We start from the raw sequence: 105,501 nt of genomic DNA, 5'->3' as shown, positions 1-105,501 counted from the left end.
GCCCGGCGTTGGGAGAATTACCAGTGAGAGAGTCTGTTTTAGCCATTGAATAGCGACATTCGCCACACCTGGTAATATACAAATAGACTTATCGCCTCTGTGATGGTGAAAGAAGAAGGAACAGCTGAGAAAAGTGAGCATTTTTCTCGCCGAATATCACTAAAAATGCGGTAATATTTTCTCAATGGTTTTCCCATGAGTAGCATTGCGTACATTTCTGAAATGGCCGCGAGTTTCTTTGTTGATGGATCGTTTTCCACCTCACATCTCGCCTCCCTGCCATCTGTGTGCCGGACCGCCATGTAGCCTTATCTTCCATTTTCACCATATCGCCCGGTTGGGTGCTTGCCATACTGTTCAAACAATACCAAGTCAAAGGAGCAACATTCATAACGAAATAATACTCAAGGCTGAATTAATACTATTAAATGTTAACATGCGAAATTAATCATTTACAACACGACATTTTTTGGTAAATTTTGCTTTTAGATTTAAAATACTCTTTTGAGGTTACTTCCTGCAGCCGGATGTCAAATTTTGCCTGCTACATTCTCGGTCCCAGTACCTGTATTCTATGTCCAATGCCTGCTGTTAGTACGCATACATAGAATGTTTTTGACGATGTGGGGTTCCTGCAAATGAATACCTCTTCCAAGCTACCTCTTCCCCAGATTTTTCAAAGCTCCAATGCAGCTGCAATAATCTTCTTTTCATCGCTATCGGCCCTATATAGACCCTATATACCACATTAGCCATTTGTAAAGGAAATAAAGACTGCATATCCAAAAGTACTTACTGGACGGACACCATGCAGTTTAGTTGAATTTTGGATCTCGTTTAAAAAATTCGTAGCACCAAGTATACGAGATGAATTAATATTCATAATCCATGGCCTGATTTTCACCAGTCCTGAATTTGAACCGGGTCCTGTCCCAGTTCTCAAATAAGATAACTTTAAAATCTAACGTTTTCATTTCCTTGCTCTATCCCCGTCTGTTCATCCAACAATATGACCGCCACAAGCATAACTTTATCATACAGCTCCTCTATCCAATGCTTCTGGTAGTAAGACATGGTGAACCTTGGCGAAATCGTACAAGAAGCCAGGGAATACCTGGTCATGCCTAATTTCCGTTTTATGAAACAAATATTTTATCTCAAATAAGGTGTGTATGTGTCTGTCAGTCACACAAATAACTTTGTATGCAAACATTTCTAATGTTTGTTTTGTTGAACATAGCATGCGCAAGTGGTGAGGGCAATGATTTGTGACATGGATGCGGCCATAGAATGGCGGTTTGCCGTCAGCCGGAAAGTTATTCCCACAGATCACCACATAACGCCAACCCTGTGTAGAGGGTCCTAATCTCAGGTCTTACACTGTGTAACACATTACCTAGACGATTGTTTTCTTTCTCTTCTAAAGATCTGTTACAGATATATACATACTTAATAATATTAATGACTTTTACTTTATTAGCAAACTTGAAGTTTTATTATTATTTTTGTATGTATTTATTGTTATTCAAAACCTAACCATGCTTTTAGCTTTATTTAGTCGCCTTTACCGTCGATCAGGATATGAGATGAACGTGATACACAAAAAGCAATTTGTCTGAGAGAGATGATGAGAAACGTCAGCTGCGACGACCCAAAATCGAGCTGTCACCTAAAAGTTTATACCTACTTCCGGAGCAAAGTGTTATATATGGCATAATCAAACAAATTCTTTTTCCTTTGGAAAAATAACTTCCTAATGGTTAACATTTCCATTTCCAATTTTTGTTGCTTTTTTCAGAATTTTTATAATAATTACTTTCCGCTGGCCTGAGAAATAACAAATAAGTAAATTGGACAGAAACCATTTACAGAAAAAAATGTTAAAGTTAAAATTTTCTCATAATAAATCTTAGTGCAAAGATTGCTTTTTGAATTGAAGAATGTTCAAGTTCATTTGCTGTAACTCGTAAATGACATGGCGCCAGAAACTGATAGTTTTACGTTTTACGATCCAAGACCCATGCTTTATACCGAAAACATACCAAATTATTTACTTTACAACCAATTCTAATATTTTGGTAATCTTTCTTCATTTATTTGTTTATATCAAATGTTTTATAAGGAAATTTTAGCGTCAATCCGCATTAGTAACCAGGATCATAATATACTCATCATCCAACAACTCATCAAAAAACTGCACCTATCAAAATAAGGTAATGAATATTCAAATTCATATGTTTTCTAAGCTCAAATCCAAACCCATGCTATAAAACACGTAAACTCTGGCCTATCTTTATTTATAAAATAATGCTATAGTCGTAATAACTGTAAAATTTCAGATTTATTAATTAGTTTATAAAGTGCATGGTAAAGAAAAGAAACGTCAATATACATGAGTACATTTTAACCAAGATAAAATGTAGCCATTTTACCTCCCAGATATTCTTTATCTTTTAGATGATATATTTTAATTCTGAAAAACGCGATGACATGAAATTATATTTTTTATTGAGATAAAAAAAAGTTAAATTGTCATAACTGGAAATGTGCTCAATTTTGATATTGTTATACTATCACAAAATGGTTCATTACAAATAAAGAAAACTATTTTTTCATACTATCACAAAATAAGCAAATTGTTAAAATATGTTTATACGTTAGGGCGTTGGTGATGTATATTCTTGTGTAAACACTTACTCGTATTACATGTAAAAAAATAAGAATGATAAAGATTTGGAATTATTAGATTCGTAAACAAAAGAATAAAAATATGAATAAAAAGCTTAATATTATTGTTATTTCGTTACAATTGCATATACTATTCACATTTAAATATTAATCTATTTCAATATTTGAACATAATTCAACTTTGAGTAGTGTTCATTGATATGCAATGCTCGTAATTAGTGAAATTTAATTAAAAGTAAACACGATTGATTTATTTTACTTGTGTAAGAAAACTACACCTCTGCATAAACTTCGAAAGCAATGTGAAGAATTAAAAGTATATTAGAAACTATATTAAAACCACTTTATAATTGAGCGTATTTATTTGCCCATAATCACTAAAACTCAATAAGGAACGTGTTACTAACAGTGAGAAATAGGAAAATTTGGATAATCAGCAAACAGAGTTAAACCAGTTTTTATAAGTATGTTGTAAAGTAATATGCATTATAAGATGTATGGAATAAAGAAAAATAATGCAAAAAGGTTACTCGGAGTAGGATACACATATAGTAATTATAAGACAAACATGTAAACCATGTAAAAATATTCTACGGGTTTAGATACAGTAAAATTTATCATATTGTTTAATATTGATATTAACTATATATCGACACTGAATTGATTTACTGACTGTACAAATGTTCTCGTGGTTGTTTGGACCTTCGTGTGGACACTTTTATGTGGTTGTCCTGATTCCGATAATGTATTATTGATATCAATCTCTTTCTTATATTCGATCTCGACAGACACTTCATGTTATACATAATTTTTCACATTAATGACACCCATAGAATCGTTAATGTATATATATTGTCAATACTGCTGTAGGATTAACAAATGCATTTTATTGAAGAATTGTGAAAAGACTTCGCACAACACTAGAACAGAGGAAGTGAAAGTTATTGTAACTTAACTGTGTCGTAGATTTGTTAAGAGAAATATATCTCCAGAACAACAGATCTTTATGTTCCCAGAGCGAATCAGACCGCAAATGTTGATAATCCTATGTTCTAAATAAAGCATCACTAAAAAGGGCTTCAATCGGGAGTTGCATAACCTTTGACCCGGATATAACGTTTCGTGACCTTTGACTTACCCAGTATAACGTCATGGGAGTGGTTGTGTCAGATTGCTTCCCCTTTCAGCGCCACCTGTCATTCATTACGCCACAACACCTGAGAAGATAGATCCTTACATTTTATGACCTTCGTCAAAGTTTGCACGCCATGACCCCTTTATCCAAGAGATATGCGCGCCGTCGTTTGGTCCAAACCAAAGTGGTACGTTCTCTGGTAATGCTCCGTAATGTCCAGCATGCAATTTTAGTATGGCAAAAAATAAGTTCCTTAGTTACAGAAATACTTGACAGGTGTTGAACTTTTCACGTGGTGCATTTTTAATTTTGTTAGAGTAATCATAATGAATCGTGGATAACATCAGACTTCAATTTCTCAAATAATGTATGAAGGAAACAACAGTAAATCTCTTCACCGTTTCATCAATATTATCATACATTTTCATATGATAATAAAGTAAGGTAATAACAGAACGGTTTCTTGTCAGTTAAAGCATATTGGTGTTGCAGTAGATAGGAAGAAACCAATATCTTGATCCGTTTTCTATAACTATTCACCTCATTTCTCTCGCCCTTTTCTTTTATGTATGACTGTGTTGTTTTATCTCTGTTTTGAAGTTGCGAAGTTCTTTAAAAAGGTAAGTATGTAGTTCTGGGAAGAATTCACTTTTCACAGTTTGATTAAGAAAATTAACATTTTAAATAAAAAAGAGAAATCAGTTTCCACAGGAGGCGATAATTTCGTATAAAGGAAGTGTTGTTGGGTTTTTTTGCATTGCTTTTTGTAAAAAATAATATTTCATAATAGGTCTCAAAATGTTCAGTACCTGTTTTGATAAGTAATGCACATTTAAAAATGTAAAGAAATCCAACCATGTGACTGTTGTGTCCTTTTTTCTTTCTCTTTTTCACACTGGATAAGAATACTTTTTATTTCACATTGTAAGTATTTATTTGTTTTAAAAATGTTTAGTAACTTAGATCATTACCGTATCTCTCAGTCTATTATGTTGTTGTAGTGGCAGACGATTTCGTCCAAACGTCGAACTAGGGATAGGTCTCAAAAACTGTTTATTTTAGTATAGAACGAATTCTGAGGTATTGCTATATCTTTCGGATCATTAAGTTCTAATCCTCTCATACTTATTCATATAAAGGGTCTGCGTACTGTTTCTATGTGACATTATACATTGTTTAAAACAATTCCAGATTGGATTTTGATCATGTTCATTTGGTTTGAATATTTTGATATTTTGTGTGACTTACATCTTTTTTAATCTATTTATCATATGGTATAACCATACAACAATGGTCTTATACATTTAGTTCTTTGGTGGCATTTTGAACTCAGCGAGTTCGTGTCAAGTCACTCAAGTGAAACGAACGGAAACTTGTTTTTCCATATCACTGGTTTCCACCAAGTCTTCAGTCCGCTGGCTGAACGGACACGAGAGATTATCCCGTCCGGACACTGGTGATCAGTCTGGTTAGACTATCAGTGTCAGGGCTGATTGTCCGACGACAGACGGCCTCTGGACAGCAACAACACAACCACAACTGCTGAAAGACTGACCACTAGTCACGTGACTGATGGGTCCTGACTTGTGGTCAGTTAACGGAACGTTAGAGACAGACTACATCTGTCATACATGTACAACTGACCGTCTATGAATCAAAATAGATTAAATGTCTTTATAATAATAGCATCCGTGATCACATATTGTGACGTAATTTTGATTCAATAAATCCGAAGGAATACTACTTTTCAGAAACTTTTTTTGGCTTACTTAATTCAAAAACTTTTCAGAAATATATTATGATTCAGTAAGAAAAATGCCACTTTTCATAAATACCAAGTGTTTAAGCAAATCCAAAAGAATGCCACATTTCAGAAATATTTGGCTTAGTAAATGCAATAGAGTGCCAATTTGCAGAAATTTACTTTGATTCAGTAAAAAGAATGTTACTTTTCAGAAATACGTTTTAGCTTAGTAAATTTAAAAGAATCCTACTTTTCTCTAATAAATAAGAGATTCGAACTTATTAAGGCTTATAATTTCGGGCCTGAGTTGATGAGATATTAGTTGACTGTTTTTTTTTTCTTTTATCACAAATATTGTCAATATACTAATGGTTTTATTGGTACATTAGTGTAGTTATGACAACTGTTACAAATACATTATTCATGTTGATGACAAAGCGGACCATTTCCTAATACTTATCTTATTATGTTTAAGACAGAACAAGAGATATGAGGACAATCATACGAGTAACTTAGCATTTTCATGGTTAAACTTCTGACAACAAAACTTAAGAATCATTATCATTAATCAACAATTTTATATGGAACAAAATCATACAATATATACTATAAGTTATGTTTTTCTTAATGATGAAAAGTAATTTAGTAGGATATAGAGGGATAGTAAACAATTCCTACATAATAAAGGATTCATTATGATCAAATGTTAAGTTTGAAATACTATGTAAACGCAAAGCTTTATCAAATAGAATTTGTCTAAAAGACCGCTTCGTAATTATTTCGCATATTCTCTGGATAAAATTTCAGAATGTTCAAAGGTGCATATCAAAATTTTTTTGAATACTAGTTTCTCAGTTGCTCAGACATAATTCCTGACATTCGCAAACATGCGTAGCATTTTGCAATTAGTGAATTAAGAAACACGTCGAAGAAATACTTAACATTACATTTTTTTATAACATTAAGATAAAATCATATGTCGGTCATAAGCAAAAAAGGGGATGTCAATAAAAAGGATGATTTTATAAATTTGAATCTGACATTGGTCTTAATAACCAGTGTCTTTGATTGATTCTTTATTTAAGATATGCTCCGTCCAAGTTTATTCTTTGGTGGTACATTCAGTCAAAGTGCAGAATCCCACTCCTGTATGTGATACTGGAAGCAAGAGTTGAGTAGATGTACAAGGCTAATATAGAGAGTAGATTAATTGGTTCGCCTGATTGATGCTAGATATGGTTTTATCAGTGTTGATATATCGACTCGGGTCGGGCTTGACAGAGTCTCTATAGATACGCCAGTACCCATTCATAGTTTGTCAAACGTGGCGGCCGTAAATAAGGGTTGGGGACCAACGGACAAGCGCCACCTGTCGTTGAAATTTCTAACAAGCTTTCTTATCACATTTTCTCAATCTGACACGGATCAGGGCTTCTCAGTGTACCCGTCCGATAGTGCCGTAATGTCAAAATAGCCATGCTATCGGAGACAATCGGAACGCCTCATATTTTATTCTGAAGATCTTTGTTTTGCAACCTACATATCTTTGTTATCGGGCTGGCAGCATGACTGTAATGGATTAAATAAAGCACACGAATGCTGATATGTATTTATTTTTTCTTTTCTTTATTTCCAATGAATGAATAGCTATCTAATATATTTTTTTGTTGTCATGTAGCGATGATACTCTTTTGTCCTCTTTGGGATACACACAACACCGTTTCATAATTCAGTTTTCAGATTTATACGTCTGGATTTCAAATACTCATTATTTAACTTTAAAACATAGAAAGGTAAGAAAGGAAAATCTTGATTAATATCAAAATAAAACAAATTATTGCCAATTGTTATAGATATGCAATATATTATGGAAGCAACATTTTCAAATTCATTTTCATGAAATAACAATTCATCTTAAATTGAAGTCATGTTTGGTAAATTCGTAAACTATTTTGTTAATCTTAAATTCAGGCCGAAATATTTAAAGTAAACTAGAAATCATGAACGTATGATATTTAGAAATGAGATTTTCTTATCTATGAATGAGTCCCATTGGACTTTGATATGTCGTCAATTCAATTGGCTTGACCATTATATGCCATTCCACAATTTGGCTTATCTGAGACGCTTCCTTAATAGACTGGTAATATAGGGTAAATGTTGGATATCAAAGACTGAGCGTAATCTCTTACACGTCTTGGCCGCATCGCCGCCACATCTAGCGATAATTGCCCGAACTTTATGGGGCAGTGATGGGAGTTGCGGACTTGACCCTTGTAAGGACCGAGCTTGACCCATGTCATGGCCGAGTCGACGGACATAGTGATGTAATAAAGACACCTGTTACCGCGCGTTATAAAGTGTTATAAAGTTGTTTAACGTAAAGTCTGATTTCTGCTAATTATGATGTAAAGTTATATTTAACACTTAATTACCGCGCGTTATAAAGTGTTATAAAGTTGTTTAACTTAAAGTCTGATTTCTGCTAATTATGATGTAAAGTTATATTTAACACTTAATTACCGCGCGTTATAAAGTGTTATAAAGTCGTTTAACTTAAAGTCTGATTTCTGCTAATTATGATGTAAAGTTATATTTAACACTTAATTACCGCGCGTTATAAAGTGTTATAAAGTCGTTTAACTTAAAGTCTGATTTCTGCTAATTATGATGTAAAGTTATATTTAAAACTTAATTACCGCGCGTTATAAAGTGTTATAAAGTCGTTTAACTTAAAGTCTGATTTCTGCTAATTATGATGTAAAGTTATATTTAACACTTAATTACCGCGCGTTATAAAGTGTTATAAAGTCGTTTAACTTAAAGTCTGATTTCTGCTAATTATGATGTAAAGTTATATTTAACACTTAATTACCGCGCGTTATAAAGTGTTATAAAGTTGTTTAACTTAAAGTCTGATTTCTGCTAATTATGATGTAAAGTTATATTTAACACTTAATTACCGCGCGTTATAAAGTGTTATAAAGTCGTTTAACTTAAAGTCTGATTTCTGCTAATTATGATGTAAAGTTATATTTAACACTTAATTACAACGCGTTATAAAGTGTTGTAAAATTCAACACATAAGCCTTTCAGAAACAATATTGAGCGTTAATATTTCTTAATTAAAAAAAAAAAGTTGTTAAACATTTCAAAATTTACAAAAGTTTCCGAGATGTGTTTTCTATTATTTTCAAGTTTAGAATGCTTCCATCAGAAAAGAAGTATGAAAAAGGTCCTTAAATTAGGGAACATTATTGCACCCATGCTGAATGATAAAAATAGGAATGTCGCACATTATTTAGAACAGATTAAAAACTATTTTATATAATTTCATTTAAATTGTCAGAATATACAGGAACAGAAGATTACTTATTTTACATCGCCTATTGTGAAACAAAACAACATTAGCACTCTTGGTACAGCATGTGATGCTATTATTGCAGTAATATATGTTAGTATATTAGAGTAAAAGAGATGTAACAAAAATACAAGCGAAAAAAAGAAGCAGATAATTCAAATTGGAAAATAGCATTCCATTTACAACAATTCAGTTTAAAATTGACAATTTTGTACGAAAGGTGACATACCCACGGTATGTTTGCAAACAAAGATGTGTTTAAAATATCTACCACTTCAGCTTTACTTCGCTGCCAAGAATGAATAAAAAGGAAGCACGTTAAGTAAACTAGGAAATGAGGTCGTTATAAATGTTTTGTTGCGCAGACAAAAATGTATGAATGTCTCACTTCAATACACGTGTTTACTTAGTGTTCATGCGCGAACACGACTGACAAAACAAACCAACGGTTCATTCCTTTTACATTAATGTCGGTATGCAACGTTGTGCTCATCTCTGGTTTTTGCTCATCTCACGCCTAGCAAGCGAGTGGGATAGTTTATTATCAACGGGTTCATCACCATCCAACACATCATTGCCTACTGTTTCTAAATAAAGCCACACCATTACCATGACGTATATCATGTATGACGTCACAAAACGGCTTATCCACGCCATTGTCGCCATGAATGATAACCATGGGTACCGGCGTTGACAGGTGGCGCAAGGGTTGTGAAAGCTGATATGAATTATATGAGGACATATATCATTTATAACATTGTATATGATAGTTGGGAGAAAGAAAACAGTACAGGGACCTGATTTATAATCACGTATTGGTACTGTATTTTGTCGGGTAAGTCGGACATGTGACGTGAACACCAACACAGACCAGAAGAATTAATTAGACGGGTGTAGTGAAAGGGTCGTTTGAATAGCACTCTGTCGTAGAAAATGGAGTCTAAAACAAAGACTTTTAGCACCCAGCAGAAAATTAACTGTCAGAAACAATCAGGACCTTTACATAGTTAACGCTGTTTAAATGTCTTTGCCGGGCTCACGCCATCACCAATATGGCACTAGCTCTGTGAGCCGCTCGTTCATTTGCCTATACGGCTTTACGCCATTTGTTATCATTAGTCTGGCCGGATTCACGTGTTTCCCTACAGTGTCAGAGCGGCATAACATTCCTCCTAAATCTCACCCCAACTACTCGTGTACATGCTACACACATGCATGTTATTGTTCTCGGAAATATATAACTGCATTGGAGGCAAGCGTTGTGGTTGCAGCCTCGTAAACAATAATAAAAAGTACGTTCAGTCGGGGTTGTGGACCTGAGCCTAGGGGTGGTCAGATTATTGTTGTGATAGACCTTGACATGAATTTGTTTATAGGAACAATTTTCACTTTAATATCATTTCTCTTGTCCAGTTTCAGTATTGGTGCTTTCCAAGCTACATCCATGTCATATTCAAGGCTATCGTGTAAACGATACTTGAAATATGAAAGACATTGGCTTCTCTGAACTTCTACAATATGCTTTTCAAATTTTGAGATGGTTTTGAACAAAATATCACTTTTTTTCAAAGCACGTATGTTACTTCAGGTGTTGGTCAATGTGTTGAACAGAAATACAGAACACATCAATTACAATTCAACAAGTATTCAAACACATTTGTGGAAGAATGCAAACAGATGAAAAGTGACTAAAGAAATAAAATTATTTATTACAAATACTTTGAATAAATGGTCATCATGCTTTGAATATCATTGTGGTGCATGACAATCGAGAAAACATTTCTCTGTAAAGCATTAAAAGAATAAGGAAATATTGCAGAATGTTAGATACACTATGGCATTTAGATAAAAAAGCATACACAACAATGATAGGCGGATCAAATCTTACAGTACTGTGACATATCCACAAAATCTTACGTGTGCTAATGTTCATAGATAAATTCGTATATCTAAGACATAGAAATCCATCAAATGATAAGAATAAATGGCGAACTCATTAATTACAGGTGCAAACATTCTTGATAAACAAATTCCAGTCATTGTCACTTTTTTCACATTAATACATGTACTCAATGCAACTGTTCGAAGACATTCATATTTTTTGTTTGTTTATATTTGTTTTGCTTTGTTGTAATTCTTGTTGGTTTCGCTCAGTTCAATGAAATGTTCTTGATCCATGAAGTTAAATATCAAAGAAATTAACAAATGCGAGAAATCTGGACACATTGGGTATGTTTTATGGAGGGTAGCATTTTTTACCTGAATAATTAATTAAAGAGGAACAACAGTTAAAACCAATAACAAATGAACAAATCGGTACCCTATTATTTTGGATATATAAAATCTTACGTTTAAATTAAAACTTCGAGACGAGTTTCATAAAATCTCATATAAAATGAACAAAAATGTAAGATACTTTTTCACACAATTTCATGCAAAATACATTCCAAAAATCCATCAGAGGCTGCCATTTTGTTCGCCGGCTTCGTAGTCCTGACATTACGTAATTTTTCCTGATGTCACAATGAATTTCTAGCCAATGAAAGCCGCTCCAGGTCATATCACACTAACGACTTGCGCAAAAATATTACACGAGTGAAATCACTGGATAGCAGGCGGATTATGTGATAAAAATATTATTTTTACCATTCGAAAATATAAGATTTTAATGTTTTTAGAAAACAAATTGTTAAAAGTTTACGTTTTTTCGGTTGATCTCTACACCGTCCATGAAATCAATTGTTCAGGCTTCCATTCGAACAACTCCAATGATGAACATTTCCAGTTTCCTTTTGTCGTTTTCGACAGCTACCTTACATTCTGACGGTCAGCTGATCCCTGCTATACCTCATGTTGTTGTAGTTTGCTACTTCCATTCAAAAAGATGGCTATCGTCAGAATTATGGGAAACACATGCTTCTAATCAAAACGAACGGTGGCATTGCTTCTTTGACAAATTGCTGCAAAACGATACCCTATATACTTCACCATCATAGACAGCAGCGTCGGCTACAAGGGCGATAACCCATTATAGTGGTAGACCTGTCAGTGTTGTGATTTTGATTGATATTTACTTATTAAGTAAAACTTTGAACGACATTTTAAGACTTTGATTCCCAATCTTCAAATCTTTGATATGCATTACTTACATTGATGTGTTTGATATAGTCAACTTCACTTTGATAACAAATTTTCTCTGGTGTATTTTTTCATTAAAAGATCGACTGATTTAATATTGTATCACGACTTGAAACAAAATAATATCATATAAGGCATTCCTAATCTCTTGGTGTCGGTTTATGAAATTGTGTTTCTAACACTTGATGTGATCTCATACTGGCAATTTCGCATCTTCGACATGATATATTGACATATGATGTGATTAATTTCAACATGTCATAATACATCAAGTCTTCATGTATTTGAAACCATGACAAATTCTGCAGGATATCTGTTGGTCTTTCATGTTCTTAAAATACCCTTTAATGTGATTTTAATGGTCATTGTTTATTCGTGTAGTTTTATAATACATAAAATCGATGTAAAAAGATAGATTATATCTTATCATGTGAATGTATATGTTTGATTGATTATATCTTATCATGTGAATGTATATGTTTGATTGATTATATCTTATCATGTGAATGTATATGTTTGATTGATTATATCTTATCATGTGAATGTATATGTTTTATTGATTATATCTTATTATGTTATATCTTATATATGATGTAAATGTATTCAGCAACAGCGAGTAACCGCAAAGATGGACGATCAGTATAAAGAATAAGTAATGTGATAGCCCAAGTAATTCTTTCATTCTGTCACATGTATAGAAAGCAGTGTAAAATTTGAGTTCCGTTGCAAATATTTGAACTTGCTCAGATAAAAGGTAGACATTTGCAATGGAACTCACATACAGACCTTTTATACACAAGAAAGAATAAAGACTAATTGTTTCTTTAGATGTAATTATTTGGTATTAATGCGATAATCGAAAAAATAATGTTACGGATTTCTATATAGGAACAAAGCCAGTTTTTAAAAATGATAATGAAATAAAACACAGGGATTATGTAACGTTAAACATTATCTAATGAATTCTTAACATCATAAGAGTATATGTATTTGAACAAAAATGTATTTCTCATTCGGTTTGCGAAATATTTTTAACCATATCATTTTTGCTTGTGCAGCATCTTGATTATTCTTTCATTTATTCAATCTTTCCGCGTTTAATTGCCTCCTACTATTCCACATTTGCATATAAAGAACTACCTGCCCGTTTTGGTTAAGTATTGATTTTTACGTGATATTTTAATGTCACATTTTTCAGAGTAATGTTTGCTCGAAAAATGATGACATCCATTACAATCGATACTTTCCCGCAAAGGCAGATAACTCTGAAATAAGCAAAGAAGAAATATTCTGGTATAAATTTTGTCCATTGCACCACTGGATGATGAGTCAAATTAGGACGAAAAGGATCTATCGTGCAGACTAGTTTTTAAAGATGCTTCATAGCGTGTATGCTTTATGCAAATCATTAAACTATGGTTTTAAGCACCATGCATTAAAATGACATGCCTAGAAATGTTGCCTTTTGTCGTTACATGGGCATTAACGAAGTTCTTTAAGATAGTTCGATGAAGGTGTATTGGTAGTAATTCGGTTATCGTACACCCCTAAATTATGTTTCCTCGTTAATGAAATTGTTTCTAATTTATGTAGAGGCATGTTTGTTTAAGTTCGCCTCCATGTTTATCTTTCTGTGTAGTTGTTCCGAGTTTTTCCTTAGGTTGTTTTGATACTGACGCCGGGGTTGTATATGTAGGGGGTATGTTGTTTACACATCCATACCCTATACCCTTACCAATATCAATTGTTTATAGCTGATATGTAACCTTTACTCCATCTAAAAAAAATCAGGAGGTGTTGTTTTCATCAATATTATTATGATGTTAGGAAGATATTTAAAAAAAAAAAATTATATGATATTTTTGTCAAACCATAAAAAAAATCTGGAAGGTAAATCTAATTATCTTGTCTGACGTAGTATTTTTAACAAAGATTTCGAAGATAAAAAATACGTAATATTGCGGTTGTGAAATGACATATAAGAGATATGATGTCGAGACGATAAAAAAGAATCCTGATAGCATGTTTACTACCAATAGAACCAGGAGTACTAGTTGTCTGGACAGTGACCAGACACAACACACTGTAGGTGCTATAATTAGAAATGTACAATCATTTAGATAGATAGTGCATGTAACACCGAGATATTTGGGTATTTATCTCAATAGCTGCACTGCCGTACGACTACGCGAACCTCGCATTGTCATGCTAGTATGGATAGCGACAAGATTCCCAAAGTTGATGTAAAACTAATATACTTTAAAAATGTATCATGAATTGTAATCGAAATGTAATTAAATTTGAATATTAATCATCAATTTTTCTCTATTTCAATTTATTGATTTACTGTTTTGTTTTGTCAACATCTTGGTCCGAAGTATTACTGCATATCCTAGACAAACTTTGATATCCTCGATTCTATTGTCACATTGCTTAGACCACGTTTTTGCGCGTTAAATTATGAGACAGACATTAATGTATCTATCAAACGTTATAGGGAAAATACATTTAAGTGATATTCATTGCTATTCTGAATACTTTGTGACTGTCTGTGTTACATTTTAGTTATGGTTGCATTCAATAGTGCTGTATAAATCACTCGAAATTCATGCTAATATGAATGTCATCCCCATTCGATAGAGTTTTGTTATAGTAGATATTCTTTTTAATATAATATTTATTTTAATGTCTGTTTGTTTGTGTGTGCGTATAAAACTACAATCTGAGTCATTTCTAGAACGTCTTCTGTATGGAATATTGAAATCATAACTTCGCGAGGTTTTATAAAGTCCTCTATGTATAGATTATGAATGTATCATGTTATCATAATGCTTGACATTTTCTGGGTACGTATTTCAATGACTTATATGTCAAATTCCTTTGTGTGACATTTTTGTGAATGACAAACATCGCCAGTTGTTTCTAAATGTACATCGCTTAATAAAAAAAACCATCTGAAATACTAAATGTTTATACTTGAATTTATCAAACGGTGTTCAGTTATCAATTTGCTAACAATACGTTAATATACTTACCTTACATGTTTATATTGTATACACATGATGCGTCATTTTTTATCAATAGTTTGCGACTTAGGTAAAAAATCGCTTTCATATTCTTTATGACCATGAAATTGTGATTTGTCTTAATTTCCTTTAAACGACACAAATATTGAATTCATGACACACTGTACATCATGAATATCATTTTCGACAGACATTAAGTATGAAGATAAGGCTTTTCATTTGAGATCAATATTGGAACACAGAAGAGACCTTATATAACATGTAATTTGAAATGGTCATATAAGGTTTCTAAAATAAGCATTTGAGTTTATTCAGTCAACTTTTGCCACATTTGTTTTTCTTTTCTGGTCATATAAGTTTTTTTTAAATAAGCTTTTGATTTTGTTCAGCCAACTTTTGCCACATTTGTTTTTCTTTTCTGGTTAGTCAACATCATTCATGCGACATTTTATTAGAAATCCATTGCAAATGTGAACTGCTTTTTCAATTTTTTCAAACTTCTGCCATAATTATCACAAATAATACAATTTCTATGTAATGCTTTTGGAATTGTCTGATTTGCAAAATGTACCGTGTTTGAAAGACGTTTAATACGAATTTTACGATATATGAGATCATTAAGATACCTTTTAAATTGTTTATTCTTTATCCAACATTTTGTCCCTGGCAAATTCACCCGTGACATAATGCTTGAAAGGATTGATTGACATGTGTCTGTACTTTGCTTTGAGGGACGACTGAAATTAATTTGTTGAATCGATTTTTCAGATTTTTCAATGTCGTATTACTCTTTATTTTTTGTCAAACATGATGATTGTCTTAGTTATATTATTCATTTAATGATAAAAACGTTAAATGTCACTGTCAAATTTACGTTTTTTTAGACTGTTTACATGGAGATTTTACTATTCCTTGTGACAAATTATAATCATATCAATTTAATACGAAGTAAAAATCAAGATTTCGTTCTGTAGGGATCGGTTTAAGACAGTTCGTTATCCATGCAATTGCATAGATAAGTTTTCACTTTGACAAAACTAGACCTTCTAGATTTACATTTTCGATGCATAAAATAGCATTGTAATGAATATAGTAAAATCATTCATGAGATAATATTGACCTAGTGATTATAACGTTAGGTATTTTAATCATCCTTATTTGGAGATGATGTATATATGTTAGATGTGTATCAAGCAAAGGTTACTGTTTCGTTGGCTATTGAAGTTATTCTTTGAAATATCTGGAACATTTCTCGACATTTTGAGTTTGAGAATTGGCTTGAAGATACCTTCTAAGGTATGCAACCAACATCTTTCAATCAATACTTTGGCATATTGATAATGTGAATACGGATATCATCTACTTAATGTCATTCAGATTCGTCTCTTCATTTATGCATTACATGATGCCAAATCTTTCTTACGTAATTATGTAAACAAACCCGTTTAAGTTTATTATGTTTATAGTCATTTTCTGCACATCATTTAAGTACTTTGATTTGTGGCTGTCCATGTGAGTGCTTTGGGATATCGATATTGATGTCTAGAAACTTATTTTTTCTATTTTATGTAATAGAAGAAAAATGATGGTTGGTCCGCCGAGATAAGATATATTTGAAGCCATGCAATAAGTCTAAAACTTACATGTTTGAATAAAATCACCTGTAAAAATATTAAACTAACATCTCAGTCATATGCATGACGCCGTTTTTATTTGTGTTGTAGGTATAATCACTTCAATTAGTGATGGTTGAAGTTATGTAGTTTAAGAGAAAAAAGAAAAACGTTAATCTAAATATTTTAGAGATACGTGTAAGTATTTTGGAGATTTGAGATTGAACTGAATGGAATGTTGTTTTAAATCTTGTTATTATCTTCTGAAAATAGTATACACTGCGTTTATGTAGTTTTCAACAACTTTATGAAATCAAACACCCTGATTCCTATTTAGATGTATTTTATTATTCATTTCATACCACTTTAAAAATACTATGGAAATAACATCCCTTTTTAAAAATCGCATGATCTTCTGTTCTTTTTTCGCAAATTGGAAAAATTGGAATCCACTACAGGGTTGTGTCCTACTAGTGATTCGTCATACTAAGAACATTGTGTGCATCAGATAGTGTGATGGATGGATATACAATCGTTGGTAATTCTTTGGGGAGACACATTTGTGGTTTATTGTTTTTACTGCGATCGTTTATTTGGTTACGCTATTCACGTTCGTTGATAATGGGTGTTCATGAAATAGAAAAAAATACGCTCTATCAATTAATATTTTTTTTAATGTAAGTGACAATTATATCCAGCATACCTGTTTATTTCTTGCGAGGTTTCAGATTGGGGTCAGTATTCCAACATTCATTTTCTCATATGAACAATCATATATTATCATAGGTAGCAAAAATGTTTACTTTTTTATTTGTTTTAATAAAATATGTTTTTTCTGTAAAGCAAACTTATATCCGATAGACAACATTAGGACATATCTGTCTGTAAAGATTGGTTGACAAGCCACTATAATGAACAGAACAGGGTTTTTTTCAGAATTATCTCCCTTTTGGTTATAAATAATGTACAAAAATAGTTTATTCTTTTAAACCTAAAGCAAATAAACAAATTGCCCCATGTTAATGATTTGACCCTCTTAGACTTCAATGAAGATCTGGAAGTATTATGAAAATAGAAAAAAAAGAACTAAAATATTGGACGAAATGCACAAATCTCGAGTGGAGGTTATGAAAAACTTTATTGCGTATATTTGCGATCTTCTCTGGTGAGATTTCAGTCTCGTCAAAGTCTTGTTTCAATCTTGATCAAACAGTGGCCAGTTAGAATTCTATTGCTTCTCGAATTTTTGTACGAAAATTTTAAGAAATTATTCATTTGGAAGCCATTTTGAAATGTGTGTTTCTTACGCTATGGATGGTGAAATTTTACGGTTTTTCGTTTCAAGATGTTCATAAATATGTCTATCTATTCTATTTCTGCTGCATTTAGATGTGAAATATAACCTGTTCGTATTTTATTTTCACGTTTTAGTTTAGTTAAAGTATTTTGAAGTTTAAAGAATAAATACGAAAAGAAAAATATCATATATTGTGACGGCACAAAAACAAGCACACTGACACAAATGTTTCTGTCTGTTTAAGAAGCGACAACCTTATGTCTTTTAAGTTAAAAAATATAAGAACCGTTCAGATTTTGTTCCGTTGCTATATATAATTTTGAATTTGTTTTCCGTTCTTAATATATAAATTCGCACCACAGATGAACAATATGCAGTGGAACCCGATTACATAGAAGTCTTCGTAGAATGGAAAATCTCTTCAGATTATTCATATTTTAATTTAACTAAGGAGATAGACAATGAATATGTGTGTACAGGGATCATATTTCATTTCGGATTAAGCAATACTTAAAAATGAATTTCGCTGAACTATGTACATAGATATGTGACAGATAAACCTAGAGTCCCTATAATTATAAGCAATTTTCTCCCCCTATTCCTGTTGTAAATAATTTGTTTGGTCTTGTGTCCTGGTTGGAAACAAATATTAAGTTTTAATGGAAAATATCAATTTTCTTTTTCATTGTAAAGATTTTTTTTCTTCAATTTTTGATACAAATTTATAGTTTTGTATATAAATATGTAACTCTCTATAATATATGAACTACTCCTAAATCATAATTTCGTTTGAATTGATGTAATTCATGTTTTCTACATTTGTGGTAAAATCATTTATTTTAGTATCAATTATTTTCACATGGAAGTCATATTTTCTATTTATGCTTATGTTGATATGTAGCATCGATTTCATTTTACCTATGCCATAAAAAATTTTTCCAATTAAGTATTTCGATAATTCTTTTGTAGTACACCTTTTTATATTTAGTATTTGTTTTAAAGATGATTGCGAAATAATTTGATTTAAACATTATGACGAGGATGGTAAATGCATGGCATATATATCTATCATTTTGTTGATATAACATTGGAAAACGTTAACGATTGTCAATGTGCATGCCCGGTTATTCTTACATTTATATATTTCAGTTATTGTTTATTGTCTAGTGACTGTATCATCTGTAGAAAACCATATCACCTACACATGAAAGGCAATCAGGATTATTTTTGTGTATATATCAATTCGTGAACTCTATTTTAATATTTTACCGAGACCCATTCAAAACATGTTTTGATAATTTGAAGTTCAATATTGGTTGTATCCAATAAGATTTCAAAACTTAAAACAATTCTTCCATTTCCACTTTTTGAATGAGCTCAAATTACAAAATAGTAAGAAAGAGTTAATGCAGGATATGTTTTCTCACTTCTTCGGAATCAAGTTAAATTTTATGTTTGAAAAATATTTGTGTTCTTTTTAAAACGCTTTCTTTTTTCATCAAGAAAGTAATTCTAGCTTTTAGCTAAGAAATAACTATCACATTGTTTCACTTCTAGAATGACTCTATTTCTAATTCTGGTGTAACATTAGCTTCCTTATCACTTCGCTATTGGAAATAGCATTTGCACAATACTTGTTGTAGCATATTTCATCCTTAATCTGGATAAATTCTTAATTTGGACCTAAATAACAGTAGTAAAATGATATAGTGTTCTGGTGTTCAGGTTGCAAATTGCTTAAGAATAACTTATCATTTGTACATATTGATTCCATTCTATCTTAAGCGTGTTCTTTGATATATTTACACTTCTATGCACATCTTTTAAATCTATCTTATTGAAGTTGACATTAAGTTTTTTAAAGATTGATTATTTTCTGATAGGAAATAGGATTAATATTCATTAACATTTTTTTTTGTTATGTATAGATTTCATGCACGTACAATTTTCAATAAGGTTTTTGCAATTGCTGATATTTTTTTATATAATAGTAACGATTGATTGGTTTAGTAATAGCTTTGGTAACTGAATATGGCCACTATGTGATTCTTAAAGTATTGGTATCTGTGTTTCTTATCCTGAATTATATTGGATGTGATTTTATAATTTTATTCTTTATATTTTTTAGATACAATGTCCATATACACAATAAAATACTTATATTGAACAAGCAACAATTTAAATATGATTGGAGATAAACAAGTTATCATCACAAAATAAAGGACGATGACTTACGAAAATCATTGGAAAATAAGAAATAAACTATTATCAAAGGAATGATGCGAATGCCGAGAAAATTAAAAATAGATATTCAATTTCCCATCATTGCAGATTATTCAGTGCTTACGTGTTTACCATTCGATGTAAATCTCCACATGACAAGGTTTTCCTTTATTTATTTTCATGAGGCGTTTGTTTTTGTCTTAATGAACTGTAATGATCGAGTAAACATAATTGATGTGGGCAATTAATATGAAAATTGAGAAATGAAATGTAAACAATCAACAATATTATATAAACACATCAAAACTTGAAACCATATGTAAGTGATATTAACGAAACATGAATCGTTTGCTCGATATGGAATTGTTATAATGCAAAAAGACAACTATTACAGATAATGCTATAGAAATTTATATAATACAATTATGGCTCAATTTTAAGATTTATATCTAAAAGTAAATTCTCCTGATAAAGCATTCATCAGAGTACTCGTATTCTTTTATTATCACTGACTTTGCGATCAGGCATAAATAATGATAACATTTATCAATGGATTTGGTTTGGTGTAAAAACTTTATATCATTTCTTACCATTTACAGTTTAAATGGATGATTGTTTTCGAAATGTTGGAGCTGGGGCTTGAAATTACAATGACCCTCCGCTGAATCCTTGATATTTGCGAGGAAGGCATTTCTAAAACGATCACGGGCATCATAACTGTTTTCTTTGTGATAGCATCTCTAGGTATATGCTGGGAAAACGTTTGGTGGAGTTAATAGTAATGCTTTAGAGGCCTTATTAAATCGGAACGGTTTTCCTTCTGGAAAATTAATATATTACCATAGAAACGTGTTGGTAGTTGTTGTTTGAGTATGTTTCAGCCCATTTCCACCTGTGTGCCGGATGTGTTTCCTGGGGGCGAACCCTCACTACACTCCGCCATTAGCAAGAGATGTGAGGTAGAGTTCTCACATCTGAACAAACGGCCCGCAACACACGTCAAAACATAAATATATACCCACAATATTTCATTTTCATGTTAAGTTTTTTGCCTGTAAATCAGATTTCTCTGAGTTTCGGGAGAGATAGAAGAACTTTAGGTTTCTGCTGTATGATTTACTCATGACAAGATGGATTTGAATGCCTTGATGTTGACTTTGATCTCAAAGTTTTCCCCAAGCCGAGTATATCTCATAGGAGTGATACAACGTGAAACAAATGTTATGTGGACCCAAGTGACAGTTTAACACGCGGCTTGTCACCTTTCCAGCACCGCAGTGATTCAAAACGCATCCACGACCAATCGTTAACATTGTTTTTGTACAAATAAGCTCATTTATTAAACTCGATATTTCCGAAAGATATTATGTAAGGTTTTCAAATGCAGTATCCAATGACCCAGGCTACATCAATTATAATAAAGGCAAGGCTAAACTGGAAATGACATCATTATGACTAAAACTAAACGAAGTAGACCACTACTTCGGAAAGTACAAAACAATAAGTCATCTTTTGTCTTAACTTTGTATCATCATCGTTGTACTTTAACTTTTGGCAATAGTTCTTATATTTGCTCACCTTTTTCATGCATTTTAAATGGGTTTAACTGTGATCGATTTTTTACTGTAATTGCTTTTAAATGTTTTTGTCTCTCCTTTTTTATTTCTTGCAGATGGAAACGCCATCAACTTAAGTTCTAATAGGGACATAAAGCACTCATAAAAAGTCTAAAAGGATTTCCGATTGAAAGTCAGACCTATATAACTTCGAGGACAGCGTGAAAGCGTCGTCGCCGAGTGCGCGCCGACGCACATTGATATAATATAGCGACATATGGGCTGTAACGACGGAATAAGCAGACATATGATGCAAATATGTAAAAACATAACAACAAGCTTAGTATTTTCAGGTCATGTTGTATCGTCTTAATTATATGTTTTTATATTTTTACTACTGTAAACCAACTTATTGTTGCGTGCGATTTTTTTTTCGGTCGATTAGATTTCGCGAAAATAAATCGTCATGAAAAAGACTCAATAACAAGTAGTGAGTGTCTAACCTGTAAAAAACGAAATCTAATCACAGTAAAAAGACTTAATAACAGGTAGAGTAGTGACTGTCTTATAGTGAGTGTCTTACCTGTAAATAACGAAATCTAATCATAATAAAAAGACTTAATAACAGGTAGAGTAGTGAGTGTCTTACCTGTAAATAACGAAATCTAATCATAGTAAAAAGACTTAATAACAGGTAGAGTAGTGAGTGTCTTACCTGTAAATAACGAAATCTAATCATAGTAAAAAGACTTAATAACAGGTAGAGTAGTGAGTGTCTTACCTGTAAATAACGAAATCTAATCATAGTAAAAAGACTTAATAACAGGTAGAGTAGTGAGTGTCTTACCTGTAAATAACGAAATCTAATCACAGTAAAAAGACTTAATAACAGGTAGAGTAGTGACTGTCTTACCTGTAAATAACGAAATCTAATCATAATAAAAAGACTTAATAACAGGTAGAGTAGTGAGTGTCTTACCTGTATATTACGAAATCTAATCGTTATGAAAAGACTCAATTACAAGTAGTGAGTGTCTTACCTGTGAATAACGAATTCGCCGAAAAAATGTTAAATGCCATGTAAATAAGTTAGATAACCCTAGTAGTAATCATAACAAAAACTTGCATCACTTGTATTTACTTCTTTAAATTCTTTCTGTGAAAATGTAACAATGAAAGTTTTAATCCAATCCAAATAATAAAAAAACTATTTCTGTTATCGTTTTATTGCAGATATATTGGTCATGTAATTATGTATTGACATTTACATCGTAAGTACGCACATAAATCGTTAGTTTGATTTGTGTGGCATTCTCTTGACACCCATTGTCATTTAAGGACTTGCCTGGTCATAAGGTGGCGAAAAGACGGTGACTCATGAGGAAAAACACCGGTATACGGTCAGTACCTGTCACCTGCCCCACATGCGATTCGAACTCGCGACCGAGATATGTGGCAATTTGTCGGGACATCTTAACCACTCGATGAAAGAAGTCAAACAAAACAATACCGTTTCAATCGATTCTCCTCTATAAGAGAAGGCATCTTGTATTGCGTAAACACAATTTTCTTGGGTTTGAAATATTGATTGTGCTTAATTAGATATTTATATATGATAAATTAACGTTTTTGTCGAAAAATATTGTTTATAAAATTATGTTTTTGTGAGATGTTTCTTCATTGACCCTTGTTTTTGGACCTTAATGGTGGCTAATGGAGAGTACCTTTATTATCACTTCGCCTGTTGGTTACCAATACCACTGTGAGTGTGTCGTTATCAGGACAAAAATACAAACATGATCGACTTTACCTGTCAGTTATAGGAAAAAAGTCCCACGTGGATATCTCGGGACGACTTAATTTTTACTATTTTTGAATAAATTAAAGGAATGCATTACTTTTTATTTTTTATTTAGACAGAGAACAATCAGGATTACATACTTTATACGTGTTCAATGTCATTCTATCCCCTTTGCTATAAACAAAATAAAAAAAAGTTGTTCCTATAATAACTTATTCATTGACATTATACAAATGGTATAAACTCTCAAATTCGATAAATGGGGCCATTGCAAGCAACTTATTTGCGTTGAATTTACTACAGCTAGTATATTACTTAAATTATATATTTTACATTATCGAGGAAGGAACTCTGATTTATATCAATTTTGTGTTTTGAATTGGTGCGTTATTGATCTGTATACAGTCTTTCACTGTGTCGTGATTTTATTAATGTCTTGTATCTTGATGTAATGTATATGGTCGTGTTTTTATAATGTGCTTTTATACTTCATTACCATACAAATACGTTTTAACAAGAAAGATCATTTCTAAATACAGATGTAATATTTTAGCTTCAAAATAAATCTTGATATGAAAGTTAATTTTGACACAAATTATTTCAAACAAAATAGAAACCCAAGAAATCATATTTCTGTCATTATGAACATATTGGGTAGTTGCATAAATCAGTTTAAGATAAAATACATAAATGCTAAAGTCGGTTACAAAAGAACAAACATGTGATAAAATAAATCTGTACATAGATACTCATGAAAAGTTTCAAGGAAAACAAAGACCTGCTTCCGTGAGAACTAGGCATTCTCTTATAGAAACGATACAATCATTTCGCATATGCAAGGGTACTTTCAATAGAAAATATAAAACGAATGATCACTTTATTTAAACACTTGTTTCAGTAAAGATGGTGTTTTACAGAGTATGATACTCAAAAATGTATATTTGTGTCCAAAAAAAGAAAAGAAATGAGGGGGCAACATATGAAATCAACAAATATTTAATATTTTGCTTTTCGAATAAATATGGTACATGTCAATAAGTTTTAGTTGAACGTACCAACCAAAAAAGTCGTTTTGATTTAGTGCTACTGTCAAAATAACATAATGCCACTGTAAAATGTCTTCATTGGCTAATTTGTTTGGTAATAACAACGGAAAAGTCCTTCGTGAATGTATTATATACACTTTATTTGCATGATTCAATTTATCCTACACTGTTTATCAGGTAAGAGTAAAATATATTGCATTCCAATAACTCAGTATAATCATTTTTTTAAACTGAATTTTAATTAGCAGGCATTGGCAAGATTGCTTTATATGTCTATCATTGATTTTAATGATAATAATATGTGTAAAGTATCTATCAAACTTATCTTATATTCCGATGCTCTTCTATTTTTACTAGCCGAAGGGATAAAATAAAGGACTAGTTACCAAAGTTTATTAACATTGAACACACAATATATATAACACAAAAGTTTCATACTTTAGTCATGTTATTGAATGTTATTTTCACTGTTTAATTGCATAAATATGCTAATATATGGTATTTGAAATTATTGAAACAAGAATTCTGATAAATGTGACAAAGGGCATTGCATTTGTTTCACCACATGACCTGACATTTTGGACCATTTATACGTATATGTGTCTTGAAATGTTACTTACACTACCACAAATCTATATATATATATATCTCGATAAAGGTGTTTTCTATTGTGTAAGATGTTCTTCATTTGAAGAATTATCTAACAAATTGATAATCATTGAGATCAATTTTTTCCTGATGTGAAAATAGTGAAAATACAAAGTATCAACTGATGGACAATCTTGTGCTTTTAAAGTTTCGCTTAAATTGAACAAGGTATGGGATATTGAATAAAATATATATAAGATATTCATACGATAACCATTAATTAAAAATTGAGTTCAAATTTTAACCGAGTTAAGCTAAATCATAGTTAAAAAAAAAACATATTATCGCAAAAAGACTAGAATATTCAAACATTCATTTTGGTTAATTTGCTGTACCAGATATTCCAAAGTTTGTTTAAGAACGAGAAAGATTCTTAAATGAGAACAATTATTGATAAATCAAGAAAATGGCATTCAAGGCAATGAGGTAAGAGTCAATGAAATACTGGTATTTGAAACAGAAATAATGAACCAATTGTATCCCGTTTTAAGAGAACAAATTAATGATTGATCTAAAAAACAGAAATCAGGATACTTACAATAATATCTAAACTGAATCAAATACATCAATAAAAAATGAAGTGGATTTAAATGAAATGTTTAAACAGTTCACGCAATAATGAACCATAGCGATAAAAATCGTATGACTTCAAAATATGTATAAACATTATAAAGATTGCATTGTTACTTTTTAGAGGTTTTCTTGTAAAATATGTATTTGTACAATACATTCTATCTGTTCAATTTTACGTTTTGTAGAACCTGAATATTATACATTATGTAGATATGTAACTCAAAAAAGCTGTTGGTCCTCAAAATACACAACACCAGCTACTGCCAGTTTGATACATGACGTTTGTTCGTAGAAGAAAACAAAATTTAAAGTATTTGAGAACAGTCGTTTGGAAACTATAAAAGGGGGGAAAACACTGTATACACATAAATAAGTATCAATCAGAAAGGCATAAAATTAGGGAGGTAAAAGACATTTGATGTGTACATAGACAATTACTGTAATAAATAGCAACTGTTTTTATAATACAATATATGAAAGATAATTTGAAATCAATCTAACTTTATTTTCTAATAGTTGTTTCGGCTATATACATATTTTGTTATATTAGCAATGAGTCTTCTTCACTCAATTAAACTTTTATGATATTTATCTTCGCAGTAGTTTGTTTTCAACAAGTAATTACTTTTTATGTGAACAGAAGCAAAACATTAGTTTATACAACACTTCCTTCAATAATATAACATGGTATAAATTAACTAAATAAAGGTCTTTCAATAATACGTCATGATTTTAAAAAAAGAAAATCAAATTAGGTAAAAGATTATAAAGATATCAAAATTTACATAAATATCAGATTTAAAAAATCATCTACCAAAATAAATCTTACAATTTCTAAATGTCTTTTTTCAGTTCTTCAAATTTCCTATTAAACTATGCTTTAATAAACAGTGATTTGAAGAAAAAGGTAATATCTTAACACTTTTGCTAACGTTCGAAGAAAAAATGTTAATTCATCAAGCCGATTTATATTGATAACATTTCATAAAGCAAGTAAAATTTCTACCTTTATTGATTGACCTCAAGCCACACTTGACTAACTTTAGTAGATCTTCACTAACACTTTCAGGTAAATTTTCACTTGACTTATTGCATTCTTATTCTATGATTTATTCAGTTAATTTTATTAAATTTAATGTTTTATCATTCACCGACTTATTCAGTAGATTTTCACAAGCATAGTGATTGAATTATTTTTATCATTATTTTATTATTTTTATTGAATTATTTACTGAATTATTGAAAGGATTATCATTCTCAATATTATTTACATGTAATTGTTTATAAAAATTATTCAGTAAATTTCATAATAACTTATTTAAAGGATTTTCAAAACTTATTCACCAGACGTTGTAAACAACAGTGGTTTACTCGTTGCTACAAACCAAAACACTTCGTATCTTTTAACACTTACCGTTTCAAAAACACCCAAGTTGTTACGCAAAGTACATCATTATGTTTTGACATTTCCTGAGCAGAAGCTTAAATAAATACCGTAGTTGTTGAACAAGCAGGAGTGTATGTTATAATCATGTGTTCCTGGTGACTATTGCGTCCTAATGTGACTGTTATGTTGTCTAAACTACCCTATAAGCCGTGTTTTTCTCAAATGCACAAACTGCAAACATGTCAATTACCTCATTATTACACTACTAATGGTCAAAAACAACACTTTAATTTACATTTTGCGATGCATAGTTGTTTACTAAAATTGGAAACATCATCTGACCGAGGACACAACGGAAGCAGATCTTTCGTGAACCTAATGAACCTCACGATATTTACGTAATGAGGTCAGCAACATCATGCAAGTGTAATCAATGTCAAATTTCCGATGAAATAATATCAAACTGAAGAATATACTGTATCATCGATCAAATTACACTATCCCAGCAGTTCTTCTGAGTTTTCAAAATCGAAATTAAAAAAATCGTTCAATTGATGTAATTTTATAAAGAGTACTTCAGATTTCGACCGGAATTATAATATGCTTCACTATAATCATGATATCCCTGGAAAACGCTAACAGCATTGATATCGTACCACGTGCACTGGATAATAATTCGGTCGGTACACAGGGAGGTTTGGAATATTCATATGCAGTTTCCTTCCTTCAAGATACAAAGTTAATCATTTTCCTCCTACACCAAAAGGTTATCTGTCTTATTTACACAACTCGATATTTTTGATATTTTCGTCTTTAGTTGTTTGGATTAATATCTTTATGTACCAGGCATATATAAATGTACAATATTTTGGAAAATTTCCAGGTGCATTCCTTTATAGTAAAATAAATGTGAATGGATTCTTTTTATTCTGTTCTATTTTGTGATATAGATTTTGTACTAGTAAAATTATTCTGTAATCCTAAGCTAATCAACGTTACACTAATTATCAATAATCATTTAGTCTGATATCAATTTACATTATCAACATAAAAATCTCTAGATATTTGTACATGTACATCATACAAATGCTTTGAAAGTGGCGTTTTCCTTCTTTACATATATATATTTACGATATTTTTTTTTGTTTGTTTAATTTTCTTTCCCTGTTAACTGTTTATATTTTTAAATATTAAATTGAAAGATGGGAAACGGCGTATCCTCTGAAAACATATTAATTTTTTTCATTTTTCTTGTGTTGTATAAATTATTAGCTTAACGTTATTATGACGTATGGAAGTATAGGTTATTAAATAATTCGGGTTTTTTTCTCAGAATTATTTCAAAGTCATGACACAAAATAATTAATTATTACTAGAAATAAATTGATTATACTGCAAGCTACGTTTAAAGCGGGGTTTTAACGCAAAACTCATAACATATGCAACCCAAAATAAAATACAAAACAACGATGAAATGAAAATGGAAATGAAATGAATTCGAACTGGCGTCATGTCGGTGTATAAGCAAAAGATCACAAATGTCAAAACAATTGTAGATGGAGTCATATGTGCCAGAATAAAATGTGATTACATTTAGATAGCATTTATTTCCAAGAATTACACGTTTCATTATATCTCTTTATGAGAAATTAACATTTAAATGTTTTTACCTCGATAAATTTATGAATATTACGATAAAAACGTTTGGCAACACGAAACTTTGGTCAAGAAAATTATAGTGCTTTGTTTTCAATCTGAAATAAACAACTGTTTAAGATGTATAGTGATAAAAGAAACGGATTTTACGAAAATGCATTAACAGTAAGGCTTAATTTTGATGTAGAGTATTGAGTTCAGTGATTAAAAGTATTCGTGAAAATTACTGATATTGAAAATCGCAATAGATTAGTATAAATGCGCGTCAAAAATAATTGTGAAGCACAAAGCCCAAATAATCATCTCGAAGGTGCAAGTAATCTGGACACGTTCAAATTTAAACATTTTTAGAATCCGTTTATTGAAAAAAATTCTTGCACTACTTTGCTATCAATTTAATTACTTAACATCCGAGTCAGCGTCTGGGAAAATTAGATGAATATTTTTTCAGCCAATATGTGATGTATAATACCTGTGCGGACCGCAATTACCTGGCAAAATGGATCTATTTTAAGTGCAGAACCGATAACATGGTACTCTCTTACCTTCAGCGGAACATCAAACCAGGGCATCTACCGAATATTTGTAATACCAACATGTACATTTAATGCATAAATGGGTAAACTAGTAACGCTGTAGCCAGCCTAAAGCGTTTGGCAGTGTTGTAGCACCGACAACATTAGATATGCACATATAGGTCACGGATGAGGTAGCATGAAGGCCAAATGTGCAGTCCAGTAGTAAATATTGACTGCGCTACGATCACCAGGCCTTGGATAGAGGGTTACGTAACATGATTGGGTACATAGGTTACAGGGGATGTGGGGGAGGGGCGATGGTAATCTACAAGGACGGCATTGGATGCACGTTACCTTGAGCATGTGAAATGTGCATTTCTCTTTTGATAATCAGAAATAGTTCTTCAAGATAAAAACATTGCATGGGTGCCATAAATATTTCCAAAACAGAGCGATCATCCATGTTTCAAAGCTTTTGTTTTTACACCCACGCTATATGCTTAATTTAGTATTACAAAACACAGGCGCTCAGAGCGTCTTATTAAAGAACAATAAAAGTGCCAACTACACCATTTGCGGCGTACGTATTAGGACTGCAGGAGGATTTCTCATGTTTTCCATTCATACTGGAATCTGTGTTCACTCGCCTTAAATGTTGCAGACATTCATCAGTCTCCTAACTTGTATATCAGGATTTGATATATGACGTTTTTATTGCTACACCCGAAATGAAACATATTGACAAAATAATAAGTCGAAACCATCTCGGTCATAATGAGATCGTTAATGAAAGCACAATGTGTTATTGCCACGTGTTAAAGCCATATACAATGGTTATAACGGCGAATCTTGAACAGCAGACGCCGATTGAAAAGTCTTCTGCTGTTACAGTTTTATTATCGGTATCCAAATTTGACTTCATTAAAAAGTTGGAAACGCCAGTGGAAAAATCAAATACGAAAATGAGATTACAGACATTGATGACATAACACCTAAGTGGATGCCAAAGCATTGCAAAGCTAGGCTATAATATAAACATTGCTCTACAATACAAGCATAACATGATTATTTTTGCAATATCTGCAATCGTTATGAATAAAAAATATAAAGAAAAAACTACTTTTTAGCATATAACTTGGTACAACAAGCCGATTTTAATAAACAAATATAACAACAAATCAAGTAACCAGGAAACCATTTCTTGGAAACACAAAACAAATAAGAAGTTGAAATGGGAATTTATTCCCGTAAGTAAATAGGTATCATTATATCATTTAAGCATAAACATAATTAAACATGCCATTTATTGACCTTTCTACAATATTGTATCCCATGCACCACGATTTGTTTACCAAAACATGGAGCCGTCTGAAGTGTTAGTGGGAATTATGAAAAAATAACTTATTTTGAGACGTTACATTTTTATTTTTAAAAATCTTCCAAACAAGCCTTTAAACATCTGTAGAGAAACAGGTAGATTACGCACTTAATGTAAATGTATAGATTAAAACCTAACTAGAACCTGTCGAAAACAGTATTTGTTATAAATCAAATATCATAGAAATTCTCTTGAAAATTAAACTGAAATTGAATTTTACAATCTTGAGAGAGCTATTTCGGTAAACATTCTAGTCTCCAAAATCATTAAGATGGGATCACGAAAAAAATGATTTATACATTGTACTTAGTTTTATAATAGTAGCATTTTGATGGTGGGGTTTAAAATCATGTTAATCTTCGTTAGTAATCATTCTTTGTTTTTCCCTTTAATTTTTTTTTATTTATTTATTTTGGGTGGTGTTGGAAAACTGAATTTCTTATTAAGTTATATGTGCCGTATTTTTCATACTAACGAATCAGGAAGAGCTTTTGATATGTCATTCAACACCAAAAGCTATCAACATTTTGAGAGTTACAGTACTTAGGTTTTAATTTTACAAAGTCAAATAATTGTTCAAAATGAATTTTGGCTGTACTGCCAAAAATTATCATATTTACTCTATAGCACAGAAAAATGACACACGCGGTCAAACCATGAAATCAAGTTTTAGGTAAAAATATATATTTTATCAGAACAAATTCAAAAGGAATAGACACAAGTTATGAACTTAGGGTTGCCCTCTCCCATACAAATGTATATGATGTTATAATAAAGTTGTGATCTACCATTCATTTCACATTATTACAATGAAAATGACAGTAATTATAAAGTGACTTCTTCCGAAGTGCTTTCATCTAAACATACATAAGCAAAATCTATAAGCTATTTAAGTGCATAAAAATGCTTGTTTATCCGTGACTTTGGAGGATTTTCACAGCTTAATTTATCAATTTGTCTGATTTTAATAGATCACTGAAAAAAAATAACATATCAAAATTTTCGCCCCGTTATGGCACATATAACTTTAAAATGAAGCTATCAAATAATGTTATAAAAATATCTTTATTCAGGGAATTAAAAAAAAGAATCAGAAAATCGCTTTGAGTATTCCTTTTTTTAGTATTTTTCAATCATATTTCGTAGACGGAGTACGAAGGACCCACAACTCATTAATCGTCAAAACAAATAGCTAGTATTTTGTCATTGTAAAATACTCTGAAGGTGCACTGGTCAAACTCAGATAATGCTAGGAGGCTGAAACTGGTTATTGGGTGAGTATTGTATATTTCGATGATTACACACACACACACACACACACATATATATATATATATATATATAGTATATGTATGTGTGTATTGCAAATTGGGTTGAATCTAAATGTGTGCATTAATGTCCTGCACATTGGGTTGTGGTTAAATGTGTGCATTAATGTCTTGTATATTGCGTTTTTAGCCAAATGTATGTATTTTTGTCCTGCACGAAAAGTAATGATGTTCAGTATTCAAAATGAAGAATCAATGTTGAGATCAATGAGACTTCATTGCTTTCGAACTTATTTTTTACTGCCATGCAATGACATTTTATTCAAAATAAGTTATATTCCATTCGAAAAAAAATGAATCGCTGAGCATCAATGCATTTGTCCAAATTGTTGAAGTGTCGGTCAGAAGATCAAAATTTTATTTAATAATTGTATAACTCTTCTTCCCCACTGTACTCACCAGATTATAAATATTAGATTCCAAATATTAGTAAATAGCTACACTTCTACCCTGTACCACGATTGTTCTTACAAACCCACCCAATGACATTTTCCACCTGAGCTTGTCCAGGATGGATCAGGAAAGAAATACATTACGCGGGTTTGTGATCCGTAGACATGTAAATCGTATCCTATTAGAATCAATAGCATAACTAACGTTGTTGTCGCTGATCCGCACCACAGAAGTCGTTATCCGGGTCACGCCGCGCTCCGTACAGCGCGCGGTCCCGTGCAGAGCCAGACACGGCCCATAGCCGACGTCATCCTTCGTTGTAACCACTGGGGCCTGCAAGTGTTAAATGGAAACAAATAATTTAAACATACAGCACTAATCACTGTTCACGTCACGTGATATATTGGCATCACGACAAAATTTTCTTTATTTACAATTTGACTTCTGTTCAACATTTCCAGTAGTTTGCTGCATGGAACACTTACTCAATGTAAAACCATAAGTAAACGTCAATAAATCAAATTCAGCAAAGTGCTGTTTCTGGGAAAAACTGCCATCCATCGTAAGGATTCTGAGATCACGATAAGATTTCAGGTGGATAAATAGAAGATAAAAAAAGTTCTTGTGTGAAAAACGTATCCTGTATTTTCTTGTGGCAGGGAATATCATTGGTGCTGACCCCTGACGCGAGCTGAGCAGACTTCACTCTCTTTATTGTGTATCAGAGAGTGTGGCTAGTGGGGAAGGAGGCGGGAGGCCCTCGGGGCATTGTTGAGTAACGAGGGTGTCTGGATAGTGTTTCCTGTGACAGCCTTACCTGCTTCCATTGGCGGAGCGCCACCTGTAACAAGAGTCTTTAGCGGGATACGTGTAGGTGACCGAATTCTGATCATGTAACGGCAGATAATCAATTACACATGCTTCTATGAAGGACGCAATATGTGCACATGCTTACATCAAGACGGAATGGAATGTGCATGGGAATACATCGAAAACTGACGAATGTTAAAGCAATAAAGCTACTGAAACTATACAAATAAAGGTAGTAATATGCATGTACATGAAGTTCGCTAAAAGGAACATGTGTTCCGACAAAGTCAGCGTCTTCTGCTCAATTGCTATAAAATGTTAGTACAAGTCCGCCCTCAAATACGCAGATATATTTAGACCATTCGTATGGCATTGGCATTCCATGCTTATTTCATTTAATTGATTCTAGTATAATAGTGGTTGGCCTATAATAAATGCTTGACAATGATCCTAAATGTCTCAAGATAATGCATCAACTTCATTTGCTTTTTATAAGAATTTGAAGTGAATCATTCATGCAATGGTATCAAAGAGAATTCTAATAACTCATGTAAATAAACTTCTACGGTTTTTGAAGCTCTTTACATTTGTATATTTCGCCTTTGACATGCAATCCTTTGTTAAGTTTTATCTTAATTTCGATTGAAATTATAGAGCAGAGGGGCAGGAGCCTTTGCGGTGAATGGTCGGCGGAAGTAGACGGCGGTGATGAGGCTGTGTCTGAAATACGACAGTTTTATTGCCGTCCGCCATTGCTGTGTCTCTACGCGGATTATAAGACAAAAAGGATAGCGCATGTGGCCAGATACTTGATCCCGTCAGATTATTCAATTACAAACACAGATAGCAATAGATAGGGAAGCCAGTAGTAGCCGGGGACCTACCACTAACAACGATAAAGATCACACGTCATATGTCACGTGACAGAGAGAAAATAACAACACCTGAATTTTACCAGAATCAGCTTACGAAAAACAATAGGTTATCAAATACCACCAAATACCATGTACCATCTTTCATTAAAACATTTGATGATTACATGAATTCGGTTTCACAAACTCTGATAAATATAAACAAATTCTGGTGGGTTTTTTTCAAACCTTTGTGATGAATTTATTATCTATAATGAGTATCCTATCAAATAATTGAAAAAAAAGTAAACACGTCTTTTTTTCTTCTTTTTTTACTTGAAGGCCATAATAACCACCACACAATGCTATTACAACGGATTTTAAAAAAATGCTTTTTCTTGAACATCGATATACAATCAATTGAGGAACTTGTCAACATACCTGTTGGTAGGATGTTAACTTACAAGATTTCTGACCTGGTCTTAGTTCAAACTCATTAGGTCCGTGCTTGTATTTCCATTGATGTGACAAATTCAAATATCTATGACAATACATAAGTATTTACTTAAGATCTTTCCCCATATCAAAGCAGAATATAGTATTTCGGGGTTTGTTTGAAAACCTCTCCATTTTCAAGTCTACTCAGAGTAAAACGTAGGATAAATGGCGTATATATTTCAGTACATTGTATTTTATAATGAGACTTCCTGTCTCAGAAGCGACATATGTATTTCACTATAAGGGCAAATTAACCGTTCTGTACCGTATGCCCCTGCGAAGGGAGGTCGGAAAAGGGTGAGGTCAAATCAGGATATACCAAGGTCAAAGGTCACTGAGAGTAAACTTGGGGATAATTGACCACATTTCTGCACGACGAAAGATCTTTTATGGTTTTAGTATATGTATTTACTTATCAAAGGAAATAAGGAAACAATCTGAGCTACATGTTTATTATTGTGGTGAAAAATTTATGTATGAAAAACGTATAAAATTTTGACAAATGCATTGATTTGATTAATGATAATAAAGACATAAAAGAGATTATGTTTCATTAATCTGACGTCCCATACAAATCAAATGGTTAGTATTATCATCAACAAGTCATGCTTCATTTTTGTTTCTTTTATACATAAAATTATAGCAGAAACAAAGACAAAGGTGAAACAGATTCTTAATGTTTGATCGAGTTACAAAAAGTATACATTATAATGGTATTTAAAAATCAAGAAAGCCAGCCAACTAGAAAAATAAAGAATAAAGTGAGAATGATATATTACAATTGTTGATTTTCATCAATTCAGTATTTCCCTTGGCTTAGAAACTTGAAAAGAGACTCGTTCAGGCACCAAAACATCTGTAGCTGAAACAACAGAACATGAGTTAAGCACACAGTAATAACACAGCACATAGGATGTATTTAAATTCCATTTGTAATGAATTAAAAACGAAAATATAAAACTAATTATCGTTGCACAAACACAATAATACCATATCTAGATGTGAATACTTTTGTAACGCAAGTGTTCTCTGTTTCCTTTTCTTGATTTTAACGATTTTTATTGATAATAATGAACAGGATTGGACAACAGGCGAATTCTATATAAGCCCTCACCTAGAAGCAGAGTTCTCTGTTTCAATGTTAAGGTTTAAGACTCTGCTTAGGATGTATTCCTCTGAGAAGTCAAAATTTTCACGCCATTAAAGAAAACGGAAGAAAAATCATATGTCCGTGTGCTCGTTTTTAAGCTATTGTCACTCAAATATACCTAGTTGACAAAATATTGGATTTTATGGGAATTTTGCCGTTTTGACCAAATACACAAGAGATTAAAGCCATAATTTCCTTATGAGGTGTTTTATGTGTATGGATGTTTGTAGAATTTATTTTCCAGTATTCTTCTTTAGAGATATACCAGTTTTGATTACTAAGACTAATATTTTTTTCTCAGAATAACAACATATTTAATTTTGAGCTACAAAATGCACCATTTTCAGCCATATTTGCCAAATTTAAGCCTTTATAGGAAAAGTTCTGGTATTAAACTTTTGTTAATATTTTGCATATCAATAGGGAAAGGGTTGTTCTTTCTAAATCAGGCAGAAAAATGGGGGGTCCGTGTGCTTTCCTTTTTGCCCCATTTGAATATTTGTCATTTTTCAGTATTTAAGAGTAAAAAATAAAAGTGCTCAAATGACCATTAAATGTAAATATAATGTGACAAAAATGTATCATTTCACATATTAATGCGCAATATTTTAATTACAACGAACCCAGTAAAGATTTGCAGCAAAACTTAGGTCGATACATTTAAGTAAAAACAATTTCAGTAAAAAATGGTAAAACTGTGGTGCTACTCAAAGCTAAAAAGACACAATTTCAAAGTGGCCGCCAAATGGGCAATTTCTTAAAATCCCCGTATAAAAAATCTACTAAAAAAGAAATGTAATGTTTTGACAAAATTTGCAATTGGCAACTACAGATATTGATAGATTTTATTTGAACTTTTCTCATAACTTCTTTGATCTATATCAAAACGAGACTGAAACCTCAGAAAGAATGCATCCTTAAGTGATTATAATAACTTCTTGAAAATATGATAAATAAAAAGGCTTTGATTTACGTCAGCCGTGAAATGTTTTTGGCATAGTTTCCATCAACGTACTCAAATAGTCATGCGTGATTTTAACAACATGTATTATTTGAACTTGTCAAAGGCTGATCGAGTCTGTGTTTGAATTCATATCACACGAAGGAGAGAAAACAAGAAAAATCAACCAAGTGGAACTTTTACGTCAGCCGTGAAATGTTCCCATAGTTTCCATCAACGTACTCATTAAAATTATTATACTTGTCAAACTGATATATGAGTATTCATTTCATATGAGATTTTATGAAAGGGGCTTTATAACGTTTTTTAATCTTTCGATCAATCAATGAGACGAGTTTCTTAAAATACTTTTATTACATAAAAATTCTTACAGTTTGAGTATTTTGTACAACAAAAAGTATTGCGAAAATCCAGCTTAGGCAATATTTTGTCTCGACGTCCTGGAATTCTGACGTCACATCATTGTTTACTGACGTCAAGTCATGATGTCACAGTGGATCGACTGCCCTACACAGTCAATATACATATGTAGCGAAATATTTCACGGAGAAAGTTACTAGATATCAGTAGGGTTAGGTAATATACCGTAGGCCTATAACATTAAATATTTGTGGGTACTCTCTTTCGTGGTCTGGAACTTTTATGGGTATAGAAACATTCGTTGTTAGTCTTGGTAACTATGATCGCAGTTCATAGCAACAACGAAAACAATAAAAGTTTCCTTTCATGTTAGACAGTCATAAAATTTTATACCAACTTCATTCCGTATTCAGTATACATTTGTATTATAAACATCTATCTAATTGTGTAGTAATACAAGAGTAATTCTTTCAGACTATCGTCCAAGCCAATGGCGGACATATTACTTGGTACTTTAAAAGAGGTGTACAGCATTTCATTGGTAGAAGGGCGGTAACTCTTACGGCATTGTACTGGTAAAGTTTCAACTGAAAGGTAAAATAGTTTAAAAATACTATTTTAAATTTTAAAATAATTCAAAAAACACTTTATAAATTGCGTAGATGTGCAAATCATTAGTGTTACATATCAAAACAAAATGTCATTACAGAATTTCGAGCAGTAGTAGAGCAAAGACATAATAATAAATACATCTTTTCTTTACACTTAAATACAGTAGATACATGTTGTTTTAGCTCTATAGATAAACAAAAATATATTATAATACTAAATTCAAACAAAGATACAAAAAAAAAAAATTTTTTTTTTTTTTTTTTTTTTGCTAGATCTCTTTCATTTTTCGAAAGTTTAAATATGTAAAAGTTATATCAGCCATAGCCACACAAATCATTCATCATCTTCATTCACTCATTCATCTTCATGTTTGTTTATAGTTATAATGTAGGGAATCGCTTGCAGTGAAACAAAAAGATGTCTGTCTTCTTCCAACATTTATTTTCAACTGCTACAGGTACATAACAATTTCCGGTGATGGCCAGACACATATTCCGGAATAGTACAAAATAACATACAAAGACATTAAAATTCCGAATACACACTTGATGGTCAATAAAATATATATTTGAAAAACACATATATATAACAATCATCATCAACATCATCATCATCATCATCATACATATACACATTCAATATACAACATCATTCAGAAATCATCATATCCAACCGAAGCAAATCATATTTAATTATCATTATCACCACTCAATAAACAGCATGACTACAGCTACAGCTATGCACATTTACATCACTAAATTCGCATCATCATCACCATGATCATCAGCACTGTGTCAAAAATATATCATCATTAGATTATTTTAATATCATAATCAATGTTATCACATATATCATCTTATCATCAAACATAACATAAAAAGGTCATCACTGTACATGTTAACATCCAAATTGATCTAAATGAGTTATATTTTTCATAATATTTTGATTGAGTTGTGCACAAAACACAGAACAAACATACCGAATACTATGGAGAAAGAGAGAGACAGACAGGCAGGCAGGCAGGCAGGCAGGCAGGCAGGCAGACAGACAGACACACAGATAGATAGAGACAGACACACAGACAGAGAGATTTGATTGATTGTGGCAATACCATTCATGGTCGGGAAGATAAATATACAAGAAAAGTAAAAACACTGAGCAAATAATGAATACTTTTACAACACAACCAGTTTTCCTTCCCCACTTTTTTCCAATTCTTATCAAACCTTTCTTAGCAGCATCTCATTTACTAGTTGATATATATTTTTGTACCGTATAATGTTCCTTGATGGTATTAATTAAAGCATTTACATTTAAGGAGTTATGAAGACATCTCATCTTGTAAACATAATGTTTATTTAAGGATTAACTGTAATATTTTTTTACGTTATGGAGCCATAAAGAAAAAACCCATTGTACTGCCCAGTTGGAATTACATTGTTTTTGATAAGAAAGTTGTAAAAGTCTTTAGATTATTTGGACTTCATTAAAATAATGGCAGGTTGATTGGAATGTAAGGATGTGCAACATTAGCATATGGGAGAGCAATAGTTCTTGACTTCGAATAAAACACTTATATAATGTAGACAGTTATTGTGTATTTGATATTTTAAGCAAATTCATCAAAGGTAAAAAAGTACCAGTAACTTTAACCTTCACTAGATCTTGTATCAATATAACTTCTTTCTGATACCAGTTCTTAATAAAAAATATTTGTTTCCTATAGTAAATTAATTATAACATTTGTATCAGATAGGGTTTTTCATATAAAATTCATGTTTGTTAACATTCTTCTTGTAACTAGAATGCATATGCTGGTATGCTTTAAATACATCAACCCAAAGCTATTCTTACATTTATTTTGACACACTCTCACATATTCAAGCCCACAGTTAGCTAACAAATCTATGTTAATATATGTTTTAAGAATCACTTACCATTTAGATGTACTAAGAAGAGCTCTTCTTATCCAACTGACTTTGAGAGAGTCAATGGAGGCCTTAATATTTACCATTTAATCCACCTTCAGTATAATATTGTATCAAAACATCCCTTTTAATCTTATCTAATTTACTATCTCATAGAGCACAGAGTTAATTTTTGAAAGAAAATTTTCATTTTGGTTTGGCAGAGATATAAATAAGTAATTAAATTAGGAAATAAGTAATGATTTAATTATATGTATTTTGCCAATTGGAGTTAAAATTCTTCTATTCCATTATTTTATGAAAGCTTTCAGGTTTATCAGTTTTTTGTCAAAGTTCAACTTGGGTATCAAATATATATTAACATGGAAGTCAATTCCTAGAAGAATGAATCTCTCTTGCCCCCAGTGCAGATCTAGAAATGGAAGGCATGTATTGAGCTGTATTTTTTACTACCGATCCATACCACTTAAGTTTTTGAAACATTCATTTTCAGTCCTGATACGCAAAATGTCTTAGTTATCTTATCGATTCCCTAATTATAAGTGATCTCTCTGAACCATCTAGCGCCAGTGAGGTATCATCCGCGTATTGAGATAAGAGTATTGGACAGCCGTTAATATCAGTTCCTTCTATTCCTTCATAATGTCGTGTACATTTAAAAAATATGATATTAAACTTCTATTCGTAAGTAACAAAACATACAACATTTATAAATTGTCCTCGATTCATTCATCATTAGTGTTTTAACCTGCACACGCAAACACCCACTCTGAACATTATGCATTGTATATGGTATTACGGAACTTAAAAACAGTACATTCTCCACAAAGTGTATATTTTGTATAATTCAAAGTGGTATAAATCCACAGATATTTGATGTGACTTTGTCGTACATGAAAAATAATTAACTTTTCTGACCATCCGGTCCTGTAGACAGCACCATCAACAAACATCATTTGTTCTGTATAATTTGTAATTTGATTATGGAGAACGTTAAAGCCGTTTCGTATAAACCCTAGTGAGTGACACAGTATGTATTCGTTTATATAGAAGGGTATTTCCGTTTGTTGATAAGCCAAAACAACACCATTTGTTTTCCAAACAATTATTTAATTTAACAAGGCAGAATGCCTCACCAACTCGTATATTATCTAAATTATCACTGTTAAACAAGTTACATAAGTTTACATCTGGCAGAGTTTAATTGATAGAACATTCATTCAATTTTATCATTTACCGCCACATCTATTGATTGTTTTCTTGAAATGATAAGCAAAATTGATAAATAATGAGTATTGTTATTCAACCAATAACCTGTACTATTGCCTTTATATCGGAACATAGCATGGATACAGTAAAATAGCCATTATGTTCTAAAACTTCCGGAATGAACGCATGTGTATTGATTACACCTGTCTTTAGACCAATGGTAAACAATATCTACCATGTACTATAGTTATAGGTATACTGTAAATCTACATTAATCTACGTTTAGTATTGCTTTTGTGAACATTAGAATTAATATCTACATTTATTTATTACTATTTATAAACTTATCAATCAAACCATTACGTGTTGGAGAAGATAAGCTTTTTTAACAGTAGGTGGCTAATTCACTTTTGAAGATTTGTATCTTTTTTGTGATCTTGGATATATTCTAAAGACCCTTCTAAACCCGACAAAACAAAGCGAAATCGATACATTTACAAAGATAATTAATGATTTATTAAGTGATAGAGTTAAGCTGACGTGATTATGTAATGCGTGGTGTAACACTGCATTCTATGTAAGTAAGAGCGATATATCTCGTTATAGGGATGGTTTAGGCTCGAGGTTGTCGATGTAAACCGAGATTTTCTTACTACGTCTGTCACATCGAGAGTAGAAAACAGATCGATATTATATCAATCCCAGACATATGTTAACTATGCCTATTGGGCTCTCGTTTGTTATTCTGTGAAGCGGACACACAATACACATCATATAGTGGGGGTTCACTTTCTAGATCCAACGAGACTATGTCGGAAAAGATTTGTCATCTTGACAAACATTTAATGACTTTAATTATTCATTCAATAAAAAATCCACCTAATATATTACTATTGTTCATCTTTCTAGTTCAAATTACATATCATAACTATTAATTATTACTATTCTAATTGTTTTTGCCTTTCAAATTAAGTATGTAAAATAGTTTTTAATGAGAAGTATCTTTGATCGCGAAGATTACAAAGCTGTAAAAATCAGCATTAAAGGTATGGAGACCACGTACTAAATTAATCCCTATGTGAATCATTCCTTTTCGTAGATTTTTCTTTATTTACCTACATGCACTAATTAAAGGTAACACCTAGGTACGATACATACTACCTTTAATTAAAGCTACGCCCGACCTTCCCCGCTGACAAGTTTTCCCATTACCAGGTGCCCGATCTCAACACTTATTGAATATTTTATATTTATTACCAAATCCAATACCAGCTTTATACCTTATAACCACAGCTCAATACGGTTTATAGTGTTCGTGTACTTTTGGGATCAAACAACATCTTATATGACATGTACCATAAACTTATTTATGTACCCACCGGTATATATCATTCAGAACTATATTTTTACTATATTATTATAAATAGTTATTTATATGATAATATGAACCCCTTGTCCGAATCTATATTGGTTTCAGACACAGTTTTATATGGACTTGATATGACTTCCAAATCTAAAGCCCATGTATCGGTATCGTAAATTGGCCATGGCTTGGATCAGTATCCTGTGTTTGTGCAATCATTTCTCTAAATACTATCTCTAGTAATCACAAGAGTGTGTCCTGTATTACCATGTGTTCCCACTAGAGTGTGTCCTGTATTATTATGTGTTCCCACTCCTGTATTACCATGTGTTCCCACTAGAGTGACTCGTTCCGTACAAGACAGCAGACATATGTGACCGACACAGCCGTTACTGCATCGTTACTATACATAGAAGACAACCAGTCCTATCAATAATGCATTATAACAAATTTATCAAGTCATATATCCCTCCACCATAAACACAGTCATCACCAAGCGGCGAGATGAGGGCCTGTTTCCGGATAATTACGTTACGTATTTTGGAAGCGATATTGGACAAACTGTATATTCCTAGAACCAGTTGTTTTCAGTCCAGCCAGGAACGAACGTGTGGCAGTAAAAGATAATGTTTCAGCCGGTAAAAAGACTGAACCCGGACGTGCGGATGTGAAAGATAATGTTTCATCCGGTAAAGAGACTGAATTCAAGAACCGTTCCCGTGTCACGACGATGGACGTCTAGTAATTCCTCCAAGGTAGGAGCGGTTATTGATAAACATAAACTAGTGCTTGATATATTCTATACACATGTGCTTAACATTGCCTCAAAATTCAAGGCTAAAAATGATCAGATCAGATTCATCCGGGATTTTCAAATGCTAGATCAATTTTGCATCTTCCGCTCTATAATTTTATTTGGTTTCATTTATTAGTTCATGTTTATGTGTTTTATTTAGTTTTGTGTTTGAAAGATCACATTTCACATTAATCGCTGAATTGTCATCGATAAATAATAATAACACAAGAATATGTATCATTACTATATGTGTTCTATATTTACATGTATTATATCCTTCTTGATTGAATTAAATTTAGATTATATTGTATAAAGTATCATACACTTGTATTTACTTTTGTATGATATGGTATATACCATATATTGTGTATACTGTTGTCGATAAGGACATCCTGAATACGTTTATTCCAGAGAGGTACTACTTAACATTATAACTACACTTTTATCCGATTAATTGAGTACAATACATCAGCAAAAACATAAACAATACAGGTAATAGAAACTCTCATAAACGATAACAAAATGATGTATATTGATATGCGCATACTATGAATGCTCACGCCTATGGAACAATAAAGGCCTTATAATCAATTACAATCATTCAGTCTTCCATTGAAGGGGAATCCGATATAGGTAATGGTATAAAAGAAGATGCTTGGAGCTTTAAATAATTGAGCGGAAGATAGATTGGGCTGTACTATACATCTGTCACATATACAGAACATGCTTGATGCATTGTATCATACAAGATGTTCACATTTGGACAAAATTATTGTAACAAACCGAAGGATAGCTTTAGTGGACATCAAAGGTTTCTGAGAGATACTTCAATCGAAAGCGCACCTCATCCTTTCTCTGAAAATAAGCAATGAAAATACAGTTTACGTTTTATTGGCTGTAAAGGTTTCAAAACTTGAGTTAGAATGGTTTAACAGATTACATCATACTGAAATAGGTATAAGATTACCGAAGATTTGTCACTCTCACAATTCTAACCCTAAACCCAAGGGGACAAAATCCAAATTGCAATATCTATGACAAATAGAAATATATTCTGCATAGGAGACTAGTGGCTATAAAGGAATACTCAATTCAAGTTAACCCTTAAATAACATAATTCTTGATACTTAGTATGCGATATGGGTATAATGGAAACGAGAACATCTCTAGGATATAGATTGGAATCGCTCATATTGACATGCTTTAGATATGCCTCTGTAAATCAAACAAACGTTTGACTATCATATTTAAATGGATTTTTGATTCGCGATTTAGCTTAAACAAATCTGTTTTAATGTCATCAGATCGCCCATTTGCAAATATAACGCGCAAAACACTATGGTGATATGATGTTTTATTAAATAACTGTAAATTATTTTTGCATATAAATTTATTTCACAAGCCTGCATTTTTGGAATTTTTACATGAATACATAGAGGAAATTTACCTAGAAGTGAGAATGACAACAAAAGAAAAGTCGATCATACTTAGTGGTAGAAAAAATTATTCTCTTCGCGATTCTTTTATCTGAACACGAAACCTAATACTTCTCGAAACGTTAGTTGTTAAAAGACAGTTCTTGATTAAGACATATCCATATTGTAGCTGAGTCCTCATAAGGATCATTCTTGCAATAGTAGATAAGAATGTCACTTGATCATGTACATTTTCAGTATCGTGGTGCAGGGTATACTGTTATAGTATCATATGGATATAGATGTAGTGTTAGTATTGATTAAACAAGGGACACTATGTGTCTGTTCCGATACACCACTTAGTTAGCTATTTACATTTTGCTATACGTATAACGAGAAAGATGTCGCTATATCGTTAGCAAAAGAGATTACCAGCGAGACTGTGTATTTTGCTAATATGTTTAGTGGCAATAAACACATCATCGAGTGATAAAATTCTCTTCAAACACAGCCAATTTATTCTAAGTATTTGAGTCCCTGTCCTTGGCTTGCTAATACATGCAGGTTTGTTGGGCTGTCGAGCGTTGTCCTGTGAGCGGTCGTTAAGTCTGTTTGTAAAGCGTGTCTGTGACTAAGATTAAACTTGTCGTCCCATTGTCGGAGGAAACATCTAAACATTTCATGACTTCTTTTCTCTCGTTTGTGTAAATTATTCCTAATGGTATAATGTGTGTTTGGTGATGAATTTATTCATAATAATAATCCTATTGTAGATCAGTTATTTGTGAAAAAAGTGGCATTGTCACCAATTTATTCAGGTATTTCTAAAACATCCGTATGAAATATTGGTGGAGAATTGGGTGAAGTCTATTGTGGTGTCGGCTTTCAAACTATGTTAAAATACGGTCAATAAGTTGGCTTTAGATGCTCAATTTCCATCAGTGATAGTGATAGTACCACGTGTTAGGCCATTGTTGCCACCTTAACGACCATCCCTAGAGTGACTATGACCATCTTATTCTCCACAGTAACAATTATAGACACTAGATGTAGATTATGTTTCATATAGCACAACCAATTCTTTAGGTATCTAGTATTTCGGTTCACACTCGGTCATTATCAAAAGATATTTTAAATCCAAAAACAAATAAATTGCCGGAGAAATGTGTATACAATTTTAATTCAAACATGTAAAATGTAAATTTTCTTCAGAAGGGAATTAGATACATATACTATGGAATACCGACAGACCAGTGTCAATATGTTGTGTTGTCACAGCGCTTCTCCGTCATAATGTCATAATACCCAGGCGAGAGTAACATTAGGGTCGGAACCAGTGTGACGGTACAAATGTATTCCGGATTAAAGCAAATGAAATCGGATCAAACAAACGGTACATATCTCTTGCAGCGCAGCGAGGAGTTAGAAGACGATGATGATGTTGATGACGCAAAGCTGGAAGATACTACTACCAGGTTAGTCTGTTATAATTCTGGTTAACGCTTATTCGTTTTATTCTTTTAACAGTTTATGAGTTTTACTAATGTTGGATTCATTTTCCTCTGCTGGTCGTAATTATCAGAGCAAATTAAAAACTGAAGTTTTAGTTTGCAGCATGTAAAATTATAAGATATCACTAAATTCATGTAAATTATTAAATTGTTATGACCAAATAATGATTATTGGATGTCCAACGAAAGTAAATATGTGAATATGGATATTTTGTTTGGTTAATATGCAGTTGGCACCTTCTTAAACATGTGTAAATGAATCATAACTTCAACGTAAGACCTGATCAAATATTTGGACAGTGGGAAAAACAACTGTGCAAATCAAATAAGAGATCAATATTTAATTCAGAAATGATAAAATATAATAAAGAAATTATTTGATAAAAGAACATATTGATTTTATATGTGATTTGGAAACTCGTTGTAATTGACAGTTCGGTTCTACCAGACTTTAATATCAACCTATTGTAAAATACCATGCCAACTTCATCACTTTATCTGATTTTTCCAAGATTATAACGTTAGAAAATGAACGAAATTCTCACATACGTTTCATAAACTAGATCATTAGAAAATTATGTCACATGCGGCTTTAATCAACATGTATCTTCATTATATCGATGCTGTACATATTATTTTAAAGTGAGATAGTAAGATTGTTGTATTGATAACAGTCGATCTTACGGTATTCATCTCGATAACGTTTTTGATGCAATGCATCTTATACATATTAGCATGAGACTTCGTTGCGTAGAAAAGAACCACGAATTCAAATCAATATGACATCAGCTAACCATATTTCATTTTACTGTATATTTTCTGCGTGTTTTTGTGGTTATATTTTCTGTCAAAAAATGGCGTTTTTACAACTAACACGTCTTACACGGATGAACCTGTGTAGCCTGTGTAGTATTATTCATGATCACATTTTAAATGTGCTAATTTTGTGTTTATTTCTTGTAACACATGCTACAGCAGTTAGCACATTACTACTTATAGATCGTGTCAAACGGCTGTAATTCAATATACACAAGCGTTCAATGACGTTTCTTTTTGTAAAACACTTTTTGATAGAAAACCGGGAGGTGGAGGGTTTGTGGTAATATGTCGGGACATTACATCCCCAATCTAATTAAAATTAGACTTGTAATTCCGCTCCACTACGATACTCTAAGTTCCAGCGTAACGTAGAGTATCGTAGTGGAGAGGAATTATAAGTCTAATTTTAATTAGATTGATTACATCCCCCTCGCCTCCACACATCCCACAGCGTACATTCTAACAGCAATACTATTGGTACCAGACAAGCTACATCAAGCTACGCCAATGTCGGTCCTGATAATGCACATCGTCAACCAGAAGAAATACTACTTCATAATTAGATTATAACTCAGTTTCATATTGACCTCTTACCTCCATAGAGATTATTTTATATTTCAGAAGTGTAAAGCCACTTGAAATTTCGATAGTATATTTCCAACGCTATAAAGGTTGTACTTTAAGGGAGAACAGCATTCTTTACGTAATCCGCTGTGATACCAATCCTTTCTTCAAAAATAAATACGACTTGAATCTACATTTTTTTTAGGTTCAAATCAAATTTTTATTCACAAAGAAATCATATTACATAACATATAGTGTCCTCACACAAGAGGAGATTCATTCAACACCCAATCATATATACTTTTTTCACTCAAACTTATCTACTTATCATACTATTTTAACCTTACTGTTTCTAAATATATATATAATTTTATATACTCCATATAAACATCTATAGATATATAGTAGTACCTCTCAACTACAGGAGGATTCCGGACAAAATATATGGCTGATGAGATGTGCCTCACCTAACCTATTACTTTCGTCTTCCCATAGTGAGAGGTAGCTAAACTAAGAGAAAAAGATAATTTCATCTTAAAAACAGGTTCATATCAAATTTTATTCACAAAGAAATCATATTACATAACATATAGAGTCCTCACACAGGAGGAGATTCATTCAACACCCAATCATATATACTTTTTTTCACTCAAACTTCTTATCTACTTAACATACTGTTTTAACCTTACAGTTTCTAAATATATATATGATTTTATATACTCCATATAAACATCTATAGATTTATAGTAGTACCTCTCAACTACAGGAGGATTCCGGACAAAATATATGGCTGATGAGGTGTGCCTCACCTAACCTTTTACTTTCGTCTTCCCATAGTAAGAGGTAGCTAAACTAAGAGAAAAAGATAATTTCATTTTAAAAACACATATATACAGGGAAAAAAACCAAACAAAACAAAACGTTTTATTTTCTCTCTAATTCCGGACTTGTTCTCCCTTTCCGATTCCGTTAATTATTTATTTATGTGTGTTTCCGGCTTCTGGATTTTGGCCTAGTAAACTTCGGTAAATACCTTCGTTTTACAATTGTTTTGCTTTATCGGTATGCTTGTGCTCTTTGATTATGACCAAGTAATAATTAAGTTCTTAACTTTGATATTTATATATATAACATCGTGATTAACGCTTCTTTTATGTTAATAATCTAGATTTACTTGTGTGCTCCTTTACGTCAACGATGTAAGGGGAGGTAATTTGAAGTTTTATCTGGTTATAACGTTTAATAATTCAGAGTAGTTTCTAATAATACAGTGGCATAGGAAGCATACATATTTGAAAGAAAAAAGGGTCCTCTTACACATTTTTCGTACTTCATTCTCAAAAAAATTTCCGCTGCGCGGCACATTTCTTAAAACGTTCAAGCACATAATGTTCAAACCTTTAAGGTTCATGTAATGCTTTAACAGTGATATTTTGCAAGCCTAAAACTCATTACTGTGCTGCAATTGAACAGAACTAATTTTATTAATTGTTGGTATTTACCCTGGCTAACTGTCAGTCTTACTGTTGATATATATGTAATTTGTGAAGTTGCGTGTAAAATACAGTAAAATATGAGAAAAATGTATATTTCTGGAGAAGACATAGAACTCGTGTGAATTGCATTGATGGAACCAAATAATCATGCCATCGTGTTCAGTTGTGAATATGCCAGGTACTCCAACATTTGTTTGGCAAAATCGGACCAGCAAATAGCGCAGGAGCCTAGTGTAGTAAATGCAAATGGCTGCTATAAATGGCGGATCAAAAATATCGCATATAAGAAGCCATCTCAATTGATACAAATGTTTTTATAGACACCATAAGGTACTCTGAACATAACAAGAAGACTCTTCACGAAAAAATAGTTCAAACAATCTGTTTGGGGCGAAAAATGCAAATTTCCGGAAAGAGCCTCAAAGTCCACATTTTAACTATTTTTTTTTCGTAAATATTCTTCTTGTCATGTTCAGAGTACCTTATAGTGTATATAAGAGCACTTGTATCAATTAAAATGTCTTCTTATATGCTATATTTGTGATCCGCCATTTAAAGCAGCCATTTGCATTTACAACAATAGGCTCCTGCGCTATTCGCTGGTCCGATTTTGCCAAACAAACTGTTGGAGTACCTGGCATAGTCACTACTGAACACGATAGCATGTTTATTTGGTGCCATCAATGCAATTCACACGAGTTCTATGTCTTCTCCAGAAATATACATTTTTCTCTTATTTTACTGAAATTTACAAGCAGCTTCACAAATTACTTATCAACAGTAAGACTGACAGTTAGCCAGGGTATATACCAACAATTAATGAAATTAGTTCTGTTCAATAGCAGCACAGTAATGCGTTTTAGGCTTGCAAAATATCACTGGTTAAAGCCATTACATGAACCTTAACAGTAGAAATTCAATACACATGAACTACACTTAAAATGGGACTCTAAGTACAACATTTGTATTTGAAAAAATGTCTCTTAAAAGATTACTTTGTTTATATGTCTTAGCAAGACAATTAATACATTATTATTTTGAGTTACAAAACAATGTGCCGATGGTGTGAAGCCGGTATGTTCAGATCGAGCAGGGTTGCTCAATGATATGACGACACAATTATCACAATTATCATTTCTAAATGCAGGCTACTATTAATCGAAAACTTACCATGGTAAGAACGCTTTAAAATCATTTAAATACATCGTAAAACTCATCTCAGCCATTCTAAATCGTAATTTTGCCCCCGAGGGAGACCCCCGGACTCCCCAAACACCAAAATCTCGCGCTTTCGGGCGCTCGCAAAATCATCAAAATACATTGTTAAACTCATCTCAGCCATTCTTAATCGTATTATTTTCCCGGGGTCGACCACAAGACCCCCAAATCTCGCGCCTTCGGCGCTCACACACTAATTTGGCTAATTTGCGTATTCGTTAATTTCCTTTTAGCGACCCCACTGTCTATAAATGTGCACAAGGATTATATCTAATGATATATGAAAAAAGTATATGAAGTATAAATGGTTGTGTGTTGAATTAATTTCCTCCGGTAGGTGCGGCGGGGGCGGGGGGCGTTGGCAGGGGGTTACAAAATATTGAGGACCTTTGCCCCCTATTACGTTTCATCTTCCTACGCCACTGTAATACCTGTAACCTTTGACGAGTTGTATTCTTTTTTATTGTATACTTTCATAAACAGCTGAATATTTTCCCGAAGGATAGTTTTAAATGTATTAAAAGCAGATGTTGGTGGTGTTCTTTTGTTTTGATATTTTATAAGAGCGCAGCTATCTTCGCGGCCGAAGACCGCGTAAAGCAAAGCTCTACTAACCATAACACGTGTGGGAGCATATAGAATCCAATACATTCCAGTACCCCTTGGACTTTGAAATCGTGACCCGCGGGAAAAGTATCGCGCCTCCATACAGGCAGCCATGTTTTAATTCTCGTTATCAGCACGACGAGATTTTAAATTTTCTCTGTAGGCAAAACGTATCACCAGGATACACTTTGAAATTACTGTAGGAAGTTTTAGATAAATACACCAGAACAAGAACGACACAATAAATGTACTGGTCAAAATGATATACTGTCTGTGTTGTCAAGCGCACGGCACCGTCAGCCGTGACGTCAGGAAGCTTGGTGCTAAAGATGACGCCACATATTCCCGCGCATTTTGATACATGACATGTTGCCAAGTTTTCCGCGTTAGAGAGAAACAAGATCGAAAAAAAATAATCCGGTTGAATATTTCTTTCTGATCTGTATGACGACTGCTAGACACAAATATTTAAGAATAGCATTTACTATAAATTAATGATCGGACTACAAGTTTAAAACAGTTTTAATCTCATTCTGAGGTTATAATCCTAACTATATTTACATTTTTTATATGTAACTGCACTCTTCTGAGGCTTTGCCTTAAATTATAATATGACTGAAGGCAAGGCCTTAAAGGGCGCAGCCACAGGGACCTGGCACGATTTTGTTCTACTAACAGTACACACACACACACACACACACACACACACACACAACCACACACACACACACACACACACACACACACATATATATATATATATATATATAGGTCCGTTTTTCTCGACCGCCGAGTTCATTCCTTTGATACTATAATATATATATATATATATATATGTATATATATATATATATATATTACCTTTGGAAAAACCAACTATAAAACAGTTTTTTCCTCCCTAGCGCTTTCTCGTCTCATGCCGGTCTTCAGGGGTTTGGTATGGACACGGTTCTTTTTTACTTATATATATATATATTATAGTATCAAAGGAATGAACTCGGCGGTCGAGAAAAACGGACCTATTTTTTAAAACCTCGATTATTTTAATAAATGGGCTCTATACACAATTGGCGTATATCTTACCTTACTATAATATATATATATGTATATATATGTATACTGTTGGTTAAAAATTTTCGTGCCAGGTCCCAATGGGCGCAGCCAGATGTTTTAATATGAAACATGCACGGCATAGGAAGAGCGAAGCTCTACTTGTTTATTTTATTTTCTATTTCATGTAGAAGACATAATTTAGAAATAAAAGGACGCACTTTGAACTATAGAAGTATATGATGTAATTATTGTCTAGCATAAACTCAAAGAAATGAACTAAAAGATTCGGATTTCTCAGTGTTCATTCAAGGCCTGGAGTGCCGCTAATGCGAATCCTATGATTTCGTGCCATTTGTTGACATTATGTGACGTCATGATTCTCTGTGCTCCTCTTCGCCTTGGTGGATATTTTGACTGCATATTTTTTAATTTTCAAAGTGTTAATATCATTATTTAGAAATAATAAAAAAAAATGTTTAATTACTCCTTTTATGCATTTGCATTAGTTAAATATATATTTACTGGGGAGAGGAGAGCAGTACCGGAGCAACGCACAACCTCCCCATATGTATGAAAAAATGGCGGCCGCAGACTGAAGCTGTCAGTGTGTAGGATTGAATTTTGAATATTGTGGGGTTTTTTTTTTTTAATATTTTTATTAATATTTCTCACTTTCCAAATTACCCATTTCATTGTAAAAATCATTGTGTTTGCGAGTGGAGTAGTGTTTGTAAGTGGTGTCTCCGTTTAAATTGACTTTGGTGAAATCCTAGACTGGCCACCAGTCTCTAGAATATTAAAAAAAATCACTAAAAATTGGCTTGATTATATTTGTCTCTACTAAGTGCCTGATTCTAGAGACTGGTCAAATCCGGATGAGGTTTGTAATTTGATACACAAGGTTTGGCAAGGTGTGAAACCACAAACTCAGTAGGAGAATTAGTCTCGCTTTAGGTCCCTCATTAACACTGGCTAGCCATAGTGTTATCTGATGATATGGTGTAACCCCCACTCCCTCAAGTTACTGACCACACAGCTGGAGAAAACTGGTAGGTCACAGATAACCTGTTTGTAGTCCAGCCAATTCAGCCAAAATTTTAGCCTAACTTAGAAATAATTGCGATAACTGTGTTTTTTTTTTAGCTTTTAGGATTATTTCTCAGTACTAAAACACTAACAGGAAAAAAAAAATATTGGAAAATCCAAATCTATGAGAATATTTTTTTCGCCCATCACAAGATCAGGAAAATAGGGAAATTCACACAAATGACAATTTTTCAAGAATGATGTCTGCCTCTGCCTCATTTGTAATACTGCGGGTAAAAAATTAACTGTATGTGGAGTCCAACTTAAGTATAGTACATATAAGCCAAAATGGAGAGAATTAATTAATTGAACGATTAATCATTGAGAAATCAAAGTGGTAAAATATGTTTTGGAACATCGTAATTTTAACATTTAAGCCCTCTTCAGATACAAAAAATACTAATATTTCACTCTAAACAAAATAGTTTGTGATTAGATTCTTCAAATATGACCTTTTGTCTAGTATCATTGCATATAAGACCATGCATTCACATGATACAAACGAACAGGAACCTTCAAAGCTGGTCGATCATGTCAGTGTTACATGGAAAACAACTATTGATATTATTTCCTTCACCCATGTTTTAGCAAGTAGTTTAAGAAATGGAAAAGCATGTACCCGGAATTACAAATTTCTAAAAATCACTCCGGCATTGGTGTTGGAAATCACAGGTTAAGGTTTTGATGTAGGTGTTGAAAACTCTTATCTAACACAACTGACCTTAATTTCTACAATCATTTTGGATTATAATTGTGTTGCTATGAGTCTGAACAATCATTTAAAGGACCTAAATGCTGGATTTTGAGAATTTTAAGAGGCTCAATAGGCCGAAATAGCCAGGTTAAGGTTTTGGTGTAAGTGTTGAAAAACTAATCTATCACAACTGACATTTATTTCTACAATCGTTTTGGATTATAATTGTTGGAATGGGTGTTGATAATCATTTAAAGGAGCCAAATGCTGAATTTTGAGGAGTGTTGTTATACAAAATGTACTGTTAACTGTCACAACTGACATTGATTTCTACAATCATTTTGGATTATTATTGTTGTGATGTGTATGGACAATTACTGAGAATTTTTGTAATGACACTGCTATATTTTATATTACTGGTAAATTACAAGGAAGCTGATTTAAATAAAAATATCCCAGAGGCGAACTTTGCTGTTCTCAAACAGCTCTTGTTATATGTTGAGTACATATTGAAAATGTATACACAGTATAGAAACCCCCTCTCATGACCTCCTCCCACCCCAGCTGTTTGTTGAGGGGGTCGTAAAATCTGCCCCAGGGCTACACATTGACCACAGCCTAATCACCAGATCAACTCCTCACAGTCATGGTAATGTAATAGGGGTTTGACCTTTCTGTACTCACCATTATTCCGGGGAGTGATTTCCAGATTTGACCGACCCTAAGTTTTAAACTAAGGGGAGATAATCTATTAAAGAACTCTACTGAGAAAGTCTTATCAGCAACTTAGGGTCTGGTGGCCAGTCTAGTGAAATCCTATCAAAAGGTTTATTTCATTTAGTTCTATCCCAGTTGGTTGCAACTGATCCTGCGTTAGAATTTCATTCTTCACAATTTCTATAAATTGTTGAGTAAATTGACAATGAAAAAATAAATGACTTAAGGTTTCTATATTATTACTACAAAAATGGCACATTCCATTTGACCTATTCATAAGATTGAGCTTATATATTCTGAATATACTATTTTATGTAGACATTTCCAATTAAATTCCTTAATCTTATTACTGGTTGCAGTTAAGTTACCTTTGCTATTACTCCATATTTTGTCCCAATTTAATATTTTTAGTAGTTCATTTCCCATTTAATTTTATATTTTTGTCATGTGTTTTTGCCAAAAAAAAGAGACTGTTGAATGATACTTAGTGTTATGTCCTTTGTTTCAAGAATTTTTGTTTTTGTTTCCATTCATGATATACATATTTCCAAATAATTATTTATGAAAATTCCCGGTTTTGACTTGACTCGGTTTCTGGCCTCTGGATTATTAATGCCTTTGAGTGTTATGAGAAAATTTTGAGGAATGGAGTTCTTTATTTTAAGGATTTCTGCTATCCAATTTTGTGTGTTGTTAAGTTTTTGAAATATTAGTTGATTTGATATGAATTCCTGCTTTTCTTCGTCCCAGATATCAGACATGAATAATGTTTTGTTTTGAAATTGGATATTTATACTCCCAAAGAGGTTTTGGTTTAAAATTGTTTTTTATTGTTGGCTCCTGACCTATAATTTTAGTCCATGCTTTTAGACTATCAGCGTAAAATTTAGGAGTATTCTAGTGATGTCGATTCCTTTTAAGTCTGAACATGAACAAAGAAAATTGTTTGTTGCATACTTGCTGTCTAATTTTGCGAGAAAGAATTTACCAATAGTGTTCCAATTCTCTATGTTGCTGTTAAGTATATTGTGAATGGTTTTTATTTGTTTACTGTGTAGAAAGTCTTCAATATGAATCATTCCCATGCCTGCTGATTCTATAACAACATAGCTCTATTTCTATTTGATATATTTTCCCATACCATATGAAATCCCACATCAATTTACTTATTTCTTTTTGGTATTTTTTCTATAATTCCCCTTATTTCTATTTCATAACCTATAGTTTATATGACTAGTGATTTGATTATTAACACTTTACCTTTAAAAGTTAGGCTTCTTGTTTTCCATATCTGCAGGCAATTTTTTCATCATCTATCAAAAATCCACAGTGAATCCCTAAAGTCTTCACATTTGTCTTTGTCCATTTTATTCTATCAAAAATTGGTATTCTGTGTTTTGATGCCCCAATATATAAACCTTTAGTTTTTTTCGAAATTAATTTTTGCTCCTGATGCCTTCATCCGCAAACATATTTATTTTAATCTCTGTTGCATTATTGACATTTTTTGGAATCTTTATACCTTTGATGTTTGGGTTCGCTCTGATTGTACATCTTCAATGTTTTGATTTATCAGAAATGAGTCCAGTTCTGTTTTACCGATATCTTCAATCTATTCTGCCGACTAATATTCTACCATATTTCATCTTTGTATTGCTTTGTATTGATGTGATATAGATGTAAATTCTGTGTGATTTTTCCATAGAATGGCTACACCCCTGGAATCATGTTTCCACATGCAGTTTGAATACATCCCGAAAATGACTTTCGGCTGAGTATGTATTCATCGACAGGCGTAATTATGGGGGGAGACCGAATTCATTTATTTTCCAGGAACGATATGCAAAACTACCGCTGTGGCTATATACACTTAGAGGAAATAGAAGCCGCATAACTATTCTAGGAATTATCATCCTTTACTGCAGCGCGCCACATGCCCCTGATCTTTCGGATGCGCTAATGTAAAGATACCAGCCATTCTGATCTGCTTTAATGAAAATATATACAGTTCTATAATGAGTTTCTAACATAATAAAGGTCATGTCTATACAGAAACAATCTCAAAAGGGTTTCAAAATGTAGCATGAAACTTCATATTTAATAGACTACAGTCATATGCTGATATTGCAATATTGCCCTTCTGTCTGATATGTCGACACCATTATGTTGTTGTTGGTCCATTAGAACAGAATTAGAATAACTACTGTAAATGGACATGTTTTAGCAGTGAAATTATTTTTGAGCTTTTATTGCAAAAAGTTTCCCGCTTAAATATATTTACGTAAATTGTATTTTCTGTGTGATGTAATATTATGATATTAATAACAATTGTCGTGGCCTGTTTAAAAACAAATTATTTTCAAAAACTTAAAAAATAAGTATGCTCGCAATATATTAACTGACGTGTTTATTTATTTATCGATTTATGTTTGTGAGGGATTTTTTCATATGACACTAAATTCATTTTACATAATGTCTACGTATAGTGGAACTTTCGAGATATGAAAACTGATGATTATATTCGACTTTTAACTGAACATGTTAATAAACATGATAAAAGTACATCAGCGATCCCATCGTAACTGGAACTGTCTATTGGATAATGAAAGCATGCTACATGTCATAAAACCGCGTGTAATATATGTCGTGAGAGACGTCTTTAAATGTAAATACCAACAATAACCTCTACTTCAAGGTCAAAACTATTTCTCTACATTATCGACTTTCAGTCAAAAGAGAAGCTAGTTTTAGAATATTTTGTATTTTGGATTTATACATTGCACCATTGTGACAGGGCAGTACGTATGTATGGTAGCTAGATATCACATCACTCATATCCTTTATAGTCTCCTGATGGCACCAGTTGCATCAATATCAGTTATTTCTAATGACATTTTGTTAAGGGAAACATGTTATTTTTAAGTACATGTATTATAAATTTTATTTCTGCTTAATTTTGTTCTACTAAACCTGCGACAATAAAGTTGTCGTATGATGATCTCTACATAGGGCAGCGAATTATTTTAGTATAATATTATCTAACATTATTGAATCTACAGACTCAATTTGTAGGTATGATCGTTTTATCTAAATCCCCCATTGTTTATCCACACCTTGACACTCCCTACAGATTATACGAGAAATGCTTATAATTTGGAGCATGGAGATAAACTATCATCACTTTGTTGCCAAAATAGCCATACAGCTCTTGCCGGTGTTTTGGTGGAAAGCAAAATAAAAGTGTTTGATATAAGTTGCCTCATGTCTGAATTGCCACTGTCGACATTACTTGTTGTTTGTCTAGATAGTGGAATAACATATTACGTTAAACATATTTTTTTCATTTCCACAATACCATATGGTTTTGTAGCACTGACAGAACCAGACAGCATAACTACTCTGTATCTGACAATAATTGTGTTTGTCGTCTACATTAGGATGGTTCCAATCATGGTTTGTCTTCAGGCAGTCTCCAAACACCATCGGTATATATCGTTAATACCGTGCCAAATTAGGAAATCAAATTGTGTTCTTGTACACAAAGATGTATCCTGTAAGAAAAATATATCATTACTCATATTTAGTGAAATTCTAAAGTTCATTTGTAATAATACAATACGGAAAGGGTACACTTATAATATCATGTATAAAATTATAAGTTGGTTTTATCAAAGTTTGGTTTGGTTTTGTTATTTTAACGTCCTGTTAACAACCAGTGTCATTTAAGGACGTTCCAGGTTTATGGGTGGAGGAAAGCCGCGGAAAAACCCAACCGACCAACAGTCAGTACCTGGCAACTCTTCCACTTGGGATTCGAACTCTTGACCAATGAGTGTAGTGTTTGTGTTCTTTCAATATAGATATTACGTAAAACATACATTATTTTCATTGTGTTTATAAATTATAGATTTATAACTGCTAGAAAACTAATTTATCTAATATTGGAACAAAAATTTTTGTTAATATTTTGCGTTTGTAAATAACGCGTAAACATTTTTAAATATTCTTTTACACAGCACGTACTAAATAAATGATACAGACTACCATTTTTAGATAGGTGATCGGTTATTCAGACACTAGTTGTGTAGGTTACGTTATTGACCTATCTTGGGATATTGTCCGAGTCTATTTTAATGCCATTCCTGTGGTGCCCTGGAGATTCGCAATAGGATGCAGGCGTATCATTTGTCAACCTTTAGTCTCTAACACGACACTCGGAATTGGAGGCAGATGTTCATGGGAAATTAACACGACCATCAGAGAGATGCAGACTCTTCATTTGTGCCTAGAGGAATACGTAAGCTCCACTGTCTGGTGTCGTTTGGATGGGTGCAGCTGTAATAGCTAGCGTTAACGAGAATCTTTCTATCCACAAACACACTAGCTGCCTTAGTCTGAATCAGTCTGGTCGGTCCGTAGTAGACATTTAATTACCTTCTCAAAAACAATTCCATAAAAGATAGTGTCTGATCACTGGAAATATAAAAATGACGTCAGGCTTAAGAAATTACGATGTGAAGGAAACATCATTACTATTTGTATTACAAATGAATGTGCCCCTCGAAATTCAAACTCTCCTCTACAACAATGAAAAAAACCTAGGTAATATAATTGTAGTTTAGTTATTTGAAACAATCCGTTGGTTTTTTAATATAAAACAAAATAATTACGTTCGAAAATATGCGAGCGAGTATGCGCTATGATATAGCTGTGTGCGAATTAAATAATGTGGTTACCCGAGTGTCCAAAATGTATATTGCACTAAAATTGCACCTAAAGAACAAAACAAATACATTTAAAAGCAACTATGTGGTGTTATTTGTTTCGGTTTCTGACCTTCTTTTTACGCTTCACTTCAAATCTAATTAAAATTGATCAAATGAAGATTTGATAATAACAGTTAATATTGCAGTGTGACTGTCAGGTTTTTGAGATGTATCTGAGCTATTCGTATCATAATTAAAACCCTAGTCACTGTTTTGTTATTTACAGCCAGTGAAGGTTCGCTGCCTATGCTATATATGGTGTCTTCTTTTATGTTATGTTGTAACAATCAATATTAACTGTTTATGTTCGCGATGTCTTGGCATCAAACATTTATATATTTACAAGCTCATTTACAAATGGATATGTGGAATCATAAACTGACTGTGGTCTACAAAAGTTGAGAAATTAAGGTATCGACGGATCTAAACCATTTTCTCACATGACAAAAGCATTTAGAACCGAGCTCCATCGCTGTTCGTTGTATTCAACATTTTGTCAATTTGTTAATAGGCGTGGTCAGTCACTACGGATGACTAAAGACAGAATTGGCGAAGAATTTAAATCTGTATATATAGTTCCCCACCCATCAAATAAAGTCGTTCTAATAAATCTGACTCAAATGACATGTCGAATGTATCAATCTAATAGTAATAGCAACAACTACATTTTTATACAAAGCTTATTAAAACCAGCATTTCGATATTTAGACTGCGGCACATTATATCATGTATAAGTCTGGTCTTCTATTTCCTAAAAGAACATGTTAGTGGACTATATATCTTATTTAAAAGTCTACAAGTCTACGTACATACTGTAAATATATGACCTGCTACCTGAAATCTAACCACCATGTATAGTCTTCTAGTCATTTAATATGCATCTGTCTGGCTACTCAATTTGTGACGGTATTGACAGAAGTATACGATTTCCAGAAACGCTTACACAGCAACCTCTTATACGGTATAACGTGCCATCTCCTGATACCAAATCTATCAAACATTTCGGAATACATTTCTTGCTTGTGTCGTATCATGACTATCGCCAAGAGACTTCCAAATTGTGAAAACATGTTTTATGGCCGGTAACATCGATAGAAAAGGTTGTTTTTGCCGCTTTGTTTAATAGCATGCTTTATGGAGTTGGATGTTTCATCCAGCATTTTCGATAGGTAAACTGTAACGGATTGCTTTTATGGCAGAAATTCTTAAACTTATCAACAAGATGCTACATTATGTAATTTAAGAGTTGTTTCGTATTGGATTTGTAGACGGAATGTGAAGTTGATGGACTCACACCGGGTATCGGACACGGCCGTCCATGATGGTCACTCCCCACTACAACTACGCAAGCTATGGTCAGGTATAGAGGGGACGGAGGGAAATCATACCAGCGATATGACCAATACTTCAAAATCACCACAGAATGAGGTATGCGTGTGTACTTGTGAGGAAAAACTTGCTTTCGTGTTAAATATCATATTTTGAGTATAAGAGAATAAGTATATGTATAAACGAAAGATTAAATCGTTTGTAGAGTTTAGAAGGGGCTGCGGTGGCCGAGTGGTTAAGATGTCTCGACATATTACCACAAGCCCTCCACCTCTGGGATGCGGGTTCGAATCCCATGTGGGGCAGTTGCCAGGTACTGACCGCTGGTCGGTGGTTTTTCTCCGGGTACTCCGGCTTTCCTCCACCAACAAACCTGGCACGTCCTTACATGACCCTGGCTGTTAATAGGACGTAAAAATAAACAAACCAAATTGTAGAGTTTAGTGTTATGTTTGTCTAGCCTTAGTATGAGTTATGCTATGGTTAATTATCTACTCAGTTTCTAGACCCTTTCAGACCTATTAATGCAAAGGACAAAGAAATCATTTAAGCTGTGGTGATTGACTATATTATGACTTGTTTGGAATTATTTTATGTGCTTTTTATTGTCTTTATAGTGCAGTAACATTATTATATTTATTTATGTAGACAATGGAAGCTTTGCATACCAACCTATCGACTAGAGTATTGGACCCTGACGGCAACTGGTGCTATAATTGGATGGTATGTTCTCTATTAAAACACTTATCATAATTCTAATAAAATCTAAAAATCAAACTAATGTTTAGATATTCCCTAACAAGCATTAATATACAGCATTATATTATAAAAACAAAATATTATGTTACAATACAGCCTTGTATAAATGTTAATCCCCATCTCTAAATGTGGTCTATCTTGATAATACCACTTGACCTAAGTAAAGCTGCTTTCATTGTAAAGAAGTGTAAACCCTATCATCCCGCGTCTTGACATTAACCGCACCGTTATTAGTTTCGCCTCGTTGGGAAATGAATCAGAAAATGTAGATACTCGGAAGTCGGTACCGACGTCCGCAGTGTCTGTGTCGGCGTCGTCAAGGTTGGAATCGGCGACTGTGTCGGCGTCACGCTTCATTGAACAGCGATTATAAGCGAACTCATACCAGATAGTATGTAATATATATTCACATTTCGGTTGGATTACCGAAATAGGATATAGTGCTGAGATGTTATGGATCAAATAAGATACTGTTTGAGGGTATTAGATGATATGGCCATTTAAGTTATTATATCGGTGGTAAAAATACACACATTTTATTTGGAGAGGTAGCAATGCTCTGGACCACATTACCATATTTTGTTGCCATAACATAATTTACGTTAGCACTTATCCAAATGGACGAATTATGTCATTCTCCAATAGTCCTTTAATTACAATAGCATTGGTCTCTTACCATGCAAACAAACCACCTGGATACATATGTTTGTTTTATCTTGTGTAATATTTTAACATATGTTCCACAGATCATTGTCACCATGGCAGCTCTCTATAATATCGTGGTCATCATACTACGCCTTGCTTTCGCTGAGATGAGGGAACACGTGAGTAAATCTGTCATTCTTTACTTGACTTGACCTAGACCAATCATATGGCCTTGAAAACTGATAGATTATTGTTACATGTATATCTTTTTTTTTTCTTTTTAAAGTTTCAGACTGTCTTTCATGGTCAGTTTGTTTTATTATTATTCAATAGAGCAGATCGCTCTTACTCCGGAACACCGGATATATTTAATTTGTTCCTTTCCCAGAGTTTTCCTAATATATGTTGTTTGTCCTTGTTCCATTGGTTTTTAGTCTGTATCATTATATAATGGTTTGATCCTCATGTCGATATTACTCGATGTTAGAACTAAAATTGAAAAAATAGCCGTATAAAAAAAAACAAATATCCGTATTATAATGTAACTGAGACACTAACTAAAAATTGTTTTGAGTAATTAATCCTAAAGATAAAAAAGGAGCAGAAAATGCGTTCCAGAAGAGTAAGTGTGTATTTGCTTCATCGACGTCACCAGTCAGTACGGGGCGCCAAATGAGACACTTGTGATTTTGTACACGAAATCCAATTTTGTGTAGACAAAAATGAATTTTATTCAACAAAAATTAGTCCAGATTAACAAAATTTATAACATATGACAAAAATAAGTTTTGTTATACAAACAATCTTTCAGTGGACGAAAGTCCTGACGAAATTCAATTTTGTAGACAAAGATCAATTACGCGACACAAAATTGAATTCTGGCGTAACAAAAACACTTTCGTCTTACAAAAAATAGTTTTTTTATAATAACTTCATTTCCGTTATGACAAAAATAAATTTCGTTAAACAAAATCATCTTTCAGTGGACAAAAATCATTTTTGTTATGAAAAAATTCATTTTTGTTATGAAAAAAATCATTTTTGTGGACAGAATTTAATTTCGTCTCGACAATTCAATTTCGAATTCATTTTCGTCAGTTAAGTATGCAAATGAGTCCATGTTTGACCTTTACTTGTAAGCTGCTAACCGATTGTTTGAAACGCTTACAGTTCGGTCAATCTTTGCCGAAGGGTAACCGGACTTGAAAGTTGTGATAGTGAACGAATATTTGTTGAATAGGTACTTAATCGTTACGCTTATGACAATTCATGTACATTTCATTGAAAGACTATTTTCCATAGAGTATCCATTTCTGTATAAACGTAATCGGCCTGTACTTGATATCGTAACCTCCCTCCCCTTCTACTAGACCTTTTAAATAGTATTCCAAAGCATGCGCCTTTCACAAGAAGTCGTGACATAATCTGCTGATTATAGTAAGTTTATTTAACATCCACAAGAATGACACGGATGATACAAACGCAGGTGCTTCCTCCAAAAGCTGTTGGAGCCTATCCATTATATAATGCTACATTGGTTTAACACCGTGTTCGCGTGCCATACCAACGGTCACTATATCCAATGACAGGCCACGTCACAAAATCGTGATGAGACAGTTCATTTACATATATCCATATTTGGATTCGGTGACAAAATTGACTTTTGTGACACAAAATTAAACTTTGTGCTCAATTTTCATTTTTGTCTATCAAAACTCAATTTCGTCCACAAAAAATTAATTTTGTCATGACAGAAATGAATTTTGGGTAGACAAAATTGAATTTTGTGTTCAAGTTTCAGTTTTATCTAACAAAACTCAATTTCATCCACAAAAAATAATTTTGTCATGACATAAATGAACTTTGTTGAGACAAAAATGATTTTAGTGTGCTGAAAGATAATTTTTGTAAGACGAAAATGATTTCATTATGACAGAATTCAATTTTGTGTACACAAAACTGATTTTGATTACAAAAAGATAAAGTCCCAAAGTCAGACAAACCAAGCTGGGATATGGTATTCACTGTGGATTTAGTGTGACTAATAAATAAAATAGTCCTTAATAACTTCAATTGTCAAAATCCAAAACGATTGTCAGCCTGCCTTTTTATATCTGGATTGGTCTCAAAATCCATTTTGTATTACTAGGTACTTAGGGAAACTTACATATGAAGTTTGACAGAGATCCCTTCAGTATTTTCTGAAGAAACAAGAAAAATAATAAACGTAGTTTAGTGTCACTTTAAATAATTACCAAGTACATCTACTTGTGTTATTAGGTATTACCCAGCACACTATTCACTGTGCTCGACCTCGGCTGTGACGCTGTATACTTGATCGACATTGCAGTACAAAGTCGCGTATCCCACTATGAAGATGGCTGTCTGGTGAGTTGTTCATAAACATGACATAATATAATGTACTGTATTATGTTACTTCATATTCAGATGTATGCAGTGTTGTCATTTTTTTAATTGATTCATATTGAATTTTGTATTAAATTTTGAAAACCTGATGAAGATCATCCGTCATTCGCTACATTTTCTAACATTCAAACGATAAGTTATGTATCATTTGAATACTTACTTAGTTTATGTGTGTTAACAGGTGTCTGATGTCCATAACGTATCTGAGAGATACTGGAGACGGACAAGATTTAAACTGGACATGTTATCTATCTTACCACTCCATACAGTCATATTTATATGCCAAGGTAGGCTTGTGTACCAATTACAATTGTAAAGGTGTAACCGTGAAATGATATATCCACATATAAAGATATAATTTATATGTTACGTGTATATGTCAAGGTAAGTTTTATATACTATACAATGCATATGTATGTATTGATAATCTGTTTGTGTCACATCGACAGGTCAGGTAAGCTCTTTATATATTATATCCATCGTCACAGATAAAACTATATATATATCCATATTCAAGGTAAGGCCATAGTCAGCGTTCGAAATTAACGCCTGTTCGTATGCCCGTGACCGGCAACTTTATAGTAGGGCAGACAATTTTTAAAATATAGCTGGTCCTTTGACCAACAACGTCTTGGTCCAGATAGAGTACTAAAGATATATAAAACAAACACAGCAATAGCATTGTAGAAAGGTTGAAGATAAAACTGTACAAAACAAATTTTCGTAATTATCAATATTCTGGTTTTATGACGATATAAAATCTATGAAAACAAAACTATTTTCAAAATGAGATCAACTCTACAATGAAACATAACCTATACAAAGTACAAACTTCAAAGTTTCAAAATCATTACTTCTTTATGATTTATTTTTCTTCCATGTATTATGTTGTATATTTGCCTTGCTGGTTGGTCACCGAGATTTAGATCTCTGTTGGTTAGTAGGTTTCAGAAAATTAAAAGGACGAAACACAAACGTATTATATGTTATAGATCAGGGTAAGTTATTTTGTTTTTCCATTGACTAGGGTAAACTAATCATAAAAAAGATAGGTCAAAGTAAAATAAAGTCATACATAGACTTTCTTATCTCTGACTCCAATTAGCCAATTTCAATTCCAGATTATCCGTCAGATTCTTCAAAATTGGATATGTAATATATCCACGTCTATATTTAATGTAAGTACAAAGCAAAGAATGTGTATTATGTGTAAAAGTATATATCAACCCCACATTTACTTCATTATGTAGGGATGCTGAGATGTATCAACGTCAGTATTGGCATCGATCAATACCGTGAGTATTCAATTATTTATATCAGCTGCAAAGATTACAACGTTATTACGATAATTCACCAGCTTAAATGATAAATATCCACCCTGAATTGACACTTTTACATGATTTATGTTATATGTTGATTTTAGTCCTGTTTCCCGGTCGTTTATTTTGATACAAATATTGTTAAGAATTCCTTAAACAAGCTTTATCACTATTTAGCAACAATTAATAATTCTGGCGAACACATTCCACATGTCATATTTATATAGATTGTGGAGTCAGTAATAGGGTACGATGCACTGTTATTACAGTTGGGTAACGATAGCTACATTACCTTTAGTAAAACCTTCACTTTTATCGTAAGGATTCTACATAGCCATAACACGGTTACCAAGGTTACTGAAGGCACGAACAGTTTCTGAATTCTTCGACATCACCGACAGGTAGTTTAACATTTTACTTTTGGTTGAAATTAAATAAAAACAAATAATTGTTTAAATTCAACTTAAACATTTAATGGTCTAGTTCAGCGTTTTGTGAAATAACAACAACTCATCCTAGTGTCCATTTATTTCAGTCATTGGTTTTTGTCCCACTGGAATTCTTCTATAGCAAACATTTATAGTTTATGGTTTGTTCTTTGAGAAATCGCTTCCTGAGCACCTGGATTAATTATCATTGAACTGTTTATAGGGAAGTTGTCTCCATACAGATAAATATTACTGTTTTAATTTTTCTGTCTATGTGGATTTAAAGTTAAGAAAACATGTTTGCTATAATGTCGATATTTCCTTACAGTCGTACATCTAACCCGAACTTTGTCCGGGCCATCAAGCTCACTCTCTATCTACTCCTAGTCATACATTGGATTGGCTGTTTGTATTACATGGTATCCCTGGTATGTAGCCCACCAATGGCTTATCTTCTATTGTAATGTCTAGGTGTTCCCCATACTGTTCATTGTGTTTATTACATGTTACTTTTATGACAAGCGAATTTAGCATTACACGAATTGAATTTTAGGTTAAATTACATTGAAATATAACAAAACTCTAAAATAATAAATTATGGGCGGAATTATGTTCGTTAGTTCCCTTTTTTCAAAATTATTATTGAAACAATTAATGCGAATATAATGATATATAATGCAGAATCGCTAAAGGCTAACGTTGCAATATAAGATATCTATGATTTACACTGTTTCAAATTCTGTTTTAACATGATCATTCCATTACTGATACCTTTTCTCGTGATGTTGTAAATTAGAAATGCTATATACGTATACTGCGTGTAGTAATCAATGTTTTTTTATCATTTTCCACCAATGTGTTTATTGTATGGATTGAAATGTTATTGAAATCATCACGTACCCATAAGCTGTGTTGTGCTTTTTGAAGGTTGGCGTGTTAAGCCTAAATGATAATAGTGTCTAGGAATAACAAAGAATAGAGAAATAGTATTGATCGAAGTCTAACTCCTGTTACCAACCTCAGGGTTACACTAAAATAGTTTGATTTACGTCATAGAGCGTAATTCCTGTTTATGATGGATATGCCTAATAGCCATGGCCATGAGTTTTCGGTAACTCAAGCGCTACTTCAAAACACCTATTAATAAAATCAATGTTTGGAGCGTGTCACCAAATTCCCAATTTCAGTTAAAGGAAATGCCTTTTAACAAATCTCTACATAAGAATAACAAGATTACTTGTTTTAAATTGTCAACTGTTTTTGTTATTGTATTCTTTTTTTTCATCGTACTTACTTCACTTCACATTAAGGCATCACTCTCTACCCGCCAAATATCCATGACCACTACCGTGATAACGCCCAAATACCCCCATCCAAGCTGGTCACTTACCTTTCCGAAATACTTTTTTCGACTAGAATATTTTCAGTAGCACCAGAGGCCTAGATTTAAACATAAATAAATTGTGTTGTTATGGCTTCTTCTCTCCCGGTCCCACTCGTGATAGTTACCTTGGAAGCATTCATTTATTTCATTTTCTCTAAAGGTAAATTATTTTACAAAGACACGAATGTACTTATTGATATAGCTTTAAGAAGAAACACTCTTTCATCTTGGTACATATTTTTCAAAATATCACCGTTGTTCAAGTTGTCCATTTTTCGCTATTACCCTGACTGTTTTCCCATTTTAATGTATTCATGTGTGGATGACCAATGGCTAATAAGCCAATTTGGACATTTTTTGTTCTTCATCCTATGGGTAGAAGGAAACCTTTCTTTGAATACTGATTCAATACCAATAACTTTGAAATCTGAAAAATATCTTCTATATACATAGATTTTTGTGTCGCCTGCAACGCAAGGGCGACACTTGGGTATCACTATGTCGGCGTCGGCGTCGTCGGCGTCGTCGGTGTCGGCGTCCGGGAAACGGTTTCCGTGCGATAACTTAATTATTTATAGTCCAATTTCAACCAAATTTCAAAAACTGCTTTATATCAATGAGATCTTGGATGAGTTCGATAATGGTCAAAATCCGTCAATGTTTGCAAGAGTTATGGGACTTAAAAATCGTCAAAACGTGGTTTCCGCTCAATAACTTTAGTATTTATTGTCCGATTTCAACCAAATTTGGTGTATTGCTTTATATCAACGAGATCTAAAATGGGTTCGATATTGGTAAAAAAAAATCCGTAACTACAAACTTCCACATTCAAAGTTCATATCTAATAATTATAAGATGTTTATACTGTTATATATTATAAACAACACTTTATATCTTATTACTTTGCTATGTACTAGCTGTTACATAGCGAGAGAACCCATATAGGCTATATCTGTTATTCGATCATTTTTCATATATTTTTGAAATAAAATTTGTTGAAATTGAAAAACAAAATGAATGTATTTAACAGTACGAAGGCATTGGGTCTACTGAGTGGGCTTACTCCAGTGGTAACTACCCGGATACATTTGTCAGGTAATACTCCGTCTTAATATTAATAATTTCTTTATAATAGAAATAAAATTGTATTTAGTTGCCGAGTCTCAAATATCTCAAGTGCTAATTTATCTGGTATAACGTTTACACCATTAACTATTGTAGAACGTAAACAAATACTAGTGAATTTCCGGATACCGTGGTTTATCGGAATTTGTGTTTATTATGACACTTTAATCAGTTAGAGTATTGACGCCATGATATTCCGTTTTATAACAGAGTTATCTCCCTTTCACATAGGTATCGATTGTGAAGTAATTTCATTGTGAGCAAAAGTTACGTCGTTTTATCTGAAAAATATACGACGTTAAACTCATAAAAATATGACGAAACAAGAAGTACCCACCCACAAAAAGAGATAACATTGTAATATGCAAATACAGAATACATACTAGATATTTTTTATATCTCATTTTGGCGTTTCTACCTTGACTGCATTCATTCATTAAAATTGAATTGGCCTTTATCACTGCAAGAAAAGCTAATGTGTACATGACTTTACCGCTTTAAACCTCTTATCTCAGAATGCATTAATAAAGTATATCGTCATTAACTACCTGTTCATACATTGTAGGAAATATATCTGCTGTATCTACTGGTCACTCCTCATACTGACCACAATAGGAGAAAGACCACCGCCTCAAACTAATCTGGTAAGTCCATATCGACCACAATAGGAGAAAGACCACCGCCTCAAACTAATCTGGTAAGTCCATATCGACCACAATAGGAGAAAGACCACCGCCTCAAACTAATCTGGTAAGTCCATATCGACCACAATAGGAGAAAGACCACCGCCTCAAACTAATCTGGTAAGTCCATATCGACCACAATAGGAGAAAGACCACCGCCTCAAACTAATCTGGTAAGTCCATACTAATCTGGTAAGTCCATACTGACCACAATAGGAGAAAGACCACCGCCTCAAACTAATCTGGTAAGTCCATATCGACCACAATAGGAGAAAGACCACCGCCTCAAACTAATCTGGTAAGTCCATATCGACCACAATAGGAGAAAGACCACCGCCTCAAACTAATCTGGTAAGTCCATATCGACCACAATAGGAGAAAGACCACCGCCTCAAACTAATCTGGTAAGTCCATATCGACTACAATAGGAGAAAGACCACTGCCTCAAACTAATTTGGTAAGTCCATACCGTTAAAATAGTACATGCAATGGTATGTCATGATGAATATGCATACTGGAAGTATTTCATATACAATCACAAGTTTATATTTAGTTCGTTTATGGTTCGATGTTAAAGATATTTAGCTGGTTAGATATGTCTGTTTGCCTGTTTCAGGAACACGTGTTCACAGGCATGACGTTTGTCATTGGTGTATTCATATTTGCCGCCGTTGTTGGGAACGTTGGTGACGTCATTAGTAATTTGAATGCATCTAGACAAGAATTTCAATCAAGGTAAGTGAGATATCGAACCATGAAGCCTATTTTTTTCTCCCACTAACATGGAAATTTACCTAAATGAAATCACATTAAAAATATAATAAATAAATTTCTCATTTCGATGGGCTCATAATTTTTCTAACTTAAATATTATTGAAAATACTAAAAGATAAAAATCATGAACAATAACCAAATATCAATCATTTGTGATAGGTAATCTTATTTTTGCAATTTGTCAACATAAATACTGAAATAATGGTATTTTTAATGCGCGCGCTTGTAGTATTAATATTTATATATATACAATGTTACAGGATGGACCAGATAAAGTTTTACCTGAGGCACAGAAACGTCCCCATACCTTTACAGAACCGAGTCAAACGCTGGGCCGACTATACCTGGTCAAAGTACGCTTCTATTCACCAAATCGAATGCCAACAGATTAGAACATTATTGGTTACATGATTAGTAATTCAGTATTATAAAAGCATTCGCAAAGGATAAGTGTAGAATATCGTTTTATATTCAGAGCGTTAAATGATGCATCAGTCATTGGTCATAAAGTCCCTGGCGAGTGGTTAAAAGGCAAATGACTGTATGATGCCGATTGTTAAGGTTCTACTATTGTGTTTTGCACAATTGTTAAAACGACAAAAAGGTCAGAAAAGTAACTTCATTACCAGAAGAATGTTGTATATAAAAATATGTTATTATTACGGTATTATCTACAATAAATTCAGAAACCAAGCCATGGACGAGCCTCAGTTACTTCAGATGCTGCCGGAGAGACTACAGATGGAGATTGCTATACAAGTCCATCTAGATACCCTCAAAAAGGTAATGCCGGTTGAATTTCGAAATTTAGAAATACTAACAAACAGTACTGTATAGTTATTTTTTCGAAAGTTTTGTTTTAACCAGTCGTTCCAGTACACAAGGACTCTACAACTCCACATTAATATTGCATGGCAAACTGTTAAGTAGAGAAATAGTGTGCTATCTAAAAATGATATGTTAAAGGCCCACTACCTTTTCCGAAACGGCTTTTAATTTTTAAAACGGGAATGTAAAACGAAATTGATAATTTTATAGAGTCACAAAAGTTATTAACTAAACGTTAATACTACACTTACCACTTACCATCACCTTCTTAACAATTTAATTTTAAAAAATCTAATGCTAATTTTCATAACGCGGGTCGTTTTATGTTTCCCGCCGTCACCTTATTACCGCGCGTCTGTTACGCAAGGAATCCTGCATTTGGTTGGTGTTATAACCTCCTTTTAGGCCATTAATATACTTTTTTCGTATATTATTATTGATTTTTAGAAACCTTTATTTTTGTTTTGCAAAAGTAGTGGCCCTTTAAACGTTATTCAAATAATAAAATCAAACGAAATACTTGGAGAAAAGTGAAGAAATTAATATATTCATGCAAATGACTTAGAATAACTAAAGCATGATTATGCTAAAGCATGATTACTGCATATGTATATTGTTAGACTAATCATATATGAACACATACAATATATTTATGTATGTCCACTCTTTCAGGTAACTATTTTCGAAGAGTGTGAGGAGGGACTTTTGAGGGAGTTAGTATTAAAACTTCGGCCACAGATATTTTCTCCTGGAGATTACATCTGTCACATCGGGGATATAGGTAATAGCATTTACCGCTTCACGTATTTTAGCACATTTTGTTGACTTTCATTTTGTAGGTGAAATATTTTAACACCCACATCCTATTGATTGATTGAACATTATTTTTCAGGTCGTGAGATGTACATCATTAACCATGGAAAGATAGAGGTACAAACATTCATCAACATTATCATTAACGATTTTTATATAAAGAATCGTTGAATTACATTCCTTACAATACCATTACACGATTTTGAACTCCAGCTCTGTCCCCAAAGGCTGGTATGAACCTCCTGCGTGTATTTTGCAGATTCCATATTATGGAATTTGTTCATAACATTAAATATAGCATAACAATGAGCCAATATCCTTAAGAAGTTTTAACAAATTTAAAAGTGACTGATCTATCCTGCATATAATTCCATAAGCTAAGACGTTTTTACTGTTTTGTTTTATTTTTCTGATACGTATATCATAAATTCAAATACATATCAATGGGTTTTCAGATTGTTGTCCCCTGTGCTGATACGGGGCAAACACAGAGAGTAGCAACTTTAGGAACGGGAAACTATTTCGGGGAGATCAGTTTACTAAAACTAGATTCAGGACAAAACAGGTAAGGTACATTTCATCAAATCTTGGTAATCACTAACGTGATATACATTTATTTAAGTTTTGAACTTTTCAAATTTTTAAGTCTTTTTTATATGAATGATATTGTAGCATAACTTCCACCCTGTTCAAATTTTAAATACTATGTTTCTGTTCATCTTCTATTATCAACAACCGGCCTTAATATAAAGAATAGAATGGAAATTAAAATGTACTGACGAAACAGATGTATTAACCTTCAAATACGCTTATAGAAGTTTGTTTTATATTATTCATTAACAAAGGCGAACAGCTGATGTCCGGTCTGTCGGGTATTCTGAACTGTTAAGGCTTTCCAGAAAAGATCTTCTTACAGTAAGTACTCCGTAGTGTCACAGTAGACTGTTTTATCACGGGTCTCGTTAATAAAGCAGACTCTTTTAGGTTCAACTCGAATGGATAGTCTCGTGATGTCCAAATGGTTTTTTTCTGTTAATAGTTTACCTATGTTAAAGGGTTAAATTGTGACATGTTGTCGCTTTCCATAGAGTTTGGTTGCTCGGTTGATGCTTAACGCCCTATTTCAAGCCAAGTCATTTGACCTTCCTGCACAGTGTCTTGTGTGTGTTGTTTGTATGTTCTAGGAGATCCCGGTATGCCTACAATATTGAATCTTTATGTATTTGTATTCTTTCAGGCACTGGTAGAATATCCTGATGCAAAGGCGATACTGGAAACACAGGCGAAACTAAGGTACAGTAGTCTCATTTTCATGCCTTTATGTCCGTAGTCTTTTTCGGAGTTGTCGTGGAACTGTACTGCGATGTACGCCGCATATCAGATATCTTGTCCGTCTCGAGACCGGATGTCCTGTGTTTTAATTCCGGAGATTTTTTTTCCGTGTTCATTCTGATATTTCAATCATGTCGTGTTGTTTACTCTACATTTTGATATTAACAGGATGAATGAGACTAGGGTGATTCGGAACACCAATGGAGATGAACAGTCTCTCCCTCCTTCAGAACGCCGGACGATCGAATCATCTAAGCGGAAGCGTGACTGGCTATCAGGCATTGTCCAATCGGACAGTTTCAAGAAACTTGTGGAGAATAAGGGTATCATATATGCTGTTATCATTAGTCAAAAGGAGACATACAAATTCAATAGGGTAGTATCTGTAATACATTTCTATGCGATATGTTCTGACTTCTTTGCCAATTTTATCAACATATGACAAGTGATTCCGAGTATTCTTCAAAAGTTAATTATTTTGATCGTTATCAAAGCATAACTAGTATATATGAATTAATGAGAACACAACTTCATATCTATACACAGGTACAGAATTGTCTCAGCTGAAGACGATCGTCAACCAACTGAGGGATTACCAGACACAGGTACTGATGATACTAGTACTATATAGTACGTAGGAAATGTCAGTGTGTCATTGATATTGGGTGTAGTGATCAAACATCATAATTTGTATAAATCAGGTATCCGAGGACACAGTCTTAGCGGGAAACAAATTATAGTTTTGTTTCATAACATGTGTACATAAGTATTCGTTGTATAACAGTAACCTCAATTATTCGTCAAATATGATTAACTTGCCTTTTAGGATGCATTAATAACATCTAAATTATAATGGAATCAATATACAAATGCACTAATTCATGCGTAGCAAGGTCGGATAGGTCTGCATGCTGGGGGTGCAGGGGCGAGAGCCCCTGCTCAGGGTCCAGGGGCGACGCCCGGTAGGGGTATGGGGTGCGAAGCCCTAGAAGCTGACGGGAAATTGTTACAATGTAGTAACCATTTTACTTCTAAGGTAACTTTTAACGTATATACAATGGTTAAATGGAGGTCACGATATTCAGTTGATAACCATGCAAAACTAACACAAAATTAGAACTGTGGTGATTTTTTTATATCATATAATCTATAACTAGACTCCCCTGACAAGTGCTCGCACTAATTAGTAACAAGACGACGTGTGTTTATATTAGTACATGGATTGGTACGTTGTGTGAGTTCCATCTCTAAGTTGACTATCGCAAAATAATCGTCATCCTGATATTGATGCATTTTTATAATATGAATGTTATCTGTAATAGAAAAGAAAAAGAAAATTGTTCTTGTTGTTGTAGATACATGAAAAATCAAATAGCCGTTCGGTGGAAAAGGTAAGTTCATAGTCAAAGGCTGTGGTTGTGGCAAGAATATTGAATATACCAATTTTTTTTTTTTTTTTTTTTTTTTTTATGTAGTCCATCGTAATTTATTTTCAGTCTAATGAATTTAATGTTTCGGTCTTTGAACTATTTATTTGTGCTCTTCTTCATTCTAATCGGGATATTTGGAGAATATAATAGATACAATCAAGTCTTAGACATATAAAAGCATGTCAGCCAAGGTGTAATTCAGTACCCGCCAAGTCTGTTGCTGATTTGCCATATTACTGCACAAACATTCAGATATCTGTCGATGTAATAAATTGATATAAAAGTTAATTATTCTATTTTCGCCATTTCAGAGAAAAAGACTTGAGCTGAAATTACAACAATACGACAAAACTCTTCGAAAAGCAAATAAAAAGATACAAGAACTGGAGCAAGCTTTGGGTGCCTCGTGTGCCTGTGGAAAGGTGTCGAATTCTGTCGACACTGCTAGCTCATATAGAAAAAGCAAAATCGTGCGTTCTTCCTTTTCGGACAGATCTTGCAGATTATCTTTAAGGAAAAAATGTGCTTCCGAACATTACCTTGAACGTAGAGGCATGAGGTCAATTAGCGTTGACCAAGGTCAGGCACAACTTACCAATGGCAGGTCAGACTCAAACACGAATTCGACCCTGATGACAAGGTCACAGGTCAACGTTACACATTCCGACAATACAGAACCTGTCAAGCAAAGCAGTGGCTACTCAAGTGACACCGAAACCCTGGCAACGCTCTGGCGCGCCAGTAATGCTCTGCGACACCAATCGCAGACCAGCACAGAAAGTAATTGTGATTCTAGTATAGCTAGTGACGCAGATCTCGAGTCAGACTGGGAAGAACCGGATCCTGTAAGCAATGTCATCCAACTTCCTCAGTTGGCAGGAAGTCCAATGTTGAGCAGAAGACGACGCAGGTCGTGTTTCAAAGAGACGAATGTTTAGTTCTGTGTCCCGTTAGCCAACAAAACTGTCGGAATATAGTCAGCCATCACCGCGGTCTGCACCTTAAACTTTCGTCGTTTTATACATTTGACAACATGCTGTTCAAAGCTTGTTTACATGACACGGAACTTTGGAATGTATGTTTTTTTCGCAAATTAGTTATTTTCGAAAGGTTCAGTGAAAGGATAATAAATAATTACCTTAGCACCTTTAAAACATGAAATAAAGGTATAAGGAGCGTTTCGTTTTCTTTTAGAAATCGTCAGTGATAACAAGAGTTGATGGTGAGAGGTCACCAAAATCCTATTTACGTCAGTAATCAATATAAGTCACTCTTAAGCAATGAACTCATTTTTACCAAAAAGACATTCCTGATGAATTTGGTTAGGGATATCGTGAAAGCTACGCATTAATTCCAACTGTAAAATTGCCTTTAACAATGCCCACAAAGGAGTAATGGCTTACCTATTACCCTTCTTTTTTAAACAGATTGAACTGTTCGCCTAGTTTTCTTTCTTTTATCTTATGTCGATTTATATTGTATCTCCACCTGAAGAAATGAAAGTTTGATGATGGACGATGATGATGATGTGGAGAGGTTAAAGAACTAAGGAAAATTTTAAATCGCAGTAAATATCGTTCGTGGAATTCTTTCACCAGTTATTGACAGCCACATTCAAAACTCTTCAAATTCAAATTTTATCGCTTCAGGAAAATGTAAAACAAATTATTTCATTCAAATATAATTACAAATTGCAAAAATTAAAAGGGAGGTGAGATAAAACCGTTTACTGAATGTGATTACTCTTAGCTACAAATGTACTGCATTGTCTGTGTCCTACGAAGACGCAAGAATTTTAATGATTGTTCTAAAAAAAAAAGGCAGCACTCTCTCTTTTTTCCCCAAAATCCTTTTTTTTATATTTCCCTTGAAAACAAACAACAAGCTTCATTTTGGGTCTTATTTTAGCTTTGTAACCCACAAGGACGGTCCAAGTTCTAGCACACTATGGGGAAGGTTGTTTTGCTAAATGGTGTCATCGAAAATATTGTTCATATTATCAGTGAATAAATAAATTCGGCATCACAGTTTAGCGATATGACAATAACACCAGTCTCTCGCACGCATTCATGTCGCATGCAGAAAATATCTCTTAGTTAAATCACCTGTGCTGTTGATAGGGCAATTGGCTAACGTAAAACTTTAAAGACAGGATATTCAATTGTGATTAAATTCTATTTAAACTTCAATCGATATTTAGTCGCACTCGACCTTAATTTCAACTAGTACAAACCCAGTATATGAACAAACCGATTGTCTTTGTTGCCTTTATAAAGACCATGTCTGTATTTTTGTGGTCATAAAAGTATTTTGTTTTGTTGCACACACGATTTGTGCAGTCAATAATAAATGGTCTAAGATAAAACTTTTTTTTGCTATTTTTGAGTAAATAGATATACCAAGAACCTTATTTAAATTGTATATCGTACATCACAGAAAGAAACTGCAATTAAATATGCTTGTTATTGTTGAATAAAAAATTCATCTGTTGATGTTTATTTGTCTTAATATATGACGTAAAATAGAAAACGGTATATGCCTTGTATACAAAAACTGTCATCTCCAACAATAGAAGAAAAAAATACATTAAACGTTTTCAATCGAAATAATAAGTGATTTGTCATATAAAATGTACTATAAACGTCTTTCGCGTACATACTTTCGTATTTTCGATATATTTGTCATCAAGGGCTCTTACTGATTTTCTGTCTTTATATACATTCACGATACAATTATAGGAATGTCATTGATGCAATCAGCAAAGGAGGGGACGCTTTCAACCAATGAGAGGAACTCCCTCACAAGTGATAAAAAGGGTCTTTTTATGATGTTTTAGATCACATATGAGATTATTTGTTTCTCATAGATATTTCTATGAAATCAGAGGAAATTCTCTGAAATGAGGAAGAATCACATCCCTGCAAATTAATTCGCTTTCTAGCTTGCTCGCAAAATTACGTGAAAATATGAATCTCGCGAATATAAAGTGGTTAACAGTACCACAGGTTTGCGACGCGCAAAAAAAAGAAAAATACTGAAAATAAATACTAGTATTTTTTTTTTGCGCGTAGTAAACCTGTGACAGTATCAAAGACCATATATACAGTGACTCATGATACCGAGACAAGGGGAAACGGAGAGGAAGACGAGTCATGTAATATCTCGTGTATTAGTATAAAGGAAGTTTTAAATAAAAAACGGAAGGTCAGATAGACATGATTCAAACCTAGTGACTCATAACTGTCATCACTCGATTTTATAGAAGACATGTCACTCTACATCCTGTCTGTATTGTAATTGTTTGCTTTGAGTGATAAAATTGAAAGTGAATAAGCGTATATAACATATATCTAGAGTTGCTTGTAAATGGCCATCAAGGATAAATACACAAGTGATATACATGTTTACAGCAAAATGTGACTATTAGTCTTAGAAAAGTACTCACTCTCAACGTTAAATATATCCAAACGGGAATTCAAGTATGATGATGGCAGTGAACAATAGCCTTATAGGTCCTGGAAGTTCTCTAGGTTATTGAATTTTTTCAGACCATGGTCCGACCGCGTTTGGCTCTATAGATATTTTTCTATATATATTCAATTCATTTATTTGCATTTTTACATCCACAAACAAGGATCGATAGCAAATTACAAAGATAACATTACATGTATAACACAATAATAATAAAACAAGAACAACTTATGCATTCAGCAAGCCCGCTTTCCTCGGTTCAAACGACCTATTAATGAAGAGCCCAAATCCTGCAGAAGTTGTGGTTCATTAAATGACAATAACTTTATTACTTTATTACATTTTCATAGTCTGTGAACATAGAATTATTTTTGTATTTAGATAAGAAAGTTTTTCTTTCAGTAGAATTTACTGTACACTTGAGGATGAAGTGAAGTGAGCTTCATCCTCTACAATATTGCAAAATTTGCATAACCGGTGCTGGCGAGGTATCTTTTTTGTCGTACCAGCTTCAATTTCTAGGTTGTGATTGCTGATCCGAAGTTTTGCCAACAATTTTCAATATTAAAATATAGGATTAGAGAGAGAGAGAGAGAGAGAGAGGGAGGAAAATATCTATAAAGCCAAACGCCTGAGGTCCTACAAGAAGGTACGGGTCCTTTGTACGCATTTCTTTGTCAATGTCATTATGTCTTCAACCATCAAATGCCATACAGCTAAAATCGACAGGGCTGAAAGTCAAAGGCCAAATATATACGAGACTGGATGTACACCTGCTGAATATGGTTGCGACAGGCATTCACCCACATCCTGCAGAAACTTGTGTGCTTTCCCTTAGCTGTGAAAATATAAGATGGCAGCGTGTCTTCAAATCGGTCCCAAAATGCACGTGCATGACTAGGTACCAAGAGGAATCAACATACATGTATGATATTTAAGAGATATATAGATACCTTCAGTATTTTCCGAGAAATAATGATAACAAACTTCAATTATGAAATTTCAAAATGGCTACATGCATCTGTCGGCCATCTTTTCCCGCGATCAATGTGTATAACTAGGCACCAAGAGTAAATTACAAATGAAATTTAAGAAAAATCCTTTCAGTATTTCCTGAGAAGCAGCAATAACGAAGTCCAATTGTCAAAATTCAAAATGACTTCCAATCAACCATCTTGAATCTGGATCAGTTACATAATTTATAGACTGCCAGTCTGCCTTTTTTATACTGGATTGTCCCAAACCCATTTTGCATAACTATAGGCATCTAAATATGAAATTAGACAGAGATCCCTTCAGTATTTTCTGAGAAATACTGATAACAAACTCCAATTGTCAAAATCCAAGATGTCTACCATCTTAACCATGGATCGCTTACAAAATGTAGCGTACGTGTATTCATAGTCCGCTAAACCTGCCTATATTATTAGGCTTTTTTAATTTTTTTTTTTTTTTGCCTAATATATAATATATATAATATTGGCTGCCGTTTGCTCTACTAAATGTGTATACAGCGGCCATTACAAATGTGTGAAATAGATGGGTCTCGGAAGTATTTCATTGTGCAGAGTTGTTTAATTTCATAAATGGGATGTAACATGGGGGCAGTGGAGTACATAAGATCCCAATATATAGGTATGTGTATGTTTTCCCGGCATTGCATGGACGATATATTAGAAATATACCGCTGACGTAGCGTAGGCAAAATCTGGCCTACGATTTCGCATTTATATTAGGCCAAAAAAAAAAAATTTAAAAAGCCTAATAATATAGGCAGGTTTAGCGGACTAGTGTATTCAGCGCCAATGGAAACCTACAAATTGAATTTGAGAGAAAGTTTTTCATTAATTTCTGAGAAGTAGTGATAATTTTCAATTTTCAAAATCCAAGATTGCTGCTTGGGACTTCAACGCAAAGTATGAAATTTGTAATTTTCAAGATTACAAGAAGCAGTTATTTTTTTTTGTTTAATCATTGACCTTGTATTCTGACTTTACAAAAAGTAACTAGACCAAGTTTCAGTTCAATTAAATAACTTCAACAGTAGCATTACTGTTTGGTCCATTTCCATCTCCAGAAAAGCAATAGCTTTGCAACACCTTCCTTGACTTTAATCAAAAAGGAGACAAAAATTAAAAAAAAATTAAAAACAACATCAAACATCTCTTTCCCTTTTTCTCTTGATACTCCAACTTATGGGATATCTAATAAGATATATCATATAATAAGATGCTGTTGCATAATTGAATAATGAATAAATGACTTATATTGCAATACGTGTAGTTTGATCGAGCTAAGCATATCATAAATTTTAGCGGCCACAACAAATTCACACAAGAAACATCAAAACATATATATTTGTATTTTATTAATACAAACTAAGAGCACAGTTATTTATGCATATAAAAAAAGCATGGAATACAACTCTACACTGAAACAAACTGATTATTTAATTATTTAATAACTTAGAAATATATCAAACAGAATTTGTTTCATTACTTTCACATGATGATAATTAAAAACATGTTTGCAAATATTTTGTTTAACTTTTATATCATTGATTGCAAGCTTTATACTACATTCTTTGAAACTTCTTTGTTAAATTGAGTGAATATTTTGTGTTAAATTTGAAATTTTACATTTATTTCGTTCCAATTATTGTCATTCATTAATCAATAGATCATAGACCTTCAATAACAAAGTAAGCAGAAATAAAAAGATAAATCCTCAAGACTGAAAAACACTGTTTAGAGACAGATGCTGAATGACTGAAGGAGGCAGGCAGATTTAAATTAATATCACATGATTATGATGATGATTGTGGGATAAAAAAGCAGAATCATTAATCCTTTTTTGTGTTGTCATCTGAATCTTCACTTTCCACATATTCCAGTGCAGATTCAATTCCAACTTTTTTAAGTTCTTCAATCAGTTCTCCACTCTTGTGCATTTCAAACAAAATATCGCAACCACCAATAAATTCTCCGCCAAAGAAAACTTGTGGTATTGTTGGCCAGTCTGTATAATCTTTGACACCTAAAACATAAAATAATAATGAGGATAAAAATCTTTGAACAAATGAAGACTAATTAAAACTTTAAAAGTCTTAGTTTTGTCAATATAATTATGGTCCAATGATTATTAAGTATGCATCCATACATCCACATAACTTTAATGCCAAGTTATTGTCCACCACATTAGTTTCAACATTAACAACAATTAATTTTAATAACTCCTTCAACTGAGCCTACAATATACATTTAGTCTAATAGAGAACTCCTACAATATACATTTAGTCTAATAGTCTTAACTGCATGTTGCAATATCCAAAGCACAATTGTATCAGGGTGCAGGATTTACAATAAATTAAATACCTGCCTCTGCCAGGGATCAAACTCGGGACCTCTGGATTACTAGTCTGACGCTCAACCAATCGAGCTAAAGAGAAGTTCTCTCTAGATGAGTCAGACTAACTGCAATATTGTAGCTCAAAAGACTTAGACAGAAAATGGTGTCTTCTTTATAGTTCAATTGGTGGCTATTACTGCTAATGGAGCAAGGTAATGATCATACAAATCATTATTAAAACGTTTGTATTCACTCTACAGTACTTGTTTATATCGCTTTTTATCAAGGCATAAATTTAACCGTATAAAATATAAAAATCACAGCGAGACAGCAGTCTTTTTACATATAAACACAATAAAGGTATTTCCGGAGGGAATTTATACGGCAAGTCTACAAATTGTGGATTCAACGTCTTGTGAACGTTATGGTAGATATTAAAGCCCCAATATATCCGTATCTGTCTTATTTTTTTCATGATTTAGAAGAATGTTGGAAAAAATTCTATTGTAAATCATGCAGACACATGATTGAACAGAATCGAATCGAACTCAAATGCAGGACTATACTTTTGAAAAGTCAGTCAGAAGGTGATATCTTTTCCGCTACAACAGTAACTATGCTCCACTAGGACACATAGGGACCATTTCGTACCCGCACATAGGGACCATTTCGTACCCGGCCGAAAGGTATTGTACATGTATATTCGCTCTAGAGTCGGACCCATCAATTCTGAATATATGTCATGTACAGATGTGGTGTTTCAACTTCTTTGCTTTAATCAAAGGTTGAGATCAAGTCAAAGACTATTTTCAGAAATATACAAACCTTGTCTCATATCTTCATCTGCGAGAACATTGTGAGCGTCGAAGTTTTGCACACCATGAGCATTCAGAATTTGCACTACCGCATTGCTGAAGCCGCAACGGGGAACGGCAGGAGTGCCTTTCATGAAAACGACAACAGGTTTGTCTTTAACAACACTTTCAATAAACTCCTTTGTTCCAAATTTGGAAGCATAATGTGCAGCAAGAAGTCGTGAATATGTCAAACTCCTGGTGGGGAGCACTAAACCTCTGAGAAGGGCACTCATGGTTATCCTTTCGGTGGAAGTGCCCTGGCGCATTTCCGGTTTGGATCCTTCCGATTTCGGTTGTTGGTAAAACATAGTTCTTTACGTCCTTACATAACATTATGTCCTTCACTTCTGTAACATTTTAGGAAAAACATAATTAAAATTTTCTTCATTATTTTGATATTAATATTTTATCGAAATATTTAGTTTTCAATAACACACCGTTTGCGTAGTAATATACTCACAGTTGTAAACTTCCGGTCAGCGTGTCACTAGTGTCAGCACATGCAAAGGGGGACGGGCTGACATGGAATCTGTAGCTGATATTGGTCAACAATTGAAAGCAGCAGTTGATTCGAACAGAGCAGACATAGTTAGATCTATATTGGCGACATTAGAACAAAGTTTGTGTTTATTTGATACACGTGTCATGTTAAGTACATGTTATAGTGTTCCATTTCCAGTTTACAAACCGGTTTTGCAAACTGCTAATTACCTTCAACTGTTCTTACTTCAATATATCTTAGACATCTAAAATGGTTTCTGTAAATGGTCCAATACTCATGTTATATATTCGATGCATGCATATAAAGTTATTTCTAAATTTACCCAGAAAGACTAGAATGTAGATGTCCAAACATGTCAGAATGATAGTATTAGGGATATTAATTGTCTGGTGAACTTCAAAAAGTCTTTCACAAAGACTTTTCTAAATTCTTTAATAACAAAAGAAGACAAATGTTCCTTTCAAATGAGTTCTCGTGACAATAATTGGATTGGTCTGCAGTCCTGCATGAGAGAAACAGTTATCACTATGAGTAATCAATAAGTTAAAGTGAATAGTCGGGCAAGGATGGCTTAAGTCGGTAAAAATGGTGTGAATGTATCCAGTATATGAAATGGAAAAATAAAATCTCTCGTCAAAATCTGTCTGCGTACGAAGAAATTAATTTAAAGTATGGGAATTCTAAAACGTCCTCCCGGCTCACTATGTCAGTGGTTACATTTCCACACAGCCTCGCTTTCGATGCTTTCAACTTTTCTTTACTTTAATGGTCAGAACTGGGAAACTAAGCAGAACTTGACCGTCGTATTAATATGTGAGAACTTTTGGAAGGCCAATGAACGCATTTAGACTGGTTTTCTTTGCCCGACTATTCACTTTAATTATAGAATTACTCAAGTACAGGATTCTTGTTAGAAATAAGCACAATGTTGTTAATAAAAGTTTGAACAAAAATGGGTGTCATAAATAATGATTTTCAGATTGCCTTACAGCTAGTTTAAAACTAGATCTTTGCACAAATACATGATTTTTAGAGTCTTTCTTATTTCATAAGATGACAATTTTGATCACTGTCTGTCGCCACCATTGACTACAACACTCCATTTAGACATGTAGGAATTAATTTATGACGCCTTCTTTTATAAAAACATTTTAAGCAATTTCATGCATTGGTAATTCTCAGCTTAAAAAGGATATGGGAGTGGCCTAAAGACACACTCACTACTCAAATTGATAACTCTAACTGTTGCTAAAACGCTGGATTGTTGACTCGTATATATCCAAATGCGGGCTTGCTGATCATATCAAAGTTCCGTTTTTAGCCCTAGATCTTCATCAGATATGGGCTATTCAAATTGTCTTTCGTCCAGGGTCTGTCCCTATGTTAACAAGTCTTGTTACCGCTATTTCTCAGAAAGCACTCGAGGAATCTTTTTCAAATATCATTTGTATGTTACCTTAGGGCACTAGTTGTGCATATTGCATTTTGGGACCGATCGGTCAACAAGATGGCCGTCTGACAGCCATCTTGGATTATGATAGTTGAAGTTTGCACCTTAGTTGTGCCTGTGGCATTTTGCGATGGATAGGCAGCCATAATGGATTTTGATAGTTGAAGTTTGTTACTGCTATATCTCATAAAGTACTGAAGGGATCTTTCTCAAATTTTTATATGCACTTTAGTTAAAGTTTGAAAAGCAAAGAAAAGATCCCTCTTTCCATTGTCAGATGAAGATCATTCTTTGGTGGCCGCAAGATCCCTCTGGGATCTCTTGTATCAAGTCTTTCCCTTTTCTAAAATGTCCTATAGTGAAGTGGCATTTGGATTTGTTGATTTTCTACTAACGAAAAGATATTTCTCACCTGTGATCATTTCATATTTACAAAAAGAAAGAAAAAGTATCAGTACAATGCATTAGGTGGAAGTGTACTGCTTTTTAGACCTTTGCTTTCAAAATCTTCCTTTTTCTATAAAAGTTTCCATTTACCCGTCTTTATTATTGACTTGTTTGAAGCTGAGATTTCAACTTGATTTTTTCCTTTGTAAATTTTTGTCAGTATTGAATTAAAAGAGAATGATTAAATTTGATTTTTTTGTACATTTATTTTCTTATGCAGTTATTGTGCAATGAGGTTATAGTTTGTTTACATGATATTTTTTTTACTTCTCAGATAACAAAGACATACTTCAAAGTGTACTTAGTGATGTAAATAATGAAGAAGGGACCTTGCTTCACTTGGCAGCCAAGGTATTAGAATAATAAAATAAAGGACTCCTCAATGTCTTAATTAACATTTATGGAAAAAAATCTATTGGATGATTAATGACCCACTATGTTTCTGAAACAAAAATTAAAATTTGATAAATATTAATTATAACATAACAACAACTATATTGATTATCCAAGATGAAATTAAAACACCAAACAAATGCAAATCCCCCTATATAAATCTATGTTAATAGAGGAATAGAATGATGCTGGGAAAACATAACCTGTGTTATAGGAATTAACATTTAATCATGCATATCTGTTTAAAATTGTTTAGTAAGTAATGATAAGTGTAGTATTAATTGAATTATGTTCAAACACAGTCCTTTGGAAGTTTACTTATACATTTCTTATAAAAATATCCTACAATTCAGACTATTATTATGTCAATAATTGATCATTCATGAGGGACTTCTAAATTTCAGGGAGGCAAAACTGACATAGTGCGTGCCCTACTCTCTGCTGGTTCAGACCCTGGTATACACAATGCACAAGGAAAGACAGCCTTTGACCTCTCACTAGATTTTACACATGTCATTACTGTGTTCAATGAAGAACTCTTGCAGGCCACTGCTCAGTCAAAGTAAGGAAATAATATTAATTATTTATGTGCAAGACGAGGCTGTATGGTTTCGTGTAATCCAATGGATAAATGTTATAATCAGTAACAGGCATCAGAAAATATTATCAAATACAAAACAGCATTTAAAAATTAAGCGTACATTGTTTATCAGTAGCTGATCAGACATGATCATTGATATAAGAATAAGAACTTATCCATAAACAGACAAATATAACTGAATCACAATGTCTAAACTATGCAGGCAACTATTGCTGAAGTTGTGTCAAATCGTAACACATATGTATCTAATATTTAGCTTTCAAATTCAGGTATGATAAAACAAGGGAGGTAAATATGTATTTCTTTAGTCGACTAGGATAGATGATGCAGTACCACTCTTACAATACCAGCGAATCCATGGTTGATGTAGATTGTGTCATGTGTGATAAGTTTGACAGAAATATATTAAGTAATGATATTTCTATATTTGTAGTGTTGGTCGTGTGTGTCAGTTACTGGCATCTGGTGTAGATGTGAACCTGTGCGACAGTGTAGAGAGTGGAAACACCCCACTTCACTGGGCAGCCAGCTACGGCTCAGCTGAAATGGTTCAGTGCCTTTGTGGTAGGTTTTTCCAGTAGACATCAGAATTTGATTTACCATTTTTTCTGCTATTTTGTTTATTCAATTAATGGTAATGGCATATTTACCGTTCAAACACATTTCTCAAAAAAAAAAAAAAAAAAAAAAGAATGATAATAAAAGACTCCTTGTCGTTTGCAGCCAGAGGAGCTGTGGTAGATGCTGTGAATGGGACAGGTTACACACCTTTACATGACGCTGTGCGGAGAAAAGATCGGACTGTAGTCAGAGAGCTACTGGTATATGGAGCAGATCCTAATGTACAAATACAAATGGGGTGTGTACTAAATCAATAACATTCCCTGTCTAAAAAGTTTTCTCTAGTGCTGACACCAAAATGAAATCTTAAGACAAATAGAATATACAGAACCATCTTATTTAAAATGTGAAATTCTCTGATGCCTTTTCAATGTTGGTACCATGACTTTGGTGCCTTCAAAGTGAACAAAATGGATTTTATGCTAAACCATAAACTCATGAATGTACTTTTTAAGTTTGGTATTAAGGATAGGGTATTAGGCTTGCAGATACTGTGATTTTCAAATTCCTTTACCTATTGTCAGGAAGGATGAAGGTAAAACTGCCATAACTCTAACTATTGATTCTCCTGAGATTGTGGAGTTGCTGAAGAACCCTCCTCCAATTGTAGAACTGGTGCCAACCAATACAGAACTTAATATAGGTACCGGTAAGTTTTATTGCTTTTTGACTAAGCTTGAAATCTTTATACATGTATATCATTATTTTAATCACATGAATATGATGTAACCAGATGTTTCTTCATTATGAAAAGGCAGATTTTATATTGAATATGATTGAACTTGAAGAAAAGAAATCAGTTTTCTGTATAGTTGGTTATTTTCGCAAGGATATTTTCGCAACTTCGCTACGATAGCGAAAATTTGATCTGCAGAATTTTGAGAAATGAATTAATGATATATATATATACCCTTATAGTCGGACCATGAAAAATTTTCAAACCGCTGAAATTTTATTTTACCAGGTATTACTTTTAGTTCAATATGCAGAAATTTTGACCTGTGAAAATAACCGGCTATATGGTATGATGATGTTGGTCAATAATTTATTTTGTATAGACAAGCTGGCAGGAGAAACTGACAATAAAAACTTGGATCAGACCCCACCACTTAACACTCCTAATGGTGTCATTCCAAACAGCCCAGAATCTCCACAGCTCAAAACACCAACTTTTATGGTTAGTATGAAGATCTGATTAAAAGAGTTTGCAAATAATTATCGTACTGAAAAATATTAAAATATCATTTGTTATTGGCCAACACTACATTGATGTAATTGATTGAATTGTATCAAATAAGCATGGTTATTAATGTACGAGTGTGATCATAAAGCTATTAAATGGTGCAATGATGTTTGTTAACTTAAAAATATATTTCTTGAGATTCATAACTCACCTATTGTGGAGCAAAAGCAATTGACCGATCGCCAAACTCCGCCCACATTTTTTATTGGCCAATCAATTAATTTCACTATCATCCTCCGCGACTAGGATAAGTTCTGCTGTTGCTATGTCTGTCAAGCGCACGGTTGCTACGTAGAGTATTGCTATATACTACATATAGAAATATAGTTATCGTAGGCTGATAACGATAGAAACACAAAGGAAATGTGAGCTAACAATGTCTTTATTCAAATGACCAGTAGCCAGAGAGTATAATAGGATTACAGTTTATTCCGTTTTCAAAAAAAAAAGTAATTTAGATCGCTGTTTGAGTAGTAGATAACAAGGATATAAACTTATTTGCTCGAAGAATAAATGGCAATATGAAGTCTTTTTTGTTTAGTACATACATGTATGTAGACATTTCAATATGTAATAGTAATTATTTGAATGTTGATGGAGGTGTCTACACAAAAAATATTACATTAGAATGAAAACCAGTGAGTTACTGAATAAATATTTTTTTCATTATTCACGATTGTAATTTATTTCCAGTTAGCTAAGAGGCTGCTTATTGTGACACCGCCGTTTTCGTTTGTACAGTAAAACCTTTTGATTTACTTATTGTTTTCGTCAAATTTGATAAGTGTAAACGCTAGATATTGATCTGTATTGATTACCAGGATGAATATTTGGTAAGGTACAAGACTATATCAGTTCACTATCCTAAGAACTTGTACAATAGACGTACGCATATGAAAATATTAGCACGTTCTATCTACAGGCAATTGAAAACAGCATGGTATCATGTGTAAATTGACACATGCGATCTACCTGGAATTAACTCATGAGAACTGGCGGAAGTGTTATGTAACTGACTGATCATTCACACAACACGTGCCTTTTGTTACGGGATTAGATAATATTTGTTTACCATACATATTTAATTATAGATGCTTTTAAATTGTATCTGTTATATTGCTGCCTTAAAATCAACATGACTCACCATAAACTAAAACGTAAACATGTAATTGGTAAAAACTACCATACATCTACGTATACATGCAACTCAATGAAAAAGTTTAACCATTTATTTTATAGTTTATTCTTAAAACTATTGACTTCATACAAAACATCATGCTAATTTCATATCATATAAATACAAACCCTGCTGTATTTGAGTATTTGAGTCGAAAAACATGAGTTAAATTTAATGCAGGTTTGGATAATTGAACAAATATTTGAACGAAGATCTGAGGAAATATTTATTGAAACAAAATGGAGACAATATCTGTTTAAAATACATAATTGAATCATAAATTTTATTGAACGATTTATGTTGGTTTCATGATAATATATATTTTATTGTAATATGAGATGGTGTGATCTAAGCATAATATATGTGAGCACCAAATAGGCTAAGGTGACGACATATATTTACCTAATCAAATAGGTCAAGATGTTAGTAATTAACTCTATTGCCCCAGTAGGAGGCACTTCGATAATTAAGGAAGATCCATGTGTCCAATATAGCAATAAATAAATGTGTTTGTGACAAAAGTTTCCTGTGTAAATGTATCGTTGGATATATACCAGTAGATCTTGAAGTACATTAAACGGTACATGTCGACTACTTGCGCGCCACGTTAGTTCATGCAACACATCCGTAGCATGTGTGTTTTCTACACCTTTTGACGATACCACATTAAAGGAATTGCGATTTTCAGTGAAGATGTATGTATTTTTTCTATCTTATGAATAAAGAAGAAGGCGTAGAATGTGACTCTTTATAGTCCTATTTCGCCGTCTACTTTCTGGGTGGTGACAAAATTGACCTATTATATATCAATGAAATACTTCAGTAACCAGATTTGTGCAATAGTCTATATAATTTACGGAAGTCGTGTGATAATTATTTTTTTTTTGTAAAAAGAGCGTGTTCAGTTAAGAATTAAGATGTATGTACAAAATATGAATAAATACAGAAGTCCAGCTTCCACGGAGAGATACATTATGATAACGTTAAGCATGGGGCGATTTGGTCTTTCGCAAACATAACTTATATATCGACATGTGCCAAGTACATTTTTGTTCATGTAAAAGTCTAGATGATATCAGGAAAGTATTCAATCTGTGGTGTTACAACCGTTAAAAATCTCAAAGAAAGTCACGGTACGTGATACTGATACAGTCGCCATCTTTGTTAAAGCTTGACAGAAGTAGCAACAATTGCTAAGGAAGCAGAAAGAGGCGTGGCTAAATGGTCGTTTGGCGATCGGTCAATTATGACATTATGTAAAAGTTTTATAAATCATTATAAAGTTCTATGTTGAGTTTTTGATAAACATACTATTCTTATGTTTACAGCGGAGCCTATCTTACAACCAGGACGAGATCCAGCAAGTAGTCACAGAGGAGAAGATGGGCTTACTGTGGCCACAGCCACAACACATTCTACAGAAGGACGGCAAACCATTCTCTCCTCAGGCGCCTAATCTACCTGTCTATGTGTCTGCTGGCCCATCTCACAGTCAGTACAGTTCCCCGTATCTCAAATATACATTTTGTACTTAAATTTTCAAATAATACTTAAAATCAAAAATATGACAGAAATAATTTTCCTTCTGTCCTTGCAAATTGATATGATTTGGAGAAAAAAAAAGTAACTAAATTGTACATTGAATTCAAAGAAATAAGAAGCAGAAGTCATGTTTGGTTCCTAAATATCACTGAAAAAAAATAAAACTATCATAAATCTTTCAGTTGATGATAGGGGAAAATTATTTTTTTAAATGTGAAAATGATTTTTTAAAATGATATACCGGTAAACCTTTTCTAGATTGCCGTGATATTATACGACAGCTCAATGTGTGTAAGGGGAGATTTGAATTCCTTGGATATGACCTCAAAGTAGATACGTTTACACCACTTTCGGACACCAGCATTCCACACATCCTTTGTCACGTCAACAAGCGCCTCTGTCCGCTCTGGGCTTCCTACAAACTCATTGTTTCCAGTAATCAGGTAACATCACAAGACTGCAGGCTCATAAGAGAAATTTCAAATTTCTCTTCTGTAGTAATCCAGAATCAGAAATATATTATTTACTGATATTAATGTTAGTGTATATATTGCATGGGTTATGCAGAGTGGTTTAGAATGGATTTGATAGATTCTTTGGCAGATCATTCTTGAGTGGAAAGTAAGAATTTTGTAAAATCTGTCACTACAACTTTCAAGGGAATTTATATTATGTTCTGTATTCTGAAATGTTGTGAGTGATACAGGCCCTCAGAGCCTCTTGTGTCTGTGTTACAGATGAAGGTGATATGTGGCGACCTGAATGCTTTACACAGTGCCATATCTACAGTCTACCAACTGTTTCTGTTGTACTTTGATGAAGGCCGATCATCTATACCCCCAATATTGGTATGTACATGGAGGATTTGACAAGACGTTACAGGAACATATTTACTCTCTTTATCGTTGATATAATTGATCTATCCTTGAAATGTTACCCTATACATGTCAACCCAGATATGAGAGTGTTTACCTACCAAAACACAGGTCTTGTCCAAGTTTTGCATTTTGTGGGATCGTAGTGAATAAACGAATATTTCATGCAATTTTGCTTGGGGTTACAATTTATCTGTACAATGCTAGTGTATACAATTGTAACAAAAGCACTATGACTAACCATTATGATACTGTTACTGTTTTAGGTGGATGACTGGCCAGATATATCCTATAGAGGGGTGTTATTGGACATCTCCATGGGGCGTCTGACAAGCATGGTAAGACATAAACATCACTATCATCCCCAGGTGGAATATGTTTGCCATTCACATGAAAAAAACACCCAGTCTCAATAAATGAAAATAAAATACCAGGGCAACAAATTTGTTCATACATGATTATGACTTTGACCTTTATTTAAGGCAAAATGGTCAGTTAGGTGAAAATTTTTAAAAAGTAACCTTTGAATTACTACCGAAGTAAGTACTTCAGGCCCAATGGGCCTCATGATATAACAGGTATATCAGTTTCTCACATATGCAATCATATCTTTTTATCAATTAAGGTTTATACATTATTAGTTCAAAAAGGTTTTTACCAAGCTTGTTATATGTTTTCTTCTAATAATAGAAAAAATATTCACGCAATTGTTTATTTACAGGATGTTCTAAAAACAACAGTGGACTATCTGTCTTTGCTAAAAATCAATCAGGTAAGAGCATAATCTTGAAAAAAAAAAATTGATTGTCAAAGTGAAAAATACATCAAAATGTTTCAACACATCCTCAATCTCCAAGGGTTACAAACACATATGTCCCTTCAATAGAGCATATGTAATTGTAACCCCAGGAGATCAATGTACCAGTAACTGACCACTGGACAGCAGGAATGATTTTGACAGTGATAATTCTCTTTTTACTTCGGTCAGATGACTTATTGTCATCGCGTTTCTTCCGTCGTCGTCCGCCGTGCGTCGTGCGTAAGACTATTTATACAAAAGCCTACTCCTCCTTCATTCTTTGATGGATTTCATCCATATTTGGTTTGAAACATCATTGGGGAAGGACAATCATATTTTATATAAATGAGCCTGGTCCGACCCCTAGGGGCTGAGGGGTGGGGCACCAAAAGGGCAAATTTTCTTATTTTAAGCTTTAAAATCCTACTCCTCCTTCATCCTTGGATGGATTTCATCCATATTTGGTGTGAAACTTCATTAGGGAAGGACAATCATATTTTATATAAATGAGCCTGGTCCGACCCCTAGGGTCAGAGGGGCGGGGCCCCAAAAGGGCAAATTTTCTTAATTTTAGCTTTAAAATCCTACTCCTCCTTCATCCTTGGATGGATTTCATCCATATTTGGTTTGAAACATCATTGGGGAAGGACAATCATATTTTATATAAATGAGCCTGGTCCGACCCCTAGGGGCTGAGGGGTGGGGCCCCAAAAGGGCAAATTTTCTTATTTTAGCTTTAAATTCCTACTCCTCCTTCATCCTTGGTGGATTCATCATATTTAGGTGGGAAGGACAATCATATTTTATATAAATGAGCTGGTCCGACCCCTAGGGTCGAGGGGTGGGGCCCCAAAAGGGCTTCATCCTTGGATGGATTTCATCCATATTTGGTGTGAAACTTCATTAGGGAAGGACAATCATATTTTATATAAATGAGCCTGGTCCGACCCCTAGGGTCAGAGGGACGGGGCCCCAAAAGGGCAAATTTTCTTAATTTTAGCTTTAAAATCCTACTCCTCCTTCATCCTTGGATGGATTTCATCCATATTTGGTTTGAAACATCATTGGGAAAGGACAATCATATTTCATATAAATGAGCCTGGTCCAACGCCTAGGGGCTGAGGGGTGGGGCCCCAAAAGGGCAAATTTTCTTATTTTAGCTTTAAATTCCTACTCCTCCTTCATCCTTTGATGGATTTCATCCATATTTAGTGTGAAACATCATTAGGTAAGGACATTCATATTTTATATATTTGAGATAGGTCTGACCCCTAGGGGCTGAGGGGTGGGGCCCCAAAAGGGCAAATTATCTTATTTTAAGCTTTAAAATTCTACTCCTCCTTCATCCTTGGATGGATTTCATTTATATTTAGTGTGAAACATCATTGGGCAAGGACAATCATATTTTATATAAATGAGCCTGGTCCGACCCCTAGGGGCTGAGGGATGGGGCCCCAAAAGGGCAAACTTTCTTATTTTAAGCTTTAAAATCCTACTCCTCCTTCATCCTTGGATGGATTTCATTTATATTTGGTGTTAAACATCATTGGGGAAGGACAATCATATTTTATATAAATGAACCTGGTCCGACCCCTAGGGGCTGAGGGGTGGGGCCCCAAAAGGGCAAATTTTCTTAATTTTAGCTGGCCCACTTCCTGTTTTCAGGTTTCACTCTCTGATCTCAATGAAAATTGGTCTATAGGGGTTTTAATTGATGCCGAACAACGTGCAAACATTTTCGTAAAGATTATTGTATTCCAAGATGGCCGCTGGCCCACTTCCTGTTTTAAGGTTTCAGTCTCTGATCTTAATGAAAATTGGTCTATAGGGGTTTTAATTGATGCCGAACAACATGCAAACATTTTCGTAAAAATTTTGGTATTTCAAGATGGCTGCTGGCCCACTTCCTGTGTTCGGGTTCATTCCAGATCTCAATGAAAATTGGTCTAAAGGGGTTTTAATTGATTCAGAAGGGGGAACTTTAGGTGAGGACAATCATATTTTATAAAGGACCAGGCTAAGACCCATGGGGATAGTACGGCGGAGGTCCAAACTGGGAGCTTAGCTGAAATTTGGCTTTAAAATCTGACTCCTTATATTAATCCTTGAATGGGTTACAACCATATATGGATGAAGGGCAACCAAGTTTGTTCAACAAATGACATTTACCTATTTCAGAAACTTACATATTCAACTAAGGAGTTCCTTGTATTATTTATATTAATTGTTAACCACTACTTTATACTGTGACTTTGTTGTTTTGTGCCATGAGTCAGATGACCGTAAAGGCCCATGGGCCTCTTGTTTAGTTTAATTGTTAAAAAGATCTAAAAAGATTTTTTTTTTTTTTTTTTGTTTGATCAATTAACGTCCTATTAACAGCTATAGTTATGTAAGGACGGCCTCCCATGTATGCTGTGTGTTGTGTGTATGTTGTGCGAAATGCATGTTTTGGGAGACTCTGGTATATTCATGTTGTGTCTTCTTGTATAGTAGAACTGTTGCCCTTTTTATAGTGCTTTATCACTGAAGCATGCTGCCGAAGACACCAAGCAACACGCACCACCCGGTCACATTATACTGACAACGGTCGAAGCAGTCGTCCCACTCCCTGTATGCTGAACGCTAAGCCGGAAAAAACTACCACTTTTATAGACTTTGGTGTGTGTCAGCCAGGGGACATAACCCAGAGAAAAAACTGACTCTTTAGAAACCATTTGTGAAAGAAACATGCATAACTGATTGAGTTTGAAAATATGAGAAAATTGAAACTCAATCCATATTTTGTAATTGAAGACTTCTTTATAGAATGCAAACATTTCATTTTTCAGATTCAACTTTTCTGTCGGTTTTCTACTCAAAAGACTCCAAGATGGCAGCTAGCATATACTAAAAGGTACAGGAATGGATTTCTGAGTTTATAAAAAATATTTAACACATAATTGAGATTTGATATTAATATCAGGAATAAGAAAATAAAGTAGTCAAATAAATGTACACCACCCTGATATGTCAATATAAGGAATATGAAACACCAAAGTTACTACAGTTCACGAAAATTACTCAATTGTGTTATGTAAAGGGTTTTTCACGCCGAGTATTGATATTGCTGTACAAATCAGCAAACCAATTAAATCACATCTGAAAGTTATCTGCCCTTGCAAGTAAGTATTGATTGTGATGTCATGTGTTTACAAGAGTAACGCAACACTTTTTTGAGAAAATGATGTGATTGTCACTCACAACCTAATGACATCACAATGGATCATACCTACCACAGGTAACTCTGTAATATGCAAAGACATGACATAAAGATTAAAGACATACCTGTATTGGTCCTCAAGTTGTGTTTATACCTACTTCCTTCACAGTGATTTGATGGATTTGGAGGATCACTGTACTGCCCTTGGTATCCAGGTTATACCAATCCTAGAGGTGGCGCCACTGGTCCAGTTTGAAGACATTGAAGAGCTGTATGATGTTTTCCAGGATTTCCTCTCCTGTTTTCATGATTCACAGTAGGTACCATGTTAACTAGCTATTAGGTTATGTTATTATCTGACTGTTGATCAAATGGTCAAATAGTTTTTCCTCCTATAATTTTGTGACAATTTTTTAAAAGAGGATAGAAAATGATAAGCATGTTTTGAACTTAAATACATTATTACATTAGCCATGGTCCATGGATTTCAATACCATGTGTATCATAAAATGTTTCTAAAAATTAACTATGAAGAAGATAACAAGTCTTTGTTTTGATATGTAGGTTTGTGAGTTTGGGGCCGCGATTGAGTAGTTTTGTGCTGGACACAGATGAAGGTCGTCTGGACATGACAGATTGTGTGAAGATGCTACCTCTGAGTGACCACCATACAATACAGCTGTGTGGCTACCCTCTACATGAACTCGGTACTGACCTCTTACAACAGCTGCCACCCAATGTTGTTATCAACGAATATGGTATACAGGTACGTCTCATGGCAAGACAGCAATGTGTATAGGTGATTGTCACACCTTAAAATGGTGGTAGTGTATAAATATTGATTATTTTGTGTGCATTTCTTCCACTTTTCTATCTAATCATTTCCATTCCAAGTCATTAATTATTTTACTTTATGATGGTAATAATAGACATTTGTTGTTGTCTTCAAAATGTTTTCATTCAATACTAGTTTTGAAACAGAGACACCTCTTGCGATTAACAAGGATACGAAAATATCAAAATATTCTCCTCTGCTTTCAATTTCTTAGTGGCCCAGCATTAATTGTGAGTCGCTGTCTGAGAGCAGAAACATTAAAATGAGGTTTGAGAGGCATGTCTGGCTAAGGTTGCAGGCACGCGCGATATTCCTCAAATACAGTCAAATTCAACTACATAACAAATTTGATAAACAAAATTTCATGTGTAATGAAATAAATACCATTTTCCAACTTTTATTAATTATAATACACAAGACCATTTTAAGCCAATTTTTGTTTATAATATACTCATTATTGTGTCTGTTTCTCTCATTTTTCTCTCATTTTCTAAGTAATGGAAAGTTCTTTAAAAAAAATTACCTTGACCAATCAACAATAGAGGAGTATCATGTTTGGTCGTTTTAAGGCCAGTCTGTAAATAGTAAAATATTTTGCATGAAGATATCTTTAATATATCTGGCTGCAGATATTGTGTGCTATTCAGAAAATAAAATTATTTTGGACCTCCAATTTCAGAGGTCAAAAGTTAAAGTGTGAAAATTTTGGTTTTCATTGTTTAAGTCCGTTTTCATAAATCATTAGATTAGAAATTATATATTTTATTGTATGCCAAAAAGTGTCTAATTTACTAACGTTTTGAAAACCTTCACAACACAAACCAATTATTTAGAACCAATTTACAAACAAGTGACCAATACAAAGGGAACATGAACCCCTAAATTGAGTATTTCATGGCCCTTGGATCTTTTGTTACCCTGTGGGTGTCAAGTTTGATAAAACATAGCTTTCTTTCTGCTTTTAACTCTGAAGTGGCCATGCATGTTTTGTAAGTCACTATTCTGAGAGCAGATACATTAAACTGAGGTGCGAGAGGCATGTCTGGCTAAGGTTGCTGACACGCGCGATATTCCTCAAATAGGTACATATATATGACATTCACTCTAGGTATACCTTATAAAAACCAAAAACCAGTATTGACATGTGTATTTCTGTTTTTAGGCTGATTATGATTTCAGAAGGTTTTGTCGTCCTCTTTCTGATCTAGGGTAAGTCTAGGTTATCCAAACAAAAAGCATGATTGAAAAACACTATATATATCTATAAGTAACATATAAAAATAGATTTATTAAATGGCAATTTGATCAAATAAGTTTCTGCAAATAAATAATCTTGTATTAGTGTAGTGATAATTTCTATAATTTGTTGGTATTACTGTAAATATACATGTATATAAAAGTTTAATACCATACTTACTTTCAGTATCAATTTCTACGTGTGTCCTGGCACAGCTTCATGGAACAGGTAAAACATTCATTTATCAATACAGTACTAAATGGGGTTCAGTCTTGATAATGCAAAACTACATCAGATAACAGTATTTAATTTAACACCAAATATTGAAAAATTTATTATGTTTAAACATCAATTGCTAGGTGTTTTCTTTAGAACTAGAAAGATGATAAAAACTGTATAAAATAAGGTAAAAAGGAGCCTTTACAATAAATTTTGTTCAATGGATTGACTTTGTCAAACATAATACATTAGTTGTGTTATATGTGTTATTTCCAGTTTCTCTGGTTGTCCTGAGGCAGCCGTAAACAACATCTTCAGAGCTGCTAAATGTGCCGTCAATCAAGGAGCCATCGGCATGATAACATGCAATTGGTCAGGAAAGGGTCACCTGACTCACCAACCTTTCGCCTGGCCAGGTTTCCTATTAGGAGCAGGACTAGGCTGGAACTCTAGTTGTCATCAGGTAGGGTGTGATATTTTAGGTCTGGACTATTACTAAGTAAAGGTAGAATTCCAGTTGTCATCCCAATAGGTGGTGATACTTCTTATTTACAACCAATTTGTTAATCATGAGCATACCATTTTGTAATGTTTAAGGATCAATCGCTATTATTAAAAGTGTTCAAATAGGTTTGATTGAAAATATACAGAAAGCAATCTATATCTGAACATTTTCAATTTCAAAACAGGTTTAAATCCGAACAATTTCAATTCATATAAAATGTTGAGGTATAAAATTCATGATTGATACCATGAAGAGAAAACTGGTGAAGTAGGTTCAGAAGGAAAAATAATATGGATGTATGTAATTTTTACTGTGAAGACAAAGAGAATGAATATTTACAGGTAGTGTGAACCCAGATGAAGCAGCCATTACATGATTGTGAATCTTTGTTTATTGACAGGATTACCTGTACAGCAATTTGTCTGAGCTAATGAATCGTTATGTGTTCAGAGATGTGAAATCAGTAGTAGGACACGTGATAGTGGAGCTCGGTCGAGCAGAAACCTACCTCATACGCTGTGCCAGGGGACAGTCAGGTAATCAGAGTTAGAAACCTACCTCATACGCTGTGCCAGGGGACAGTCAGGTAATCAGAGTTAGAAACCTACCTCATACGCTGTGCCAGGGGACAGTCAGGTAATCAGAGTTAGAAACCTACCTCATAACGCTGTGCCAGGAGACAGTCAGGTAATCAGAGTTAGAAACCTACCTCATACGCTGTGCCAGGGGACAGTCAGGTAATCAGAGTTAGAAACCTACCTCATATACTGTGCCAGGGGACAGTCAGGTAATCAGAGTTAGTACCTCATACTGTGCCAGGGACAGTCAGGTAATCAGAGTTAGAAACCTACCTCATATGCTGTGCCAGGGGACAGTCAGGTAATCAGAGTTAGAAACCTACCTCATATGCTGTGCCAGGGGACAGTCAGGTAATCAGAGTTAGAAACTCATATGCTGTGCCAGGGGACAGTCAGGTAATCAGAGTTAGAAACCTACCTCATACGCTGTGCCAGGGGACAGTCAGGTAATCAGAGTTAGAAACCTAACTCATATGCTGTGCCAGGGGACAGTCAGGTAATCAGAGTTAGAAACCTAACTCATATGCTGTGCCAGGGGACAGTCAGGTAATCAGAGTTAGAAACCTAACTCATAAGCTGTGCCAGGAGACAATCAGGTAATTAGTTACAGAGTTGTTTACAAAAAATTCCGTAGGATGTATGCTCTGTCAAACCTGTATCACATATATTATATTGAAATTGGAAACACACTTGACTATTGCATTCCAATACAGAAACATTCAACAACTGCAAGTGTTCAACCCACAAGAAAAGTGTTTGCATGCCATCTACAGAATATTGGGTTTAATGCTCAAGAACATTCATCCTTAGGTTGATGATTTTTCTAAAGTAACCTTACCACAAGTAAAAAAAAGATGTTTTAATAAATGGTCTGTCAATTTAAGCTGAATAAAAGAAACATTATTAAACGTAAACTTGGCATTGTGTTATTAGATAGTGTTTTAAAAGTGAGGCTGATTGTGATTGCTGTTTAGGTAACGACTGCCAACGCCTGCCTGACGACCAGGGCTCCACCATGTTCCAGCTCCTCCTAGGCCCAGACAGTGTCCCTTTAGAACATATCACCATGGATGCCATACAGGTAAAACTAAAACTTAATACTAGATTTAAGTCTTACAATAAAGGTGTGTTTTGATATACAGTCAAACTTTGTTTACTCGGAAGTCGGCAGGACCACAGTAAAGCTGAGATATCAAAGTAATTAAGTTTAGAGAACTAGAATATATAGTGAAACGCTTGGTCAAGACTACCAGAATTCTTCAATTGAAAGATCTTTGAAAGAGTGCAAGTTAATGAGGTACAACAGCATTTTAGACAGGGGTCGCAGTGGCTGAGTGGTTAAGATGTCTACTTAATACCACTAGCCCTCCATCTCTGGGTCGTGAGTTCGAAACTCATGTGGAGCAGTTGCCTGGTACTGACTACTTATCAGTGTTTTTTCTCCGGCTTCCCTCCACCATCAAACCTGACTCATCTTTACATGACCCTGACTGTTAATAGGACGTTAAACTAATATAACCAAACTAAGTATGAGACAATTTGAAGGCTTCTTTGTTGTCATTATGTGACAATTTTAAGGCTTTGTGGAAATGCTTTGTGTTTCTACATAGGGAGACAATTGTTTAAATCCATGTTCACAACCCACTGTAACATGTCATATCTATTTCCAACAGAGGACAATAAGACATGTGAAGCGCTGCCACACAGAACTAGACAACACAGACATGCGTTGTACCTGTAATGATCTCATCCTGGCCGAACTCCAGCTGACATGTGACCTCATGCTGTTTGCTATTAGGCAAGTAGAACAGTGACAAATCAGTTGTTCTAAATTAGACAGGTTTGGAAGTTTTAAGTGACCTATTTTGATCTGTCAATCATTGCCAAATTTATGTCACTGACCTATATTTTGACCCTTTACCCCAAATTAAGAAAAAAAATTATCAAAGCTATATCTCCTATATCGTAAAATGTACTGGATTTCCTTGCTTGGTGTACAGGTCCATCTTGTTGAAACAATGTATCACATACCAGAATTAGGTCACAGTGACCGACATTTTACCTCATTTTTAGAAAAAAGTTTGTATGGGAATAATAATAAAATAAACCCTTTAAGAGGAATTAATGAAAGTTCTTTTCACACAATGCCATTGTACTCTTTCTTCCTGCAGAGTTTGCCGTGCACTGATATTATCAGGACGAAACCCTGTGGGTCATAATGGGTTTCCTGTTGTCAACTTTGGGATCAGCAATCTACCAGCTACAGCCAAGACAGACCTTGCCAACAGGTATCATTCTCATTATTATTTTCTCGCAGTAAAATTTATATCCAATATAAGTTCCAGTATATGTATAAATAGTAAAATAACACCTGTCTGTCAGTCTACCATCACTGCTATTAGAATAATCTGGCTGATCAGGTATGTAGTAAGAAGTCAAATGCATTGTGCAGTCTGTTTCTCTCTTATGCAAAGTTATGTCTCTTGGCATGAAATTGGGGGGGGGGGGGGGGGGATATAGTCTTACATATGATTGTCCTATCTCGTAATACTGAGGGTTGATGGATTGACGTGTCCTTGTTCTGTATTTAAGGGAGTGAGGGCACTTATGTATATATATGTAGACATTTTAGTTTTTACTAATTCAAATCTTAAATTTTCTCTGTTTCATAATTCAGGTTGCTAGAGATGTTGGAGCGTTACAAATCTGTGTGGAATGGACGTTACTTAGAACATGTAGGACGCCAGGAGTCCTTAACCACTCTCCACACACTTCTTAAAACATTCCTCCCTGACCAAGAAACAGCTGAACTCCTAGAGGCCAAAGATTGATGACCGTTGTTGCCTTACTCCTAAATATATACATCGTCATATCTTCTGTATGAAAAATTATGTTGTAAATAACAGCAAAAATACCGATGAGAGATTATTTTGTATCAATTGTATGATATGGTATCATTACTGTATCATCTGATATCAAATTAATGAAGTTAGAAATCCGATTTATTCAGGAACACTCAAGTCTGAGAAATAAAATTAAAAAAAAAAAAAAAAAAAAAAAACAATAATAAATTTTGGTATGTAGACTGTTGGTATGAAAGAATACTGTAAGCTTATGTATTTTAGTGGTATGCATGTTTTAGTGCTTTTTTTTTTGGTTAAAAATTGTCCACAAAATTATGATGCTTACAACATTTTCTATGTCGTTGATATATTTTTTTATGATTGTGCACATGTGAATTGGGCATGATTGTGCCAGTTTGAATTGGCTAACATGGTCAGAATAGATTTTGCATGCTGTAATTTAATTACAGTACGCCAATGAATACCAAGTAGTGTATCTATTTACAGTGAACATAAACCATACTTTATAAAGTACGAATTTATGATTTAATATCTAAGAGACTTTCAAATTTTAGTTTTCATATTTGGGAAAGATATGAGTTAATGCTGTTACCAAGTAATATCACATAGAAGTAAAAGGTGTTTATCAAAGATGTTTGATGTGATACATATAACTATTACTAAAACTATAATTTATTAGTTACAGAAAATGTATTTATAGTATACGAGGGTTGTAAACAAAGGGCTCAAAGTATAGAATGGCATAAAATTGATATATTAAGTATAAGTTTGTAGATCTGGTTTGAATTCTTTATATGGCTGTATCTTTTATTTATCTATTAACTGTGGGATTGCTTTATATGGGTACATTTCACGCACAGGTTATCGGTACTTTTAAATATAGTGTCTCGACAAGACAAGCACTTGGTGAATTTTGAATATCCTACTTTTTAAGATTCCATTTATTGCCTTGTTATAATTTATTTTCTCATATAAAGTGTTTTGTTTTTCATTTATTAAAACCCTGTTTTGTAATATTAAGTTGCATTTTAAAAGACAATATTTTAAGATAGTGTTCGGATATGGGATATAGGAAAGTTTTTACCTGATAATCTGCATTCAAATTATGTTGGAGAAAGACTTTAAATAAGGAATTCCCTGAGGCAGATACTTGTTAAACAGAGCTAATTAATAACATATTGTGCTTAACACGCTACAATAGTATCCACTATATAAAGAGAAAATATATACATATTATAGTAATACATCAACTCAGTACAATTTTGATGGGAAATTCCAGTCTGAACTCCAGAACAACAACACATAGTGTCAACACATAGTGTATATGGTGGATTGTGTCTAGTAATTAGATATTTCAGAAGCACAAGTGACAAATGAAAATTATAATAAAAATAGATATATTATGAATATTGAATGGGTTTTATGGGAATTGTTTAACGTGGGGTTTATTAACTGGGGTATACATTATATTCAAAAGGTATATGTGTTACACAATTCACATGCTTTTAATATATGACAAAACAAGTTGAAGTGCACATGCCTTTGTCTGTTTTTACTGTTGTTATTTGATCTAGATATACTCGTTTGTTCTGTTAATGTTTTGATATACATGTATTGTTTTCTTACTCTTATCTTTTATGTACTCCTTTGTTCTATAAAGTTCATTATTCAGAGATTTTTTTTTCTTTGTAAAATGTAGAATGTGTGATTGTGATACTGCTGATATGATAAATCTCATTTAAAGATGCTCCACCGCCGACAGAGCATAACTGACTCATCATTTGAACAGTAATTGGTGTTTAATTGTGTATATGTGTGTAATTAACACAAAAAAATGATATAAAAATTTATTTTGCTTTGGTGCATGTGCAATCAGTACTTCATTCCATATAGGACATAGTGCCATAGGATTTTTTCAGGATGCAATTAATTATTTTTAATATTTTTATCTTGACATAAAATTAGAAGCTCAAACTTTTCAATGGTGATAATGGTGTAAAGTAAGTAACTTTTGTAACTAAAGAAAAATACTCCATCGTCTGTTGCTGTTTTTGATAGAGGAAAAATACCATTTGTCAGCGGTGGAGCATCTGTAAGTATGAAGACCCAATTAAATACAGGGGGGAATGAATGTATCGCAATTGTCAGATTCCTACAGTCCACAATGGTGTGTCGGTACTTATTCCACACTGCTTCTACTATCTGTACAACTGATGCAGTTACAGTATCTGTTTTGTTTGTTAACTTTAGTCATAACAATTGTAAAGTGCTTATTTGTGAGAGTACAGGAGTATTGTGTAATCATGTGATCATTGTGATATTAATGTACGGTCAGGTAAAAACTAAGGCTATAAAGACACACTAGGTAAAAAAGTAGAAAAATAGACTGGTTCATCTGAACAGATCATATGTAAATTTTTTAAAAAAAAAAAAAAAAAAAAAAAGTTCTTAGAAAAATATACCTTTTACACGATTAAAAATACATCGTAAAAACCTTTTTTTATATAAACAACAATCTGAAATTAACTAAAAGTATGATGAAAATTTTAAGATTTTATCATTTAAGTATTTTGTGCAATATATATTTTCTTGAAATTAATTGATTTTTAAAAGAAAAAGAAACAATTTGAAACTATATTAATGTGCAACATTTGTCTTTTTCTTTAATGTGTGAAATGAAAATCACAATGTAAGATTATGAGGTAATTATGAGGTAATTGATATCGTTCATAATTCCCAAAAGCATTTAATTGGTACAAAGACATGGGCTTGTTGTAGGATAGATGTGGTATGCTTGAAACAGTAATACATTGATCATACCACATATGTATGTGCCAAGTTATATATATATATATAGCATTAATGTATTATATATGGAGGGTTATTATAGAATTTTATAAAGAGGTCATATAGTGGAGTATAATAGAAACTTTTTTGTCAATTTTCTCAGTTATATTTTTATACTAGGTTAATTTATATGATAATCACTGATAGCAGTTATTAGGCATCTTTGCTTTTTGTGTGCTTTACAGAGTGTACTGAAGGAAGATTTCTTAATTTCATTCCAATAAAGACAAAGTTCAAAAAATATATGCAACAGTTATTGCTTGCAAAATTATTTCCCTAAGTTTAATGACAGCTTATACATGGTAAGCAATGTATTTCTATACCAATGTATTTCTATACATGTATTTGGTTCAAAAGATGGTATGAATGAAAACCAAGACAATTAACTGGATGAAAGTTCATAAAAATACTGAAAGTATTTCTGCTACAATTCTTCAAAAGGTAATTCAGTTTAGTGCTTTCACAATTAACTTTGTATTGCAATTATGTACGAAATCATTTTAATTAACATTTTATGTTCATTATCTACTCCGTATGATTAATTATGTAACTAGATTGGTCCAAAATCCACCAGTTTGGCAAGTATTTTCTTTCTAATCTTTATTTACAGTAAATAACAAACAACAGTTTGCAGATCGACAGGTCAACCCTGCTCTTCCAAAAAATGTCAAATTTAAATCAATTAATGGTTGTGATAAATTTAAATTCATACATACCCAACGAATATGTTTTGGGTTGAGAGTGAATTTGAAGCTTTTGTGTCAACATTTCTTTATCATGAACACAATAATCTCACAGTACTGTAGGCTACTATGTAGCCACCCCTAGATGTGATCTGATACTGCAATAAACTGTTGATAACATAAATGTCGACTACTGTTTTTATCTATACATGATATTTTGTCCAGTACATGTGGCACTACTGCATAACCAAATAAATGGTAAACAATGAACAGCAGAACAAGTTTACAGTACACATAACGCTTTCAAAATCCTTTCAGGTTACTAGTTAGGTAATCATGAATAATCTGATTATTACAACAATCTTTATTGTTAAAAGCATTTAAAGTGTATTTCAAAGTGTCCAAGTGTACATGTAGATGGTCATGACTTGAAAATTAGATACAGAATCATGGTTTGTTACAAATAACAAATCCAGACGCAAATGCGTTGTCAAAGGAACATCACCCTCGAAAACCCAGTGTCTAAATTCCACTACATTCCGTGGGCTTACTAACGTGGGTAACCGACGACGAAGGAACATTTGGAGCATTGCGCCCAAAACAATGTCATTTCCCTATAAAATTCTATAGCAAGCTGTTTTCGCTGGCCGGGAAGTTGTCATATTTTAACTTATTACGAGAAAAAAAATAGCTAGCTAAAGTGTCATAATAACCGGTAACGGTATTCAGTTCATGGATTAAAATCACAAGTGTTGGAGTAATGTCATTTAGGACCGAGAAAAAGTCTTGGAAGTGTGAATTACAATTGATGTTCTTAATTTCAACAAATGTTATTTCCTAAAAATATTAAAAGGGATCGAACAACAGGTTAAGCCTATAAGGTTCTCTCTCAGATAACAGTGCATTTAATATTATATACATGTAATTTACAAAATAT

General features: G+C 33.3%; 3 protein-coding genes across 4 annotated transcripts; 2 read left to right on the top strand and 1 right to left on the bottom strand.

Annotated features, from left to right (window-relative positions):
- The first annotated feature begins 42,667 nt into the window (after nt 1-42,667).
- On the top strand, nt 42,668-76,758 carry LOC138318738 (cyclic nucleotide-gated channel rod photoreceptor subunit alpha-like). Its single transcript, XM_069261385.1, has 24 exons — nt 42,668-43,006; nt 45,873-45,937; nt 60,261-60,420; nt 60,970-61,044; nt 61,827-61,904; nt 64,006-64,113; nt 64,334-64,439; nt 65,403-65,447; nt 65,794-65,872; nt 66,228-66,327; nt 68,314-68,378; nt 68,974-69,052; nt 69,708-69,826; nt 70,126-70,218; nt 70,552-70,648; nt 71,366-71,474; nt 71,586-71,623; nt 71,962-72,071; nt 72,352-72,421; nt 72,744-72,799; nt 73,007-73,161; nt 73,385-73,443; nt 74,194-74,229; nt 74,580-76,758. The coding sequence occupies exons 1-24, from the start codon at nt 42,929-42,931 to the stop codon at nt 75,204-75,206; spliced, it is 2,607 nt and encodes an 868-aa protein (XP_069117486.1). The 5' UTR covers nt 42,668-42,928; the 3' UTR covers nt 75,207-76,758.
- Nucleotides 76,759-80,084: 3,326 nt separating this feature from the next.
- Nucleotides 80,085-82,285, bottom strand: LOC138318736 (glutaredoxin-related protein 5, mitochondrial-like). The gene is made up of 2 exons (XM_069261384.1): nt 81,913-82,285; nt 80,085-80,775 (listed from the first exon to the last, which is right to left on the bottom strand). Exons 1-2 carry the CDS (start codon nt 82,250-82,252, stop codon nt 80,582-80,584), a joined length of 534 nt encoding a protein of 177 aa, XP_069117485.1. The 5' UTR covers nt 82,253-82,285; the 3' UTR covers nt 80,085-80,581.
- Nucleotides 82,286-82,416: 131 nt separating this feature from the next.
- LOC138318735 (uncharacterized) lies at nt 82,417-104,748 on the top strand. 2 transcript variants are annotated; one of them, XM_069261383.1, is made up of 23 exons: nt 82,417-82,563; nt 84,618-84,694; nt 85,141-85,298; nt 85,771-85,901; nt 86,061-86,196; nt 86,483-86,601; nt 87,017-87,135; nt 89,707-89,869; nt 90,179-90,363; nt 90,658-90,768; nt 91,062-91,133; nt 91,517-91,567; nt 94,426-94,490; nt 94,966-95,112; nt 95,361-95,562; nt 96,794-96,840; nt 97,055-97,096; nt 97,364-97,550; nt 97,993-98,128; nt 99,145-99,251; nt 99,844-99,968; nt 100,342-100,458; nt 100,848-104,748. In XM_069261383.1, the coding sequence occupies exons 1-23, from the start codon at nt 82,467-82,469 to the stop codon at nt 100,999-101,001; spliced, it is 2,748 nt and encodes a 915-aa protein (XP_069117484.1). In that variant the 5' UTR covers nt 82,417-82,466; the 3' UTR covers nt 101,002-104,748. The 2 variants fall into 2 exon arrangements, with proteins under 2 accessions (XP_069117484.1, XP_069117483.1); XM_069261382.1 differs by having other exon boundaries at nt 86,483-86,607.
- Nucleotides 104,749-105,501: the final 753 nt, after the last annotated feature.

Source organism: Argopecten irradians, chromosome 3 (assembly GCF_041381155.1).
Source record: "Argopecten irradians isolate NY chromosome 3, Ai_NY, whole genome shotgun sequence".
In the NCBI taxonomy this organism is placed as follows: domain Eukaryota; kingdom Metazoa; phylum Mollusca; class Bivalvia; order Pectinida; family Pectinidae; genus Argopecten; species Argopecten irradians.
Note: the sequence above shows the minus strand (reverse complement) of the source record. Positions and strands in the feature narration are given on the sequence as shown.

What these genes read in the sequence shown, in the direction of transcription:
- LOC138318738 (XM_069261385.1), top strand. Translation starts at nt 42,929, where the DNA reads ATGTTTCATCCGGTAAAGAGACTGAATTCAAGAACCGTTCCCGTGTCA. An exon ending in CTGGAAGATACTACTACCAG is followed by an intron (nt 45,938 to 60,260) that starts GTTAGTCTGTTA and finishes TTGGATTTGTAG; the next exon opens with ACGGAATGTGAAGTTGATGG. An exon ending in TTAACCATGGAAAGATAGAG is followed by an intron (nt 71,624 to 71,961) that starts GTACAAACATTC and finishes ATGGGTTTTCAG; the next exon opens with ATTGTTGTCCCCTGTGCTGA.
- LOC138318735 (XM_069261382.1), top strand. Translation starts at nt 82,467, where the DNA reads ATGGAATCTGTAGCTGATATTGGTCAACAATTGAAAGCAGCAGTTGAT. An exon ending in AATGTACAAATACAAATGGG is followed by an intron (nt 86,197 to 86,482) that starts GTGTGTACTAAA and finishes ACCTATTGTCAG; the next exon opens with GAAGGATGAAGGTAAAACTG. An exon ending in AAGACAGACCTTGCCAACAG is followed by an intron (nt 100,459 to 100,847) that starts GTATCATTCTCA and finishes TTCATAATTCAG; the next exon opens with GTTGCTAGAGATGTTGGAGC.
- LOC138318736 (XM_069261384.1), bottom strand. Translation starts at nt 82,252, where the DNA reads ATGTTTTACCAACAACCGAAATCGGAAGGATCCAAACCGGAAATGCGC. An exon ending in AGATGAAGATATGAGACAAG is followed by an intron (nt 80,776 to 81,912) that starts GTTTGTATATTT and finishes TTTATGTTTTAG; the next exon opens with GTGTCAAAGATTATACAGAC.